Raw genomic sequence first — 144,179 nt, forward strand, 5'->3', positions numbered from 1 at the left:
GTGGCTTGTGGTTGACCAGTACTTTACATGTTACTTCTCACATCTGTGGCGGGAGGGCAGTGTCTTCTGACTCAGCCTGCCACTTCCCAGAATTCTCCTCTCTGCTTATCCCGCCTAAACTATACTTCCTGCCCAGCTACTGGCCAATCAGCATTTTATTTATCAATCAATCAGAGCAACACATTCACAGCATATAGAAAGACATCCCCAGCAAAGGCAGGCTGAGTAGAATATCCAGCAGGGCAGGCCCGGAGAATGTCCTCATTCTCAGGTACCTCCAGCACAGATTCCATTGGCAACACCTCAGCCTTTTCATATGCCCTCTCTGGCAGGAGGACACGAGGCAGATGATGAGTAGCTTCATGTGAGGATCCTGAGTAAGGGGATGGGGTCCCATGCCTGCTTTCTAGGACTGACACCTCTTTTCTGTCTCAGGCTCTCAATCTCTGCCGTGGTGATGTCCTATCTGCAGAATCCTCAGCCCATGACGCCCCTGTGGTGATGTCTACTAGAAGGCTTGGATCCTGGACTCCTGTCCACCTTCTCTCTGGCCTAGCCTTTGACTGCCTCCAACCTGCCCTTGGCTGCTGTCTGTAAACTCACCTGAGTGTTGTCTCTGGTCTCCCAGCTGAACAGAGGGCCTTTCTTTGGGGTCCTGCTTCTGTTTTGACAAAGTGGTAAACCCACAGACTTCCCTTTTATCTCCTTCCCCTGGCCACTGTTATGAGAAACACTGTTCATGTTTCTAAGTATTCGCTTGTTTTCTTGTTGAAACCAGTTGATAAAAAATTTTCCACTCTGGATGGCATGTATCACTTCTCTTTTGTTCATGGGGTGCTCTGCCCAGTGAAGACCGGCCTGTGTGCCCCTCCCATCTTGAGCTTTTTTTAACGAGTTAATGTTCATATTTCACAAGGCTCATGTCTTAGGTTAGGCATCAGTTATGTGAGACAGTTATTTCCATACTTGGATGACTGTTGTCCCAGCCAACCTAACTAATCTGGGTTTTGGTTTTCTTTTTTGTTTGTTTGTTTGATTATTTATTAACCTACTTGTTTATTTTGAGGTGGTGGGTATGAAATTCAGGGCTTTATACATTTTACACAGACATAATACTGTAGAGCTATATTTCTAGGTTTTATTTACTTGTGTATTCCTATAAAGCTCTAGCAGGCCTGGTAATCAATCATATATCCTAGGATGGCAATATTGGTGCTCCAGCCTTCAGCACGCTGAGATTACACCTATACACCCACACACCAAACTCTGGCCCTGGGTTTTCTTAGAACAACAGATTAGTGAATAGACTGGTTGGGGTTGGGAAGGGTATGGACGATTCAGGGTTCTTCCTTCCCTACAAGGCCCTTTCAGCTCATAAGAGGATCAGCTTCTGTCCAGACCCGGCTACGTGCCTCATCTCTGGCAGTTTGTTAAAGTCCCAGTCCCCACAAGGCAAACCAGAACTGTTTTCTACTCCAGCTTCCAGCCAAGCTAGGCCCTTACAGGACCCAGCCCTAAAGAGAGTATGATATCCTAGAATCCCATCTACGCTTTCCACTCCTTAGGAAACACTGCTGTCTACTGGAAAAGTTGAATCCTTTGCTCACACTCATTATCAAAGCCTTACAGCTAAAGTCTTCAGCCAAAAGAGCCCTGAGTGGAATGGGGGTGGGATTCAGACCCAGTCCTTCCTCAGTACATAACTCCACAGCCTCTGTTTGTAGATGGCCGAGGCCCTGCCCCCTTCCGCGCTGATTGGTTGGCTCGGGTTCTGGGGGCGGAGCGTTCGCTGGTACTTAGCTAGGCTAGGGAAGCCAGCGGAAGTGGCTGCAGGAACTATGGGAATACTAAGGCTGGCCTCTGGTGTCTGTGCTGGTGGCGGGAGTGCTGGGTGGCTCTGGATGGGCTCCTGCACCCTCGGTTCGCCTGTCCGGCCTGTTTCCTTTCTCTTTTGGTTGTTATTGGCCACACCTGGCGCTTGGGCCGCAGGCTACAAGGTGAGCTGGGGCCTGAGGGCGGAAATGTACTTGGGCTAGAGTTGAAGCAGAGGCGTGGGTGGCACTGATCTATAGGTGACTGCTGCTGATCTGATGGTGTGGTCTTAGTGCATGCATTGGGTCTCTGGAAAGGTCTGGCGTGCGTCTGAGAACAGGGCTGCATGTGATTGTATCCACTTCTTGTGACTCCAGCTGGGCATGCTTGGACTTTGCATGCACTTAAATGTGATTAATGGGGCGACAGATGAGCAGTCACTTGAGACAGGGCTCTAAGCTTTGCACAGGTTGTGCTTGCTATGGTTCCACTTGCATGGACTCGCTTTTTGGTGACAGTACATTCCCCAAAGCCCGCTTGGGGCAGCTCTAATGGGAAGCCTGCCTTGCAAACCCTACTATATCACCTGGAAGCACTTCGCCTCTTCCCTTTCTAGAGTTATGTGAGTGGGGCCGCTTATCCCCAGCTTCATCTCCCTTCAGGTTGCCTGGAGTCCCAGTTTGGCCTCTCAGCTTCCTGGCTCCGGGTTCAACTCACCTCTCTACACCATGCCTCGGTGTGGTGTCCCAGTCTGTCAACTAGAGCTAATATTGCCCCACATCTCAAGCTGGTTGCCTGATGTCTGGAATGCTTAGCTCACCTCAGCTACTACTAAAGTTGTTACTTTATGAAATCTGCTCTATGGGGTTTGTGCAAAGTGGGAATTGTGTCTATGAGCACAATACTCTGTGTGTCCTACCTGAGGCAGCCTGGGACAGATTATGCTCTTTGACATCTCTGTCACTCCAGACTCAAGACCTGTGCTTTTACCACCTCCCTGCCTGCTTTGTAATGGTGGCCGTCAAGACTACTGTCTTGAACATGCTAGGCAAAGATTCTACCTTAGAGCCCCCAACCTGCTGGCTTCTCACCTCTCGGTTACTGACAGGGAATGTGTATGTTCTGGGGTCTCTGTGCAGACATGTCCCACAGTGAAGCCAGGCATGCTCAACGTGCACCTGTTGCCTCATACACATGATGATGTAGGCTGGCTGAAGACAGTGGACCAGTACTATTATGGCAGTGAGTAGAGAGTCGGGGGCCCCTTCTCAGTTTTTCAGGGACCTGGACATTGGGGTGAGAACAGTGAGTCATCTGGACTCTTGTATCAAGGTATGTCTCCTAGTGGTCCCTCACTGCCTAACCTTCATGTCCTCAGTCCTAAATGATATTCAGCATGCGTCTGTTCAGAACATCCTAGACTCGGTAATCCCCTCTCTACTGGAGGATCCCACCCGACGCTTCATCTACGTGGAGATGGCTTTCTTTTCCCGTTGGTGGAAGCAGCAGACAAATGCAACACAAGATATCGTACGGAAATTGGTGCGCCAGGGTGAGCATACCCCAAGAAGTGAAAGGAGGAAACTCAGTCCAGCTTGATCTCTGAGATTATTTATTTATTTACTACTATTATTTATTGGGACAGTGTCTTATTACATAGCCCTTCCTGGCCTGGAACTTGATGTGTACATCAGGCTGACTTGAACTTGTAGAAATTCTCTGGCTTTCCTAATGCTGGAATGAAAGGCCTGGGCAACCAAGCATCTCTGGGATTTTTATCATATCATAGTGTGTTCACACTGTACCTATAGTTCTACCTGCTTAGAATCTCTCTTCATGTGGAGACCTGTGTCTCACAAGGCCCCATCTACAGTGGCTTCCCAGGAAGCCAGTCATGCAGATCTAAGCAGACTGGCTTGGAGACTCCCCTCCTCTCCAGCTTCAGTAACAGTGTGGTCTGTTTTCCTAGACTTGCCCATGATGGCCCTGTTCCTAACAGATACCCTTCCCCCCTTGCATTCCTTGCACAGGGCGTCTGGAGTTTGTCAATGGTGGCTGGGTGATGAATGATGAGGGAGCCACCCACTATGGTGCTATTGTGGACCAGATGACACTTGGGCTACGCTTCCTGCAAGACACGTTTGGTAGCAATGGCCGTCCACGTGTAGCCTGGCATATTGACCCTTTCGGCCACTCTCGAGAACAGGCCTCTCTGTTTGCCCAGGTGCCAGCCACCCTATTTTCTTTTGGATCTGCCCCTTAGCTTAACTTCAACTGTTCATTTAGCTGCTCAAACCCTGCCCTTCTCTAGCAATTTCGGGGACTAGACCCCACCTGGCTTGCTGAGACCCCACCTCTTGGGTGAATTTGACTCCTGTGAGTTGAGTGGTCTGTGTCCTTTGCTTCTCTCCAGCTGGTTTGGTCCCTTCCCTTGAGCCTGCTAGGGTTGAGGCTACCACTGAACAGTGGCCAGTGTCGCTACCCTGCTTTAAAACCAGCTTCATGTCTGTGTTGACCTATTCTCACCTCAGACTGCAGAATGGAAAAGCATCCTTTTTGCTTTGACATAACCAGGGAGGTGGTTTAAAGCTGCATCTTCTTTGCTGACCCTTCTCAAGCTTAGAAGAACACATCCAGGCTTTGTGGGACCCATGCCTGTAATGTCAGCACTTGGGGGGGCTGGTGCAGGAGGACTGTGAGCTTGAGGTCAGCATGGCCTCAGATGGAGACCCTGTCATGCCATGTATTTATATAGGAGTGTTTTGCCTGCATGCATGTCTGTGCACCATGTGTGTGCAGTGCCTACAGAGGAGGGTTGTAGGGTTGTAGGATCTCCTGGAACTGGAGTAATGGATGGTTGTGAGCCACCATATACATGCTGTGGTATTGAACCCTGGTCTTCTGGAGGAGCAGATAGGGCTTTAACCACTGAGCCATCTTTCCAGCCCCGGCAAAACCTCGTTTTAGTTGAGTACTTCCTCTGTGCTCTTTCCCAACTGGGCAAGAAGGACCTGCACTCGCTCACTCCATCCCTTCTTCTGCACTCCAGATGGGCTTTGATGGCTTCCTCCTTGGGCGCATTGACTATCAAGATAAATTTTTTCGGAAGAAGGAACTGAAGATGGAGGAGGTGTGGAGGGCCAGTGCCAGCTTGAAGCCCCCAATTGCTGACCTCTTTACTGGTGAGGATGTGGGAGGGTAGGGGAGTCACACAAGACCTCAAGCTGGAAGGGTCCAGGTGTGATTTTGTGATAAGCTGTGATTACCCTAGAATTTTTATTGATTTTTGAGCTGGGCTCTGTGTGTTCTTTTGTACTAGCCCTTTCTAATTCAGAACTCTATTCTGGGTAGGACATGGCAGGCTCTGACCCCAGGGCAGGTCTGGTGCTGAGTCCAATTTGGTTTACAGGTGTGCTCCCCAATAATTACGACCCTCCGAAGAACCTGTGCTGGGATGTGCTATGTGCAGACAATCCCATAATGGAGGATCCTGAAAGTCCTGAGTACAATGCAGATACTTTGGTCAGTTACTTCCTGCAGCTGGCCTCTTTACAGGTAACGCAGATATCTAGACCATGGGCCATAGCATGCAGGCACAGGCACCTAACCTTTCCCAAAGCCCAAGGGAATGCCTTCAAGGGATTTCCCTTTGGGATTTATTCTTCCTTAGACGGATACACAAGGAGCTGGAGAGATAGCTCTGCACTTAAGAGCACTTGCTGCTCAATTATGAGGACCAGAGTTCAGATCCCAGCACCCACATTATAAGCTAATCATCCTGACTGCAAATTCCTGTATGGGAGTTATTTGGAGCCCTAGCTCCAAGGGGTGTAGATACAGAAGACTCACTGGGGCTTCTGAATTTCACCCTAGCAAAGAAAATGCAAGTTCCAGGTTCAGGGAGAGACTCTGCCTCAAAGGAGTAGGTGGAGAATGGTAGGGGGACATCTGACACTCTCTTCTGATTTGTGCAGGTGTGTGGAGGCAAATGCATCCCTCACAAACATGTGTAAACACACACACACACACACACACACACACACACACACACACACACACACACACACACACACCTTATTTAAAAAAGAAAACCAGATGTGGGCCAGCTGTGGTGGTGCACACCTTAATCCCAGTACTGGGGGTAGACAGAGGCAGTCAGATCTCTGTGAGCTCAAAGCCAGCTTTGGAGACCCTGTCTCCAAACAAAACAAGTAAATGAACCGAAGAAGTGGAGCAGTTGAGACGGCTCAGTGGATAAAGGTGCTTGCTGCCAAGCTTGACACCCTGAGTTCATTTCCAGAACCCACTTGGTGGAATAAGATTAGAAATATATGTATAGCATTTTCTAATAATATCAATCTCAATATATATCATTTGTATACAATATATAAAAATCCAATCCAATGTAAAGTATTTAAAACTAGTAATTTTCTTTTAAAAGTAGATTCAACAATCTATCTTTTTATCTATATCGTATCTATGTCTTCTCTTTATTTTTCTGAGTAGATTCAATAATCTACCCTCTATTCTATCATTTCTATGTATCTTTTTTTTTTAACAAGGATCTTAAATCTACTCTCCTTTGCTTAACCCTTTTCCTAACCCTTAACAACAGCTTGTAACCAACCCTCCTAAACAATGAAAATTATCCCAGACCCAAAAACCATTAAAAGACCAAAACACCACCCACCCCACACGACCTCTTTGGGAATGTGGGCGTTGTATTCTTAAAATTGCTTCTTGCTGGATATGGGCGAAAGAATCTTTATTCTGAAAAGAAAATTTTGGGGTTAATTGTCAAATTCTATGAAAGGTAGCTATATCCTTTGTTGTCCAGTTTGAGCATAGTGCCAAAGTTCAGAGTTTATCTTAAGTCCTTATTCAAGTAGTCTTTGAAAGTAGATCATCTCAGCTAGCCCTCTCAAAATTGCTCTGAGCACTTTGTAGTCCAAAGCTGAGCTGTAGATGATGTTTTCAGCTTATTATTACTATTATTATTATTATTATTATTATTGTCCATGTGGAATTATTGTTGTTGTGGGGCCCCATCTTCTTCCTGGAGACTTCAGTTGATGTTAGGCCTGGCTGTGATTTTCTGCAGAAAACTGATAAGAGACTCGAACACAAAGACATGTATAGGCAGCTAGTTGAAGCCTTTTTTCTAGAATTAGTTAGTACTCTATATGACCATTAATATCTTAACAAAGTTTAAAATGTATATATATATATACATATTAATCTTGTAAATTTTGATATAAAATTCATACTTTAAGAAAAGTTTAGAGAATCAGAATAGAATCAAAGAATTGAGATTAGTTGTAATAGAATAGTCCCTTAATTAAATTGGTTTTTCTCCTGTCCCATATCAGAAGATGGCTCTTTCTTCTGGCATGATACAGGGAGTTTGCATTTTCCTTTTAACAACATGCTTGAGTTTAAAGAAGGAGAGAGCCGTTCTTCAACTCCGAAGCTAACTTTAAATTTTAATTGAATTGGGACTACAAGAAGACCAATAGTGAAATGTCTTTAGAGAAGAGCAGAAACAAACATTTAGGAAGACTTATGAAATTTTGTAGTTGATATACCAATAGGCCATTTTACTCTTTTTCTTGGGACAATTTTTCTAGATGATTTGTCCTTTTTCTTCAGATGTCTCATTTGTCCAGTGTTCTTCAGATTCCTTAGCCTTCATTCTCCTAAAAGACAAAAACAAAAACCTTTCCCCAAGCCTAATTTTGGGGAGGTTCACTTTTGGCAAGTATATCTGATTAAATGAAAAGGCATGTGTTAGTAGTATAAGTTAGTTTAAATTGGATAGTCATGCTGGTTGATGAACTATCACCTCTTCTAAGCTATCACAGCTTATCTTCTCCTGTAGAAACAAAAGCAAAACCTCGTCCTCAACGTAACACACATTCTGGTTTCCATTCTGAGGTCAGGGCATCCTTAAAGTATATAGGCTGATTTAATTCTGTAGTTTTTTCTGTTATCCAATGTCTCTCTGCAGCTGTTGTTCCTTTCTCATTGGCATAGAGAAAATTCAAAGTTAATAGAGCATTATGCAGTCTATTTCTGGGGGATTTTGTTACCTCTTTCTGTTTATTTAGCATATCCTTTAGAGTTCTGTTTGAACTTTCTATAACTGCTTGACCTGTAGGATTATGTGGTATACCTGTAATATGCTTTATATTGTAATAAAAAAAAACACTGTTTCATTTTAACAGAAACATAGGCTGGAGCATTGTCAGTTTTAATTTGTGCAGGTATACCCATGATGGCCATAACTTCTCGCAAACGAGTGATTACAGAATCAGCTTTTTCAGAACTCAAAGCAGTTGCCCATTGAAATCCTGAATAAGTATCTATGGTATGGTGTACATATTTTATTTTTCCAAATTCTGCAAAGTGAAACACATCCGTCTGCCAGATTTCATTCCTTTGAGTACCCTTTGGGTTACATCCTGTCTGATTGTAAAAGGAATAAGTAGGACATTTCCTTACAATTTCCTTGGCTTGTTGCCAGGTTATGGAAAAATCCTTTTTTAAACCTTTACTATTGACATGATGGTTTTCTGTGAAATTCTGAGGCCTCTATCACATTTCCTATCAATAATTTATCAATCTCATCATTACCTTGTGCTAGAGCACCTAGCAGACCGGTATTGGATCAGATGTGAGTTATATATAAAGGATGACTCCTTTTCCTGATTGTAACTTGTAACTCAGTAAATAGTGAAGTTAATTCTGACTCATCAGGGATAAATTCTGCAGTCTCAATATGTAATACCACACTTTCAGCATACTGAGAGTCAGTAACTATATTGAGAAGTTCTGAAAAATCCATTAATACCAACAGAATAGCAAGCAATTCTGATTTTGAACTGAATTATAAGGACTTTGAACCACTTTACTTAAATTTTCTGATTTGTAACCTGCCTTTCCTTGTTTGTTGGCATCTGTATAAAATGTATGAACTCCAGATATGGGTTTTTCCCGTACAATTCAAGGCAAAATCCAATCAGCTTCCTGTATAAGATCAATTCTATCACTTTTGGGATATTTGCTGTTAATTTCTCCCCAAAAAATTACTGCAAGCTCTTTGCCAAGGTTCACTTTCTGTCCATAATTTTTCAGTGTCCTCCTTAGTTAAAGGTATGACAATTTCTGCTGGGTCTATTCTGCTAATTGACGAGGTCTCAATTTTCCTTTGAAAATCAAATCTGAGATTTTTTTCCACATAAGTTTTTAATTTTTTATTCAATTTATTTGGTAAAAATATCCATTCCAATATAACATCTTCCCTTTGCATTAATATTCCTGTTGGAGAAAGCCTAAAAGGTAAAATAACTAAAATGCAATCCAGCTTTGGATCAATATGATCCACGTGTCCTTCATGTACTTTCTTTTCTACCAAGGCCAATTCTTTATCAGCTTCAGGTGATAATTCTCTTGGACTATTTAAGTCCTTCTCACCTTCTAATGTTTTGAACAAATTATTCAGTTCATCATTTTTTACCCCAACAATAGTTCGTAGATGAGAAATATCTCCAAATAATCTTTGAAAGTCATTAAGAGTCTGTAGTCGATCTCTCCTATTTTGCACCTTTTGGGGTCTAAATTTTTGTAGACCTATTTTATATCCTAAATAATTAATAGAATCTCCTCTTTGTATCTTTTCAGGAGCAATTTGTAATCCCCAGCAAGGCAAAATTTTCTTTACTTCTTCAAACATTCTTTCTAAAGTATCTGCATTTGAGTTCGCTAGTAAAATATCATCCATATAATGATAAATTATAGATTTAGGAAACTTTTTATGTATCACTAACAATGGCTGTTGTACAAAATATTGGCACAGGGTTGGGATATTCAACATTCCCTGTGGGAGGACCCTTGATATTAACCTGTTGAGAATTATTGTAAGTAGGCACCGTGAAGGCATATCATTCTCTGTCTTTTTCTTGTAAGGGTATTGAAAAGAAACAGTCTTTTAAATCAATAACTATGAGAGGCCATCCTTTTGGTAACAGAGTAGGCAAAGGAATTCCAGGTTGTAGAGAGTCCATTGGCTGAATTACTTTGTTAATTGCTCTAAGATCTGTTACCATTCTCCATTTACTAGATTTCTTTTTAATAACAAATACAGGAGAATTCCAAGGGCTGGTTGATTCTTCAATATGCTGAGCATTTAACTGTTCTTCTACTTACCCTTCTAAAGCCTGGAGTTTCCCTGTTGTTAAAGGCCATTGATGAACCCATACAGGCTTGTCTGTTAACCTTTTTAAAGATAGAGCTGTTGGTGTTTTTGGAAGATTATCAGTTGTTGTGCACTGTTCTTGTACAATCTGGATGGCAGGTGACCACTCATTAGAATAATACCTTCTAATATTTCTCTCAGTAACATGTGCTAGTTTATGATTTGTTTCTGAGGTTGGAGGGATGTTAATCTGAGTATTCCATTGTTGCAACAGGTCTCAACTCCACAGGTTCATAGCTATGTTAGCCACATATGGTTTTAATTTTCCTCTCTGTCCTTCTGGACCTATACATTCAAGCCATCTTGCATTCTGTTTCACTTGATATAATGTTCCAATTCCTAACAGTTGAATGTTTACCTCCTGAAGAGGCCAAGTTGGATGCCAAAATTCTGGTGCAATTATAGTCATGTCAGCACCTGTGTCTACCAGACCAGACAGCAAAACACCATTTATTCTTATTGTTAACTTTGGTCTTTGTTCATTTATAGAAGTTTGCCAAAATTTTTTCTTTATGTTTTCTCCTGAATTTTCTGTTCTCTCTGTCTCAGCTGTTTCATCACCCCGAGCAGCCTGGTTTATTGAAATAGGCGTTTGGTTATTTACTTGCTCTGAGTAGGGGTTTCCTCTATGACTGCAGGAAAGGTCTGAACTGGATTTGCTGTGGGGGCCTGCCTGAGGCCCCTCTGGGTGTTTCCTGAAGACAGAGGCAAAGTATTACCTTGCCTGTCCCTTGTTGTTCTACATTGGTTGGTCCAGTGTTTTCCTTTACTATACCTTCTGCCTAATCTGGAAGGAAGGGGCATTCTGTTGCCATTGTTCCTTGAAGAAACATTGTTTCTAGGAATGCCCTGTTACAGTCCCTTTACTAATGTCCTTGCTTTTCACATCCAAAACATCTGATATTCCTCAAACCTCTTGAAATTGCTTTTCCTATCCACATATCATGATGCTCATGAGCCTCAACACTAACCGTGTCTCTAATCCAATCTTCCAAGGGTACAGATCTTGCCTTTAATGACCTGATTATTCTCTTGCATGCTACATTCATGTTCTCAAAAGCCAAAGATTCGATTATTATCTGGCTAGCTTCTGAATTCAGGACCATTCTATTTACTGCTGAAGTCAGTCTTTGTAAGAAATCTGTGAAGGATTCTTTTGGGCTCTGTATAACCTTTGTAAATGACTCAGTTTTCTTTCCTGGTTCCTCAACTCTGTCCCATGTATTCAAGGCTGCCATTCGACATAGAATTAGGGCTTGGATATCATATAAACATTGTGTTTGTATTGCAGCATATTGGCCTTCTCCAACAAGCTGATCCTGGGAGGTGTGTATACCTTTAGCCCTCCATTCATTTTCTATGTTTTTAGCTTCCTCTCTCCCCCACCCCCTGAGCTTAGGACCAAACCCATGGCCTTGAGTGCTCTACTACTGAGCTAAATCCCCAACCCTTAGTTTCCTCTTTGTACCACATTTGCCATTGCAGCTGTGCCCTGGGTTCCAGAACAACATTTACCAGCTCTTGCCAGTCCTGTGGTATGATCTTATTATAAGTTGACCAGGAGTTTAACATTTGCTTTGCAAATGGGGAATGCATGCCATAAGATACTATTGCCTCCTTAAACCTTCATAAATCTAACATTTCAATGGGAGTCCAAATATTTTGTGCATTCACTTGACCAGGTAGCTGCTGTATGGTTACCAGATAAATTAAGGGTGATTGTGTGAAAACAGGCTTTCTTTCTCTAACCTTATAATCCAATCGTGAAACAATTTCACCATTAGTTTTTTTTGTCTGAATCTGAATTTCTCTATAATTCATTTTAACAGGTTTAACAGGTTTTTCTAAAGCTTTTATTCTGGCATTCAAATTGACTATCTTTTTAAAAAGTAAAATAAGGATAAGGAAAGTAATAATGTGCATAATCCCATCAACATTAAACTTCTCATATAGTTGTTCCATTTTCAGACTGCCTAAAATTTTATCAAACAAAGACCAACTTTGTTCCAATATACACATTATACCCATTTTTTAATATGGAAATTTTTTTTCTTTTAAATAGGTTTTTCCTTTAAAATATCTGATATCTTAATTGACTTACCAAGTCTGCGTAGAACAGTAGAAATCTGAGGGAATTTCAAAACAGCTACATAGTGTCCAAGGTGGGAATCCAAAGAGAGAGAGAGAGAGAGAGAGAGAGAGAGAGAGAGAGAGAGAGAGAGAGAAGAAAGAAAGAAAGAAAGAAAGAAAGAAAGAAAGAAAGAAAGAAAGAAAGAAAGAAAGTATAGCCACAAGTTCTGGCTAAAAGCTTAAATCCAGCCACGTGTTCCCACTTGAGCCAAGTCGAGCCTGGGCTCTGGCTTCCTTAAGTTCCGACCACATGCGTTGGCATTTCAGCTGAAAGCAGCTCTATCTGCAGCTGTGTGTAGCTATTGCAATTATAGTCAAGTGCACCTGACCAGTAGCTCCAGCAGGCCTGAGTTGTTTGTAGCACCAGCTGCGGGTCACCACTTGTAGCTACTGTTGGTCGGGCCTTGGGCCTAAGCTGAGCCTGTCCCAGGCAAGGAACTGGGCCTGCCGAGGTGGGGAGCTGGGCAGGGGTGCTTAGCCAAGCCCAGCCAAATGGATTAATGATTTCTTGCCATGTTGGGTGTCAAATGTAGATGTAACAGTCTTATTAAATAAGAAACACAGAGCCAAATGCAGAGTTAAAAGCCCAAGAAGTCAGAGCAGTAGCTAAGAGCTGATACTAAAAACCCTTTCTTACCCTTCACTACTACTGCTGTGCTTCCCCTCAGAAAGAGGCCTACTTCCTGTGTGTCTGTCTTTTTATTGACTTTCTGTTCTGGCTTCTTATTGGTTGTAAACCCAACCACATGACCTCCTTGTCACTACCTATCTATACAGACCCCAAGTTCTCTGTGGTTGGTATTGAGATTAAAGGCATGTGTCTTTATGCTGGCTGTATCCTTGAATACACAGAGATCTGCCTGTCATGTGATCGGGATTAAAGGTGTGTGCCACCACCGCCCAGCTTCTGCTATGGCTTGCTATTAGCTCTGATCACCAGGCAACTTTATTTATTAACATACAAATAAAATGATATTTCAGTACAAATGAAATATCACCATAATTTGTTAGTAAAAACTACAATGCAAACTCTCAGGGACAAGGATTCTGTAAGAGTCACACTTGGCAAAGACTTGGTCAGCTTAATCGGTGACTGACAACAGCTGTAGGTTGTAAAAAGTTCTGGCTATCTCTTAAAGGGATAGCTACAAGGGTTACAAGGGAAGAAATTAAACCAACAAGAGATTTAAGGAAAAGGCAAAGAATATGTGTACTATTTTATGTGATTAATAATATCTGGACATGATTCGTCAGTTAACAGCCTTTTTCTGTTAATAACCTGAATTTCAGGACCTATACGTAATTAGTCTACTGAACCCAAAATCTTGCATTAAAAACTGGTGTAGAAATAAATACAAAGTGTTAATTGCTTTTTGAATCAGAGTGGGGAGGTGCCGGTGGAGGAAGCTTAGGACAACATCGGTGCTATTGATCTCTTGAAGGACTAAGGTATACCAAGGCCAGACACCTGCACTATCACTTCTGGTTCACTACAATTCTTCTGAAGGGTTTTGATCTAACAAGGCCAGGAACTTGTATTTCCACTCTGTGAAAGTTCTACAAGGACACTTTGGCTGCCCAACTTTGCCTTGTCAATGGCTAAGGATGGAGAACAAGACCTTTAAGTGTCTACAGTCCACATGGAACAATAGACCTAGTAATGAAGCATATTTTAGTATGTTCCTAATCTTAAAAATTGTACAGTTAAATAAGAAACCATCTTCTAGACTATCCACAGTTATGTGTGCTCATAAGATTGAGATGCAGTCATGAGATTACATGTGCACATTACATGGAGATGCATGGTAAATGGGGAGAATCATAGCTGTTATTGCACAAGAAGTTTACAACAAGAAACAGCCAGTTCATTCAAAAGGCAGTGATTCCATAACGCCTGTGTGATGTTTTCTTCCAACAGAACTCTTGGTTGTGATAGGTTGACCTTCTGAACACTAGTTGTCATCTGCTGTATACTCCCATGGTCTTTTGCTACCAGCAGCTCCCAATATATGAAGAAGAAGGAGAAGGAGGAGGGTGCATGAGAGAGTATGGCTCAGTGCCCTGTAGCCTCATCTGAGTAGTGGACCCTAGAGTCCCTCACAACTACTGGCTGTTTTTGTTGTTATTTTCAGATACGGTCTCCTGTAGCCCAAGCTGGCCTTGAACTTGCTATGTAGGTGAGGCTGGCTTTGAGCTTCTGATCCTCCTGCCACCATTTCCTGGGTGCTGAGAACATAGATGTGCACCACCATGTCTGGTTTCTGCAGTGCTGGAACAGACTGAGCCACATCCCCAGCCCCTCACTGGTTATTTTTGTGTTTCCCTCTGCTTCTACATGCCATAGTCCCCATGTATTCTTGAGTGTGGGTTTTGTTTTGTTTTGGTACTGGGGATCCAACCTGGGGTCTTGAGCATGCTAGGCTAGTACTTTCACACTCAACTACACCCCTAGGCCCCCAGGTGTTCTTTTGCACACTTAGGTATAGGGACAGTCCAGGACACCCTGGCCTGAGGATTGCTTTCTCACCTATAGCAACAGTATTACCGAACCAACCACACTGTGATGACCATGGGTTCAGACTTCCATTATGAGGATGCCAACATGTGGTTCAAGAACATGGACAAGCTTATCCGCCTGGTCAACAAGCAGGTGAGTGTGCCTCTGTGTGTGTGTGTGTGTGTGTGTGTGTGTGTGTGTGTGTGTGTGTGTGTGTGTTGTCCAGCTCTTTCACTGCAATCAAATGCCCAAGATAGTTAGGTGATAAAGGAAAAAGAGCCAGGCATAGTGGTACACCCCAGTACTAGGGCCACTGAGGATTGCTTAGAGTTGGAGGCCAGCTTGGGACACACACACACACACACACACACACACACACACACACACACACACACAAAGACCCTGTTTCAAAAACAAAATCATACACAAAACTAAAATAGAGAAAGTCACTTTAGCTTTAGTTTTCCTTTTCCTTTGAGACAAGTTTCCCTGTGTAGCCCAGGCTGTCCTGGAACTCACTCTGTAGACCAAGCTGTCCTGGAACTCACTCTGTAGACCAGGCTGTCCTGGAACTCACTCTGTAGACCAGGCTGGCCTGGAACTCACTCTGCAGCCCTGGCTGTCCTGGAACTCACTCTGTAGACCAGGCTGTCCTGGAACTCACTCTGTAGACCAGGCTGTCCTGGAACTCACTCTGTAGACCAGGCTGTCCTGGAACTCACTCTGTAGACCAGGCTGTCCTGGAACTCACTCTGTAGACCAGGCTGGCCTGGAACTCACTCTGTAGACCAGGCTGTCCTGGAACTCACTCTGTAGACCAGGCTGTCCTGGAACTCACTCTGTAGACCAGGCTGTCCTGGAACTCACTCTGTAGACCAGGCTGTCCTGGAACTCACTCTGTAGACCAGGCTGGCCTGGAACTCACTCTGTAGCCCAGGCTGTCCTGGAACTCACTCTGTAGACCAGGCTGGCCTCGAACTCACATTTATATGCCTGCCTCTGGCTCTTGAGTGCTGGGACTAAAGGCGTGCACTACTACGCCCAACATAGTTTTAGTTTTCTTTTTTTTTTTTTTTTTTTAAATTTTTAAAAAATTTGTACATGCATTGATTTTTGACCTGCATGTCTTTGTGAGGGAGTCTGATCCACTGGAACTTGAGTTACAGATAGTTGTGAGCTGCCATGTGAGTGCTGGGAATTGAACCCAGGTCCTCTGGAAGAGCAGTCAGTGCTCTTAACCACTGGGCTATCTCTCCAGCCCCCTAGTTTTAGTTTTGTAAAATTGTGTGTGTGCAGGTGCACATGACCATGTTTATTCTTGGAATCCAGAGGAAGATGTTTAGTGTCCTGCTTTATTGGTGTCTGTCTCATCCCCTGGGAATTGAACCTGGAGCTAGGCTGGCAGTCAGCCAACCTGTACTGTACTGGTATCTGGGCCCCCTCTAGTGCTGGAGTACAGGCTCATAGGTGGCTGTTCCTAGTTTTGTCTGTGAGTTCTGCAGATTGAACTCAGGCCATCACATTTATATGCAGGCATTCTTACCTGCTGAGTCATTTCCTAGCCACTTGAGGTTTTTTGAGACAAACTTTCCTGTAGATTTGGTTGGGCCTCAAACTCATTATATAGCTGAGGATAACCTTGAACTCCTGATCTTCCTGCCTCTACCTGCCAAGGACTGGGATTAAAGGTTCATGCCACCATGATCAGCCTTGTTTTTTCTGCTTCTCTGCTCCTACTTTTTCCTTTCTCCTCTTCCTGTCCACTCTTCTACATTTTCTTCTTCCTGTCCACCCCCACCCACTTCTCTTCTACATGGTCCTTTTCCCGTTCCTCTTGTTTCTTCTTTAAAAAAAAGTTTAGTTATTTTATGTGTATGGTATTTTGTGTGCATATGTATCTGTGTACCTTGTACATGTCTGGTACAGAGGCCAGAAGAGGTCATTGGATTCCCTGAACTGGAGTTCCAGATAATTGTAAGCTGCCGTGTGCTGTTGGGAATTGAATTTGGGTTCTCTGGAACAGCAGCTGGTGGCCTTAACCACTGAACCACTTCTTCTTCTCTGTTTGTCAAGAGACAGAAAAAATCTCACTATATATCCCTGGTTGGTCTTGAAGTCAGAGATCCACCTGCCTGTACCCTTGAGTGCTGGAGTTAAAGTCCCACCTCCTCCTTCTTCTCCTCCTCCTCCTTCTCTTCCTTTTCCTGTTGGGATTCATGTATGAGTTAAATATATGCTTGGCAAGGGCTTCAAACTCCAGCTCCCTCTTCCAGTTTTAAAGACCCTTGTGATTATTCTGGGTGTCCCAGGTAATCTCTAGTTTAAGGTCAGCTGACAGATATTCCAATTCCCTTAAAATTAAAAAAATATATCATTTTATAGTCAGGCATGGTGGTGTATGCTTTTCATTTTAGCACTTGGGAGCAGGGACAAATCCATTTGTCTTTTGGTAGTCTGACAGTGCTAAAAAAACCAAAAACATGATTTCTACCTATAATGGCATACTTAATTTTCCCATAATTAATTAGTTAGTTAATTAATTGTTTTTGAGACAGGATCTCCTGCAGCCCAGGCTGGCCTCTGCTTGCTGTGTAGCTAAGAATGACTTTGAACGTTTGCTAGGCCTGTCCCTCTGGAGGGTTAGGGTTACAGGTGTCCTGGGGGTTAAACTCAGCTTTGTAGGAGCTAGGCAAACACCATACCAACTGAGCTACACCGTTTTAAATAATGAAGTTGGAATTATTTAAAAAGTTTTGTAAACCAGGTAGGTGCAGCTGCCCATGCTTGTTGTCCCAGCTACCAGGGAGGCTGAGGCAGGAGGATCACTTGAACTCAAAAATTCTAGGTCAGCCAGGGCAGCTGGATAACATGGGGAGATTGCCTCAAACAAAACAAATGAAAAAGAAAAGAAAAATTGTGTAAAATTATAGGATTATCCCTGAAATTTTTTAAGAGTGACAGACAGGGTTTGGTCTTGGCCAAGACATATGCCCACATTTGACTACTGTTTTGTACTCAGAAAGGGTGTTTAGGGACTGGAGAGATGGCTCAGAGGCTAAGAGCATTGGCTGCCCTTCCAGAGGACCCATATAGTGGCTCACAGCCATCTGCAATTCCAGTTCCAGGGAATTTCAGACTTTCAAGGGCACCAGGCAGGCAGGTGGTGCATGGACACTCATGCAGGCAAAACATTAAATATAAACATTAAATAGAGAAATAAAAAGAACAACAACAAAAAATGTGGAGAACTCAACCTATTGGATGCCTGTAGGCCCTGGGAAGGTACAGATCCTGAGGCTCACACACGCCTTTCCCCAGCAGCAGGCAGAGGGGAGCAAGGTCCATGTTCTCTACTCCACCCCTACGTGTTACCTCTGGGAGCTGAACAAGGCCAATCTAACCTGGCATTTGGGGCAGGGGACTGGGGAGCTTGGGGCGGGGTTGGCGTGCTCCGTGGGCTGTGATTGCTCTCAATGCCCTTGTGCAGGTCTGTGAAGGAAGATGACTTCTTTCCTTATGCTGATGGCCCCCACATGTTCTGGACGGGCTATTTTTCTAGCAGACCGGCCCTCAAACGCTATGAGCGCCTCAGCTACAACTTCCTGCAGGTGAGTGAGCATGTGGGGATCCAGGAGGCCCAGAGAAGCTGCTGCCTAATATAGCCCTTTCTCCTCAGGTGTGCAACCAGCTGGAGGCACTGGCCGGTCCCGCAGCCAACGTGGGACCCTATGGCACAGGAGACAGTGCACCCCTTAGTGAGTGTCATCTGTGGACCGTGGAATTGAATGGGGTGACAGAGAAGGGTTGAAGCTAGAAACCAAAACCATCCCTAGGGTACTTTACTTTTGGTGGTGCTGGGGATCGAACCCTGGACCTCTTGAATGCCAGACAGCACTGTTTCACCGAGCGCTGAGCTACATCCCTAGACTTTGAGATTCTTTTAAATTTATTTATTTTTATGTGTTTTTCCTGCATGTGTATTAGTGTACCACATGCATATCTGGTAACTTTGTAGGCCGAAAGGAGTGTCACATTCCCTAGAGCTGAAGTTATAGACGTATAGACACATATGATATTGGGAGTCAAACCCCGGTCTTTTGAAAGGTCAGCCAGTGCTCTTAGCCAGTGGGCCATTGATGGCTCCAGCCTTCCATTCTTAAATCTCCTAAGAACCCTGTTAACCTGCACCCGAGCTTTTGTGTGTGTGTACTTGGTGGTGGGGCTCAGAGTTCTTTGGGAGATGGCATCCGACTGATGTTCTGTTGGCAGAGGAGGCAATGGCTGTGCTCCAGCACCACGATGCGATCACTGGTACTGCATGGCAGAATGTTGTAAATGACTATGCAAGGCAGCTGGCAGCAGGCTGGAGACCCTGTGAGGTGTGAGGGGCAGGACCTTGAAGGAACTAAGAAGGGCATGATCCTGGGTGATAGGCGGGCCCCAGAGTACTCTTAGGGGTGGGGTTTTGGGAGGAAGAGGAGGGGGCCGTGCTTGGGAGAGAAGGGGTGGAGCTTACAGGAAAAGGGGCTGGATCTAGGTAGGAGAGACTGGGTCTTGGTAAGGGCAGGACCAGGCTTCCTGGGGTGCAGACCTTGGGTGCAGGTCTTTTGGTGATCCTCACCAGGTTTTGGTGAGCAACGCTCTGGCGCAGCTCAGCTTCTACAAACAGAACTTCTCATTCTGCCGCGAGCTCAACATCAGCATTTGCCCAGTCAGCCAGAACTCAGAGCAAGTGAGTAGGGCTGGGAGGCAGGTGGGACAGTGAGGGCTCCAGAAGGTGAAGCCTGCAGTGAAGGGGATGGAGCAGTTACATAAGTTATGTTTGGAGGGCCATTTTGGGTACAGGGAAACTGGGACAGGATAGTTCATCACCAGGGGCATGGCTTGTCCTGGAAGGCCAGGACTGTGTGGGAAGATGCTCCGATAGATGGGTTTGGAGGCCTGTTGTGACTCTGCCCTTCCTGCCATAGTTCCAGGTAACTGTTTACAATCCCCTGGGCCGGAAGGTACATGAGATGGTCCGACTGCCAGTCAGTGAAGGCATCTTCATTGTGGAAGACACTAATGGAAAGACTGTGCCCAATAATGTGAGCCTGCACAATGAGAGGCCCCCCTTCCCAATGCATTTCCCCCAATCTTGTAATATCTCTGTGAGTTTCTTCCTTTTCTGTGTGTCTCTCACCTCTGTCTTAATATATGAGGAACATTTCCCTCCCACAAGTGACAGTCCTTCTAAATGTCCCCCTTGGAATTTGCCCTCCCTTTCTGACCCCCTCCTCTTTTTTCCTTCCAACAGGCTTTTACTGTGTAGCCCAGGCTAGCCTCCAACTTGTGATCTTCCTGCCTTAACCTCACTGTTTCCCCAGCAGATTTTCTGTTTATGGACAGCCTCTTCCCTCCAGGAGGTCTCCTTTCCTGAACCTCTCAGCCCCCTCCTGTCTCTCTCTGCTTCCTATCTCCTCCCAGACTCCTAGTCTCTCTTTGTATATACCTCCCCCCTCCTCCGCTTCTCTTCCCTCCCTCCTCTTCTCCCTTTCCTTCCTATTTCTTCTGCAGTGAACTAGGTATAGAATGTGCTAGGCAAATGCTCTTCTTCCTCTCCCAGTCACACCTAGGTTTCTTCTTCTGTCTATTCCTTGCCCTCTGAGGTTGATGCTTGCACCCATGACTGGCTTTAGAAGTGTCTTCTTGACTCTTGACTAGCGTCCTCTCCCTCTCAAGGTGGTGATACTTCCCAGCTCCTACAGTAAGAAGTACCTGTGGGAGCTGGTGTTCTCAGCCTCAGTGCCTGCCCTGGGCTTCAGCATCTACTCTGTGGTCAAGGTGACTGTCCATAACTCCCAGGCCCAGAGCCTTCAGGCCAGCCCCAGGAGACCCAGGTCCTATGTCTTGGCCATTGAAAATGAGGTGAGACTCTATTTGAATCTCCTTCCTTGCCTCTGTGACAAATTTAAAGAGTTATAAAAACTGCTTGGATTCTGGGTCCTTGGGTTCTGGGTCAGTCTTTGGTTTACACTCATCTCTCCTGATTGTGTGTTCTTTAGTGAGGAAAGTGCCCTTTGAGTCTCACTCTCCTTTCTGGAGCAGTTGTGTAAACCTAGTGTAACCATGAGATTGCTGTAGCTGTGTCAGGGCCCATGGCAGGTAGGTGTTCAGGGGACATGGAAGGTGATGTGTGAGATTTTGTTTGTGTTCTGACAAATAAAGCTTGCCTGGAGATCAGAGGGTGGAGCTAGCCACTAGTTAACCATAGAGACCAGGTAGTGTTGGCACACACCTTTAATCCCAGCACTTGGGAGGAGGAAGCAGGAAGATCAGGAGTTCAAGGCCACCCTGGGCTTCATGAGGTTGAACCAGTCTAAAGAGAAACAGAGCCAGGCAGCAGTGGTGCAAGTTTTTAATCCCAGCACTAGAGGGGTGGAGACAGGAATATAAGGTGGGTGGAGACAGCATCTTGCCCCCATTCAGTCTGAGGATTTGCAGAGGTAAGAAGTTTGTGGTGGCTGGCTGCTCTGCTTCTCTGATATTTTAGCTTTCACCCTCAATATCTGACTCCAGGTTTTTATTATAATTAGGATCATGCTTCAGGAAGGCTTCTTTGATAAGGAGACAGCTGAAGGCTCAGACTGTACCTCAGTGACAGACACTTGCCTAGCATCTGTGAAGCCCTGGGCTCCATCCCCAGCACCTCAGAAATAGTTATAAATGAAGAGCTAGTATCTTAGAGTTTTTACTGCTGTGATGAAATACCATGACCAAATCCAGTTGGGAGGAAAGGGTTTATTTTGCTTACACTTCCAGGTAACAGTCCATCACTGAAGGAAGTCAGGACAGGAACTCAAGCAGGGCAGGAACCTGGAGGCAGGAGCTGATGCAGAGGCCATGGAGGGTGCTGCTTACTGGCTTGCTCTTCATGGCTTGCTCAGCCTGCTTTATTATAGCATCCAGGACCGCAAGTCCAGAAGTTTCTCCACCTACCACGGGCTGGGCCTTGTCCCATCATTCACTAATTTAGAAAATGTTCTACAGGCTTGCTGTTATATCTTATAGAGGTATTTTCTCAATTGAGGTTCCCTCTTCTCAGATGACCCAAGCTTTGTGTCAGGTTGACATAAAAGTACCCAGCACAGCTGGAGAAATGGCTCAGCAGGTTAAGAGCATGCACTCTTCTTGCAGAGAATCCAAGTTTGGTTCCCAGTACCCAAGTCTAGCAGCTCATAACCAACTGCCTGTAAGTCCAGGTCTAGGGGGACACAATGCCTCTGGCCTTGTAGGCACCTGCAATAATGTCCACACACCCACCTATCCACATAATTGAAAATAATAATAATTAGTCTTAAAAAAAATGTCCTGGCCAGGTATAGTGGTTAATGCCTTTAATCTTAGCACTTGAGAGGCAGAGGCAGGTGGATCTCTGTGAGTTCAAGGTCAATCTGGTCTACAGAGTGAGTTCCAGGACAGCCAGAGCCACATTGTGCGACCCTGTCTCAAAACCAAAACCAAAACCAACTAACCAATCAAACAAACAAACAAAAAAAACCCCCAACCCAACCACCCCAAAAACCCAAAAACCTAAAACACAGGTTAGTGGAATAAAGAAAAGCAGATTGTCCCCAGACCTGGCATATTTGCTTCTTGGGCTCCGTCTTTCATAAAACATACTAAAAGTTGTATCAGGATGGTGTGGACCTTGGTGTGGTGCAGTGTGTCTGTAGTCCTGACACTTTGTGGGCACAGTTAGGATTGGTGGGGCTTGCTGGCCAGCCAGTGTTGTTGAGCTGGAGAACTCCAGGTTTAGTGAGAAACTCTGTCTCAAAAAACAAGGTGAACAGCCTAGTCTACATAGTGAGTTGAGGCTAGCCAGAGGCACATAGTGAAAACCTCGTTCAAACAATAAAAATAAAAGGGGCTGGAGAGATGGCTCAGTGGTCGAGAGCACCAGCTGCTCTTCCAGAGGACCTGGGTTCAGTTCTAAGCACCCACCTGGCAGCTCACAACTGTCTGTAATTCCAGTTCTAGGGGATCTGACACCCTCACACCAGTGTGTATAAAATAAAAATAAATACATCATTGAAAAAGATTAAAAAAATAAAAATTATGGTAGAGAACCATTGGCACCCAGCCAACTTCAGCCCCTTGCCTTCATATGCATCACATGAATGTACACACACAAACATGTACACAGGCAGACATACCACACAAAAAGTTATAGGATGAGACTTCTGTGAAGATAAGTAATGTCCATGCAAGTCTCATTATGACATGTTCATTGTTACTATTCAACATTTCTTTAGATTTTAAAGGAAATGGAAACATTCTTCAATTTTGGGGGACAGGGTTTCATAGAGCCCAGACTGACCCGGAACTTGATACATAGCTCAAAATGACATTGAACTCCTAATCTTCCGCCTCCACCGCCTGAGACCTGGATTATAGGCATGTACCACATGTCATATTTATATGGTGCCGAGGGCTGCCAACTGAGCTATGATCACTATTACAACATAAAAATATTTCTGTGAGTCACTGAACGCCTTATGGGTTCTGGCATTCGGCTCATGGGTCAGATGATACACTGGTCAAGCTCTTGAGCAGGTGAGGACTGGGGTCACTTTAGGCTACCATAGTTGGCTCTGCTGCTGTGGGGTGTACAGACTGGATCAGTATAGAATTGAGGGTCTCTGCAAAGGGCTGAGTTAGTCCTAGAGGACCATGGTGTGTAGAGAAGTGGCCAGAGGTTAAAGTTGACAGGCGCAGTGGTTACAATAGTGTTTGCTTATTGGATCAGGCACAACAGTGGGCGAGATGAAGGAAGTGATTCCAGGGAGGGCTGGAGCTTTCGCTGCCGAGGAGAACCTTGTTCACATGTGTGCTCCATTTCCCCACCCAGTACATCCGGGCTACATTTGACTCTGAAACGGGGTTATTGATGAAGATTGAAAACATGGAACAGAACCTCTCACTCCCTGTGAGCCAAGGCTTCTTTTGGTGAGGAAGGGCTGCTCTGTCAGGGCTGGTTGATGCACAGAGCCGGGGCGGGTGAGAGCTGAGGCCTCTCCCTGATGCTCGTTTACTCTGGTCCCAGGTACAAAGCCAGCACTGGTGATGAGGAGAGCACTCAGGCCTCTGGTGCCTACATCTTCAGACCCAGCCATCTTGAACCACTGCCTGTAAGCCGCTGGGCTCGGATCCATCAGGTGAAGGTCTGTAGCCAGAAATTATGAGTGGGTTTGAGGGGTAGGGGTGGGAATGTGGAATCTGGGAACAGGATGTGCCATATGTAGGGTGTTGGTGGGAACTATTTCATCTTCTTTATTTTATTATTATTTTAAATATTATTATTATTTGTGTGTGTGTGTGTGTGTGTGTGTGTGTGTGTGTGTGTGTGTGTGTGTTTCTGTGTGCACGTGTGTTAGAGGACAATTTGTGGGAGTCTACCACATAGGTCCCTAGGATAGAATGTGGTTCATCGGCTTGGCAGCAAGCATCTGTACCTGCTGAACCATCTCTCTGCTCCCCAAGAAAGGTTTTCCTGTGTAGCCCAGCCTGGCCTCAAAGCTCTTGATCTTGTCTCAGCCTCTGGCGTGCTAGGATTGCAGAAGTGAGTCACGATGCCTGGCTTTACTTCTCCTTTACATATAGAGTAAAGACCCAGGCTTCACTGCTGATGGAGAAAGCCTGCTTCTATAAAGATCTCTGTCAACATGTTCATGTCCATTCCTCGCTTTGGAAATTGGAGGTGAAGGGGGTGGCAGCATATAATTGCTTAGAGTTCACCAAGGTCTATAAAGTGAGTTTATGTCTTGGAATGTAGTTTAGATCACTTGCATATGAGTAAAGGACTGAGTTCTAGCTCCATACCACCATGAGAGGGAGAGGCTGTGATAAGAGCACAGGGGTGGCTGAGGCAGGAGGATCTCAGGTTCAAGGCCAGCCTAGGCTGTGTAATTGTACTCCCTCTCCCTCTCTCTCTCCATACATACAGACACACACACACACACACACACACACACACACACACACACACACACACCCCAAAAACATTTATATCTGGGTATATGTTTGATAATTCACTCTTAATTTTTCTTGAGAGTCTCAAGTGGCCCCTAATGATTTTCTGATGTTTCCTTCTGGGGTGGGAAAGGAGTAGATGCAGGCTTCTGAGGCTCATATTTGATGTGATTCCCCTTTTAGCAAATGTATACATAACTATATTAAAATATGGTTCAAAGGCCAGGTGGTGGTGGTGCATACCTTTAATCCCAGCACTTGGGAGGCAGAGGCAGGCAGGTCTCCAAATTCGTGGACAGCCTGGTCTCTAGAGTGAGCCCAAGGATAGCAAGGGATACACAGGGAAACCCTGTCTCAAAAAACAAACAAACAAAAAAGATTCTTTCCTTCTGGGCCATGCATGGTGGTGCATGCCTTTGATCCCAGCACTGAGAGACAGAGGTAGTGGATCTCTGTGAGTTTGAGGTCAGCCTGGTCTGCATAGTGAGGCCCTATCTCAAAACAACAACAACAATAGAAACATTCTTCTAACAGAATGTCTGGCTGGACATCCAGGGAGGTGGAGGTCTCACATTTGCCAACATTTCTTCCGTCTGGTTCTTGTCCCTCAAACTTCTTTAATGTTCAACTTCCCCTCATGGTCCAAACAGACACTCAGACTCCAGCTACCACGTCTGTATTTGAGCCAGAGAGAGATAAAGGGTCATTCACTGTTCGTACTACCTTGATCATTTTCCGTGGGGCAGATTGTGGCCACAGAGGTCCTGATAGCACAAAATGACTAGACATGCAAAGCTGGAATCCTGTTCTTTTTTTTTTTGGTTTTTCGAGACAGGGTTTCTCTGTGTAGCTTTGTGCCTTTCCTGGAACTCACTTGGTAGTCCAGGCTGGCCTCGAACTCACAGAGATTCGCCTGGCTCTGCCTCCCAAGTGCTGGGATTAAAGGCGTGCGCCACCACCGCCCGGCTTTGGAATCCTGTTCTAAGGAGGGATATGGGGCAATAGTGGATAGCAGGTATATGTGGATTCTGTCAAGGGCTGTGTGGCCTGTTGGGCGTGGTAACACACACCTGTAATCCCAGCACTGGGGAGACAGAGGCAGCAGGATCGGGAGTTCAGGGCCAGTTTTCAGTTTTGACTCCTGCAGAGTTTGAGGTTATCCTGAAGTACTTGAGACTCTGTGTCAGAGTAAAAAAAAAGAGGTGAGCTGGCCATGGCCAGTCTCTGGATTCCATCAGCAAGGGGTAGAGGTGGGGAGTGGGGGTGGGAGGGTGGAGCCGGTGAGAAGGTTCCGAGGGTACAGGTGCTTTCCACCAAGCCTACCTGTGTTCAGTCCCTGAAACCCACATGGTGGAAAGGGAGAACCAGTTCCTGCAAGTTATGCTTTGATCTCCACATGTATCTTCCATACAATGAAACCAAAGAAGCAGTGAGAACATCATACTGAGTTAGTCTGTGAGGTGGATGTTAGTGGGATATCCCTTTTGGGGATTCTTAGCGATTTGAACGTGGCTCACACCAGCCCTCCAAATGTGCTTGTAGACAGCCTTGGTGCAGGAGGTACACCAGAATTTTTCAGCCTGGTGTTCTCAAGTGGTTCGCCTGTACCCAGGACAGCGTCACTTGGAGCTGGAGTGGACGGTGGGACCAATCCCAGTGAGGTAAGTGGCATATTTTCTGGAGTGGGGAGCAGACATAGTGGTGTGTAGAAGACTCACAAGGGTCCTTTTCCATTGAGCACAGAGATAACTTGGGGAAGGAGGTCATCAGCCGCTTTAACACCCCAATGAAAACGAATGGACAGTTCTACACGGACAGCAACGGCAGGGAAATCCTGAAGAGGAGGTGGGGAAGGGTATCATGGGAGAGTCTGTGGTGTGCTGGATTTCAGGGCCATGGGGATTTGGTGATGATATGAGTGTGGGACGATGAAGAGGAAGCAGGACTCCAAATCTGATCATATCACACCTCTTCCCAGACGTGATCATCGACCCACTTGGAGATTAAATCAGACTGAACCGGTGGCTGGAAATTACTATCCTGTCAACACTTGAATCTACATCTCGGTACCTGTCCTGCCACTGCCTCAGACATGGAAGCACCTCCCAGATACCTGGGGCAGGGTGGGCTCCCACCAGGGACCCACATGCTCAGTCACCCTTACACCTAGGATGGGCACATGCAGCTGACCGTGGTGACCGACTGCTCCCAGGGGGGCAGCAGTCTGAAGGATGGCTCACTGGAGCTCATGGTGAGAGGGGAGCCCCATCCAATCTGGGTCTCTCCCATGAGGCCCACCCAGACCCAGCCAAGCTTGGAGGCTGTTTTTGGTACCCATGTCCTGCCTGTGGCCTTGGTTCCATCCTCTCCCCTCTCCTCCCTTTCTTGTGCTTGGATTACAGGCCTGCATCACTGTGCCTGGCTTTGGAATTGTATTTCTAAGTTCCACTTTCCCTCCTCTTATCCAGTCCCTGCTCAGGCCTTGACTTGTCCTGTGATGATCCTCTTGTTAAGCACTTACTTTCTTTGTCCTGGACTCTTGTTAGTTGGGCCTCACTTCTGCTGGGGTCCCCTACCAGCAGACTCCCATCTTGGTCTTTAGTTTCTGTTGGAATTCCTGCAAGGCTCTACCCAGTTTCTGAACTGGGATCACTTGCTATTTCCTCACTCTTTCCTGGCCACTCCTCACAGGTGCACAGAAGACTGTTGGTAGATGATGAGCGCGGACTTGCGGAACCCCTCATGGACTCAGGGACCGGGAAAATTGTGAGAGGGCGCCACCTTGTGCTTTTGAGTTCTGTTAGTGATGCAGCCCAGAGGCACCGCCTGCTGGTGGAGAAGGAGGTCCTGGCCCCTCAGGTGGTGCTGGCTCAGGGTGATGGCAGTCCCTATTCCTCCAGGGCAGCACCAAGGATGCAGGTGAGGGACAGCGAGAAGAGCAGAAAGGCAGATCACGAATGATGCCTTCGAAGCCCCTCTTTTCAGGACTGAGTTCACCCTCAGTTTAAGTCTGACCCCTTAGGAGTGAGCTCCCCCGTGTTGTAAGCAATATGCTTCAGTGTTGAGTTCGGCCTCATCAGTGCCCCTTCCCATTCAGCTTCGTTTCCTGCAAGTCAGTGCTGATTGCCAGCCAGGCTCCGACCAATCCCCTTAGACTTAACCCTTCTTTCTGCAGTTCTCGGGACTTCGCCAGGACCTACCTCCCCAGGTACATCTGCTTACACTAGCCCTCTGGGGACCAAAGATGGTGCTGTTACGCTTGGAGCACCAGTTCTCTGTGAAAGAAGATTCACGCGGCAACCTGAGCTCCCCTGTAACCTTGAACTTGCGGGTGAGGAGGGTTGAGCTGAGAAAGAGACAGGATGAGAGAGAGACAGGCAAAAACTGGGCTTTGGGGCTTACCTGGACCCATCTATTCCCTGCAGAACCTGTTCCAGTCCTTCACTATCACCCACCTGATGGAGACCACATTGGCAGCCAACCAGCCCCTGTCCAGGGCTTCCAGGCTGAAGTGGATAACAAATACTGGTAAAAATCTGGCAGGATTCCTGCCTGGGGCTGGCAGCTGAGGGTGGAGTGTGAGGGTTGTTGGCTAGGAGCCAATGTAGAGCTTGAGGACAGGGCCTTAAGAGTGAGCAGTTCAGCAAACCAGCAATGTGCCTGGAGTTTGAAGCATGGAATTTTAACCCAAGGATGTGCTGATCTCCATCAGTGTCTAATTCTAGGATGGTGTCACCTTTGGGATATGAACACTATGGAGTTGGAGGATTTAGGGAATCTTGAGGTGGTGTTCAGGTATAGAGACGTGGTTTAAAGGTCTGGATGTGAGGCCCTGGGGCAGAGTTGAGAGGTGGGTGTGTATGACTGTGTCTAGGCCTGAGTTCTCTTCTGCTGATCACCAGGTCCCATTTCCTACCCTGCTCCCTCCAAGTTGGATCCTACCTCAGTCACACTGCAGCCTATGGAAATACGTACCTTCGTGGCCAGGGTTCAATGGCAAGAACTCAGGCCTGCCAGGAGGAGGGGCTGATCTCTCCCCTTTTCTTGCTATAACCACTCACAAACATCATTAAAAGGTTTCTACTAAGACTCAGGTCACCCAGTGACTGTGCATTATTTTTGAGGAGGGTCTTAGAGTGTCAGATCTAGGGAGATCAGCCGACCCTCGCTCAGCACTGACCCCAGACCCTGTCTGGAGGTTCCCTCCCCACTGGAATCGCCACACCAGCATGTTCTCTCCCCATCTCACTCATCATTTTTTCCCTCTCCTCCCACTTCGATCCTTTGTCCACACAGGCCCCCACACAGCTGTCTCAACAAGCACTGAGGATAGGCCTGTGCAGGACACAGCATCAGAAAACCAGCTCTACCCTGGGTCTTTCTAATCTGGCCTTTGGGTCAGATCTAGGCAAGGAATCTGGGAGGTTCTGGAGGAGGAGGTGGGACAGAAGCAGGTCCCAGTCTTAGGCTCCTCACTGGTAAGGGGAGCCATCATTCCTCCCCCGTGACATTCTTCCTCTTCTCAACTTGTGGAGCCCCTAGCTAATCCTTCTGAGGCAGAGCCTAGTGCTCTCCGGGATTTTAGTGTGTTCTGCTGTCTGTTAAGTAGATGCTGGGGCTGGAGAAATGGCCCTGATTAAAAGCACAGACTGTTCTTCCAGAGGATTCGAGGTCAGCTTCCAGCACCCACATCAGGTGGCTCACCAGCTGTAACACCAGCCGTAGAGGGATCCAATGCCACTGGCCTTTGCTGTCCATGCTCATCTCCACTCCTACACATGTACACACACCCACACATGAAATGGGAAAAAGTTTTTAAAGACATTTTCTTTTTAATTAAAATTTTTCCATATATCCCAACCACAGTTTCCCCTCCTTCTACTCCTGCTATTAATGCCATCCCCATCCCTTCTCCTGTAGATCCATTCCTCCATTTTCCTTCAGAAAAGAGCAGACCTCCCAGGCATATCCATATGGCATAACAAGGTACAAGAAGACTAGTCACAAACCTTCATATCAAGGCTGGGTCAGGCAGCCCAGTAGGAAGAAAAGGGTCCCAAGTGCAGGTGAAAGAGTGAGAGACACCCCCACTCCCACTGTTAGGGGGGTCCCACAAAACACCAAGCTAACACCGTAACATATATGCAGAGGACTGGCACAGAGATGTTGTAGCTGGTGCGTAATCCGTACCTAGGAGACTGAAGCAGGAGGTTCTAGTTCTAGGTCACGGTTAGTGAGAGCCTCTGTCTCTCAAACAAACAAACAAATATATAAATAAAAATAAAGCGTTGGTGTTGTGGCTCAAGCCTGTAATTCCAGCATGAGGGAGGTTGAGTAGGATCAGTGTATTAGGATTCTCTGGAGGAACAGAACTTATAGAACTTATAGAATGAATGAATATGAATATATATGTATATATAGATAGAGCGCATGCAAGTTCCAGGTCAGCCAGGGCTGCACAGAAAAACCTTGTCTTGAAAAACAAAATCAGTGGAAAAAAGCAGTGGTTCTCAACTTTTTTAATGTTGCAACCCTTTAATGCAGTTCCTTATGTTGTGATCCCAACTATAAAATTATTTTAATTGCTATTTCATAACTGTAATTTTGCTACTGTTATGAATCATTGTGGGGTCTCCATTTTTCTCATGGTCCATTGGCCACCAGTCTTCGAGGACAGAGGGAGCAGAAGTGTCATGCAGGGCTTTGTGTGGCCCGTGAGTATGATGGAATCAGCTTCTGGGACTCAGCTTCAGCTCAACTTTATTTCAGGGTGAGGGGAATATGTAGGATGGGGACAGCAGCTGGGGCATCACCTAATTTGTGTTTGGCAGCAGGGTCCTATCATACAGCTGGAGCACAACACCTAGTTATCATATGGGGAGCAGGGGGAGAGCATTTGCAGGGAACTCTGTCAAAGGTCACACTTAAGTCATGCATCCAAGCTCAGGGACAGCTTCCGAATAAGTCAGGCACCCATGCCTAGAGACACTATCCAAATGATGTAGAGAGGGAGTCCTGCTGCAAAGGGAGTCCTCCATATTGCACCGAGCTCAGAGAGCTATCCGGACACGGTAAACTGCAACCTTAAATGCAGGGTTCTCCAACAAATTGTAATATAATTATCTGATATGCAGGATATCTTATGTGACCCCTGTGAAAAGGTTGTTCAATCCCCCAAAGGGATCATGACCCACAGGTTGACAACCACTGCCTCAAAGGCTTGTGGAGGGTGGAACATCCAAGCCCCTCTGTAGCCTGGCAATTTGCAGTCACCCACCAAAAGTGGGCTTGACAGGGATCTAATGGGTTAGGGAGGAGGAGCTTGTGGGGTGCTGTTTCTGGGTGTGCTTTTTGGGCAGAATTCCAAAATCTAGGAAGGCCACCAGGACACAGGCCTACACAGGGGCTGTTCCTTATCTTTCTGATGACAAGGACTGGACCTGAGTGGCCAGGAAGGCCAGGGGTTGGTAAATCCATGTTGGCCTTGTAATGTTTCCAACACTGAAATGGGCAGTTTAATACTAGAGTTAGGTAGAAGGAAACACCGTGGATTCTGCTGTGGACCATGACACAAAACATGCCTCCATTTTTCTAAGTCTCTCTCTTAAAGGAATAGGCCGGATCTGCTAGGAGGCCCAAGTAGGGCTTCCTGTACTTAACCATCAGATCAGGCCTGACATCCCTAGGGGAGACATGGGATAAACAATGTCCACTCCTCCTTCATAGGGTTTCTATGACAAACCAAAGTTCCATCCCACCAAAGTTCATCCTGAGGAATTGTAACAGGCTCTGAGACCTCAGCACACCTGACTCTGTGATGGAAGTACCATTCAGGCCGTAAAACTCAGAATGTAGCCAGCACCATCTAATCCATCACAGTCCATAGTTCTGGGAAAGTTCTAAATGGACTAACCTTGCTTTTTGGCTCCTGTACTTCTGTTTCTGGCTAATTGTTCTTGCTAGCTGAAGTGTGTCCACCCAGGATGTGGTTTTAAAAGGTCACCCGAAAAAGGCTCGGAGCTATAAAGGGATCCTAAACACTCAGTGTAGTCATGGACTGGCTGACAATATAGATTATCCATTGGCTTATACCCATGTCCAAGCAGTCTTCTCTGCTGGATACCCCACAACACTATATCTTAGAGAAGCATTAATTTAGACTTGTTTGTGCATTAGTCTATTTCCTCCTTCATTTCTGTGTGTTGCACAGGTATGGGAAGTTTCTGGGAACTTAAGCCAGGGAAGCTTAGATCTTCACAGAATCACTGTACTCCTGGTCCTCAGAGCTGCTTCCAAACAACACATATTTAAACATGCATTTGGATAAAACATGGAAACAATATGTTTTGGCAGACCCAAACAGTGCAACCTGCATCCAGCTATCCTTTAAGTAGGTAAAAAGTACTATTTTGTGTATTACTTCATTGATGGCCACAGTAGTTTGATGGTGAATGTATCCATCAATATAAAATATAACGTTTAGCAATGCTTTCCTCCAAAAGAACAAAGGATTCCCTTCTTATGGTTGCAGAAGGAAGCGATTCCCAATCAGCTAAGGGCTGTTTTCCCAGAGCCTTTCATCTCCCTTTCCTTTCTGTGATGGTGGGAAAAATTATCAAATAAAAGACAAGCAGATCACACTTCATACTGGTTAGCAGGACAGAAGTTAGACAACTGCAGTGTTGATGACTACAGTGAATACAAATGTCCACACTGGGGTAGGGTGGGTTGGTTTCACCAGTCCCCCTAGCTGAGCTTCATACAGGTATTCCTCTAGAAAGAGACAAAGAAAACAAAATATTCCAATAGGCTTGGGGGAAAGGGAAGTTAGAACAAACCTACTCCAACAGATTCACGAAACACAGCAAGGGAACAGAAAGAATATGACACAAGCATCACCCATAACCAGCTGCCATAAAAGAGAATCTAAAACTACAGAGTTAGCTGAATGTCTGAGGAAGAACTCAGAGTTTTGCTTTTGAAAAGAACCAATGATTATCTAGAAAAGGCAAACAAATGTAAGAATTAAGGAAAGTACCCAGGATCTTGAGAAGACAGTCTCCAAAGTGAATTCATATTACTGTAAATTGAGGGTGAAAGTGTAAACTACAGAGGCAAAGCTTAGCAAGGAAATAAAACATTGAAAAACAATTGTGTCTATTGAGAGCTGCTGGTAGCAAAAGACCATGGGAGTGTAGAGCAGGTGACAACTAGTGTTCAGAAGGTCAACCCATCACAACCAAGGGTTCTGTTGGAGGAAACCATCACGCAAGGTGTTATGGAATTACTGCCTTTTGAATGAATTGGCTCTTTCTTGTTGCAAACTTCTTGTGCAATAACAGCTATGATTCTCCCCATTTACCGTGCATCTCCATGTAATGTGCACATGTAATCTCAAGATTGCATCTCAATCTTATTGGCACACATAATTGTAGATAGTCTAGAAGATGGTTTCTTATTTAACTGTATAATTTTTATGATTAGAAACATACTAAAATATGCTTCATAACTAGGTCTATTGTTCCATGTGGACTGTAGACATCTAGAGGTCTTGTTCTCCATCCTTAGCCATTGACAAGGCAAAGTTGGCCAAAGTGTCTTTGTAGAACTTTCATAGAGTGGAATTGCAAGTTCCTGGCCTTGTTAGATCAAAACCTTTCAGAAGAATTATAGCGAACTAGAAAGAATAGTGCAGATGTCAAGCCTTGGTATATCTTAGTCCTTCAACAGATCAATAGCACCGATGTTGCCCTAAGCTTCCTCCACCAGCACCTCCCCACTCTGATTCAAAAAGCAATTAACACTTTGTATTTATTTCTACACCAGTTTTTAATGCAACATTCAGTAAGCTAATTATGTATAGGTCCTGAGATTCAGGTGACTAACAGAAAAAAAAGCTGTTAACTGACTAATCATGTCCAGATATTACCAATCACATAAAATAGTACACATTCTTTATCTTTTCCTTAAATCTCTTGTTGGTTTAATTTCTTTCCTTGTAACCCTTGTAGCTATCCCTTTAAGAGATAGCCAGAACTTTTTACAACCTACAGCTGTTGTCAGTCACCAATTAAGCTGACAAGTCTTTGCCAAGTGTGACTCTTATCAGAATCCTTGTCCCTGAGAGTTTGCATTGTAGTTTGTACAAACAAGTAGTTAATATATTCAATTCATATATATATATATATACATACATATATATATGTATATATATATATATATAAATGAATTCTTGGGGAGAACAAAGGAAAAAGAATCAAGATAAAACAATGAGAGAACAGCAGAAGAAGGGACAGAGAGGAGCTAAGTATGAGAACTGCAAAGAGGCTGTGTAGAGAGAACTGATTTAGAAGAATATAGTGAATGGACTAAAGAGCTCCATGTGCTTAGATTCATTTGAGATCCCTCAGATTAGTATTCTAGCTGCTTGTAACATCTGTTATGGACCCTGGTAGAAATCTCCTCTGAACAGACACCTGTAGAGAATTTGTTGTGTGTACACTAATTTCAGGTCCACTTGATACAAGCTATAGTCACCTGAGAGAAGGGAACCTCTAATGAGAAAATGCCTCCATAGGATCAGGCTGTGGGTATTTTCTTAATTAGTGATTGATGTGGGAAGGCTCAGCCCATTGTGGTGGGTCACCCCTGGGCTGGTGGTCCTGGGGTCTATAAAAAGTAGGTTGAAGCTGGATATGGTGACATACACCTTTAATCCCAGCTCTTAGGAAGCACAGGCAGGCAGACTTGTGAGTTTGAGGCCATCCTGGTCTATAGAGCGAGTTCTGGAACAGCCAGAACTACACCAAGAAATCCTGTCTCAGAAAAAAGAAGAAGCAGGCTGAGCAAGCCAGTAAGCAGCACTCCTCCATGTCCTCTGCATCAGCTTCAGCCTGCAGATTCCTGCCCTGTTTGAGTTCCTGCTGTGACTGCCTTTAATGTTGAACAGTGATGTGAAAGTGTAAGCCAAATAAGCTTTACATCCCAATTGCTTTTGGTCATGGTGTTTATTATAGCAATAGAAACCCCAACTAAGACAGCAATCAAACAGAAACACCTGAAATGAAGGAAACTGTCAACTAAATAAAATCTACAACAGACATCATCATTAACGGACAAGACCATGCAAAAGAAAGAATTTCAGGAATGGAGGACAAAGTTGAGATAATACCAAGGGACATTATATAATAGGGGGAAAAAACCCTAAGGCACCTAAATGATATTTTCAAATGATCTGGGACATTCAAGAGGATAAAGTTGAAAGTAATGGTGTAGAAGAGGGAACAGACATAAAATTGAATGGCATAGAAAACTAATGAGGGTGGGAAGAAAGCCACTCCCACCCTCAAGCAGTTCTGCTCAAATGGGGGCTATCCAGCCAGGATCCTCAAGGCCCCAGTTGGTGGGAAGAGAGCCATGGGCATGTGGCCCTTACTATGATAAGGAAATATGTGGTAGAGAATGGGAGAGAGAGAAGCAGAACGGATCACGAGCTATGGAAAGATGCAGTAAGAAAGAAATGAAGATGTGAGGAACGGGCAGATGTTGGAGGCCTGCTTGCCCCTCCCACCCTTGGGGGCCATGGTAAAGGCAGTGAGGAGTAGACTGAGGGTCCATGTTGATGTCCCGGCTGGATGGCTGCCAAGGCCTATGTCTGACCCCTGGTCCTACAGTAGCTAGGGACTGTGTTGATGTCCACCGTTCCTGTTGCCAATGAGTACCATGCTGATTCCAGTGGGTTGGGCCGCCTCCTGGGGCCATTTTTGGCTCCATGAATCACACTGCCACTGGGGCCGTACCTATCTGGGCAGGCTTTGTCACCAACTGGAGCCATGGAGACAACCAGGCCTAGGCTGCTGCCAAAGACCATGTCTGGGTCCATGAACCTACTGTGGCTGCCGATGTCTATGTTGATGCCCATGTCCCAGGGTTCCACCAAAGGCCACATGACGCCTGGGGTCTGAATTGAAACCTGTGGCCTTATTGGTGTCCAGGGGCTATGCTGCTGCCAGAGCCATCTGATCTGAGTGGCTGGGGCTACCACTTGGAGCTTGGATGTCGACCAGGCCAAGCTGCTGCCTGGGGCCCAGCAGCAGCTGGGGTCTGTTTTGAAGTCTGTGGCCCAGGTTGCCACTAGGGCCCATACAGAGTCCCAAGATCTGGGCCTGAGGCTGTGGCTTGGTTGGAGTCTGGGGGCCACGCCACAGCTTGGGTCACACAGGTCAGGGTGGCCTGTGCTGCCATCCAGGGCCATGGTGTTATCTGGGTCCAGGCTGCTGCTGAGGACCATGTCTGGGTCGGTGGCCCTATAGTGACCAGGGTTTGGGTTGATGTATGTGGCTCCTGTTGCCACCGAGTGCCATGAGGAAGCCCAGAATCAGATTAACCACCTGAGTCCAGGTTGGTGTCCAAAGGCCAGGATGCATCCAGATCTGAGTGGCCTGAGCGGCTATTCAACATCATGGTGACACCCAGGTCAGAGCTGCAGCCGAGGGCCATGTCAGGGTCTGTGGCTCTACTGCAGCCAGGCTCTGTGCTGATGTCCGATGCTCCTCTTACCATCGAAGGCCATGCAAACACTTGAGATCGTGGGCCATGTTGGTGTCTCAGAGCCATACTGCCACTGGGGCAGTGGTGACATCCAGACTCAGCTGTTGTTGAGAACCATGTTGGGTCCATGGTCCTACCTTGCCTGGGGTCTGTGCTGAAGTCTGGGCCATGTTTTGCCACCAAAGGTCACATAGAGGCTCAGGGCTGAGGCTGCAACTGAGGCCTTGGTGGTGTCCGATGGCCTTATGTCTGCTAGAACCATTCCCACCTGAGTGGCCATTCCTTCTACCCATAGCCAGGATGTCATCAGGGCTGAAGCTGCTGCCAATGGCCATGTCTGAGTCCGTGGTCCAGCTGCAGCTGGGGTCTGTGTTGATGTCTGTGGCCTGTGTCACCTCAGGAGGCCTTAGGAACCATGGGAGATGAAATCAGAGTGACATGCTGAACTGGCCCCATCCTTCACTGCTCTGGGAATGCTGACCTTGCTTCTCACTGGACACTACAAGCAAGAGAGCTGGCCCCCTCCCCTCACCACAGGGAGGGTGAACTGACCCTGAGGGCAGGCACGTAGGGGAGCTGCCTCCACCACCTCATCTGAAAAGAATGGCCCCAGTGGCCCCGAATGACCAGCTTGGCTACCACCCAGGCCCATAGCTGGGCTTTGGGTTGACCCACCCTAGCATCTACCCCATCTAGGACCTGCTGGAGCTTGTGAAGGGACTGGTTCTATAGAACAATACTGGCAAGATCTCCAAGCCTCAGGAGGCCACAGGATACCCCAGAGGAGTTCAGGTGAGGATCCAGTGAGGATGGTGAACCAGAAACCAGAGGCCTTGAACCAGACCAGTGACTCACTGCAATGAACATTTGCCAGTCAAGCTGATGGGACAAAGTGGCATACGCTATGGCACACCGAGGCCTCCAATGCCACTGGGATGAGGGAAGAGTGATGGAGAGGGAGGAAAGAAGGAGAAGCAAAGGGAATTTTATGTTTTGTTTTTTAATGTTCTTGATTACTGTGTTTTGTTTTCTTTTGTGGTAGGATTGTGGCAGGGATGAGGAGAGGATATGGGGGGACCGGGAGGTGAGCAGAATTGGGGTGCATGATGTGAAACTCCCAAAGAGTCAACAAAAAAGTTAAATAAAAAAGATTTGTTCCAAAAAAAGAAAAACTAATGAAATTATAGAAAAAAAGAGAGAGAGAGAGGCCTCAGATTAGAGAAAGAAATTGGTGTATAGAACTCCATATAGACAAACAGAGAAGAAACACTCCACGACATACAGCAGTCAGGATGTCAAAAATATAAGTTAAAAAATAATTGTAAAAGCAGCTTGAAAAAGATGACAACTCACAGGCAAAGACAGAAAGATCAGAATCGCCCCAGACTTTTCATCTGCCTTCACAAAGGCCAGAAGTACATAAAATGAGTTACTTCAAGCTCTGAAAGCAAACTGTGACCCAAGAATTCTGTATTCTGCAAAGCTGTCTTTCAACATTGATGGAGAAATAAAGGTATTTCAAGACAAACACAAATTAAGGCCATTCACAACAACCAAGCCAGACACTGAAGAAGGTTTATATTGGAATACCTCACAGGAAGAATGGAGGACAGCTGTCTTCGTGTGAATCATGAGCATACACTTTATGAAAACAATAGATAAGCTAGACTTGAGAAAGAAATACCCCCCTTCAACACAGCAACTCAGCAAACCCTCAAAACCAATATAGGAGAAGAAAAAGAAATACCAATAATCCAGCAAAACAGAAGAACATCACCTCACAAATTTAGAGGAAATAGCAAGCCCCTTCCTATAATAATCTTAAATGTAAATTGTACGTGGTCATTTCTTTCCTGCCTGTCAGCTTCTAAATAACAGACTTAGAGAGTGGATATGAATTATAAATGCTCAGTTGACACCTCAGGCTTGTTACTAGCTAACTCTTACACTTAAATTAACCCATCTTTCTTAATTATGCTTTGCCACATGGCCTGGTACCTTTTCTCAGTTCAGCATGTCTGTCTTGCTTCTGTGTGTCTGCCTATGACTTCCTGACTTTGCCCTTCTTCCCACTCCCACCCCAGCATTCTCCCTGTCTCAGGCTGTTTCACCCAATCTCTTTCTGCCTAGCTATAAGCCAATGAGCTTTTCATTAACAATGAGAGCAACACACTTTCACAGTGTAGAGGATTATTCCACAGCAGTAAATGGCCCCAGTTTACCACTAAAAAGATATAGACTGATGGACTGGATTAAAAAGCAAGAACCAACTATACATTCTCTCCAAGAAACACACTTACTCAGCAAGGAAACCAAATCCACAATGTCAAAGGATGGAAAACAAACTACCAAGTGTGATGGCTAATCTTGGTTGTCAACTTAACTACATCTGGAATCAACTAAAACCCAAGAATCTGGGCACACACGCAAGGCGTTTCTCTGAATAGATCATTTGAGGTGGGAACACCTGCCCTAAATCTGGATCTTTTGAGGTCAGAAGAACTACCCTAAATCTGGGCCATATCTTCTGGTGGCAGCCCATAGAATAGGAAATGGAAGTTGGAAGCTTTTGCTTTTTGCCTACTTGCCCTCATTCTTGCTGGTAAGCTCATCTATCCTGTTGTTGAGGCTTTCCTTTGCTGGTATTACTTCTTCAGAATTCTAACATAGACTGAAGACTAGCAGCTCTCTAGGACTTCCTGGGGATTCCATCCGCAACTAGGATTGATTAGATGTCCAGTCTGTGGATTGATTGTTTTGGAACTACTTGAACCACAGCATGGAAGCCACTCTAATAATTTACACACACACACACACACACACACACACACACACACACACACACACACACACGTTCTATCAGTCTGTTCCTTTAGAGAACCCTGACTAATATACCAAGCAAATTAAAAATATAAACAAGCAGATGTTGTTATCTTTCTAGAGGGAAAAGTAAACTTCGTAGCAAAATTAATGAGCTGAACTTAGGAGATATATAGAATATTCTCCCAACAGATAAGAAACACACATTTTTCTCAGCAGCGCTCATAACCTTCTCCCAAAGTAATCAAGCCTCAACAAAACATAGAACAAACAACAAAACTAAGATAATTCCTTACATCTTATCAGACCACAATGAAATAAAACTAGAAATCAACAATGAGAGAAATGACCCAAACCACAAAAATACTTGGAGGCTGAAGGATGCGTTGTTAAATGAACAGTTGGAGATCATTCAAGAAATCAGACAGGACATTTTAAGATTCCCAGAAACAAATAATGATAAAAACAGAACCTCTCAGATCTCTGAGACACAGCCGAGACAGCCCTAAAAGGAAAGTTTACAGTAAATGATGACATTGCACCCAAGGTGACTTTTCTACTGGGATTCTCATCTGCTGTGTCCTTTTCCTCCACATGGGGGCAGTGGTGGGGCTCAGCAGCCAGTGGGAAAGATGGGAAGTGGGAGGAGCTGCTGTAGGCTCCAGCCTAGGGTCTGGATCTCTCTCCAGTGTCTTTCCCTGAAAAATTTCTTGCTGGCAAACTTTCAGAATAAAGGAGGTGACATCAGCGATGCCTAGGTGCATAGAGCTGAGGGAGTCTGTAAGAAAAAAATCAAGAAATCAGCAAAGAGGAGTAAAGGAAGAATTAACACAGTTGCACTTTTTTTCAACAAAGCACATGATTTTAATTACTATGAAAAAGCTCCACTCTGGGCCCCAGTGGTGGTGCATGCCTTTAATCCCAGTACTCCGGAGGCAGAAGCAGGTGAATCTCTGAGTTCAAGGCCAATCTGGTCTAGAGAAGGAGATCCAGGACAGCCAGGACTGTACAGAGAAACCCTCTCTCAAAGAAACAAAAAACAAACAAAACAAAACATGAAAAACTGAAAAAAAAAAAAAGCCCCACTCTGTAGTTCCTTGTGAAGTCCTGACACACCCAGATGATTTGTGCTCATATTTCACACAGAACACACACAAAGTAGTCTAGAAGAGAGACATGTCTAAGATTTATGGTGGTCCAGGGCAATTAGGGCTGTTTAGGATTAGCATAATAGATGCAGGTCAACAGTAGGGACTCAGATTACAAATCTGAGGTGCTTCCTGTACCCAGACATCCCTGGGAGCAGTAGGGTGGGAAGTGCCTGTTTAACTGTGTCAAGTAGGGCACCTGGGAGGTGGGAGGGAACCTAGGAGACTTTTGGGATGGCTCTGTGTGAGGAGGGGACTCAGGCAGGGGTCCCCAGAAGTGACCTCACTTCCTTAACAATGACCCAACAATGCAGAACCCTGCAACCAGGCAGCTAGCTGCTTAGAGACAGCCTCGCAGGCTCCTTTGTCCTGATACTCTAGTCAGAGCAGGATGTTTTCTTGTTGTCTTGGGATTACTCGAGGCTCAGACCGTAAGAAAGAAAAAAGAAGAAGCCATGGTGGAGGCCATGGTGGTACCCAGAGATCCCGGATTCACTCCTGGCTCCAACGCCTCTGGCCATTTGGCCGGAGAGAAACAAACTCGACCCAGGACAGTCAGGGCCAGGATCACACACACCAGGTAATCACTCTGAAATCTCAGAGTTTTCCCAAATTTCACTTTGGGAGTTTGGCAGTGTAAAGATTCAGGAAAACTTGGAATGATAATAGCCAATCAGAACGTTGTAGTCCTGTGCCTGTTGGAACCATCCACCTTGATCTCTCCTCAGGTTGAGAAGGAGTCTGCCCCAAAGGACCTGAAGGAGTCCTATAGAAAGTCCCGCTTCAGTACTTTGGAAGAGGTGGTGATTCACCTGGTGATTTCCCTGCAGATTGGGGATCCCTCCGTTGTTCTCACGTTCATTTGCATATATCAAAGGTTTGTCACCATGCAGCAGGTGCCGGACCTGCTGTTCAAGCAGTGAGTGCCCACCTCCAAGCTCAGAGGCCTCAGATCCTCTCCTGGTTATGGGAAGCTCTCTGCCTTCCTTTGAGCCTCCTTACTTTCTAGAGTGTTGTTGAGTATTCACCCAACAGCATGAAGTCAGAAAGTGCTTCCTCCAGGCTCGGCCTTAGGGACTGGTGTGTCCAGAGCTGAGACTCTAATGAGTGTGGATGTTCTCTGCACCTTCATAAAGCTCTCTATCCTTGGCCCAGTTTTTCTGAGCCTTGATCAAAGCACTTCTCCTATTGTAAAGGAGGTTCTAGAATTCCTATTGGAGTACCGAATAGAGATGTGTCCAGAGTGGAGACGCATGGAGGGTAATCCAAGGGACCTGGTGTGCACTGGGATGTCTGGATAGAGATGTTTGTGATCACCCACTGCACAAACATATTTGAAGCACCTACTGTATCAGGGTGAATTTATAATTCTGAGAGCAGACAGGACTTCTAGGTGCTGGACTTAGATTCCTCTCCAGGTATCAGTGTCCCCCTAGAGGTCTTTTGGATGGGGACCTGAGACTCTACAGATGACATCCTTCCTGGTCTCCTCTAGGTATGCATACTTCTACCCTGATTGTGAAGAGGATGAAGAAGTTATGGAGTAAGTGGGCTTTGCAACAAGAGAAAGGCCTTGGCTCTCCAGAGTCGGGTCATTTGGGTTCTAAGGGTCAGGGATGACTGATGCTTGGGTCTCACACTCCTGCTTTCTATACTGATGTCAGAGTATTTCCTGGAGGGTGAGAAGAATTGCCTGTGTTGGGTCCTTGCTAGTGGGAATATGGAGGAAGCCTGTGGCCTCCGGTGCCCCAGTGAGACTCTACCCTGATCTCAGCCCATGTCATCCAGGCCTGGTCAGCTGTGCTCCATTACAGCCTGAGAAAGGGATGTGCGAAGCTCCCTGCTCACATGGACCTCACAGCCCTGCTCACTGTGCTCATTTGCATAAGGGCTGGAGATCTTCTTGCTTGCAGTCTCACATGCACGGGAGCCTGGAGAGGGGCAGCAAAGGAGAATCCAGGCCACTGACTGTGCTGTCTGTCTCCTAACCCAGAGCCATCTCCACCCTCCTGGATATAAGGATTGAGAAGTTCCCTGAGGATTTTTGCCAGGCATCAGACCTGTCCATTCTGAAACAAGTGAAGAACTACTTGATTGTCAACATTCCCCATTCAGGTGTTCTTATCCGTGTCAATGAACTCCTGACCCAGCTGCAGGCAGAAGTGGCCAGTAACTCAGAGGCCAGCACTGAGGAAGCCTCAGGTAGGTGCTTGACACCCTGTCAGGAGGATTCAGTACCTGGAGTGCTGGGGGGATCCTTGAGAGGCTCCTCTTCAGGAGCTGTTACTGGACTCTAGCCTGGACACATGTCCTTTTGTAGAATACGGTCTGGAATTCCAGGCCGACATGATCTCCTCTGTGTTTGGAAAGGCTGAGAAGGAGGTCTCGTCCTGGGCATGTTGTCTGTTCCTGCACTCCACTGCCTCTTCCCCTTCTAGAGATGCCTGCAGCAGCAGCACATCCTTAGATCTGGGGAGCTGCACATGCACAGATCTGGAGCTTGAAGTCTGTTAACCAACAACGAAGACAGCTACATGGGAGCTGGAGACCACAACAAGCAACAGAAGTTTCTGTGACACCCGTGAGATGTGGCAGCAGCGGTGGGTCACCACACGGGTTAGCAGCTGTGGATACTGAGTGTCCTCATGTGAGCAGATATTGCAGCTTTTGCACATCTGACTTTGCTGCAGTGGGTCTCCCTCCCCAGGGAATGGCCCTGCCACCTGTTTCCCTTCTGCTGAACCATCAGTATCTGCTCTGCAGACAGCACCAGTTCTCTTGTTCCCCACAGAATCCCTCCCGGATTTGAACCCCCAGCATCTCAGCCCCACAGCCAGCCTCCCCATCCCCTGAGGAACTGTTTTTATTATTCTGGTTATTTTCGATATTGTGTTAGTTTAAGTATTGGTTTTAATAAATTGTTCCTTTGGTTTTCATTGTCTAAGTTGTGGTTTGATGTCCCCTCAGCATGCTTGTACAGGGCCTAGCAGTTTCCCTAAGCAGACCACACTGGTTCCATGAGAGGCTACATAGAGACAGACCATCCTGGAGAAAGGGAGGCAAAAGCCACTGCCTTGACAGAGACCAGGTGAATGCCTGAGAGAGGTGCTAGAAATACAGATAGTTGTGGCTGGCTGCTGTTTGCTGGGGTCCTAAGAGCTAGGTCATGTGCTTAGAGGTCTGGCTGACCAGGTGTCCTTCAAAGGGTTTCTGCTTTAGTTTCAGGCTCCTGTAGCTGGGTAGCAGTACTATTTCAGGGTCTGATGAGGACAAATTGCAATGTCACCAGGTCCCTGCTTCCCATGTGCACAAGGCTAGGCACACACTCACCATTTCCCATATTAAAGACACAATGTGAAGAGAGGAGTGGCCATAGATTTCAGGGGTGTTGGATGCTATGGACAATGTTTAAACCATGCTGATTTTCTTGAAGTAATCCTTAGCTTTTCTTCAATGTTGGGACAGTCTATGAGTAACAATGTCAAGGTTTTATTTACATTTCCTCCTGTGTTCATGGAATGGCCTGGAATCAACCCAAGTGCCACTCACCATGCTTCTGTAGCTCTCCTCATGACAATTCCATTGATGACTCCCACCAACTCTTGTCCCGCATATGTGACCTGGGTCAGCTTAGGTGCCCTAGAAAGAGCTTTATTAGAGACCAAGCTCTCTAATTTGGGGTTGTTTTCAACACCCTCAGAGAACTGCAGGGCACCAGTGTCCCTGAGGAGAGCTGAGGCACAGGCCACACATGCTTAGCTCTTCAGATATGCAAATCCTGTCAGAGACATGCCCAGCCCAGAGCCATGCTGCCTAATGACCACTCCTACTGGGCTGGTCCCTGAGCTGAAAAGACCAGCAGCCCTCCCCTTTCCCCTCTCCTGGAGTTGGCTGCACTCTCCAGTGCAGGGGTTGGGGCATCAAGGCTTTGCCTTCTCTCCCTCAGGGAAAGGGATCCAGTCCCAGTGGCTCATGCATAAGCTCCTGTATGATGTCACTCGCATGTGCGCAACATGGCCACTCCTGCTTCCCTGCCAGACACCTTGGAAGATTTGCCTTTCTTGATTGACTGGGAGGCAGAGAGGATATGTGGAGACTTCTGCTATTAAGGTGACCTGGTGATGCTCTGCTTGGTGTCTTCCCACAGCAGCATCTAACTAAGGGAAAGCAAATATGCCCACCTTCTAGATGGTGAAACATCTAGTGTCATCCAGAACAGTTCATAGTGTTTTCAAGTGGACCTCAGGTCCTCCAGGGATGGAGGCTTGGTTTAATGCTAGGAGGTTATTCCTAATCTTCATTGTTTGTGGACACCTTTAAAAGTAACCCTGAAGCTGGGCACAGTGGTGGACTCTTCTCATCCTAGAACTTGGGAGACTGAAGTAGGAGGATCAAGATTTCAAGCCCTTGTAATTAGCTCAAGGCCAGCCTGGACTGCATGAGACCCTACACAAATAAAGTGCCCGTGAGGGTGTAGTTCAGTGCTTACCCACTGTGAAGCTATATCATCCTTACAAACAAACCAAAAAATGTCCCTGTTATATATGATGAGGGTTTGCCTCATAGTTCCCCTATCCTCACAGATCCAAGTTTGGAAAAGGTATCCTCTAGTGTGGCCTGATACTTGAAATGGAGAACCCCACACTGGGTAGAGGTTTTGAAAGGACCAAGCAGATGCCATAAAGGCTGCTCAGTCTTCTCTCAGAGATCAGGCCTCAATTTCAGGTTGCTGAAACTGAGCAACTAATTTCTCAGAGGGCCATGAACAGAAGACAATTAATCACTGATGCCCCTGCCTGCAGGGACAGGGAGATGGGACACACCAAGCTTGGGCTTCTGAGCCTGCCCCCACAGTCAGTATGTGCAGGCCAGCCAGCCTCCATAGCAGCTCAAGGACAAAGCTTGGGACTTGTCCAAGTCTCTCCCAAAATGGATAACTGCAACCTCCAACTAACCCTAGCCAATTAAGAGTTACTAGGAAAGGCGCAAAGCTACACAGAGAAACCCTGTCTCAAAAAACCAAAAAAAAAAAAAAAAAAAAAAAAAAAAAGAGTTACTAGCATGATGAAACCAATCCTGAGTCTGTTCCTATGTAGTCTGTAGACCCCAAGCCCGCCCCCCTTGCTTTACTCCCTATCAATACCTTGCCCATTTGCGACCTGTGGTCTCGCCTTCTGAGTCAGATGGATGGAGAGACCTGGATTAACTCACAACAGTAAAAAGACTCTTTGCTTTTTCATCAGATTTGGTCTCTTGATGGTCTTTGGTGGACTCAGTACAACTGTTTTTTTTTTCTCTATTTGAGACAACAGAGAATGTTTTGACACTACAAGTGAATGCACTTGACCTTCAAAAACTGAGAGAGCCCACTTTTAATATGAGCTGCTTGAATTATGCCAAGACTCTATGCCTCCAAGGGTTAAGGTTTTATTTTCTCTCAATTTTTCAGACAGAATCTCACACTGTAGCTCAGGTTGGCTTGGCTTGGAACTCCTATATAGATCTGGCTGGCATTGACCTTATATTAATTGTCCTACAGCAGCCTCCTGATTTCTGGGATTATAGGCATGGGCAATGTGATTGTTATTCTTGGTTATCAACTTGAGTACACCTGGAATTAACTAAAACCAAAATGGCTTGGTACACCTGTGAGGGATTTTTTTTTCTTAATAATAATCTTTTGAAGTAGGCAAACCTACTTCTAAGCCAGATCTTTGAGGTGGGAAGAAAAACCTCTGATCTAGACTACACCTTCTACTGGCATCTCAGAGAAGAACATGGAAGGACACTTGCTCTCTCTGCCTTCTTCTTTTGGCAAATACTGAAGACCAGCTGAGACATCTACCCTCATGGATGAACAACACTGGGTTCTTGGACCTTCCACACATAGGCAGCCACTATTGGATAAGCTGGACCACAGTTTGTAAGTTATTCTAATAAAACCCCTTTCTCTCTCTATATATGGAGAGATTCATTCTATAAGTCCTGGCTCTATATATATATATATGGAGAGATTCATTCTATAAGTCCTGTTACTCTAGAGAACCCTGACTAATACAGGCAAACTGGTTTGACTTCAAATTTACTTTCAAGATATGAAGAATGATTAAGATGGGGGTATTTAAATGTACTGCTAATTATTAGGAAATCTCATCACCTCTATAGCAATATGCAGGTGTAGGTTATTGAAATATTAAGGAAAAATTAAAATTTACTTGCTATTTACTAAGTATATCAAATGGAAAGGGAAAGTGACTGGTATCATGGACATAAGGGACTTTGTGGATCATTAAAATAAAAATAGAAAACTCTGGGTGAGAATAAGGATAGTGGTACTTACTAGATATGTTGACACTGCTGGGATCCACATAGAACACACACACGCACACACACACACACACACACACACACACGCGCGTGCGCACACACACACACACACACACACACACACAGAGAGAGAGAGAGAGAGAGAGAGAGAGAGAGAGAGAGAGAGAGAGAGAGAGAGAGAGAGAGAGCCCAAAAGTTTTTCTATCACCTTTATTGGGAAGTAGAGTTGTGTGGGTGAGGAGTGCACAGGCTCAAATATGAGGTTGGGTTCTAACAAGCCAGCATAGAGAAGCTGTGCCCTGGATGGGGGAGTATTAGAAAAGTGAGGTGGCTAATAAGGTCCTTGAGTGCGTGTGTGTAGTGAGGACTGTGAAGCAAGATTTAGTCTCTTAGGACAAGCAGTACCACCACAGCTAGGGTCCGGAGGCAGGATGGTCAGTCTCTGATGACCGTGTCTAGCTGTTTGGAGAAATATACAATGGGGTACTGCCCCATGCTTTTGCAAAAAAGCTTGTAGTTGGTTTCATGTAGATAGTGACAGAAGGGCTTGTGTTCATCTGGAAATGCAGGTGTAGAGGACAGAGGGAGGAAAGGAGGGAGGGAATAAAAGAGAGAGGACTTAAGTAGCTATCAATTGCAGAGAGCTTTTTGGTTAGGTGTGGGATTTGTGCCCACTCCCCCTTCTCTGTGCTGGGATTTTGTCTGGTTTGAAACTGTACATGTCTTGTGCATGCTGTCATGGTATCTGTCAGTTCATATTTGCATATTTGCCCTGTGGTGTCTGGAAGATTCTGTTTCCTTGGTCATCCATTACTTCAGGTCTTACAACTTTCTCACTCCTCTTCCACATAGAACCTGAGCCTTGCAGTGAGGGCTTTGATAAAGACGTCCTATTTAGGGCTGAGTGCTCCAAGTTGCTCACTCTCTGCATGTGGTCCATTTGTGGGTGTCTGTGTTAATTACCATCTACTGCAAGAAGAAACTTCTCTGCTAAGTATTGAGTAATGTACTGATGAGCCAAGTTCAGCAGCTAAATAATGAACAAGTAAATTAAATAAAAAGGGACATATTAACTCTCATTTTCATAGAAAGCATTTTAATAATTGGAGGTGATTACTAATGTTCTAACTTTGTGTGACCAATAGATCTGTCACACTTTCATAACTATTATTACTGTAAATGATGTATGTGTGGGTATTCATGTCATGGTCTGTGTGGAGGTTGAAGGTAACTCTGTGGAACTGATTTTTTCTTTTACCTTTATTTGGGTTCTGGTGATTGAATTCAAGTTGTCAGGCTTGCATCCTCGGACAGAAAACACCTTTACTAGCTGAGCCATTTTGCCAGCACAATGTGTTATTACACTTTGACCTACTTCGTCCCCCCCCCCCCCCCCCCCCCCCCCCCCGCCCCACTGCCCTTCACCTGTTCCCTCTGGTTCATTCTTGCTGGGTCCTTCCTCCTGGTGATGTCCCACTTCTAGCTTTCATGTTGCAGCTATCCCAGACTCCAAATTAAACTTTTATAAGTGCCATAAATATCAGAACAATCCATGTTGCAATGGACTGTAACAACCGTATTCAGAACACTTGGCATGTTCTCATTGCTCAAGGCAGAAAAAATTGAAAACACAATTCACACCTCATGTATGCAAATTCTTTCATTCTTTTGAGTATTAATGGACATATTATTATTTTCAACACAGACTGGTGTCATTAGTTAGATTTTTCTATTGCTGTGAGGAAACACCAGGGCCACAAAGCAAGTTGGAAAGGAAAGGGTTTATTCAGCCTACACTTCCACATTGCAGTTCATCAGTGAAGGAAGTTGGGACAGAAACTCAAACAGGGCAGGATCTTGGAGGCAGGAGCTGATGCAGGCCATGGATGGGAGCTTTTTACTGGATGGCAGCTTTTTACTGGATGGCTTACCCTATCTTGCTCAGACTGTTTTCTTATATAACCCAGGACCACCAGCCCAGGGATGGAACCACCTACCATGTGCTGGGTCCTCCCCCATTGATCACTAATTGAGATAATGCCTTAACACTAGATCTCATTGAGGCATTTCCTCAACTGAGGCTCCTTTCTCTCTTATGACTCTAGCTTGTGTCCACTTGACACCAAGCCAACCAGAACACTGTTGAAGTTACTTATCTGCCCAAATGCAAAGTGGAATGATGTCTTAATCTACCTTCTTTGGAGTTAAAAGTAAACTCTGACCCTGGTAGACCAGAGAAACAATAAGTGACCAATATTCACTTGTTACATAAGGGTTAAGTTTTTCAACCTGTGACCAGAGAGATTCATTTTAAGATCCCTGATCTTTGATCTCATGACTCTCTAAAGCCCAAACCTGGCATTCATATACCTGCATGTATTCACACGTATTAGAGATAGTAACAATTAATGGCCCTCTCCCTTCCAGGAAAATATTATCAATTTTCAGAAACTGGATTTGTGAGCTCTGACTTACAGTTCAGGGATGCAGAAAACAAATATGACAAAACCTATCATCCTTTCACGTGTCTTTCAATCTCTAAGCCCCCCAGTCCCTGTCCCTATGTAATTGCATATGGAGTGGAGTTGTGCCTACTCAATTCCATGGCACATAGCCTTTCTTACAATGGTCCACTGGCTATCTTGTGCCATTCATTAGTCCTTGCTGACTCTCTGGGACACTGGAAGTCAGATTTGTCTTGTTTCACTTGCTGGTACCTTGTGTCTTTTGGGCTCAGAGCCCTTTGCCCCCATCCCTATGCCACAGCATATGGAGACAGCCTGTGCCCTCTCAATTCCATGGCTCATATCCTTGTGACATAGGTCCATTGGCTATCTTGTGCTGTTTTCCTTGGCCCTCGCTGACCCTCTGGGACCCCATGGGTCAGTCTGCTGGGCCTTATACTTCATTGTGAAAAAATGTGCCTATGGCTCCCTGCCCCCACCACTGCCACTGACCAATGACTTGGGTTGGTTCCTCTGCTGCTGCTCCTACCATGCTGCAGACTGGGAGGTCCCTCTCTCCTACCTGGCTGCACTGCTACTTCTCTGTCTTTCTTTCACATAGTTTATTTCCTTGAATGGAAATGTATGATTGATATGGCCATCTATATTTCTTTCTGACTGACTTTTAAATGCTTCAAATTATCTGTTTTTTATTCGCTTTATTAGGGGAAAAAACCCACATCAACATGTGGTCAGGTGCCATATTTGATAGGGGTGACCTTGTGATCAGGTGGTGCCATCTTAAATAAGGGCAATCATGTGATCAAGCCACCATCTTAAATAAGAGCAACCACTTGGTCTAGCCGCCATTTTAGCTAAGGTTAAAGCAGGCAAGTCATATTACCTCACTGCCATCTTTATTAAGGGCAGCATGGGCAAGGCACCTGGTGCTCAGGCAGTCTGTATGGAGGGAGGTTAGGGAATCACCTCCCACCACACTTTGCTTCATCATTGTTTTACAGGCCAAGTAAAAGTCCTCTGGCCTTGGCCTGGTGTTCTACAGCTACCTCTCTCTGGCTTCGTGGGGCAGAGGTCCAGTCACAGACTACCATTTGTTCCTCAGCAGGAGCTCAGATGTATCCGATCCCCTTTGGGGCATCAGTGGAACCACATGCAGGCGGTATCATTATATTAAAATTTTAAACTTCAGATTTTAACATTAATATAATCTGATATGCTTTGGGTGACAAGTTCAGGAGTTTAAAATTTTCTTGGCTACTAGTTACCTGCTTTTCCATGATTTGGATTTCAGTATTGATAGATAATACTAATTTATTTAAAACTTTTGTTTTTTCCTTATTTGTCTATTCTAAGGTTGGTATTTTTTTCTCTCTCTCTCCTGGTCCTGGGACCCCTGCTCTTCCCAATTACTAAGCCATGGGCCAAAAGGCTCCAAATGAATTCACACACTTTAACTCTTGTTTCTATCCATATTTCAGCAGGCTGGCAGAAACATTGGAGCAGCAGTTGTGGACCACAACCTGCAGCTCTTTCCCTGCATGGATGCCAGCAGAGATTCTTGTCTATGTGATGTGGACCAGTCCAGCCAAACATAATTGTTCCCTGTTTCTACAGCCTGGTCAGATAACCACATGCTTCTGACAAATGCCCCATTTCCCAGTCTTTGACTCGCTTTTCAGCCTTTTTTCGGGGCCCTGAAACAATGCCCCAATGCCGACTAGAAGCAGTTCAAACGAGAATACATTATCCCATGTTCCTTGTCCAGAATAGGCTGAAATGCCAGGTCAAAAGGAAACCCCCTGGCATAGAGGACTGATTGACTATCTAATACCCATTGATGTTTGTTAATTAAAATGGTTCTGCAATAAGATAAGACACTTGACCTTCTTTATGCAGAACTAGGGAGGTATTGTATAACCTTAAGAAATTATTATTTCTATAAAAATCAATTAGGATGGAGCTTCTGGTCCACCAAGAGGGTCCTTTTCCTCTTCTCAGAAGGTCCTTTTCTCAGAGTTGGGCTGCACCCTGACTCACAAGCCCCTTTACTCCTGTTCTCATTCGGCCTTGGTATCTTTCCCCTGTCACTCTTCTTTACCTTCTCAGGAGACAGCTTAAGAAATAATTATTTCTATATAAATTATTCAGGATTATAATCTAGCTGTACTCCAAGATCAGAACTACAGTTACAGGGTCTTAAAAATGGTAATAGAGGGCCGGGTGGTGGTGGCACACGCCTTTAATCCCAGCACTCGGGAGGTGGAGGCAGGCGGATCTCTGTGAGTTCAAGGCCAGCCTCGACTACAGAGGGAGTTCCAGGAAAGGCACAAAGCTACACAGAGAAACCCTGTCTCGAAACTCCCCCTGCCCAAAAAGGTAATGACTCAGATATCACTGTCAACAGCTTAAAGGATGTCTCTCTTTACTCAAGGTCTATTCAGGCTTAAGAATGTGAACCTCCATGTCCTTGCTAACATCATTAAGCTGTAACTAACTGGGAAACCTGTACGTTCAGTTTAAGTCATATATATGCTCTCAAAGTTATAAATACATCTAACAGATTTTGTTCCCACAGTCCTCAAACACCTGTAGAGATCTGAGAATATGGCATTTAATATAAAAGTCTTTTTATGATAAAGAGACATGTCAGCTCCTGGCAGCATCCTATATCTTCTCCAATAAGATAGATGGCCACGAAAGAACTTCCACCTGGAAGCTTATGGAAAGGCTGGCCATGAAGCAAAATGCTGAGATCCTGTCCAGACTGTGAATAAGTGGAATACTGGAGGACCGATTGCCCCATACTGCAAAGTCAAGGTGGGTCAGTCTCCTCAATTCTCTACTCCATTGAAAAAATACTACCAGATCTTCTGGATCTATCAGCTAAAAAAGCTTTGGGGCTTTTGCCCTCCCAATGACCTTGGAGAGATTTGGGATTGCTGCCTAGGTAGCTGGAAAGCTTTCTCACTTCTTCTTAAACTTATCCATTTCAGATCAGATCTGACGGTGTTTGATGATTAGGGTATCAGTTTAACAGCCCCAATCCCAAGATTTTATATATATATATATATATATATATATACTCTCCAATTACAGATATATATGCCTCATTCACAGACTTCATGGTACAGGATAGACCCATTTCAGATATAACTCCAGAGGTTCAAAGTTTTAATACTGATAAATGCAGCTTTGATAAACAGATAGAACATTGACTACAAAGAGTTCTTAAGAGTCCTTAAATGGATTTTAACCTCTTTACCATCATGTAAATCCATTCCAGCTGTCTTACAGATAACTACAGGCTCCTGGGAAAAGTTTTGATACTGCATCAAGAAATCTGGTCTGATGAAACTAACAATCTCCAGACCCCAGCTATTTTCTGAGCATATTTTGCAGATTTGTTGTTCCCGTCTGACCTTCAGAGAAACAGCAGATGACATGGCTTCTATACTCCTGATTTGGCATGCCATTTTCCACCAAGCTCCTGGAACACCACTGATGCAACCTGCCTCCTCAGTTCCCTCAAGGAATGTTCTTGATTTCTTCCACCATGCATGACTCCCAGTTCCCCCTTCCCACTTCACCCTTGTCAGCTTGAAGAAGCATCGAGAATATGGCACCCTTGTTCTCCCACTTGCTCCCATAAATCACCTCTTATAATAATCAAAATGGAGGAATTTTAATATTCTAATTTGGCCCTTGAAATCCCACTCCTTGGTGCTGCCCTGTGTCCTGACATAAAAGCCTCATTCTAAGGAAATCTCTTTCCCTTCCCCTCTCTTTCTCTTCTGCTCTTCCTCCCATGAGGTGTGCACCTACAACTTCTCTCCCTTTCTGTCTTTCTCTTTTCTATCTTTCTCTTCATCTCTCTATTATAATATACTCTTAACCTGAATGCAGCCTCTGGGTTGTAAATTACTGGCCACCACTATGCCCACATGGCCTGATTCGCCACAGCCCACCTCTACATCTGCCCAGCATGTTTCTCTGCACCATGCGTGGGATACCCTTGGGGTACCCCCACCTACACAATAATTCATAAAACAAGGGGCTATAGAGATGGCTCAGTGGTTAGAAGAATTGCCTGCTCTTCTAGATGACTTGGATATAATTCTCAGCACCTGCATGGCAACTCACAATTGTCTGTAACTCCAGTCCCAGGGAATGCTACTTCCTCTTATTGTGGGTCTGACTCAAGTTTTGATTGTAGAAAATTAGAGGCTTTTTATTACAAAAGACTGACCAGGACAGAACCAGAGCAAGTTCTCTAGGTAAAACCCTGTCTATTATTAGTCCAAGGATTTTAAAGGCAAAACCTACAAAGCTGTAATTTTGGGGACCCAAATTAACTCTTTCAGTCTGGGTGTGGGCAAGGATTGATTTTGTTTTTTATTTTATTTTTAAAAAGTTTTAATTTATTCTTCTCTCATACATTATATCTCCACAGCAGTTTTTTCTCCCTTCTCTCCTCCCAGTCCCTCTCACTTCCCCTCCTGACAAGATCCACGCCTCCTTTGTTTCCCTTCAGAATGGGGAAGACATCCCAGGTATATCAACCAAACATGGCACATCAAGTTACAATAAGACTAAGCACATCTCCTCATGTTAGGACTGGACAGGGTAACCCAGTGGCAGGAAAAGAGTCCCAAAAGCAGGCAAAGGAGTCAGAGACAAAGGCTGGGTTTTGTAACAGACATTCACAGCACCTGCCTCAGCCCTCCAAGCAAGCAAGCGTTTCATACAAAAGTGGAAATTAGCAGTTAGACTATTTAATCTTGTGAACTGAACCTTGTAAGAATAGCTGAGGCAATGAAATATTTTCCAACAATCAGAAGTTTTTAAGAATAGCCCAACTATACCAGGAAGTTGTCCATCTTGGGCAACCTGACAGGGTACATTCAATGTAGAAGCAACTTCCTCATGGCTATAGAAGCTAAAAGCAATTTTGTTTTTAGAAGTCTAGCACAGTAAATTACCCTCTACACATAACGTTCATCATCACACTTTGCTTGCCCTTGTAGGGACCCAGGCAGGCACATAGTGCACAGATGTACATGCACACAAAAAATTCATACTCATAAAAAAATAAAAATAAAAAAAGAAATTGAAGGACAAAGAAAAAAGCTAGAAGTGCCTGGCATGGTGGTGCACACCTTTATTCCCAGCCCTGTGAAAAGGCAGGCTGATCTCTGTGCTTTTGAGGACAGCCTGGTTCACAGAGTGAATTTCAGGAGCTGTATAGGGAGAACATATCTCAAACAAAATGAAACAAGCAAAGAAACAAATAAATATGCTAGAAGAGCAAACATGTAACTTTATTTTTGTGTTTGGAGCTGTGGTTTCCAGGAAGGCCGAGGAGAGAATTAGAACAACACTGTGTCCTCAAGCTTCAACCTCTGAACTACTGGTTAAAGGTATGCCCCAACCTCACCCCTGCTGGGTGTGTGTGGCCTGGGGATGACACCCAAGCCCTCTTACATGTTAGGTCAGTCTCTGTGAACTGAGGAAATCCCTAGGCTCTATCACAACTCTCAATTCTTAAATACACACCATGACTTCAAATATAAAATAAGCATCCAGTGATGTTTTATGAGAAACAATTATTTTGACTCATGGGCATTGTTCAGGACATACCCAAGCTCCAGAATTTTAACTCATTTGCAAATAATTTGAACGTAAGTTTTGAAACTGTAGCCTCCCATAAGTATATTGTATTATTCTTATAGGTTTAGATCTGATTTTTTACTCAAAGTCTTAATAGTTTTAAAATAGGAAATCATGGTAAAGCAATCTGTCAAACAGCAATAGTTTAAAAAGTTTAAATTTTTGTTTAAAGGGACAAAACTAAGAATTGAGAATTTTTTTCTTTAAAGAACTTCTTTTTTCATAATGCAAGAAGGAAGTAAAAACAAAATTATAAATCATGCAAAGGACCCATTCCTGGATGCCAGGGCAAAGGGCAGGCCACATGTGCAGATTGTAAACAATGCCAAAAGCATCCTGGGAGAAAGGACAAAAGCGAGATTTCTCTGAGCTGTCAGTATGTATAGACAAACACTGTTACTGGCTGAGAGTATTGCCCAGGAAGCCATGGGAAGTTGTTTATGTTCTTTCAGACAGGCTCCTCAGCAGGTCGAGGTGATCACATAAATGTCTGATCTCTTTGTAGTTTTTTCACCTTAGTATTTGGCCATTGCAAATGACTTGTGCCCTATTGGTACAAGGAGACAGCACAGGACAGACAGGGCTTCAGAAGGCAATGAAATGATGTAATGGAGCTCTGCCTTCCACCTTTGGCTCCCTTGATCCGAGTCTTCTGACTCCATTGATGATTCAGAAGATGAAAAGTTCTCTGCTAACCATTCATTCCTCTGCATCCCTACAGTTGGTGCTTCTGCACTACCACTGGGCCCACTTACTTTAGACCCAAACATGTTTGTCTCAAAGTTTCTTTCAAAGCTCCACTACTCTGGCTGACTGTCTCACCCTGTGACAGGAAGTGAGAGGGACAAAGTGACAGGCAAACATAAAAACTGCTAATGAGAAGAGCTCATACATTAAAACACGGCTACTGTGTTAGTAGAATTACAAACAAAAATGAAAGAACTCAAGCAAAACGTGAGCTGCCACTAATTAATTATTTACTGCTAACATCCTATGGACTTGGACTGTTTATTAAACTGATTTGGGGAGAATAGAGGTTATACACTGTGGTAGCTATTGGCTCCCATGAGCTCACAGGGAGTGGCACTATTAGGAGGTTTAGTTTTGTTGGAATTCATATGACATTGTTGGTGGAAGTGTGTCACTGTGTGGGTGGGCTTTGAGGTCTCATATATGCTCAAGCCACATCCAGTGTCTCAGTTCACTTCCTGTCACCTACCAATCAAGATGTAGGACTCTCAGCTCCAGCACCACGTCTGCCTGCTCACTGTCATGTCCCCCTATGATGACGATGGACTAAACCTCTGAAACTGCAAGGCACCCCATTAAATGTTTTCCTTTATAAGAGTTATCATGGTCGTGTCTCTTCACAGCAGTAGAAACCCTAACTAAGACATATGCCCACACATCTCTATCAGTGGATGTGATCAGTAGGAGATCACACCATCTCCAGACTCTGGACAGATTCTGATGCATTTCAGGTTCAGGTTAAGCAGCTCATCTTTACATGCTGTTTAGGACTTTTTCCTGGGAGGACTCAAAACAAACATCCATTCATGCTAGGCAGGGCATCAACAATGGACTAAAGTCCAACTTGATGAACAAATGAGATTACTAGGATTACTTAAAGATGCCTGAGTAATGAGAGACTTACATGAGCATGGACAACTCAAAGGCAGATGTGCCACTGGCAAGCCCATACCAGCATGGGGAAAACCTCACAAAAGCTACAGCCCCAGATTTCTCTGAGTAACCTGCAGCCAGTTCATCAGATCAGTGTCTTCCAGACATCTCAATTACTCAGCCTCTTCTCCTTAGTGTTTGATACTGCCTATATCACCTCAGAGAGAAAGGGACCTGGTAAATCTTGTAAGTTTCAGGGACTTTCTGACACTTGTGAGTTTACTTCCTGAGTACTAATGAGCCTCCCTCCAGGATGGAAATGTTTCAGTTCAGAGGATATTGATATGAAATACTCCAACCTTCCTACAGCTCTTACATTCTTTCAAGCCACCTCTTCCAGGACATTCCCTGAGGTTTAGATGGATGACATAGATGTCTGATTATTTTCCTCCATCTGTGATTGAGCATTGGATCAGAATGTCACAATAGTCACTTAGTCTCAGGAGTTCAGGTGGTTATGAGGCTTTGTGGTACACCACTGTAAAGAGGAAGTTTCCTCCCATGGCGGATTGTAGTTGACAGAAGCAGTGACCTATGGGCATAAACACAAATATGCAGGAGACAGTTTGATAAGGTCACATCCACTCAACAAAACAATAGCAGTTGTTTGCCCACTGAGGCCTGGGACTCCTCACCCACAGGCTTTCCCCTGGCTTACAGCAGCAGACACAAATTCCTTCCTGTGAAATAGGCCTAAAATCCATTCAGAAAGTTGTTGGTTGTAGTCACAGTGTCATGCAGCCATGGCACTAGCAGGCATCTTGCCTGGCACATAGCCAAGCAGCCAGTATGGAGTCTCTGGGCACTATCCAGCCTCATCACAGTTTTACTTCTTTGTGTCCTGCAAGCAAAGCATGTGTCATCTTCAGCAATTGGGTTTTACCATCTAGTTGTGGTGTAGACATCACAGCAGTGACAACAGTCTTTTTTGTTTGAGGGCCTCTGTGACCTCCATGACCATAGCTCAGGTACTGCACATTTATCCAGCATGTTAACTCTTAAAAGGTGTGCCTTTTAATTTGAATGCCTTAATTTTTATGTTAGTTGTACTTCTGGGTCCTTTTAAATATTTGTTAAGAATTTCAATGGTGAGCACTATATAAAGAAATCTTTTAACAGTGTAGACTGGATCCCTGAAGACTTACCATCATCCATTCCAAACAAATGCATTTGATCTCAGGCAATCAAGGGGATACTATAAAAGTCTTGCACAGTCAACAGTAATCAAAAGACCTCATCGATTTCATCAGTTGTTCCATCAGAAGAGCTATGATGGATATAGCAGCATGGACGCCAGCAACTGCTTCATTTACCTCATTAAGTCAGTATGATTCCCCAGGCACTATTTGGCTGTACAGGTTGTTGAAGGACTTCAAGCTAGGAGAATAATCTATACATTTTCTAAGTACTTGATGGTTTCTGTAAGTTCATCACAGCCCCGAAGCAGTCTGCACAGTCGGTACCCCACCCTACCAGGAGTAGATAAATTTCCAGGTCCCTGTTTCCTCAAGCATCCATGACTCCTTTCACACTTTTTACCCTCAGGGAAAACAGTGCTATGCATGGTGTGTCCTAGGAACATAGCCACCCTCAGAATGTTCTCTTGCCACACAGCTGAATACCTTAATTTCCATACCACATGACAATCCCATCTGAAAGCAAACATTCAATTTACACAAACTGACATATTCTCTCACAAATTTCTCATGCATGAAATGCTGGATGGTTTACTCACAGTGTTCACATATTAACTAATGGCTTACAGGCTTGTGCCACATGTCTACAATCTTAGCATTCAGCAATATGGAGGGGTGTAGCCTACATACAATAGACTTTCCAACACTAACCTGCTGTTGAACTCTCTTCCTATATAACACTGTTCAGCTCCCCTTGAGGCAATGCCTCTGCCTGTCAAAGGAATGCTGTGGGCAAGGTGTTTCCTCCCCTCCTTAGCAATGCAGTACTCACTGCTTTTGAGGGCAATATGCAAACAGCCTCCATTTGGTCATGAGACCTTCTGGCTCCTGAGCATATCTGGTAATAGTGATGAGAAATACTGTGTATATGTTCATCATTGTTTACCTGTCCCTGTTTTGACTCTGAGATATCCAGAATAAAAACATCACAAATGCCAGTTAAGGCACTCTTGAGCAACATAACCTTGAAGCCCCTTAGTTCAGGTGAATCTCAAATACAACAGTTGTCTGGCACTGGTCACTGATGGATATTAATATGTGGTGCTTGAAACAGAGCTATATCTGAAGCATATGCAATCTATTGAGGAACACCAGAGAGGTGTGAGGTTTTTTAATTTTACAAGGAGCCTACTCCAGTAGGGAGTACTCATGTGTCAAACCCAAAACAAAAGAGGAGAGCTTATGCACTTATTGCACAAGATGATAAAAGCATCAGGTATTAACGTGTTACAGAAATGATATGCCTCTGTAGTGAGGAGGAACCACTTTACATTAGAGATTAATTAAGGAAAAGCTCTTTAATAGCGTTTGTCTGGCTGGGCTAATGCCCAAGAAGAGTTGGACATGAACAAAAGAATTTCCTAGCATACATACACTTTAGGATTATGTCTTCTACAAGCACTGTCATCCTTAAATCTGTTTTGGTTCCTGGTCCTAGATCATACTTCAATCTATACAGAGACAGGAGACTTCAAGTCTGGCCACCTAGGCAGACAGGAGATGTACACAGCATGGATCTTATATATTGTCAGAATTGTTTTAAGCATACCAGTGTTGTTCTTCAAAAATTTTTTTCTTTTTTTGGAATAGTTGTTACCAAGGGTCATCTTGTTTACCTGGAAGAATTATGGTGTTCTGATAAGAGGACAGGAGACTTAATGACCGTTGTGACCCCATTTTGCCCCCAGTGCTGCTCTTTAGATGTATGTCTTTGGGAATGGTCATCAGGGTCTAACGGCTGTCAACTTTGCTACATAGACATTCACGTCCTAGCATCCTAAATTTTCCTTACTCCTAACAGATCTAGTTAGCACACTAATCTTTGGTGTATTGGGGGAGGGCAGTTTTCCCTTAGCTAAATTCTGCTTGTATGACTTATTGTCTCCTAAGCATATCTGTTAGTATGCTCTTTCTACCATCAGTTTAGTTACTTTGAGTTTCTTTCTTTCTTTCTTTCTTTCTTTCTTCTTTCTTTCTTTCTTTCTTTCTTTCTTTCTTTCTTTCTTTCTTTCTTTCTTTCTTTCTTTCCTTTCTTCCTTCCTTCCTTCCTTCCTTCCTTCCTTCCTTCCTTCTCTTTCTTTCTTTCTTTCTTTCTTTCTTTCTTTCTTTCTTTCTTTCTTTCTTTCTTTCTGGTGTTTCAAGACTGGGTTTCTCTCTGTGTAGCCCTATCTATCCTAGAACTCACTCTGTAAACCAGGCCGGCCTTGAAGAACTCAGAACTCAGAGATTCACCTGCATCTGCCTCCTGAGTGTCCAGAAAGCATTAGGAAAGGTATTTGTGCTGTTTTGAACAGGCTCATTGGCAGGGAGAAGTGAGCCATTAAATGTCTGGTCTCCTTGTAATCTTTGGACCACAGTATTCAGCCATTGCAAATGACTCTTGTATAAGGAAACACCACAAGACAGCTAACCCTTTCAGATAGGAAGAGAGAAGATGTAAATGACCCCTGCCCTAAGCTCTTGGCCCTTCCTCCTTTCCAGTCTTCTGACTCTTTTGATGATTCGAAGATGAAAAGTTCTCTGCTGGCTGCTCCCCTGCATTCCTAAGTTCCTGCATTAGCCCAGGGATTTGTACAGCTTAAGAGTAAAAGGGTTTTGGAGGCACATCTAACCTCATTTCCTGTAGCCTTGGTGATTTCTAACACTTTAGACCAAGAGTTGAAAATTTTCATCAGGAAGAATACATGTAGAATATGAGCCTATTCCCTACAAGACACTTAGGGATTTTAAACAAGCCATCTTGTCTTACAGACTTATGTATCCATGTATGATGGGATTGTTGAGAGGGATAGCTGAAACAGAGGAACTGATCCCCAGGACTGTGGCAAGCTGGCCAGGTGCAGCAGTTTGATTGAAATTAGCCCCATAATCTCATAGGGAGTGGCACTATTAGGAGGTGTGGCTTTGTTGGAGTGGGTATGGCCTTTTTGGAGGGAGTGTGTCACTGTGGGGATGGGCTTTGAGGTTTCTTATGCTCAGGATACCACCTAGTGTCTCAGTCTACTTTCTGTTGCCTTCTGATGGGGATGTAGCTAGCACCATGTCTGTCTGCAAGCTGCATGTTCCACGCCATGATGATAATGGGCTGAACCTCTAAATTGTAAGCCTCTACCTCAATTAAATGTTTTCCTTTATAAGAGTTGCCATAATTATAGTATCTCCTCACAGCAATAGAAACCCTAACTAAGACACCAGGACTTGTGTTGAACCTGCTGAATCCCTTCATGTCAGGACTTGGTGGCATGAAGAGACTGTGTCTCCATCTGGCCTCAGAGAGATGTTAATGGAAATGCTGTCCTTTGACAACACTAGCGGAGAATGTCAATGGGCTCTACACTCAGTTCAAACAGCAAAAGGCACCTGGGAAGATAACATGGAGCCTGCAGTGACTCTGGGTCTCTAAGCTGCTTCCACTAATTGGGAGGATATTTGTGTTTTGGGGACTCCTTGCATTATGCCTGTGGTCTGCCTTTGTGCTGCAGGATATTTGTACACTGTGGGAAGACATGCCATGTCATTGTGATTGGCTTAATAAAAAAGCTGAACAGCCAATAGCTAGGCAGGAGAGGTTAGGCGGTACTTCCAGGCAGAGAGAGAAACTGAGGGGGTGAATCTGGGCATGTGGTTTTCACCAGTGAGACATGGAGGGAGTAGAACATGAGGAATGGAGGAGAGGTAAAGAGCCACATGGCAAAAAGTAGATCAATAGAAAGAGGTTAATTTAGGTTAAAAGAGCTAGTTCTGAACAAGCCTAAGCTAAGGCCATTCATAATTAATAATAAGTCTCCATGTCATTTTTGGGGGGGCTGGTGGTCCAAAGAAAGTCAATGAGAAAGCTTGCCGCACTCTGTTTCTGCCCTACCAAGCCTGGATACATTTGCTCTTGTTCCTTCTTTCATTTATAAAGACACAGATGGTACTACTTCCTACGTTCTCTAGCTGTCTGTATTCAATATGAAAAATTACTGTCAGCTGAACTTAGTAGCATCAGCCATGTGGTCCTCTTTTAGAGTCATGGAGGACATATGTTATTGGTAAGATAAAGGTATCGTGGGATCCTCCTTGGTAGTTAAAGAAAGCTGCTTTAAGAAAAACAAGGCGAGGCTGAGGCCAGGCATGTGGCAGAGGAGTCCATGCAAGAAGGTCTGGAGAGGTCATTGAGTGAAGCTGTGAAAGTGAAGCCTGGAATGTATGGGAGACCCAAAGATGTTGTGCCAAAGCCATGGATACCTGCCAAGGAGAGCTGCATACAGGGAGTGGAACCAACCCAAGAGAGAGAAGTATCCTGCAGTTAACAAAGCTGGAAGGATGGAGTTGTCTAACCCCTTTGCCATCAGTTACAGTATTTGGAGTTTTCCCTGCTGGGTTTTGGTCCTGCTTTTCTCCCTTTTGGAATGGTAATGTGTATTCTGTGCCATTTTATGTTGGAAGTATGATTTGCTTTGTGATTTTATAGGGGATTAGTAAAGAGATTGCCTGGAGTCTCAGAAGAGACTTTGGTGGCTGAAAGACCATGGGGATTTTTGAAGTTGGACTAAACGCATCTTGCATTATGACATCCACATGCCTATAGGGGCTGGGGAGTGGAATGTGGTGGTTTGAATCAGAATGGTCCCCATGGGCTCATATATTTGAATACTTGAAAAGTTGGTGGAACTGTTTGGGAAGGAGTATGAGGTGTAGCCTTGCTTGAGGAGATGTGTCACTGGCAACTGGTTTTGTAATTTCAAAAGCCCACAGCATTCTCAGTTATCTCTTTGTCTTGTGGTTGTCTCAAGATGAGCTCTAAGCTACTGTGCCAGCACCATGTCTGCCTGGCTGCTGCCATGTTCCCTGCCATGATGGTCATGAACTCACCCTGTGGAACTGTAAGCCCCAATTAACTACTTCTTCTATAAGTCTCTTTATAGTAATAGAAAGGCAATCAAGTCAATATTCCTTCAATAAAAGAGGAGATAGAGAAGGCCATTGGAACTTCACCTGAGTGTCCAGTCACTCTTCCCAGCTACTCACATGCAATTAGGCTCTAATTCATGTGGCCTCAAGATATTCTAGAGAAACTAGGGGATACAGGGTTTTTACCTAAGAACGGGAAGGGGTGTGTGTGTTATAAACAGGCTGCTATATGTACTGGGTAAAGTCTCCCCCACCCAAAAAGATAGTGCTTAACACCTCCTTATTGTTTTACAACAAATGTTTCACAACAAATGGTAGATTTGTTAATGTTCTTATTGCTGTTATGTCTCATGATATGATATTTACTTTTTTTTGGGAGGGGGTTTGAAGACAAGGTTTCTCTGTGTCATAGCTGTGGTTGTCCTGGAACTCACTCTGTAGATCAGACCAAGTGCTGGCCTTGAACTCACAGAGATCTACCTGCCTCTGCCTCCCAAGTGCTGGATTAAAGGTATGCAACAACCACATGGATACGTTATTTTTAATAAAGAGAAATTTGTATATAAAGGTCAAGATGGCTAGATATAATTACAGACGTTTAGCTCTCTGAGTATTCCCTTACTTTTTTTTTTTTTTTTTTACAAAAATGTTACCCCACTGAAGGTCATCATTATCTCTTAAGCTCTTGCTGAAATGTAAGCATTCTCCCCTCTCAGGATCTGTAAGACCCTGAGAAGGAGAGGAGGTTAAAAAGCTGTAAGATTCCAAGCAGAGAAAGTTTGTTTAAAACCTCAACAAAAATGTTATTTAGCAAAATAAACAAAAATAAATAATAAATTTGTATATATATGTGTATATATATATGTGTGTGTATATACATATATATATGACTCATTCTCTCATACCTATATAGCTGGCCTCAAACTCACAGAGATCCATCTGCCTCTGACTCCCAAGTGCTAGGATTACAGGTGTGTGCCACCACACCTAGCTATTTTTTTTTTGAGACAAGCTCTCCCTATTCTGTCACTTTGACTATCTTGCCACTCATGTTGTAGACCAGGCTGACCTCAAACTCACAGAGATCCACCTGCCTCTGCCTCCCAAATGCTGGGAGTAAAGGCAAGTGCCACCTCACTGGCTTGAGGTAAGTTTTTGGTAAAAAGGACTTTCAAAAAGAGCATTTGGGATAGAGATGGATTTGGTATGATAAAACAATTTTGTCCTAAAAAAAGAAATCTAACAGAGGAAAACAAAACCCAAGAAGCTTAAAGCCAAGCAGCAGGACTGTGTAAGTTCCCAAAAGTTACAGCAGATGGATCTCACGGATGATATATATTTGAGGATTAAGACCTGTAGTTTCCTAATGTTATGATGATCTAGCCACAGTAACAAAAACCGATTTTAAAATGTATGTCAAATCAAGCTAATCACTATATCTTTGCTAACTTTGTTAAGCTTTACCCATATAAAAAAAAGTCATCACAAAAGTTACGGTAAAGATTAGTTGCACACCTTTTTATTATTATAAATGTCTCCTCATGAAAAGCAATCTTGCAGTTCTCTCTTGTAAGTATATGCTTTGTGATAAAATAAGCTACCTAATATAAAACATTGATTAAATTAACTTAGATCTTGTAAAAAAAATACACTATAGAAAGATTAAGAGAGGTTGTTCCCAGTTACTACGAATTGTATTTATGGTTTAATGTTTATTTGGTACTAAAAGAGCTTCAACTCAAAAATGATAATTTGTTGTGGACTATTCATTTACACCATGTGAAGATATGTCCTTGTGACTGTGTTTAATAAAAACTAAATGGCCAATAGCTAGGCAGGATTTTCAAGGGAAAAAGGGGGAGTTGCCAGTGAAGGAAGCATGACATGTAGGAGATGATGTAACAAGCCATGAGCTACATGGCAGCATGTAAATTAATAGAAATTGGTCAATTTAAGTTACAAGAGCCAGTTAGAAACAAGACTAAGCTATTGGCCAAGTTTTCATAATTAATAGTAAGTCTCCAAGTTATTATTGGGGAACTGACCGTCTGATGAAAAAGTTCGACTACAATAATTTTTAAGGCTCAACATCTTAACAAGGATAAACTACCTTAATTTATAAAATCCTAGTCTTACAAGAGTTACTAATTCATTGTAAAACAAAGATAATTAAAATATAAAAGTTAATGATTATTTCATAAATCATCAAATGTCTTTAGGGGCCCAGAATTGTTTATAGTTGTGTTAAATACAAATGTAATTCAATTACAGAGACAATATTGGAGGGAGAGAACAATTTCTATCTCCCTCTATATAGTCTCTTGTATATGTTTTCACAGTTATGCTTAAAGTAAACTATTGCCCTTTTTAAATCCACTGTGTGGATAGTTCCCAAAGTCTTTCACATTTTGCCCCTTGAGGGAGAGAGCTTCTACCTACTTCACTGATGGGTACCAGTCACAGAAGGGCAGCCAGGGCTGGACCATCCATAGAGATTTCACAAATGCCTTTTTGTCAACACAACAAAATGAGCTGTATGCTCTACAGATATTTCTAAAGTATGATTCACCCCACTTAATCCTGTGACTGATTCTTAATATTTTACAGTTTCATTACCACTTTTAGAAATGGCTATTATTAGGCAAAGTGAAAACAGCCCTAACTCTTTGATATTTTTTCTGGCTCAACATTTGTCATATCTATCTTATATACAGGGAATTATACTTGTGCAAAACTTAAGGAGAGCAATCTGAATACTTTTTATGCTAATGTGACTTTAAAAGTAGACATACTTGGACCCACTTACTCCCAATCAACAACATTTTTGGGTTAAACTGGCTATAGATACCATGAACAAAACCTCCTTTTGTGTTCAGGAGGGAAAATCTGTTCATCATCTACTTTAAAACACCTGGTTGGATTGTCAGCAAACTATGATGACTATGTTAATGTCACCAGGTAAATGACAGCTGAACCAATAATAGAGACAGATGGTTGACAACTCCCTTGTACAGTGCAAACATGAGTGACAGCTAACATCATGAGGAACATGTTTTCAGTGTGACAGCTCTTTCATTTCCAGGCATATATGACAATGTCACTACACAGGGTGATTTAGTTATGATATTTAACCCAGCCTCACCCATTTGGTTTTTGATGGGGGGGTCCTCATTGCTTATGTACTGTATGTACTAACTATGTACCCCTAACTATACTGTAGAAAGAAATATATTTTTACTGTCAGATAAAGCTTTGCCTTCTGGATGGGCCTGTTTATTTAATCAACCAGACTTTCAGGCACTGTTCGCCAGTCTTGGGATATTGTTCTACAAGCAGGATTCCTGCACTCTTGCCATTTCTAGATAACATACCCAGAACTGCTGGAAGTTTGTGATCGATGTGCCATAACAAACTGCAATAACTAAGGATGAGGCAAACCGCAGGCAGAGCCTCTGTTCTGCTTCCAGCACCGGGACTGACAGTGCCTTCAGCGTGACATCTCCCAACTAGTTTGTATCTTCAGCAAAACTGCCAGTGCCATGGCTACTGTCTTTGGAGAATTAAATGCAAAAATGAAGGAACTTTGAGCAACTGTTTTACCAAACCTGAGCTGCCATTAAGTATTTACTGCTAAAAGACACAGTCTCCTGGTATGTGTTCTTTAATATTACAGGTGATTCTCACTTGGTCCCTCAACAGTTGGATCAACTTTTGAGAGATCAATAAAATAATGACCTTCTCTTGGTGGAGCTGGCCTCAGGGAGCTTGAGCAGCTATTATAGCTTTGGTTTAATCTAACCTGTGTTTTCAATGCTTCATGAACTGCACGTATTATCTCACTCATCAATATAAACTTTTTATTGCTCTTAATGAGTTCACAGGAAAAGGGTGACATGTAGACTGAATATAATAAGACTTCCCTGCTTTTTGCTCCCCTGGGAGGAAGGGGTCTGCCTGCCTTAGGCAAGATTCCCTCACCCCCATTAGCAATGCAGCTTAGAGCATTCAAGGGCATTAAGCAAACAGCCCTCATTTGGCCAAGAGATCTGAGCACATCTGGTGACAGTGATGAGAAATACTATCTGTGTTTTTCATTGCTTCTCTGTCCCTGCTTTGAACTCTGAGCTATCTAGAATAAAAGCATCACAGAATGTCAGCAAAGGGACTCTTGAGCAGCTTAGCTTTGAGTTCCCTGGTTCTGTTTAATCTTGAATTGCATGGGCACCGGGCACTGGCAGGTCTCAACAGAGGAGGAACACGAATATTAGAATAGCTTCAACTACAATATAAATACCAAAACAGTGGGGCTTTAGATAGATACCTTCATTAAAAATAACCACTAGGAATTTTTTTTCTGGGACAGGGTTTCTCTATATATCCCTGCGTGTCCTGGTACTCATTTGTAGACCAGGCTGGCCTGGAACTCAGCAATTCACCTGTTTCTGCCTCCTGGGTGCTGGAATTAAAGGCATGCATCACCACCACTGGTGGAATTATTTTTTGGGTTGGGGGCTGAAATTGCCCAATGACACATTCTAAATTTGGTGCAATTTCTTGCATGGCTGCTTATATCTACAAATAATTGAATACCATGCATAAATGTTCAATGAAAACAAAAAAATGTCATGTAGGAAACTTAAAAAATTTATGTAGTGTGTGTGTTTGCCAGTATATGTTATATGCATGCCCATACTATGATGTACATGTGGAGAAATAGTTCTGTCCTTATACCACATGGGCCCTGAGGATTGAACTCAGGTGGTCTGCCTTGGTAACAAATGCCTTAACCCCATTGGGCATCACTGGCCTAGAGACAAGCAACACAAACTTTGTAAGTAAACTTTAACTGAGTACATGCCCAGCTACATAAATGCTATCATTTTCTTTATTTTTCATTTTGATTTATGTAGTGTGTGCACAGATGTGAGAGCATGCATGTATGCATGTATAGATTAAAATGCAGCTTTTGTGATTTGCTTATCTTCTGTCACACGGGTCCAAGGAATTAACTTATGTGGTCAATCTTCACAGCAAGCACCTTACCTGATGAGTTAACTCAATGGCCCTGATTCTTTAAGTGATTTGATGTTTGCCATTATATAAGTATGGCTAAATGCCTATTCTAAAATCTTTATATTTATAGAATAACAAATATGAATCCTGATACATTCATGTACATATGAAGCATATTTTTCTATATCATAAACTTGCACTCTATCACTTTTGTTGTTTTGTGCTGACAGACAAGTAACAGATTAGACACATTTGTTAGAACCCAGACCAGACACTGTATAGGTCATTCCCATTTGCAGCTGTATTTTTCTCCATCCTCATAACTGATTCTGCATACAGGACCAAGGCTATGGTTTCCAAGCTGTTGGAAACTATCAGTGATACAACCAGTATGCTGCATAAACATTAACTAAAAGGGCCTCTCACCTTACCCAAGTTCTAAATTCACACATCCATTTTCTGGAATGCAAGACCCCTACCACCACCACCTGAGAATCAGAGGCTCCTCATCAACCACTTAGCATGGAATTCTGAGTCACAGTCCTCTGCTCTGATGCTCAGACTAGCTTTAGAGCCCTACACTGTATCGAACTTGTGCACCAGCCCCCAAACAGGGTAAGATAAGAAGCAAGTAACCCTGTATGAACTGGGTAAATTATCTGTTGTGCATTTACTCTCACATCTGTATATACTCTGTGTATAATCTCATAGTTTGAGATCTCAATTCTTCTTCTGGGTGTTTTCTGGTTTTTACTCAGTGAATCCCCCATCTGTATGAGTTTTTAATAACTGTGACAATGTTTTATGTTAGAAAACCTTCTCACAGTCATTAAATTCATAGGGTTACTAGCCTCTTTGTATATCTTGAAGTCAACTGAGGCTTCACTAATTATACAAACTTTCTTACAGCCCTTAAATTCATATGACATTTCATATGTATGAGTTGCTTATGCAGAAAGAAGCTACTTGGGTAGAAATCCTTCCTATATTTGTACAGTCCTGGTATGTTGCACTAGTATGTGGTCCCTAGAGTTAAGACCTGACTTGTGGAAGAACATTTTCAAACATTCTTGATGTCCATCAGTCTCACCAGCATATTCTCTAATTTCAAGTGAAGACTAGCAGTATATAGCAGGTTTCATGCATTATCCAGAGTTTTCCATATGAGTCACTCATATAGAGAGAGGACAGAGAGAGAGAAAACAAATGTCCCATACATTCTTTATGTTCCCAGAGTTTACCTATCTGAGTTTGGTGAGGTGCACAGGGGGCTGATTTAAACTACAAACTTTCCCTATGATACTTATACTCTTAGGGTTTCTCACTTGAATGAAATCTGATTTTGAGAGAGAAGTGACTTCCATGGAGAAGCTTTTCTGCATTGTTTACATTAATAAGAATCCTCACCTGTATGAGTTGCCTGATGTCGACTGAGTTTTGACTTGCTGTAGAAGGCTTTCCAGCACTCTTTACATTCATAAGCCTTCTCACCTGTGTGAATTCGCTGATGCAAAGTGAGGTTTGACTTGTTGTAGAAAGCATTCTTGCACACTTTACATTCATAGGGCTTCTCACCGGTATGAATTCTCTGGTGTGCAGTAAGGTTTGATTTCTGCCAAAAAGCTTTCTTGCATTCGCCACATTCATAGGGCTTCTCACCCGAATGGGTTCTCTGATGTCGAGTGAGGTGGGACTTGTAGAAGAAGGCTTTCCTGCACTCTTTACATCCAAAAGGCTTCACTCCTGTGTGAGTTCTCTGATGTAAAGTTAGAAGCCACTTACAGCAGAAGGCTTTCTTACATTCTTCACATTCATAGGGTTTCTCTGGTGTTGGATGAGATAGCACTTGTGGTAGAAGGCTTTTGGGCATTCTTCACATCCATAGGGCTTCTCTCCCGTGTGAATTTTCTGATGTCGAAAGAGGTGTGACTTGTGGTAGAAACCCTTCCTGCATTCTTTGCACTCATAGGTCTTCTCTTTAGTTTGAGTTCTCTGCTGTTCTGTGAGCACTGACTTCTCATGGGAAACTTCACAACAGTGCCTACATTCACAGTGTTTCCCACGTGTGTGGCTCTTCTTGTGCTGTGGCCTGTGGCAGTGTGTTTTGACACATGAATCTGTTTTTTCCCCTTGCTGGATTTTCCGTTGAACCTTTAGTTGTGCCTTAAGAAAGAATAATTTTTTTTATTCATTGTACACATTGTCCTAACATGGCTTCCTAGTGTTTTGTGATGTGTGATTTTTTTTCACATGAAAGCTCATGAACAGTATAGTTACAGATTTTTTCATCTGTGTACTTTTATTTGCTGACTTTTCATCTGATGCGTTTCATCCTAAATGAACTGTGTCTTGAGCAATAAGTGCTATTTAACAAAGGATTTGAAATGTTCCCTGAGATAACTAGAGGTCTCTTGAATATGACATTCCTTTATTGAATATTACCTTTGTACAGAAAGATATTCCTAGTGGAATATTTTGAATACAGCAGGATTCTCTTTTACTCTTGTTATAGAGACTAAGATATATAGAATATGGGAGGAGTTTCCCAGTTACATCATCAGGTTCTTCTCCAGCCTGAATGGTATAGGGCTCAGCATAGAGAAGTAGTGCATTCTGACCTGAGAGAAATTAAAAGGAAACCTCCCAAACAGTTCCACTCTTCTTGTTCGGATGAAAAGTTGTCTGAGTCCACATTAAAAATTGTACTTACTTCAGCCATCTTTTTATTTGGTATATCGCTGCTGGTGGTCTTCACTTCACACCACTGTCTCTCTTCATTTTCTTGGATGGTCTCAACCGGGACACATACTTTTTGAACATCTAAAATAATATGAAAAATATCATCCATGAATAACCATATTGTTTATTAATTTAAACATATAGTGCCTTAGTTTCCTCATGTAAATTTTATGGCAACATTGGCTAGGACAATTTATTCTTTCATTTGTTTTGAGACAGGGTCTTTCTGTGTAGCCCTGGCTGTCCTGGAACTCCTGGAGCTTACAGAGATCTGACTTCCTCTGTCTTTCAAGTGCTGGGCTTAAAGGTGTGCACCACCACCACCTGGCTGACAATTTATTCTTAAATGAATTATATAACTGGCTGGGGGATGGCTCAGTGGCTTAATCAAATGCTGGTCATGTATGCATGAGAACTGGAGTTCAGATTCCATTATCCAGGTGGGCTAGATTAAATGTTGGTAATTCTAGGCTCAGAAAGCAGAAACAGAAGAACCCTAGAGGGAGCTGGCAAGAGACTTTAATGGATAAATTGGAAGAGCAATTAAGGATATTCTGGGTATCAAACTCAGGCCTCCACAGTGAGACTTGTCGAACCCTACATACCTCCAGTGCCTCGAGTATTTTCCTCAGTGCTTCTGCACTTTCTGTTCCTATACCTGTTCATGTGAAAAAGAAAAATGAACAGCAACCCTCTGCATAGGAACTGTCAGTGTCCATGGCCTCCCTAATGTGTGATGATTCATTTTTAGGTTCCTAGAGTATGAGATATCTGCTTTTAGAATTCAAGAGATGTGGTTATATGCAACCAATTTCTTCTCCAAGGCCATTCTGCAATTATAGAGAAAAACACGCTGCTTGATTCAGTGGTCAGAACCACTGTTATCACCTGTACTGAGAAATGCTAGTCTCTGCAAATTTTAGGTCTATCTATAGTTGTAACTTTGGTTCTCCTACCCTCAAAAGGAGAGCTCACCAATGAAGCTAGCCTTTCCGGGTTTTCTTTTTTGATTTTGTTGTTGTTATTGTTGTTGTTCAATCTTTATTTTTAGTTTCCCTCTCTTTGTCTGTCTCTCTCTATCTCTGTTTCTGTCTCTGTCTCTCTCTCTGTGTCTGTGTGTGTGTGTGTGTGTGTGTGTGTGTGTGTGTGTGTGTGTGTGTGTGTGTGCTCACGTGGAGGAGTCAAAAGAGGTCAGAAGACATCTGACCCTAAACGTGGAATTACAGGTGGTTATGAGCCACCTGATGTGGGTGCTGGGAATTGAATTCAGGCTCCCTAGAAGAGAATTACATGCTCTGAACCACCAGCCATTTCTGCATCCCGTTTTCCCTGTCCTGCCACCTGTTTTTATGGTCCCTCATGCTCCTCCTTTCCTGTGAATACATCTCGTCTCCTTTACTCTAACTCTAATCATTGACATCAGAGCATGGCTAATCTGATTTTTCATCTTATTCTTAAGCCTCTGTTCCTCTCTTTCCTCATTTTCTTATAACTGTGATCAAATTTTTTTTAACCCACGATTTCCAAATAGTACCACAAGTCTCATCACAATCACTATCAAGTGTTTATAACTTACTTTTAGTTTTTTAAATCACTTTATCTTAGGAGAGTGTGGGCACATGCATGCCATAGTGTGGGAGCCCACAAAGGTTTCCCAGTGAGATCTGAGCTTGCTTTACCCAGAAGGGTTGCATTAGGGGATGGCTAGACCATGTGCATGGTCACCAGGTATCTGGAATGGTCTGCACTTGGCTGTGCTGGGGGGAGGTCTTTTGCTCCACCCCTTGGCATTCTTTTAAAAAGCCCTTTAGTAGAGACAGAAGGGGCTGATGGGTTCAGACCCAGGCCCTCATGAAGATATCCTGTGTTTTCTGTCTGTCTCTCTATATATACTTCTATCTACAAATTCCACATTTCTCCCTGCTCAAGAGTACCTTGGGGGAATAAGAGGGAGCTGGTTTCCCTCATCATAGCACATGGGTGGGGGCCAGAGGACAATTGTGGTAATCAGTTCTTTCCTTCCACCTTATGGATCCTATGGATCAAATTCAAGTCATTGGGCTTCTTGAAGAGAAGCTGAATCATTTTGGCAGCTCATTTTTAATTTATATCCACTTATATATCAGATATTAAATTTGGAAAATAATAATAAATATACTCAATACACCTGAGCCTAGGAATTTTCTGATTTGTGTCTTAATTCCAATCATGATCATTACCAGGACTTTAATTTATAACCACCTATGTATGATTTGAAAACGGTCACTTCAAAGTTCAATTAAAATAAATGAATGAACACTTAGTAAGCTCACTTGGTGCCTTCTAAAATTGAAACCAAGTATTTGTGGAGGCCCAAATTACTAAGGGTCAGAGAATGTGAGCTTGCTTTACCCAGCAGGGCTGCATTAAGAGATGATTTGCCTACAAGCATGTTTAACAGGTGTTTGGAAGAGTCTACACTTGGCTGTATGGTGTGCTTTGATCTTGCAAGGGGGAGGTCTTTTGCTGCTCCCCCTGGCATGTTATAAACAGCCTTATGAATAAACCTTTGAGGCTATTGGGTATTGATCCAGGCCCTCCCAAAGCTATTCTGTGTTCTTGTTTTTCTTCTCGTTGGCTAGGTCTCTCTTTTTATCCTTTCCTCCTCTTCCTAAGAACCCTAGAATAGGTAGGAAAAGTGGGAGCTGAACTCCCAAGGACCCCACAGGTGGTGGCTCAACAGGGACTTAGGTACAAAGGATAAGAGAGAAGAAGGAACTGCGAGGGGGGAGCATGCCTGGTAATGAATTAATGAATTAATTTGAGTCAGTGGCATTCTATTCTACAGGAGTAAAATTCTAAATATAAAGCAGAGTAGTTCAAGTTAAGCTGAAGCAAGTAGTTAAAGTTAGGCTGCAATAAGTATCTCTCTCTGTCTCTGTTTCTGTGTCTTTCTCTCTAATAAAGTAAGTTACAAGTTTAGTTTGAGAAATGTAGGCTTAGGTATATTAGGGTAATATAGGCTTTAGGTATAAGGATATTGTGTAGGCTTAGGTATATTGAGGGAGAATATAGGCTTTAGGTCTAGGAATACGGTGAAGGTTTAATATAAAGTAACTTATATTAAGGGGGTAGTTCCCCCTCCCTGAGTACGGACAAGACCTGGGGTGCAGAAAGCAGCATCCAAGAACTAGCAGCCACAGTGAACTTAGCAGTCTGAGTAGCTTCAGAAGCCTCCATTGTAAGCAGCAAGAAGCAGGGGTCTGCACACTTTCCACCGCAAAAGAGCCATGGAGGAGAGTGCCATGAGCCAGCCATGTCTATGACCTGATGTTATGTGCAACCTTGACAAGTCCAGCAGAGACTTGGTGGGAGAGGCCAATGGCAGGCAGTGGCTGTGGCTTGGAGAGTGAAGCAGAGACTTTAGGCCCCAGTGACTAGAGCGAAGCCACATGAGTAGCGAGAGAATGAGAGCACAGGGTGCTGTGGCAGCTGTGTGAGAGACAAAGCCTCCAGAGGAAGATGCAGGGCATGCACCAGGAGGGTCAGGGAGCAGGCACCTTCAAGTTTGAGAGTGTTCCAAGGACAGCAGGGTCCCTGCAGAGGCCAGGCAGCATCCCTAAGGGTATAACTGGCAGAAGCTGGTGCGGGACCCAAGGGAAGATGCTGGCTGACAGAACGCCAGGGTGGAATGAGCCCTGGTGTGGAAAGAGCAGCAGAGGTATTGAAATCCTCCCCACAATAAAATGTACAGGGATTGAGACCCTAGCAGCAGCGTGTAAGCATTGCACAGAGCAAGACCCTTGGCAAGGCAGGTAACACAGCTGGGTGCATTGGCTGTGACTAGTCGTGGCTGGGTTTCCTCCCCAGACCAGGTTGCTGAATGAGAGTGGTAACTCATAGCATCTGAGAAAACCTTACTTAACCTCAGAGGCAAGAGGCAGCTGAGAGCCCTAAGCCCTAAGACCAAAACTGTAAATAAAAAAAAAAAAAGCAGATTGGGACAAAGGCTTTGCTGCTATTTGAGCAAGCAGCCAAAGCTGTGCAGTTCCTGTTTGCTGGCTATAAGAAGGTCTCTTTTGAGAGCACTCTGCACCAGCCAGCTATTGTGGAGCAAACAAGTTTAGCCTTGGATCAAAATTTCCTAAGGGAAGGCTATGGACTGCAAAGTACAGCTGTAGCTAAGAGTGAAAGTTACAGAGATGCTGGTTTGAGCTGAATTGCTGCATTCAGGGGAAGTGCAAAAAATTTTGGTTGTGGGTTTCTTCATATTTGGAACTTTAAGACTGGTATCAGAGAGCTTTCAATGGAACTTTAAGACTGGTACCAGAACTGTCTTTTTGAACTTTTTAGACTTAAGAAATGAGATGGACAGGAGTGATTCAATTGCAATGGGTCAATTTTGACTTTACATATGCATATAGATTCTATCAGCTGTTATGACTTATGAACTGTTTTGTGTATGCATACATACTTTATTAACTGTGGTGATTCACGAACTGAGTTTGTGTAGAAATGGAACTGTTTGTGTAAAAAATGGAACTGGTTTTGTGTAGAAATTGAGAAGTTTGGGTTTTTTTTCTAACCAAGCTCAAGATGCAGTTTAAAAAATTATAGAGAAAATGGGGAGTTAATATTCCTCAGTCTCTTTAATTTTGAAAAAAATGTATTTTCTTGACACTTTAGTAGGTTAATGTTAACTTATGCTAATATACCCTACGTTTTGTATAGTTCTATTAAAAATTGCTTTTGGATGTTTGGTAAAGTTTGTAAAGTGTAAATAGCTCTATTTAGAGTTTGCTTTTGGATGTAAGTTTGTGAGAATTGTAATTATGTATAGGAATTTTTATGCCAGAATTATGTTAAGCTATTGATATTGATGAACAATGGTTTGGTGATGCTAAGGAGTCTTTAGTATTGGTGCAGTTGCATCAGGAGTTTATTGATTTATTTGATGAGGCTGTATACAGAGTTTATTGATTTTAAATAAAGGGCTTGCTGTAGCTAAGAATGCTATAGACATCTTATACCATTTCAAAAAGGCTATTCCATCTTTGCCATCCTCTATTCCTTTACTAGGAGGCATAGTAGCCATAAGGAGCAGGAGTATTGTTACAATTATTCCAGCTATTTGAAAGCTCTTAGTGGAAAACCTGATTCAGAGCTGCGTAGAGTTAAGCTCTGTATTATTAAGAAGGGAGAATTTGTGGAGGCCCAAATTACTCAGGGTCAGAGAATCTGAGCTTGTTTTACCCAGCAGGGCTGCGTAAAAAGATGATTTGGCCACGGGCATGTTTACCAGGTTTTTGGAAGGGTCTACATTTGGTTGTACAGTATGCATTGATTTTGCAAGGGGGAGATCTTTTGCCTCTCCCCTTGGCATGTTATAAAAAGCCTTTGAATAAACCTTTGAGGCTACTGGGTATTGATCCACACCCTCCTGAAGCTATCCTATATTTCTGTCTTTCTTCTTGACAGCTAGGTCTCTCTTTCTAACTAATATTTTTTTTATCTCTCTCACCTCCTCCTAATAATCCTAGAAAGTGGCGGGGAGAGTGGGAGCTGAACTCCCACAGTCCTCCACAAGTATTTTTTAATCTCTTCCTGGTAAACATCCTTGAAAGCACTTGCTTCATCATTGATCTGAGCTCATTAATATGGTAAACCATGACAGACTCTGTCTTCACTCTTCTCTTCTGAGTCAGAGCTCTGTAAAGATGTACTGGTGCCATTACCCTTGGTGTTACCATGATTACATTGACAGCTGCTAACAGGTGTGTGAAAACCAAGCATCTAATGAATATGTAAACAAACACATAATAAAAATCTACTTTGTTAACAGTAAAAAGAAAACCTATTACAAAAACAATGAGGAAGCACAACTGAGAATTGCTTAAAGTTACAAAATTTGCCTAAGATATAAACAGGGATGGGATTTTTGTCAAAAAATATATGTATATATATTTCACTGAGCAGTGGTGGTGCATGCCTTTAAACCTAGCACTCAGGAGTCAGAGGCAGGCAGATCTCTGGGAGTTCAAGGTCAGCCTGGTCTACAGAGTGAGATCCAGGACAGGTAGGGTTGTTACACAATGAAATACTGTCCTGAAAAACCGACCAACAAACCAAACCATCAAACAAAAATAAAAACAAAAACAGAATCAGCAAAATGGCTTGACAGGGAAACTCTCTAAGGACCACAAATGCTGTGTATCTGGTTCATATTACCAACTGTCTTCAGGACTGGTGAAAACAGCATACTATGACCAACACCCAATGACCTCTCTTCTGGTTCATCTTCTTTGCCCAGTATACATTCACAGACCTGGGAAATTCCAGACTGAGGCTTCTGCTTTACTCCAAGGCCCAAATTCATGCTCCAACTTGAAGATCAACTCAGGTTTGGTTGTGCAGTGCCCTGCAAATGGGGAATCATAGAGAAATGATTAAGTTTCATCATTAAGTGGTGCTAAGTCCACTGAAGAAAGACAATCCCATTGTTGATTTGGCTATGGTGGGTGCATTCAAATTTGTTAGTTTACACTCATGTTCTTCACTCTTTGGAATATTACTCTCAAGTGGCACAATAAATTACACAAAATAATTTTTAAAATTTCAATAAGCAGATGACAAGAAGAGACAAAGAGAAGAAATTGGAAAGACAACGTTGTTGTTGAATATTATTTAACATATGTTATATTCGTTTATGCTGTAGAATATTTGTTTAATGATGCAAAGATGTGTTGCATTTTTTTATGTTGCATTTGTTTAACTCTGTGAAGCTGTTTTACTTTGCTTACCTAAAACACCTGATTGATCTAATAAAGAGCTGAACAGTCAATAGCTAGGCAGTAAAAAGGATAGGCAGGGCTGGCATTCAGGGAGAGTAAATAAGAGGAGAAATTTAGGCTGAGAAGACAGAAGAGAGAAGAATGAGAGCAGGAGAAGAAGAGGAAGATGTCAGGGACCACTACCCATCCACACAACCAGCCAAGGAGTAAGAAGGAAAGAAAAGAATATAGAATAAATAAAGGCAAAAGGTAGACGGGATAATTTAAGTTAAGAAAAGCTAGGTAGAAGTAAGTCAAGCTAAGGCTGGGCATTCATAAGTAAGAATAAGTCTCATGTGATTATTTGGGAGCTGGGTGGCTGGTTAACATAAGAGTAAACACAAACAAAAAAACAAAAACAAACAAACAAAAAACCCAACTAAATGCTACTTAGGACATCCTAGACATGGAAAGTGGCCTTAAAAAGAACCACCCATAAATTTTCCTGGAGTTCTCAACTGTGACCTTGCACATGGCTACTAGAATGACTGTAAAAGTTGACCCAGACAATTATGGTGACATTTTATTTGTACTGAAACATGATTTTATTTGTATGTTAATAAATAAAGTTGCCCAGGGGTCAGAGCTAATAGCAAGCCATCGCAGAAGCTGGGTGGTGGTGGTGCACGTCTTTAATCCCAGCACTTGGTAGGCAGAGCTAGGTAAATCTCTGTGTGTTCAAGGATACATCCAGCATTGGAGACACATGCCTTTAATCTCAATACCAACCATAGAAGACCTGGAGGTCTGAACAAACAGGCAGTGACGAGGTGGTCATGTGGTTGGGTTTACAACCAATGAGAAGGCAGAACAGAAAGTCTTTATGAAGACAGACACACAGGAAGTAGGTCTCTTTCGGAGAGGTATGACCACCACGAGAGGAACGGTAAGGTTCTTAGCTCTTAGCTCTGACCTCTTGGCTTTCTTCTTTGCATTGGTTCTGTGTTTCTTATTGAACAAGATGGTTGCTTCTACAGACAATGGTAATGTTGAGCTGCTGAGTCCCCAGTGAACAAAGGTTCACAAGTTCTTAACAAAACAAAATATCAATTGGAAATTTAGGAAACTGATGGGCATAAATATAAATTAGTATTGATAATAAGAAATGCATGGGAGGCAGAGGCAGGTGGATCTCTGTGAGCTCAAGGCCAGACTGGTCTACAAAGCAAGTTCCAAGACAGCCAGGACTACACAGAAAAAACCTGTCTTGAACACCCCCAATACCTACCCAAAAGAGAAAAAAGAAATGTAGTTTATGTTTCTTTAAAAAATAGATCCAGGGAATAGAGATTTAGCTCATTGGCGGGGCATTGCCTAGTTTTCAAGTAGCCCTGGATTCAATCCCAAGAACCAAATAAGCCAGCAGTGGTCTCACATACTGGGTTCTGAGATCAGAAATTCAAACTCTGCTATATATGAAATCCAAACTCAGTATGGCATACATGAGACCTATCTCAAAGAAACAAAACAAAATATAGAAATACTACAGAGCAATACTCTTCCACTCTTGAGTTTGTGTGTGTATAAGTATATACATTTAGATTACAGAAACATTTTGCAGAGAAATTTGCACTGCCATCATTGCTGTAGGACTGTCCATAAAACCCAGGATGTATAATCAAGTAGGTGATAATCAACAGAAGAAATGGTAAAGAGAATGTGGCATATATACACAACCACATGAACAGTGACATGGATACAGCTGGAGGGATTTTTTAAATGATGGAATAGTTTGAGATGAGCTGCAGCTGTGATGCTGAGCTGTAGGAGGCCTTAGCCAGCAGTCATGGTAATGAGGTAAAGAGAACTAGAGAGCAGATATCTAGGGCTCCCAGGAAGGTAAAGGGGCTGGTAACATTCCCTCACAGGACTCACACAATCACTCAACAGATTCCAATGAGGAAATGTGTCTGCTTATCCTCCTGTGGCATAAAGATGTAAACACTGCCTTAGGTGCAGTTTTCAGTGAGAGTTGCTTGAGATTCATCTTTGCTCTCTATTGCAGGAAACTCATTCATTCATCAGGAGAGACGAAAATGCATGGAACTTTTATTCTGTCTCCCCAGCAATGTCAGAAGACATAAGTAAAATGTGACAGGCACAGGAACAAAACCTGGCATGTTCCCATCATGCTTACAAGCTATAATTTAACTCAAAGCTGTAAAGTACTGGTTGCTAGAGTGTGGAAAAGATACAGGACAAAGACACAGAAAAAAGATATATATAGCCACTGGGGTGCCTTTGGAAGGAATGAAAACCCTGTAATGTTCAGCAGCACAGCAGTGAATTTATAGTTGGTAAATTACCTGAGTATTTCATAATAGCTGTCAGAGAAGTTTTAAATGATCCACATACAAAGAATACCTGAGCTCACAGCCTCACCAACTACCATCAGATAATCATTGCACCTCAGTAAATGTATTGCAAAGACACATTGTCCTACATAAATATGCATGGAAGTTTCTGTCCTAAAGTGTCTATTGAGCTACTACCAACAGTTAGGCATATTCTCTTAGTTCTCAACCAAGCAAAAAGGAGTTGCTACTAGATTTACAGAGGGGTCAGACTCACCCACGAACACCAGGCTGCTGTAGTTCTCCAGCATCACATCCCTGTAGAGGGTCCTCTGAGCAGCATCCAGGTCCTGCCACTCCTGCCAGGTGAAGTCCACCACTACATCCTCAAAGGACACTGATCCCTGTAATGACAGATGTCTCTTCAACCCAAGCACCATGAAGTCTTGGGAACAGAAAGTGACACCTCAGTCTTCACTGTGACGTGCACTTAAACAGCATCTTACAGAAGATGCAGCTCAATTTGTATTCTGGCTTAGTGTAGCTAAATTTTTCCTGCCTGGCCCACAATCAGGACAAAGCTCTCTCACCTGCCAGTCCCACAGCTACTCAGACCCGACCAAGTAAACACAGAGACTTATATTGGTTACAAACTGTATGGCCGTGGCAGGCTTCTTGCTAACTGTTCTTACAGCTTAAATTAATCCATTTCCATTAATCTATACCTTGCCACATGGCTCATGGCTTACCGGCATCTTCACATGCGGCTTGTCATCATGGCGGCTGGCAGTGTCTCTCTGACTCAGCCTTCCACTTCCCAGTTTTTTCTCCTCCTTGTCCCACCTATACTTCCTGCCTGGCCACTGACCAATCAGTGATTTATTTATTGACCAATCAGCAACACATTTGACATACAGACCATCCCACAGCACTTCCCCTTTTCTTTTTTCAAAAAGGAAGGTTTTAACCTTAACAAAGTAAAATTACATATAATTTGGGAATTTGGGTGTAGCTTCTCTTACTACTTCCTGCTGGAGGGGGGCGCTGTATCTTATGGGGACACAAAGAAAATTTTAGGATTATGGAATAGTCCATGAGGCTGTATCGTCTGAGCCAGATGCCTTCAAACCGTTCTGGATGTTGGATCATCTGGGCCATGGTGTCATCAGAGACCTTTTAGGGGGTCTTGGCTGGTCAAACCTGATGTATCTTAATCTGGAACAAATTCATAGCCTTTGGCTTTCTGTGGGAACAAAAGCAGAGTCTCCTTTCCAAAGTAACATATCCTTATATCCAAATTTTGAAGTCAAGGTATCTTTAAAATATGTATTTTGGCATAACTCAACAGTTTTTACAATCAAATGTTTTTCTGTAGTTAAAAGTCTCAAAGACAACATAATGCAGATTTTCTGTGTAATATCCATTTTTACATGGCTTATTTTTTATATTACCTTTATTGTCTCTTTAAAGACTTTATTTTTTAAAACTATGTATTTGTTTTTATAACTCTATATATCATCTTGTTTGTCTCTTTTAAGCCTACGTATCTTTTACACACATTGTAAACTATTACATCTGAATCTGTCTTATTGTGAATTTATCGCTTTAAACTGTAGCAGCTGTAGCTGCTGGCTCCGCCCACCTCAGCTTCCCAACATGGCGTGGTACTTTACCGCCAGCCCTGGGAGCTATCGGGGGTCTATGCTTTTATCCAAGCAGCGTGTAGCCCAGAAACCTCTTTTTTTGTTTTGTACTAGAAAAGGCTAAATCCACCATGTAGCTTAATGTGTCACTTGTAGAGGCCTCATTCCCGCCATACTGTAGGTTGAGCTTGTACGATAGGAACCCGCCAGTAGCTCAAACCGGCAGCTGTCGCTCATTTGAGAGAGACAATTAGGAACTGTTTTTAGCTCCATTTTAGAATCTTTTTTTTTAGTTTTTAGATGGAAACTCTTGCCCCACGTTGGGCGCCAGCTTAGTTAGCTTCTCTATTACTGTAGGAAAATAAAACCAAACAAACTGGCCAAAAACAACCTGGGGAGGAAAGGGTTTGTTTGGCTTAGAGGTGACAGTCCACCATCAAGGGAAGCCAAGGCTGGAACCATGGCTGGAACTGAAGCAGAGAGCTCTGGTTATTGGCCTCTCTATGGTATGTGCAGTTTGCTTCTTTTGTGCAACCCAAGACCACCTGCCCAGGAGTGGCTCCATCCACAATGGGCTGGACCTTCCCACACCAATCATCGGTCAAGAAAAAGGCCCCACAGATTTGTCACAGGACAACCTGATGGAGGCATTTTCCCAATTGAGGTTCCATTTCCCTGATGACTATAGCTTGTGTCAAGTTGCCCACAAAAAAAAAAAAGAAAACACAGTCTGTATTTTTGAGAAAGAAAAAAATCAATACAACTGTATTCTGTATTTATGCAGTGATTCAAGAAACTAGGACTGTAGATCTTTCCATGCAGTTCAAATGGAAACAAAATCCAAGGAATAATATTCATGTATGTAAGGTTTGTGTTATTAAGTTCAAGTGGAAGACATTTATAAGCCCAGCCATATAAAAATAGTATCAAATCTGTGAAAGCATAAACCTTGATGAAAATACAAATACTCAGGCTGGTGGCACAGCATTATAATAGAATCTATGCCCAGAGTTGCACTGCTGTGAGATCTGTTCCTAGCATCTATTGCAGACTAGATAATGCTCTTGAAATATGGATCCTTGGAGCTGAGTACAAGGCTCAGCAGTTAAGGGCACTTCTTTGGCCTTCAGAGGACCCTGGTTTGGTTTCAACAATCACACAGTGGCCCACAACCACCTGTAGCATCTGGTCCAGGTGATCTAACACCCTATTCTGACCTCCCCAGGCACCAGGCATGACATGAATGTGGTGCATGTGTTGTATTTTAAAAAGGCAGGAAGGAGTTACACCATACAACTGGACCCATGTAGGAGGTTTTTTGAGGGGAGGGAGAGAAGGGGCAGAGAAGGGGGCAGATGCCAGTCCTTTGGGATAAGAGTGAAGAAAGAGAAAGAGAGAGAGAGAGCAGGTGTACAGAGCTGGCCTTTTATAAGGAAACATAGGGCATGCGCACAGGGTGTGCTCTTAGTGGCTGCAGCTGAGGATATGTCCTGTTAGGACCCTAAGGGCAGGCCAATAAAGATGCCTAAATACTAACAGTGTGTACATATGATTGACTTGCCTCTGCCTCCCAAGTGCTGGGATTAAAGGCATTAGCCACCACTCCCAGGCTACACCTTGTCCTCTATGAAAACTGATTGTCTGATTAGAACTTTAATTTGGATTGTGGAAAGGTTGGAATGGTGCAGTTCCACAGTCCAATTACAAATCTCCTTGGGTATCATTCCCTCCCCTAATATCCAGTCATTGCCAGTCTCTGTGTGTAGTAGAACATTTTAAGGTGTGTTTTGTCTATATTGCATTTGTTTAACTCTGTGATGTAGCTAGAGTTTTCCTGCCTGGCCCACAGTCAGGACAAATCTAGCTACAAATGGCGTCCAACGTGGTGTCAAGAGTTTCCACCTAAAAACTGAGAAAAAAGATTCTAAAACGGAGCTAAAAACAGTTCCTAATTATCTCTCTCAAATGAGCGGCAGCTGCCGGTTCGAGCTACTTGTGGGTTCCTAGCGTGCGCGCTCGACCTGCAGTATGGCGGGAATGAGGCCTCTGCAAGTGGCACATTAAGCTGCAAGGTGGATTTAGACTTTGCTAGTACAAAACAAGAAAAAGAGGTTTCTGGGCTACACGCTGCTTAGATAAAAGCATAGACCCATGATAGCTCCCAGAGCTGGTGGTAAACGTAGCCATGTTGGGAAGCTGAGGTGGGCGGAGCCAGCAGCCACAGCTGCTGCAGTTTAAAGCAATAGATTCACAATAAGACAGATTCAGATGTAATAGTTTACAATGTGTGTAAAAGATACGTAGCCTTGAAAGAGACAAAAAAGGTGATATATACAGTTATAGAAACAAATACATAGTTTTAAAAAATAAAGTCTTTAAAGAGATAGTAAAATTAATATAAAAAATAAGCCATGTAAAGATGAATATTACACAGAGAATCTGGATTGTGTTGTCTTTGGGATTTTTAACTGCAGAAAAACGTTTGATTGTAAAAGCTGTTGAGTTAAACCAATATATATATTTTAAAGATACCTTGACTTCAAAATTTGGATATAAGGATGTGTTGCTTTGGAAAAGAGTCTCTTTTGTTTCCACAGAAAGCCAGAGGCTATGGATTTGTTCCAGATTAAGATACATCAGGTTTGACCAGCCAAGACCCCCTGAAAGGTCTCCGATGACACCATGGCCCAGATGATCCAACATCCAGAACGGTTTGAAGGTATCTGGCTCAGACGATACAGCCTCATGGACTATTCCATAATCCTAAAATTTTCTTTGTTTCCCCATAAGATACAGTGCCCCCCTCCAGCAGGAAGTAGTAAGAGAAGCTATGCCCAAATTCCCAAATTATATGTAATTTTATTTTGTTAAGGTTAAAACCTTCCTTTTTGAAAAAAAAAAGGGGGGGGGGGAAGTGCTGTGGGATGTTCTGTATGGCAAATGTGTTGCTGATTAGTCAATAAATAAAACACTGATTGGCCATTGGCTAGGCAGGAAGTGTAGGCGGGACAAGGAGGAGAATAAAGCTGGAAAGTGGAAGGCTGAGTCAGAGAGACACTGCCAGCCGCCATGATGAGAAACAGCATGTGAAGGTGCCGGTAAGCCACGAGCCATGTGGCAAGGCATAGATTTATAGAAATGGATTAATTTAAGCTGTAAGAACAGTTAGCAAGAAGCCTGCCACGGCCATACAGCTTTTAACCAATACAAGTCTCTGTGTTTACTTGGTTGGGTCTGAGTGGCTGTGGGACTGGCAGGTGAGAGAGATTTGTCCTGACTGTGGGCCAGGCAGGAAAACTCTACCTACATCTGTGTCTGACTTGATAGCCTTATGACTACCAAATGACACCTTGGTAATATATTCATGTACCAGAGCAAAAGCTTCTAGCAACCAAAGGCTAAGAATTTATCAGATGATGTCTGAGATCCATACTTGAGGTCTTCCCTGCTTGCCTGAAAACTGCCTACCTGATGTTTCCACCAATGTATTTCAAGTGCTTCCACCCATTGGTTTGGTTTTTACTACAAAAGCTTCATGAAATTGTTACCATATTGAAACATGGAATTTGGGGGTAATTAGTAAATCAGTGTTCCAAAATCATGATCACTCATATTTGGTTTCAAAATAAACTCTTGTCCTTGCTGAAGCAACAGCTGTGATTTTGTGTATGTGTTTTAAAGATTTATTTTATTTTTAATATAGTGCACGTGTATGTGCTTGTGTATGTGAGTGCAGTAGCCCATTGTTGCCAGAAGAGCTGTCAGGAGAGAGTTTGAATCTCTTGGGGCTGCAAGGTACAGGCAGTTGTGAGCCTCCCCACATGGATGCCAGGAATGCGGCTCAAACCCTCTGCAAGAGCAGTACATGCTTTCTTTGTTTTATGACCATGTTTCTCTGTGTAGTTTCAGGTTGGCCTGGAACTCACAGAGATCCACCTATCTCTGCCTCCCTAGTGCTAGGATTAAAGGCGTACCCTGCCACCACAGGCTAGCAGTATGTGCTTTTAAGTCCTGGGGTCACCTAGGACCTTAAGAGCTGCATACAAATTAATTCCATTCTGTAGAAAGGCACAAGGTCCTGGTGCTCACATAGCACTAGAGACACCAGGAATGTTGTACAAGCAGGCTTTTCTCTTCAACAGAAGGAATTTACACCGTTTTCCCACTGAGAAGGTTGTGAGTGGATGTTGTTTATAGCCTGGTGATCTTCACTACTGTGTAGAACCAGGTCTCACCCAAACTCCCCAGACTCCTGAGAACTGTTTCTCAATCAATAGAGCCCATTCTCATGAGAGGTCCCATGTACTTTACAAAGGAGTTTGATGTAGTCATGCCTTAAACTTTATTGTGATAAATGTCATGAGGAAACTTTTCTGAAATTGTACTGTGTTTAAATATGTTAAAAATAAACTGCTTTGGGTCAGAAGTTTGAACCAGTCTGGCTACCTAACTAACTCATATGAACCAGATTTTCTTCTTAGCTCTTACAGATAGTTCCTCTACTGGTGTGGCTGAAGCATCTGCAGGAGCCCCCACAACTAGTCTAATGTGAGGGGTTCAACCATTGGAGAAGGTAAGTGTGGTGGTTTGAGTGAGAATGGCCCCCATAGGCCCATAGCTTTGACTACTGGGTCAGCAGGGAGTGGACTACTTGAAAGGGTTGGAAGGTGTGGCCTTGTTGGAGGAAATGTCACTGGGGGTGGGGTTTGAGTTTCAAAAGCCATTCCAAGCCCAGAGTTTCTCTTCCTGATGCCTGTGGATCCAGATGTAGAACTCTTAGCTAATTCTCCAGCACCATGTCTGCCTGTGTGCTGCCATGCTCTCTGCCATAACCGTAATGAACTAAACCTCTGAACTGTAAGAAAGATCCCAATTAAATGCTTTCTTTATAAGAAGTGCCATGGTCACGGCGTCTCTTCACAGCAATAGAACAGTGACTAAGTAAGAAAGTTTTTCTTTAAATAGAAATTAGGGGCAGGAATTTGGTCCTCTTATTCAAGGGTTCACAACAATAAGTGAGAGAGTGGAATTAATGTGGATTCTTCCCAGTTCTCTGAGTTAAAGCATTTTACACAATTATTGAAATATTTGTTAAAATCTTATGGAGCAAAATATTCAGAGCGCTCAAGAACTCTGTAATTTTGTACAAGCAACTGTAAAATTTAATCCTTGGTTCCCTAAACAAAAAACCAGAGATGTTGAAAACTGGAAATGTATAGGAGCCAAGGTAAAGGCAGCTATTTATATATAGATGTGGACTTAGTTTTCCACACATAACAAAACTCCTGAGGCAGGTGTGTTCGCCAGCCCAGGTTGATATAATACATGAGATGAGCCAAAGTTTCCTGTGTCTCAGGCTTTGGAAGGTCCATGCAGCAATCAAGCATCTCCAAAGCTTTGAACCCTGAAAGAGGAACTCCCCATAACCCAATTTCCTCCTGGCCTCACCTCTGGAGGCTCCCATACTTCCCAATAGTGCCCCCTGGGGACTAAGCCAGACTTCTAGGTTCAACATTCTAGGTCCATATGGGCTCAGTGCTGGTGGAAGCCAGAAGAAGGCATCAGATTCCCTGGAGCTGGAGTTTTTATGTGGTTATGAGCCACCCAGAATGAGTGCTGGGAACTGAATTCAGGTTTTCTCCAAAAGCAGCCAGTGCTTTTAAGCACTGAGCCATCTCTCCATCCACCAGGCTTATTCTTTTACAGTCTATACTGGTAAGACCTCACCAGCATCCCATGAGTCCTACCTTAGGTCTTTTCAAGGACAGTGACCCCCAAAGAACCCCAGCTAAGCTCTGCTTTCCCATCACTCCCTACATACTGATCTCAGAGACCAAACTTGGACTCTGCTGTCCAAATCACAGCAGATGGTGTAGGAAGGTCTGAGATCTTCAGTGGGCACACTGCAGATGAAGCCTGTGTGACAGCCTTGAAGTTTCTGTGGGTCTGACGCTATGGAAGCTGTCTTCTCACTTACCCAACACATCCCAACACGTCCCAACACATTCTTCAGAGTCAACAGGGACCTCTCCATGGAACTTATGCATAGAGGCAGTCTGAAGGAGCCCCTGCCATCTGGAGCTTTGCTGCATTTCCTATGCAGTAAAAAGGCTTGCTCCAGTGGGGAGCTTGCTGTCCAAGAGAACGTTCCAAAATAATGCACCTTACCTGTGTAGTCCTATAAGCAGCTACTAGACATGTGGGTGTGTTTTATAAGTTCTTTTTAAGAAATACATAAATGACATTTAATTATATGTGGCAGGGATAGGGGCTGTGTGCACGTGTATGTGTGTGTGTGTGTGTGTGTGTGTGTGTGTGTGTGTGTGTGTGTGTGTGTAGGTCAGAGAACAACTTGAGGCTTGAGTTGGTTCTTTCTTTACATGTGGATACCAGGGATTGAACTCAAGTCATCAGGCCTGACAGAAAACACCTTTATCTGCTGAGTCACCTCTCTGATCTTTAAAAAAATATTTCCTTTTTTTTTTTATTTATTCACATGTGGGTTTTGAGTAGAAATGTGATTTTTAATGATTTATTTTTCTTTTATGTGCATTGGTTTGACCTGCATGTACATCTGTGTGAGCATGTTGAATCCCCTGGAACTGGAGTCACAGCAGTTGTGAGCTGCCATGTGGGTGTTGGGAATCAAACTCAGGTCCTCTAGAAGAGCAGCTAGTGGCACTTAGCCACTGAGCCATCCTTCCAACCCTGAAATGTGACTTTTATGACTGAAAAACACACTAGGACTGGAGAGATGCCCAGTCGTTAGGAGTGCTTCCTGCTCTTGCAGAGGACCTGAGTCCAGTTCCCAATACCCACAGAGGGCTGACCACAGCAGCCTGTGATGCCAGCTCCAGGAGAGCTGATGCCCTCTTTTGGCCTCCACTGGTACTGCACTCATGTGCACATGCTAACTCAGAGACACACCTACATGTAATTTAAAAATAAGTGTCAATCATCCCCAGTTTACTCATGGAGATCTCATCTATTTTCCCCTCCCTGGATGATCCATGCATCTCTCTTTGGGTCTTCCTTGTTAGCTAGCTTCTTTGGAGTTTTGGGTTGATGTCTGGTTATCCTTTGTTTTATATCTAGTATCCACTTATGAGTGGGTACATACCATGTTTGTCCTTCTGAGTCTGGGTTACTTCACTCAGGATGATATTTCCTAGTTCCATCCATTTGCCTGCAAATTTCATGATGTCATTGTTTTTCTCTGCTGAGTAGTACTCCATTGTGTATATGTACCACATTTTCTTTATCCATTCTTCAGGTAAGGGGCATCTAGGTTGTTTCCATGTTCTGGCTATTACAAATAGTGCTGCTATGAACATAGTTGAGCATTTGTCCCTGTGGTATGATTGAGCATTTCTTGGGTATATGCCCAAGAATGGTATAGCTGGGTCTTGAGGAAGATTGATTCCCAATTTTCTGAGAAACCGCCACACTGATTTCCAAAGTGGCTGTACAAGTTTGCACTCCCACCAATAGTGGAGGAGTGTTCCCCTTGCTCCACATCCTCTCCAACATAAGCTGTCTGCAGTGCTTTTGATCTTAGCCATTCTGACAGGTGTAAGATGGTGTCTCAGAGTCATTTTGATTTGCATTTCCCTGATGTCTAAAATGTCTTTCGGCCATTTTAAATTCTTCCTTTGAGAATTCTGTTAAGCTCTATAGCCCATTTTTTAATTGGATTGTTCATTATTTTGATGTCTAGTTTCTTGAGTTCTTTATATATTTTGGAGATTAGTCTTCTGTCAGATGTGGGGTTGGTGAAGATCTTTTCCCTTTTTGTAGACTGGATGGGCAATGAAGGGTAGGAGATAGGGGATGAGAACATAAGGGAATGGGAATTTGAGCTGGAACAGGGATGGAGTGGGAAAACAATGAAAGAGATACTATGATAGAGGGGGACATAATGGGGATAGAGAGAAACCCAGTGCTAGGGAAGTTGCCAGGAATCCCCAAGGATGACCCCAGCTTGGACTACTAGCAATAGTGGAGAGGGTGCCTGAACTGAACTGGCTTACCCCAGTGATCAGATCAGTGAATACCCTAACTGTCATCACAGAGCTTTTCTCCAGTGACTGATGGAAGCAGATGCAGAGATCCACAGCCAAACACCAGGCAGAGCTCCAGGAGTCCAGTCAAAAAGAGAGAAGAGGGATTCTATGAGCAAATGCATCAAGACCATGATGGGGAAACCTACAGAGACAACCAAACCAAACTAGTGGGAACTCATGAAAGTTGGATCAAAAATGGCTGTGGAGTCTGCATGGGACTGGACTAGGCCCTCTGCATGGTGAGACAACTGTCTAGCTTGATTTGCTTGGGGGGGCCCCTGGTGATAGGATCAGAATTCATCCCTGGTACATGAGAGGCTTTTTGGAGCCCACTACCTATGATGGGACACCTCATGCAGCCTTGAGGCAGGGGGAAGGGCTTGGTCTTGCCTCTACTGGATGTGCCTCCCTATGGGAGGCCTTGCCTTCTTGTGGGGGGAGTAGGGGATAGGTTGGGAGGGGGAGGCTGGGGGGCAGGAGGAGGGAAGAGGGGGATCTTTGATTGGTGTGTAAAATGAATGAAAATATTTTCTTAATAAAAAGTAAAAAAATCGATAAAAAATAAATGTCAATCATTTTGCTTTTTCTTTTCTTAAACATTTTTTGAGATTATACTATAATTAAATCATTTCTCCCTTCCCTTTCCTCCATTCAAATTCTCCCGTGTACCCCTCTTTGCTCTCTTTCAAATGGATGGCCTCTTTTTCTTTAATTGTTGTTACATATATGTGTGTATATATAAATATGTGTTCTTAAATATATCTACATATATAAACACAACCTGCTCAGTCTATGCAATATCTCTTTTTTGTATAAGTTTTCAGGGGTGACCACATTTTTGAGAATTTTGCAGTTTATGGAATATTAATCATGTTACTAGAGTCCCTTACAATCTATAGTGGAATGGTACCATCAAATACTTAAATGTCAAATTTTTAAAAGAAAAGGGTATATACACCCACCTAAATCCCCATATACTATGCTACATTTAGCTATGTTAAGTTTAAAATTTTTCACTGTAAAGGATAATGCTTCTTCTGATGCCCTAAAGGAAGCACAGCCTAGAGTATGTGTTAAATGGGGAAATCTAGAGACTAATCAATGAAAAGCAACTGATGTTCTTCTAACATCAGGGAATGGGTATGCTTATGTTTTTCCAGAAAATGAATGAAGTCCCAGATGGTTCATGCTTTGATGAATTCAACCAGGACAGCATTCTGGAGACCCCTGGACAAATGAAGCATCTGAGGATAGATGCTAAACTCATCAAGAGGAGACACTCCAAGCGGATGAGGAAGTTGATAACTTGGGGAGACATCAAGACTCATCAAGCTGAGACTTTAGGGAAGCAGCAGGGATACAATACTACTGACCCAAAAATATTACTGTTATATTTACAGACTGTATTACATGCTAATTCTCAGCATGTCGATGCAGAATCCAAATGTCTTTTTTCAGGGGGGAATAAAATGCATACCTGTAATAGAAGACAGTATGATTGTTTTGCCATGCTAAGGATTATTTTTATTTTTTAGGACCAGTTGTCTGGATAAAAGATGGTATAAAAATATTTAGTACCATGAATGGGGGACATTTTGGTCAGACTAATCTAATGGGATCAGTCCAAATGCAATAATATGGATTTTAGCATAATTAAGTACTCTTAAGAAAGCAGTGATGGTGGAAACTATAGTTGTATGAAGATGAAAAAGGGAATATCTGGTGTATTGCTTACCAAAGTTGGTATTATTATACCTAGAATATTTCTGTCTATTGCCAATGGTTTAGATAATAACCTCTGGCTTCATATGGCACATGGCAGTCAACAGACACAATCCTTTTGTGTCAGAGGAGACCCATCTATTCCTTGGCTCTTAAAAATAAATTTATATGGCATAGGGATCACTCATATGCATTATACACAAATCATGGGGGACAAAATAGAATCCATTCACACCCATATACACAAGGCTTCCTCTGATATTCCTATCTATGGTATTTTTCTATCACATTGTTTATGCTTTAAATGTACTTACATCTCTCTTTATTGCAATTTTACCTCTAATCATACCATACCCTATGGTAAACAACTGCACTTGGGATGGACATTTTTGTATGGGGAAGGTGGGAGACCTGCTCTTACTTTTCCCCCAGGGTACTCTTGAGAAGTGAGAAATATTTAGATAGAAATATAGAGGAGAGACAGATAGAAACATAAGATAGCCTTGGGAGGGCCTGGGTGAAAACACACCAGCCCCTTCTGTCTCTGCTAAACGGCTTTTTATAGATATGCCAAGGGGTGAGCAAAAGTCCTCCCCCTTGCACAGCCAAGTGCAGACCCTTCCAAACACCTGGTAACCATGCACGTGGTCAATCCATCCCCTTATGCAGTCCTGCTGTGTAAAGTAAGCTCAGATATCACTAGGAAACCTCTGTGGACCCCAACGGGTGGGGGGGGGCACTGAAAATGCTACTTACACTGCCCTTCCTGAAAGTTATATGTTAGAGACCAACTCCGGACAGCTGTGTCTTGAATTTTGTGTGACCTTCCTTACTTTATCAAACCTTGCAAAAAACAGGTTCCTGGCCTAACCGCGGGCTGTACAACTTCCTGGAGGAGTACGTGCTAATCAGTTAGCTGCAGGGGCCTGGGACCAAAGCGACCTCACCCTTCCTTAGGAATTTTCCATTCTTCTCTCCTTTTGCTTCCCCTGCCCCCCTCCCTGCCTGAAGCCCTGCTTATAAGCCTCAATACCCAGTCAATAAACGAGACCTTGACGCGACTCAGACTGACTCTGTCTTCCCTTATTGCGCCTGGTCTCCTTTCTCTCTCGCCCCCATTGATCTTTCAGGAGGTGCCTCCTCGAGTCTCCCCAATAACCTGGCCCGCGGGACGGGTCAGTTATAAAGGTTTATGTAGGCTAGGCCATGTTATACCCATTTTGCTCAGTAAACCTTTGCAATCAATAGAATTAAGGACAGTTAAGGCTACAGAGAAACCCTGTCTAGAAAAACCAGAGAGAGAGGGAACTCACCATGAGAATTGTGATGATTCTTTGCACGTATTGGATCCTGTTGTAATGGTTGCAGCCTCAATGGCTTTGTTATTGCCTATCCTAGGAATAGTTACTGGAATACAAAGAGAGGTCTCAAAGATGGCATGCGTGATTAGTAAAACTAATAATATCACAGCAAACATTAGCAGAAATTAATCAAGAGATGGTGAATTGAGAACCATAGTTTTACAAAATAGAGCTACTATAGATTAATTGTTGCTCAAGCATAATCTTGTTTGTCAACAATTCCCTGGCATATGTTGCTTTAATGTGTTAGATTTTTCTTATACTACTGATGGTCAAATTAATGATTTGCATAAAGAGATAGACAAAATCTCTTAAGTGACCTTTGAATGGCCATCATGGTTAAGGTGGTTTTCTCTTGGTCTTCTGCTACCTATTCTTATAATTCTCTTATGCTTGCCTATATTAATTAGACTAGCCATAGAGACAATGCTTTCACATGGGCTCTATAACAGCCACTATTTTTTCTTTGAAAACAGAAACAGGGAGATGTAGAAGAGCACAGATAGCACTAGAGGTGCCAGGCCTGTGCTGACAGGGTGGAACTAATCCTGACCCTTACAACACCCCATGAAACATGGATTTGGCTCCATTTTATGGGAGAGGAAAACCAGTTCCAAGGGAATAAACCACTAACCTGGACTGCACAGCTGGGAAGTGTTACACTGGAGTTCAGGTCCAAACAATTGTGTACTTCTTTGGAGATGTGGTCTTACTCTGTAGCTCAGGCTGGCCCTAAATACCCACAATCCTCCTGCCTGCCAAGTGCTGGGATTACAGGGGTACACTGCCATGCTGTCTTAGTCACTGTTCTATTGCTGTGAAGAGACACCATGACTAAGGCAACTTACAAAAGAAGACCTTTGGTTGAGGGCTTACATACAGTTTCAGAGGGTGAGTCCACAGCCATCATGGTGGTAGGCAGGCAGCCATGTCTCTCTGAAGCAGTAGTTGAGAGCTCACATCTGACCCACAGGTGGAGGCAGAGAGATCCAGATGGGGCCTGGTGTGGGCTTTTGAAACCTCAAAGGCCACACAGAATGACATATCTTCTCCAAGGTCACACCTCCTCCAACAAGGCCACACCTACTCATCCTTGCTAAACAGTCCCTCAAGTGGGAACCAAGCATTCAAATATTATGAGACTACGGGAACCACTCTCATTCAGACCACCACACATGCCCACACGTTGATAGTGTCCTTCTTGTACATGATGATCCTGAGGTCCTACAGCACATGATGGGCCGGTCTTCCCTGCACTTCTCACTAGTCTTCATCCCACAACTACTCCCCTCTCGGACCCTTTTGTTCCTCGTCTATCTTCATTGACAGGTCCATCAGAACCATCACGGCCACCTGAAGCTTCCTTGAGCCTACAGCAGAGACACCTTCCCCAGGCCAGTGTGGCAGACAGTGGAGGGGAGACCCACCTCTGGCCCTGTCCCCAGCTTTGGATTTCCATTGTGCAGTGGACAGTTCTTCCAACCCCACACCACCTCCTGCTTCCAGGGCCCATATTAGAGGTCTGGTGAGATGTGATGTACTGTTCACCACTCAGAGGCAGTTTCATTCTTCCCTGGCTGTGGTCCCAGCGCAATGCCAGCCAGGGGTGACAGTGCCCCACTGTCCAGAGAGGAACACTCTGATTCTCCAGAAGGAAACTGGCTTCTCTGAGGTTCTACAGAATCAAGGTCATTGGGAACAGAAGGCGGAGTCCTGCACATGCCAGGCGAGTATTCTACCACTGAACTGTACTCCCACATACTTTTGCTTTTTGACATAATGCCTAAGTAGTCCAGGTTCACCTCCAACTTGAACTGTAGCTCACAATGGTCTGGAACTTCTGCTAGTTCCGCCTGCTTCACCCTCCCAGGTATCAAGAATTGTAACCTGCACAACCACTCCTGACTTGGAAGCAGGTTTGAAACCCCACATATAGGTCCCTCCTTTGTTTAACTTCAAGACTGTACTGAGTGGGGACAGCTAGACAAAGAAGGAGGATCAGGGCTCTGCACAGAGCTCCTGCCATCCTGCATCCACTGTGGGTAACCACTTAGTCCATGTGCAGTCCCTGATGAGGGCTCCTCACTCACTCAGAGATAAGTTACCCAAGGAGACAGACACACACAGAGATGGAGAGACGGAGAGGAACAGGGACCCATGGGCTGCTGGTACATGTGTATGAATCCCTGTGCTTGGAAGATGGAAGAGCATTGCTTCTAGCTTGAGGCCAGCCTGAGCTACATAGAGTTCCAGACCCTGCTTGTCTACAGAGTGAGAACCTGTTTGAAGAATACAGTCAGAAAGGGCAGGGAAAGGGCTGTGGGAACGCATTTGCAGACATACAGGAGACTGAGTCAGAGAAGCCGTGTGTCCCCTGGCTGGGTTTTGAGTGCAGTTCCTTTGTTTTTCTTACCTAGCCTCTTTTATCTCTCCCCTCTGCCTCCTTTGACTGGCACACCAGGACCTCAGCAGTGGCCTTTTTCAGACTGGAGGAATGTGCCTGTTCTAAACTCCACAGCTCCTGTGCTTCTGAGTCATATTCCCCCCGAACAGTGTCTGCTCACTACGGTCATGACCGCCCACGTGTGAGAAGTAGAACTGAAGAATCCCACCCTCACCCCCCAGTGCTTGGCTCTGGGGCTCTAATAGTAGCCAACTGATCTATCAGTGCTCTTTGTATTTTTGGGGGGATTGCCATCTCCGCACTTGTCTACACATATCTTTTGCTACTGCATCTGGGATTCCTTAGGTATCACCTTGTATGCAGAGGGCTCTTGGCAAGGTCTAGGGATCCTGAAGGGCAGATCCATTCATGGCTTTTGTGTATTTCCAACTGGCCTCAGATCTGCCCCTGGACATATGTGCAGGAGGCCCATGTGCAATTGGAGGCTGTGGAGAGAAGGGCAGTTAGTACCTGGAGGCCTGAAAAATGACAGTTCCTGACCTGGGCTCCACTGTTTACCTCCACAAAAAAGGACAGAGTCCTGAGGACTCCAGCCTTTGATCTCAACTCCTCTGAAGAACAATGCAGGGGGTCCAAGTTCAAGGCCACTCTGGGCTCCCTGTAAGGTTCTCTCTCAAAAAATAGACAAACAAAAAAAACCCCAAACAAAACAAACAACAACTAAAACAAACAACACTGGGAAAGTGACTCTTGGCAAAACACTTTCCTAGCAATCCCTTGGTTGAGCCTCAGTAACACACACACACACACACACACACACACACACACACACACACACACACACACACAGTAGCTGATAGAAGGGGTGATCGGCACCAAGCAGTAAGAACATTGTCACCTGGATTTGAACTCTTGTCCTAGTGACACAGTTTTTCAAGAAAACGCATCCTGAAGAAGAGGTGTTGAGAGACCCAGAGAAAGATGGGCCAGACGAACAAGCCAAAGAGGTATGTGACATACAGGACTAGATTCAAAACTGTCAGAGCGGCAATCACAGCAGCTCAGAGATGAGAGATCTCGGAGATTCAGAGGGACAATCAGAGAGACACAAACCCAGGCAGAGGCCGAGCTACAGCTGCGGATGGGACCCGGCGGTAGTGAGAGTCCGGGAAACTACCTGAACACGAGTGGAGTTCTAGGAGGTGGAGAGCCGGGTGAATGTCACTGCTGCAGATGACAACAGTCCCTTAGGTTCAGAGAGCTGCAGGGGAAGGAATCCGCCGCCTGATGCTGCGAAGGTTGAGTAGGGACTAGGGCCTCTGACCTGGGTACCCGGTGCAGACACAGCACGAGAGCGCTCTGAGTCCTCCTGTGGGACACTGGCTCCAGACTCCCCGTGGCGGCTCCACTGGCCCGCCGTCCCACCGCGGTCCTGGCCAGGACAGTGGCGCTTTCCGACCAGTTACAGCTGCCCTCCCCGGCTCAGCCGCCACACACTCCAGGCAGAGCTCGCAGAGAAGGCTGCAGTAGGGATCAAATCCGGGAGCAGGGACCTGATAGGATGCCCGCTGTCCAGCCTCCAGCCCCGACCCCCACAACCGCAGGCGATGGAGTGCACAGCTGCCCTCCCGCTCTGCATGCACCTCACTCACCATCTCCAGCTTCCTGGGCATCACGAGTCCTCACTATGGCTCTCACCGCACCACAGATGAACCAGATCACAGCGGCCAGCACTAAGTGTCCAGGAAAGGCCTCCGGAGAGGGGATAGTACCGGGCGACAGGTCCCAAGATGGCTGGTCTGAGACAATAATGTGCCCAGCAGAAGGTGTCTTTGCTACTGATTGGACAATCCTCACACTATTGCCTCTGATTGGACAGAACCTCATGTCCAGAGCTAGAGTGACAGCGGATGGACCCAACCGGTTATTAAATGAACAACAACAGGTTCACTTGGATTTTTGTGACTGGGATTCTAGCGCAGAATCTAGCCCCACTAAACAGTTACATTTAACTTTGTATACAAGCTTAGATCTATTCGCTTATGATATATATTAGATAAATAGATAGATAGATAGATAGATAGATAGATAGATAGATAGATAGATAGATAGAGATAATCTTACCCAATAATAGTCAGAACAATTTAATAAAATTTCTGTAAAATTGCCAAATTCTACTCTTTTGAGGAGACACCTTGAGCTTTGAAATGAGAAACAGTTTCCTAAAGCACCAAGTTATAATAGTTTTTAAATTAAATTTTAGAGCAGTATACAAAATTATGTGCTTCATATGACACTCCCATGTGCTTGTCCTTCTTCTTTGTCCTCATTCAGTCTCTCTGCTTACTGCCCTCTGCCTGTCCCTTCTACATCTCTCTGGTTGGTTGCATTTCTTCCTTAAGACAAGCCCTTAGCATTCATATTCCAACAAGTGTACATGGGGGCAGGCAAAACGACACAGTGAGAAGGGGTGTTGTGAAGTACCCAGCTGCGAAGACTACTCAGACACTAGTTCAAGCCAGTAGGAAGTCTTTATTGGAGGTTGACTACACTGGGTGTTCGTGACACCAGTGCGGCCTTGAGTCTTTCTCTGGCTAGGCTTTCACACACACACACACACACACACACACACACACACACACACATACACACACAAAATCACACCCTGGGTTGACACATCAGTTAGCAAGAACATTTAGCCAGAAGCAGAACTCCAAAAGCACAAGATTAGTGCATCTAGGGACTTTCCTAGAACTATGGATTTGAAGGATGGGGTCTCTGTTATCATTTTGGCAGGTGTTGCTGCCTATGCTCTGGCTTTCAAGGTCTGAATGGCACTTCCATAAGGGCATCAGCTGAACCAAGGATTGGAGGCCTGTTACAAGGACACTTGACTCCAAGCCTGGTAAGTTTGATTATAATTTTAATTACATGTGGTTTAAAGAACCATAACAACCATACCAAAAAGCAACAAAACTTTTTTTTTTTAAATTTGTCACGGTAAGATAAATTCAAAACATGTATCATGCACCTCACCTTATGAACATTTCTATCCCTTTTAGTAATTTTCAGGCTAATTGTTACTTCCTATTCTAAGATTACTGTGTATAAAACATCTTTCTATGAGAGCAAATGATATTCATACGGATATCTACCTTCACAGTATATTTTTGTCTTTGCAGCAATATAGCCAAACAAGGACACAAGTCCTGAATTTTTTTTCTTTGATTTCAGTTTGTTAGATCTGTTTTTTAACACTGAAACTGAAGCAGGCCCCCAGATCTTAGTACGCCTTAGCATAACTGACTCCATGGTGGAAGTACCACTCAGGCTGTGAAACTCAGCATGTAGACAGCACCACCTGCCAAAGCTAAAAAGCCTAATCCATTGAAGTTCATAGTTCTGGGAAAGTCTCTAAATGTGCTGACATTGCTTTTTGGCTCCTGTAGTTCCACTTCTGGCTAACTGTTTTTGTTAACTGAAGAATGTGAACCCAAAACATGGTTTTTGTACTTAAAAGTTCACCCTGAGAAAGTCTCAGTACTGGTGCTACTCTGGGATCCCGAACACCCAGTGTCGTAGCTGGCCAGCTAATAAAGACTTTCTTTTGGCTTAAAGCCATGTCCAAGCAGTCTTCTATGGTAAATGCCCCACAATATGTCTGGAAGTCCCACAGTGATCCCAGAGACCGGACCTCAAGTGAGACAGGGGTCTCAGAGCCCCTTGGAGCCAGGAAGAGTGAATGGTCAGGGGACTCCTAGGGAGGGCACAACCTGAGATGTTCAGGTCCCTGAGGGTCCCTTTGATCAGTCACTGCCTGATGCTTTCAGAGGGGTCTGACACCTCCACCCCAAAAGGAAACAAATTAGAAAGTCTATTGGTCTGTCACCTCTGGGGGTGGTAGTGGGGTGCAGTTAATCTGGTTAAGGTGCCTTCTGTTTGGACACTTAGGAAAGCTTGGACAACCCTGATGATGCAGTGTCCAGGATCCACGTGAGACGTCACTGGATCCCTCTGTATGTTCCGGTGTGTATGAGCGTGTGATGGCCACCCTTGCTGTTTTTCCTGTGTCACTGTATGTACATGTGTCTTTCTATGTTCCTGTCAGTTCTGTTTCCCTGTATTCACTTTCTGTCTGCATGTAATGGCTTTCTCTGGTGTGAGAATCCCCTGGCTTAAGACCTGTGCCCCTTCTATGGGGACCCAAATCCTTTTGGCTCTGCTAGGTCACCCAGAGAAACAAACAAACAAACAAAACCCCTCTACCTGTCCCACTCTGGGAACAGGAGCATTTGCCTGTTTTGTTGCTTGGCTCTTGCTTGTGGCCAGGGTTGGTCCCTGTATGGTGATAGGGAGGGGTCAAGTCTCTTATCCAGGGCCCCCTACCATCTAAGCAGAAAGTGCACTGGGAGGGGAAATAGTTCCCCCAGGTGAGCATTCCCTCCACTCCTGCCTGTTCTAAGCAGCCTCAGGGAGGGGGGAAAAGTTCTTCTGGGCTGTTTCCAAAAAGAAAAGAGAAAGTTCCACTCCTCTCTCTTTCATTGATTTGTGTCATCCCTTTAACCAAAACTTATCATAAAACTTATCATTCTCTTAAAACAAAACAAAACAAAAACATCCCTGAGCTGGGCACAGGGATCACTGGCAGACAAGGCAGCCTGAGCAAAATGGATTTTCTCTTCTGTCCAACACTGACCAAGTAGACTTTAAACAACCTTTACTAGGTCTCTTTTAAAGAATTAAAGACAGCTACTAAAAAGATTTCCTTTATCACCCAGTTGGCCCCAGATATTAGAACACAGTTATAAAATTTAAAGATATAAGCAGGTCCCAGTTGCTAGAGGTAGCTCAAAGGGTGTTAACAACATAGAACTGAATGGGACGAGAAACTTTTGCATAAACTGAAAGCCACCCTCACCTTCTCTGATGATGAGAACACAGTTAGACCTACAACTAACCAGCAAAATGTTGGTATCTGACCCTCTGTCACAAAACATCTCTTAGCTGAAAGTTCTGCCCTCTGATGAAAAGATAAAGTTGGACAGAAAAGACACAGGATGGCCCATCTGTCTAAAGGCTTGTGGTGGCTATTGCTAGTTTAATGAAAGAAAGCAAAACAAGTTAATTCTGGGCCAAGACCTTATACCCATAGCACCCTACAACACCGTTGAAGCTTTTCTCTGAGGAGCACCAGAATGCTGGCTGGCTGATGACTGAGTGACCCCATACTAGGCCCTACTCCTGGCCTACCCTCAAGCCTGGTTTGAGGAACCCACCACTGTCAATCCTGATACTCTCTTGTCTGATGAAACTAGGTATGTTGGAGCTGGAGTAGTTACTTTAACCAAAACAATTTGGGCCCAAGCCAGGTACCTCAGCCTAGAGAGCAGAACTGATTGATCTGACCCAGCCTCTCATCTGGGGAAAAGGAAATTCCAGCACATGGACCATCAGTCAGTATGCTTTTACTACTGGCCATGTCCATGGTGTGATCTATAGAGAAAGAGGGCTTCTCACTGCTGGGGAGAAAAGGACACTAAAAAATTTTGGCCCTCCTAAAGGCTGTTTGGCTTCCCCTGCAAATTACTGTCCTCCACTGCTGGGCTTCTGACCTGGCTGCTGGACAAACACAAATGGCCCTAAGACTAGTGGGGCCTATTGATATTCTGATGACACAGCTGGGCTGGTGCTGCCTGAGACTCCATGGTAATGAAGAAATGGACAGCTCAAGCCTACAGGTTGATGGAGGACACCAGAGGGAAAGACCATTCTTCCAGAAACAACTGGCAGGCTTGTTAGTAACTAACTTTCACCAGGCTACTTACCTGGGTCCACAAAACTTTCTGAGTTGCTCAGACCAAGGTATGTTATACCCAGACTAAACAGCCTAACATGGGCTGTCTCAGCCAGATGCCAGGTTTGTGCTCAAGTGAATCCAAAACAGAGCTGTTGGGAGAATTCCTGCAGAGATACAGCTGGTTTGATCTGCCTTTTGATTGCTACCTCCTGTCTCTGGTACCTTCTGTTTGAAGTCCTATCTGAAAGTTTCTTAAGGGGTTTAAAGCCTATGCACACTTGGTTTAGGAATAACCCAAAAAACTGTGGTATTCATTTACTGAGAATTTGCATTTGGCTTTGTCCTTTTGGGGGGCTTAGACAAGAAGTTTTTGTATATAGAATTGACTTGCTAAAGGTGCAAATTGTATAACAACAAAAAGGCCCTTCACAAAGCTACAGTGGTTCAATTCAGAGAGACAGACCAGCTGCAGCTGAAAAAGGCTAAAATCATTCTTAGAGTACTCTGTGCCTTCTTTCCATGGACCCATGTGAACCCACACACAATATACAACAGAGAGCCCTTACAGAGGAAGAGGTCCAAATGAGAGACTAACACCCTGGTGAGCTCTGGGAAGACTGACTTCACCGAGATCTGGCCTGTCCGGGGAGGATAAAAAGACTTCTTAGTTTTTTTTGTTGTTTTTTTTTAAACATCAATTTATCTTTATTGCCAAGATTTATAACAAATTATTTAAAAGTAAAGGCCAATTTTTAGTCCCCATTTAGTTACTTCCTCCATTTCACTCTAAGCATACTAAAGTCAAGTATGTGAAAATACCTGTTAATGTTCAGCATTATTTTAATATATTTGATTTACGATGTGAAAATTAAACACTCAGTTGGTACATCAATTGTCAAGCAGCTTATTTTTATAATTCAGAAATAATTTATCAGGACAGTCAAAAGACAAAATTTAAATTCAGGGACAGTCCATGTTTATCACCTAAAAATCTTGATTGACCAAAATTTAAAATCAAACAGCCTTGATTCCATAATACTTACTTCAAAGAAATTTAATGTATGGTTTTTTGAGAAATACTTTCAAAGATACCTACATTCCCGGCATTACCATCTGATACTTTTATACTATCATCTGGCATTACATCTGATGATACTTTGAATCATAATTATGAAGGAAGTCAGGTATCTAAAATTTATATGGTCAAAGTTTAGTTACTACCAGTTCACTTATATAAGCCAAGTATGCTCACCCTTCCCCAGTTTTTGAAACTCTGATGTGTTGATTTTGGTTTATCCTCAGTATAAAATTTCTATGACACTTTTAACATACCACAAAAATTGATGACACTTTCAGGGCAAAGCAGAACTGGACAGTCCTTCAGTGCTGCAACACTGAACTAACTGCTCTGTTATGCTGCCTGGCTGAACACTGACATTCTTTAGTTACAAGTTAAAAATTGATCTGCACAAAAGAAATTTTAAAAAATTATATACAACAAATTGGTTTTTAAAAATACAAAAATAACATCTGTCACTTCTGTCATGCTGACAACCTGACATATATACACATGCGTGAAAAGTTCCAACTCGGTCATCTGAACAGCTATGCTCTAATATGATGAAGAAACTGCCACTACGTTTTCACACTGACAGAAGGTATATTCCAAAATATCTCATATACTAAATTCTGCAATAGTCTCTGCACGTATAAATGCTGGTTATAGTTATATAGTTTTTTGCTTCAATTAAAAGTGTCTTAAGCTAACATTAAGTGCACTAAAATTCACAAACAGTTCAGAAATCTATGACCTTACAATAAAGAAATCCAAAACGTACAACTATAAAAAGCAAGGAACATTTACTGCCATGCAAGACTTTAAACTGAAAACTGCAAGGAAATGCAATTTAAAACAGCAAGCTCAAATATATGTAACACTCAAAAGGGTCAGCAGCGAGTTCTACCAACAATAGACTTAAAAAAGAAAATACATTCTCTTTGCTGGTATAAATCGTATCTTCAAATCTTAGAACAAGCCATCTGTCCTCTAGCTTAAGAGATTAGCTCTTTTTCAGTTGTTTTAATGAAATCTTTCCTCTCAGTTAAATCCTAAGCAGGATAATTTTCATATACCTCTTTGCAAATCTGCTTCATTGTGACTTCCTCCAAGTTAGCATCAGCCAGTAATTTCTTCACTGTTTCCTTTAACTCTTCATCTGTAGGTGGTTTTTTCAATTTTTTAATTAATGGTTCATCATCAGAACCATGTTCAGGTTCAGACTCTTTTTTGGAACTGTTTTGATTCTTCTTGGTGCTGCTGCTATCTGCCTTCTTAACATTAGCACTTTTTACAGACTTTTTACTTCTAGCAGCAGCTGTCTGTTTTGCTTTATCTTTTTTAGACGTCTTTTGTGGTGGTTGCTCCTCTTCACTTTCTTTCTCTTCATCTTCTGAAGACTCTTCCTTATTTTTCTTCTCTTCTTCATCACTACTAGATTCATCTGACAGAATTTCAGGACATTTGGTTTGCTTTGACTTCCTTGTTGTTCCAGAACTGTTCCGTTCCTTTTTACTACCTTTGCTTGAGGATTTTTTGGGTTTTGGCAATGGTTTGCCGGAAGGCTTTGGATGCATTAAGAAATTCAAGATCCTCTTCACTAGTTTGCTGTTCACGCCTGATCTCTCTAAATCAAGAACCTCACAGATGCTCTTTAGCATCGCATTCCTAAACTTTTTCAGCATTTCTTCCTTCTTTTTATACTGGGTACTGCCTTTTTCAAATGGAAAGCCACTGAACTGACCCACGTTCTTCTTTAATGAGGATACCTTGTTCAATTGTAAATGGCTCTCTTTGTAAGGAAGACACTTGCATTGTCAATCTCTCTACTTTCTTCTTTTCTCTCTTGCCTTCCACAATGAAGCTCTTTTCTTTTTCTTCTTCGTCGTCGTCGTCGTCCTCCTCCTCCTCCTCCTCCTCCTCCTCCTCCTCCTCCTCCTCCTCCTCCTCCTCCTCCTCCTCCTCCTCCTCCTCCTCCTCCTCCTCCTCCTCCTCCTCCTCCTCCTCCTCCTCCTCCTCCTCCTCCTCCTCCTCCTCCTCCTCCTCCTCCTCCTCCTCCTCCTCCTCCTCCTCCTCCTCCTCCTCCTCCTCCTCCTCCTCCTCCTCCTCCTCCTCCTCCTCCTCCTCCTCCTCCTCCTCCTCCTCCTCCTCCTCCTCCTCCTCCTCCTCCTCCTCCTCCTCCTCCTCCTCCTCCTCCTCCTCCTCCTCCTCCTCCTCCTCCTCCTCCTCCTCCTCCTCCTCCTCCCTCTCCTCACTCTCGTCCCTGGCGCCCGGCATTTCGGGCTCCTTCTCGGATGCGGGCTGCGCCGGGGCGTCCTCTCCCTCTGCAGCGGGGCCGCCGCCGCACGAGGAGGCCGCGGCTGAGGAGCAGAAGGCGCGCAGGCTGAGGTTCTCGCGCCAAGCGCTCGCTCCGCTCTTCAGAATCAACAACGACTTCTTAGTTTTTTTTTAAGATGCCTTTTCTAGGTGGGTAGAAGCATTCCTCACCCAGACTGAAACTGCCTAAATAGTAGATAAAAAGCTCCTCTAGGAACTGGTCCCCTGATTTAGCCTCCCCCTAGCAAAAGGGTCCGACAATGGCCTGGCTTTCATAGCTAAAACCTCTCAATAGCTAAAGCTTTACACATAGATTAAAATTTTCATTGTGCACAGACAAAACACTAATGTACATAAAATAAAATAAAATAAAAAATAATTATTTTAAAAAACATTGTGTATATAGACCTCAGACTTTTGGCCAGGTTAAAAAAAATAAACAGGACATAAAACAACAACAACTAAAACAAAAAACCTCTAACAAAACTCTCATTAGAGCCCAGTGATGGGTGGATAGGCCTCCTTCCTTTACTTTGCTTGGGCCCGCTGCACCCCTTATAGGTAGGGATTTGCTCCCCTATGAGATTATCCTTGGAAAAACCTCCCCCACTGCTTCCCAGGCTCAGAGACCAGCAGTTAGTGGAACTCTCTAACTATTCCTTTCTCAACTTACTACGGGCACCCCAGTCCTCCATAAAGGCTGTTCACTGGACTGAGAGACCCACCAGGTTCCCCTTGTTCCAGTCCAGTGACACTGTCTGGGTCAGGCAGGTAGCCAAAGGGCCACTAATCACCCTGGAAAGGGCCCTACATGGTGAGTCTCTCCTCTCCTATGGCCGTGAAGGTGACTGGCATTACACTGTGGGTCCAGTTCAAGAAAGTGGAAGCCACTGGTGTGCCAAGCGGGCCGTCTCTGGACTATGGGCCCACTGAAATGAAGGTCTCACTGCGCCCTGGACCCTGGGCCCTTCCACTCCCTGCCCCTCTACTTTCTCCTGAGACTTGTGTTTGGTATGAATATAGGGTTATGGTACAACACCCTCAGAATGGACATGGGAACTGAGGAGGACAGACACAGGGAAGGAATTAGCTAGTGTGACTACAGACCAGCAACCCAAAGTCAGCTTAACCTTTGCTCACTATTGCTCACTTTAAATGTCTGGTTATATTGGAGAAAGGAAAGATGTAGGAGTTTATCTTTTGTGATAGGAATACAGAGTTTACAATTCTATGCATGCCCTAATTGCCAGGAATTGGAGACAAGGCAATTGATCTCAGTGTCCTCTGGAACTTAAGAGAGCAGGGCCTTGTTTGTGTGTCACCTTGTGTGAGGAGGAATTCCCCTGGGCTGGGGTTGGGGTAAAAGGCTAGGAGGAAGAGGAGAAGACCTGCTGGCAAGTCTAGGGTCAGGAGAAAGGGAGGAGCAAATGGAAGCTCCTACCTTGGCTAAAAAAATCTCTTCCAGTTAGGGACAGAGGGCAAGTTGGCATGATCAAAAATGTGTGGGTAAGAGGGATATCCCTGAAAATACAATTAAGAGGTGGGGTCTGGTGAGATAGGTAAGGCTGTCCTCCTACCCCAACAATAGGGAGACAGGAAGTAGAGGTGGGTCCCCAAACTCCCTCAGGACCAAGTAAGTGGCCCCGGTGTCCATGAGGAAGGAAATGGATTGCCCCGATACTGTAATGGCTACCCAAGGCTCCCTGTGGGAGATGACAGCTGTTAGGGCCGGAGCCTGGGCACCTTCAGTCATCCATTGCTAAGCCTAGAAGGTCGGCTGGAGGGTGGTCTGCATTTGATGTCCCCATCACGAGGTGCACGGGGGCAGTCAGCTGACCAATGTCCCTCTTGGTGGCACTTTGGACATGGCCCTGGTGGCACATATGGGACAGGGCAAGTACAAGCCCAATGGTCTTGGCCACCATTTGGTGTTCCTGTTTATGGGCTTTCTTGTCTCTCCCATGGCACACCTTATAAGCCAGCACTTAGACTTCTGCCTGTGGGGTCAGGGGCCCTCTCTCCAGATGCTTAAGTTTGACCCTAATGTCGGGGAAGCGCTGCAAAAAGAAATGGATCATAAGGAGCTGTCTGCCCTCTGGGCTTTTAGGATCTAGATTAGTATACTGTAAGAGGGCCTTTATAAGTCGTTCTAGAATTTGAGACATATTCTCTTGTTTGTTCTGAACTATGTCTTGAAGCTTTTCATAGTTTACTGGTTTGAGGGCAGCCTTACGCTGTCCTGCTAGGAGGCAGGTCATAAACTGATCCCTAGGTAGAGAGCCACCTGGGGCGTTATAATCCCAACATGGGTCCAGACCGGGGACCTCTGCAGCTCCAGGAGGATGTGCTGTGTTAGTCTGGTGGACCTCATCTGCATGTATCCTAGCTTGTTCCCAGACTCATTTGTGCTCCTCAGGAAGTTAGTTGTTAGTTAGGATCATGTATATATTATGAAAGGTGAGACTATAGGATTGGGTGATATATTGGAATTGCTTAATAAAAGAGGTAGAGTTGGACACATAAAAATCCAGTTTCTTTTCTGTCTGAGAGAGTTCTGTCAGTAAGAAAGGGACATGTAGCTTAACCAGTCCATCCACCCTGGCTACCTCTCACAAAGGGAGGATGGCTGTTGGGTTGGTTTGACTGGGGTGGGGTTCCTTAGCAGCTCGAGAACACGTGACAGGAGGAGTAAGGTGGGAGCCAGAGTCAGGTGGTTGGAGCGGCCTGGTAGCAGAGAGGAGTGTGAGACCAAAATGAGCCATCTTAGAAATAAGACCAAAATGCTTTCACCCTAAAATTAAGGCCTAAGATTTCTCCTTTTAGGAATAGGCCATTAGTTACTGAAAACAGTCAGTTCAGATTCCAGAAACCAGGAAGTGTAAAAGTCACAAGGTAGTCATGAGGTAATAACTGCCGGACTATGGAATGTCCTCTCCCTGGTTTCCAGGGTAACTGACCACAGAAATGTCCCCACCTGAGGGCAGCCAATGAGAAATGGTGGTGGGCAACCACCCCCTTAGAAGTAAGATTAAGCCATGATTTCTAGAAAGCCCCTAGAAGTGAGCCAATCAGAATTGTACCCATACTAGCACCCCTAAACGATGTAACCTTGTGATTTTTTTCCTTTAAAAACTGAGCTTGCAGACAGGCGGGCACTTCCTCCAGCCTCCACTGCGTTGGATGTATTGGACGAAGTCCCTGCCTAGGCTTGTATTGGATATCCAGAATTTAACCTTGCTTTTGAGTTCCGGCATGCTTGTCTTTGGTAGTCTCTCTGGGGGTCGCTGTCTGGGCACAACAAGGAGGAAGGGGCTGGAGGAGCCAAGGAACAGTCACTGAAGGAGAAGAAGCAGGAGGTCGGAAAGATGGGGGTTCATTAGCAGGGTCTAAAGTAGTAGCGAGAGGTTCTTCTGGTTCAGGTTGCATAGCCAGGAGCATGTGGGCAGGTGAGTAGGAATCAAGGAGAGAGGGATTGGAGCTGAGATAGAAAAACACTTGGATATAAGGTAACTCTTTCCATTTGCCCATTCACTGAGGAAGTTAGATAATGCCCATAAAATATTGGGGTCCAACAAGCCATTAGGTGGCCATTTTTTATGAACCAATGTTGTAGAAACAGCCTGGGATGGATTCATACCATAGTACAGGGCCCATGTAGGAGATTTATTGAGGGGAAGGGAGAGAAGGGGCAGAGAAGGGGGAAGACATCAGTCCCTAGGGATGAGAGCAAAGGAAGAGAGAGAGAGAGAGAGAGAGAGAGAGAGAGAGAGAGAGAGAGAGAGAGAGAGAAGAAGAAGAAGAAGAAGGAGGAGGAGGAGGAGGAGGAGGAGGAGGAGGAGGAGGAGGAGAGAAGGAGGAGGAGGAGGAGGGGGTGGCCTAGACCCACCTTTTATAAGGAAACATGGTAAATATGCACAGGGGGCATTCTTAGTGGCTTTAGCTGAGGATATATCCTGTCAGGACCCTAAGGGCAGGCCAGTACAGATGCCTAAATACTAACAGTCATGGCAGGGAGCATGGCAGCACACAGGCAGACATGGTGCTGGAGAATTAGCTAAGAGTTCTACATCTGGATCCACAGGCAGCAGGAAGAGAAACTCTGGGCTTGGAATGGGCTTTTGAAACTCAAAGCCCACCCCCAGTGACACTTCCTCTAACAAGGCCACACCTTCCAACCCTTTCAAGTAGTCCACTCCCTGCTGACCAAGTAGTCAAAGCTATGGGCCTATGGGGGCCATTCTCACTCAAACCACCACATTTACCTTCTCCAAGGGTTGAACCCCTCACATTGAACTAGTTGTGGGGGCTCCTGCAGATGCTTCAGCCACACCAGTAGAGGAACTATCTGTAAGAGCTAAGAAGAAAATCTGGTTCATATGAGTTAGTTAGGTAGCCAGACTGGTTCAAACTTCTGACCCAAAGCAGTTTATTTTTAACATATTTAAACACAGTACAATTTTTCCTCACGACATTTATCACAACAAAGCTTAAGACATGACTACATCCAAACTCCTTAGCAAAGTACATGGGACCTCTTTCATGAGAGTGGGTTCTTTTTTTTTTTTTTTTTTTTTTTTTCTGGTGTTTTAAGAGAGGGTTTCTCTGTGTAGCTTTGGAGTCTGTCCTGGAACTCACTCAGTAGCCCGGGCTGGCCTCAAACTCATAGAGATCCATCTGCCTCTGCCTCCTGAGAGCTGGGATTAAAGGCATGTACCACCACTGCCCAGCTTGAGAATGGGTTCTTTTGCCTAAGAAACAATGCTTAGGAGTCTAGGGAATTTGAGTGAAACCTGGCTCTACAAAATAGCAAAGATCACCAAGTTATAAACAAAATCCACTCCCAACATTCTGGGGGGGGAAAGGGTGTAAATTCCTCCTGTTGAAGAGAGAAGCCTTTGTGTACAACATTCCTGGTTTCTCTAGTGCTATCTGAGAGTGTAAGGACCTCATGCCCTTCTACAGAATGGAATTAATTTGTATGCAGCTCTCAAGGCTGGAAGATGACTCCAGAGTTTAAAAGCACATACTGCTAGCCTGTGATGGCAGGGCACATCTTTAATTCCAGCACTCCAGAGGCAGAGGCAGGTGGATCTCTATGAGTTCAGTCCAGCCTTATCTACAGAGCAAGTTCTGGGACAGCCAGGGATACACAGAGAAACCCTGTCTCAAACAAACAAACAAACAAACAAACAAACAAAACATGAAGTGCTATTGCAGAGTATGGGGCCCCAGGACAGCTGCCATGACAGGCTTAATAAAAACCAGCAAAAAAATAAGCCTGGATTTACAGCACCCAGATCCAGGAAAAGCCATAAGCTGACCCCACCCAGGTATGGATAGCATCTAAGGGGAAAACCTGACATTCCAAACATTCCAACCATTAGATAAGATCTGCCAGATGCCTGAACCCAGCACACACCTATTCCCCTTGTGCCAAGGCACCCCTAGACAAGTGTCAGCCAATCAGGGTCCTGAACCTCAGAAATCCCCTCACTCCAGCCTCCGCTATGATAAAACCGTTAGTTATTTGGCAGCGCTCTTACCCTGCGATGAAATGTCACGAAACAAGACAGAATCCACTAACAAGAGTTTTATTAAGATAAGAGAGAGAGAGACAGATGTGCTCAGGCCTGTTGGAAAGACACGTGCATAAGGAGGGAAGCTGGGAATATGGCACCGGCTTATAGAGGCTGGGTGGCGCATGCGTACACAGGTTCATGTGGCTACTCCACGCATGCGCGTAGATCACATGGTTGCGCTGCGCGCTTTACACAACCATGCAAAGCCACGGGGTCCTGGTCATGCGAGACATTTTGACCCGGAAATGGCTATTTTGACCCGGAACTGGCTAGGCGGAAGTGTCTAGGTCCGCCGGGCACGCCCAACCGTGGGGACATGTGAATCTATCATCCCTGACTCTTGTTTTTCTAAAAAAGAAAAAATGGCGGTTGAGTGGGTATGGGGCATGGTTTCTCTCAAAGACTGCTTCCGGCTGAATAGTGGGCATCTGTTGGCTCTTGGGAGAAATGGGGAGGGTAGCTTGTGAAGTCCTGGGATGATGGTGGGGGTCCTGGAATGAAGTTCTGCCGTCCCCTTGTTCTGCCGCTGTCCATCCTTTGTGGTGTGGCTGGGAACCTTTTGTCTGACAAGATACTGGTGACACAGAAAAAGCTTAGAGAAAAAAGAATCATCATTATTTTATTTCTGGAGTTGACATTTATCTGAGGTAGATCTGGCCTTAGTACTCTGCTTAATTTTTACCTGAGACAGGCCTTATTAGAGGTAGTTTATTTAAGGTACCTGTTTCCTTCATTAGTTTAGCATTTAGGAAACGCAGGTGATCAGCTGCTGAGTATTGAACAGTGATAGACTGTTGTCTTACATTTTCCCTTACCTCCTGGATATTTTTGATGGTCCCTTTTGCCTCCGGCTCTGTGTGGCCCTGGTTGGGAAATGAAGGGGTGATACCTTATTCTTCTGGAATTGGTGACAAGGCAGTGGATCCTGATATCCTCTGGAGCTTGAGAGTGAGAGGACCTGTTTGTTTCACTGTATATGAAGAGAGATTTTTCTGGGATGGAGGTGAGATAAAAGGTTTTAGATGAGACAGGTGGACCCAGTGAGGAAAGCCCTCAAGTTTAGCAGCTGTAGGAGTTACAAGAATTACCTTGAAGGGTCCCTGCCACTTAGGAGAAAGGGGTGAAGGGTGCTGGCCTGGAGGAAAGAGAAGAGCCTGATCCCCAATGTGTATTGGAGGTGGACAATTATTGTCACAAGGTTGAGGTAATGAACAGCCTGCGTAGCTCCATAGGATAGACCTTAGGTGACATAAAAAGGGAGTTAACAGGCTATCTGGAACAGTTGGAGGGTTGGATAAAAGACCTGGTGTTAGAACTGGCTTTCCATACATTAGTTCAAACGAAGAGATTGAAAGAGGCTTTTTAGGAAGAGCCCTGAGCCTGAAAAGAGCTAGAGGCAATAATCTTACCCAGTCAAGGTGAAGTTCCTGTGACATCTTAGTAAGAATAGTTTTTAAAGACCGGTTGGTACGCTCCACCTTTCCTGAGGATTGAGGACGGTATGGGATATAAAAATGCCAAGGAATATTAAGAGTCTTAGCTAGTGTCTGAGAAATCTGAGAGGTGAACTCTGGGCCATTGTCAGACTGAAGAGAAGCAGGAACCCCAAACCGAGGAATAATTTCTCAGAGAAGGAGGTCTGCAACTGTCTGAGCCCGCTTATTAGAAAATGGATATGCCTCCACCCAATTTGAAAATGAGTCCACCATCACGAGGAGATATTTAACTTTCCTGACAGTGGGCATATGGGTAAAATTGAGCTGCCAGTCAGTCCCTGGAAGGGAACCTCTAGCCTGGTGTGTGGCAAAAGGCTGACTCCTGTACTTGGTATTGGGATCTGTTTTTTGGCAGATCTCACAAGAGGCAGTAATAGTTCTTAAGAACTGTAAGTCCTCAGAGGTGGGCTGTAGATGAGCTTTTATGAATTGAGACAGAGCAAGATTATTAGGATGAAAGAGCTGGTGTAGATAGGAAAGAATTTGTCTAGTGTCTGGAGTTCCCTGTGAGGGTGTAGGCTGTACTGTATGGATTCCCTGTGGTGGGTGAGGTGAGACTTGGCCCTGGAGGGCCGCTGTTCAGGCTGCCTGGTCAGCCCGGTTGTTTCCCCTAGAGATGATGGAGCTATCAGTCTGATGAGACCAGCAGTGGACAATTCCTATAGCCCTGGGGAGGTGGGAAGCCTCCAGCATGGCCATTATGTGGCCTGAGTTAGATATGGATCCCCCTTTTGCTGTGAGAAGGCCACGCTCCCTCCAAATAGCAGCGTGGGACAGGAGAATGTGAAAAGCATATTTGGAGTCTGTGTAAAGATTTAGAGATTGTCCCTGTGCCAATTGGAAGGCACGGGTGAGAGCCATCAGCTCAGCCTGTTGGTTAGTGGTGTGTGTGGGTAATGCCTGTGCCTCTATTATCTGGTAGGGTTTTGTAGCTGGATAGTAATAGGCTGATGGTGTCTAGTGATAGAAGGGTTTTGGGTATCTCAGACTTTTGGGTATACCTGAGAGGCTGGCAAGGGAAAAGGATTGTTAGAGTCAGTAGAGTGAGTGGCTAGGAGAAGAAGAAGAGGAGCTGCTGTTGCATCTGGGATGGAGCGAATGTGTGGAGCGAAAGAAATGGACACTCCTACCTTAGCTAGAAGATCCCTCCCCATTAAAGATACAGGGCAGCTTGGCACCACTAAGAATGTGTGTGTGAGAGGGATGCCTCTGAAAATGCGATTAAGTGGTGGTGTCTGATGAGGTAGGTAAGGCTGTCCCCCAACCCCAACAATAGGGAGATGAGCAGGAGTGGTGGGCCCCCAAAACTCTCTCAGGACAGAGTAGGTAGCTCTGGTGTCTAAGAGGAATGAGATGGGGTGCCCATTTACTTTTATCACTACCCTAGGTTCCCTGTGTGAGATGGGAGTGGCCGTGGCAGAAACTGGGCAGCGTCAGTTGTCGCTGTAGGCCAAGCCTAGAAAGTCAGCCAGAGGGTGGTCTTCATCTGGCGTTCCTATGTCACTTGGGACATTAGGACAGTCAGCTGACCAGTGACCCTTTTGGCAACATTTTGGACAAGGCCCTATCGGTGCCCTTCGTGGGGCGGTGGTGCAAGCCCGGGCCCAATGGCCTTCTTTCCTGCACTTGAAGCAGGGATCAAATGGCTTTCGGGGAGCCGGTCGGACAGTGCTTGCCAGCATCTGGCAGTTCCTTTTCTGGGCCTTCTCATCTCTCCCATGGTACACCTTAAATGCTATCGCCAGCACATATACCTGTGGGGTCAGAGGGCCGTTCTCTAAATGTTTAAGTTTATCCCTAATGTCGGGGAAGCTTTGTGAGACAAAGTGGGTCATTAGGAGCTGCCTGCCCTCAGGGCTCTCTGGGTCTAAGCTAGTGAACTGAAGTAGAGCCTTGGTGAGCCGCTCTAAGAAGTGAGACAGATTTTCGTCCTTATCTTGAATTATCATTTTTAGTTTTTCATAGTTTACTGGTTTTAGGGCAGCCTTACAGAGGCCTGTCAGGAGACAGGTAATAAACCTATCTCTGGCTAGACAGCCACCCTGGGTGTTATAGTCCCAGTGTGGTTCTTGGTCAGGAACTGCCTTGGCTCCTGGAGGATGTGAGGGGTTAGTCTGGTGAATTTCATCTGCATGGGTCCTAGCCTGTTCCCATACTCACCTGAGCTCCTCAGGAAGTAAATTATTAGGAAGTATCATGTATATATCATGAAAGGTGAGACTATAAGTTTGAGTTATATATTGAAACTGTTTAATAAAGGAAGCAGAATTACAAGTATAAGAACCCAGCTTAGTTTCTATCTGAGAGAGTTCTACAAGAGAGAATGAAACATGAACTTTAATCAGTCCATCCACATCAGCCACCTCTTGCAAAGGAAGAATAGTGAACGGGTTTGGATGGCTGGAATCAGGCACTTTAGCAGTTTGGGAATGGATAGTAGGAGGAGTGAAGGTTGGAGCCAGGGCAGGGCCTTTGGAAACGGCTGCTGCCGAGGGAGAAATAGCTGTCGCCAAGGAAGAATCAGCTTTAGAGGAAGAAGAATCCGGAAGGGGAGCTGAAGGAACAGTTGCCCTAGGAGTAGGAGTAGGAGCTGGAGGTATGATAGGTGGAGGTTTGTTAGCAGGATCTAGAGTCAGAGATTCTGGATTCAGAGTATCCTCTGGTTTAGGCATAGCTAGGAGCATATGAGCAGGAGAGAAGGAATCCAAAAGAGATGATTTAGCACTGAGAAAGAAGAAAGCTATGATATAGGGTAACTGTTTCCATTTGCCTGTTTGCTGGCAGAAATTAGATAACTCCCGAGTAATGGCAGCAGATGTTAGTTATTTGGTGGTGCTCTTACCCTGCGAGGAAATGTCATGAAACATGACAGAATCCACTAACAAGAGTTTTATTAAGATAAGAGAGAGAGACAGACATGACAGGCCTGTGAGAAAGACACGTGAATAAGGAGGGAAGCCGGGAATATGGTGCCAGCTTATAAAGGCTGGGTTGCACATGCGTACACAGGTTCATGTGGCTACTCCACGCATGTGCATAGATCACTGGTTGCGCTGCGTGCTTTACACAACCATGCACAGCCATGGGGTCCTGGTCACATGAGACATTTTGACCCAGAACTGGCTATTTTGACCCGGAACTGGCTAGGCAGAAGTGTCTAGGTCCTTCAGGCATGCCCAACCATGGGGGCATGTTGTGAATCTATCAAAAACCCCTGCTGTGCTGATGCTCGGTGCTCTCAGCTCTCACTGCTGCATCTGAGAGATGGAGAGTCCAAGCTCAAGCTTGAAATAAAGACTCTTTACTTTTACATATGGGATTCGGTCTCCCTAGTGGTCTTTTAGGTGTCCCCATGATCTGGGCATAACACAGAGTACTTGCGCTCTATTCCCAGCATCCAGGAGGCTCACAACTGCCTGTACCTTGCAGCTCCAAGATATTCAAGCCCTCTCCTGACAGCTCTTCTGGCAGCAATGGGCTACTGCACTCACATACACAAGCACATACACGTGCACTAAATTAAAAATAAAATAAATCTTTAAAGCACATGCACAAAATCACAGCTGTTACCTGTCGGAACCAGCTGATGAGTTGATTATGGTAGATGAGTAGGGAATGAGGCTGAGGAACAACACAGAGACAAAAGATTAGATGGAGAAAGAAAATCAGTTCTGAGAGGACTTCTGGTCAACACCAAGCAAGCCCTGAGTTTACTTCTCAGCCACCTCATGTACAAACTGAAAGGCTAAAGTAGAATAAAGCACAGCACAGGTGGTCTAGCCTGCCCTTGAAAGAGGCAGTTTCGGGATCTCAAACATAGCCCACCCCTTAACATCAGCAGCCTGCCTAGAATTGAGCATTTGCTAAATAATCAGTTCTCCCACAAGCTAATCAGGACTTTCTCACAGCCCCTGTACTTTTACCAGGAGCCCTATTAGACCTTTTTCACAGATTCTGAAGAGAATAGAACAAGCAAGCTTTGAACTCTTTTGGGTCAGAATGAATTTCAGCTTCAAGCTGAGTCATTGTGGGAAACTGAGTCACTGTGGACCCCCACAGTTACCTCAGCAAGAACAAGAGTTTATTTGGAAGACAAATATGAGTGATCATGATTTTGGAACACTGACTTACTAATTACTCCCAATTCCATGTTTCAATATGGTAACAATTTTATGAAACTTTTGTAGTAAAAATCAAAGCAGTGGTATTGGTGAAATTATTAAGGCCACTCCACGTAGTTAAAAGGAGATTTATTTAATGGCGTAACTTACAAATTAAGGGATAGGTAGGTCACGGGGTCTGGGGAAGGTGTATCGCAGTCCCGTGGTGTTCTCTGGAGCTCTGCTTGGTCCACCTCTCCAGTCCAGGGTCCCGGAACCGAGCGCGAGCCCCCCGATCCAGCTCTCCAGTCTCCAGGCGCCTCCCTTGGCTCAGCCTTGTAGGCGTGACAGTTGCTGAAGTCTCAATGGGGGTTGGAACTTCCAGATCAAAGCTGGAATGGCTACCCACTACATCTCCCCCTTTTTGTCTAAATAAGAAAGTTCTAACCTAATACAAGACTATATACAAAGGAATGGTTATCAAATATTGTCCAGGAATAATGAGGGATAATGACCTAGATAAGATGGAACTACAACCAATGGAAACAATATCAAGCAAGAAACACATACTAAAATTCAGAGAACTATAGAGTATAGGTAAATGGCATGTTACAAAGATCATTCAGATGTAATAGTTTACAATATGTGTAAAAGATACGTAGGCTTGAAAGAGACAAAAGTGATATATAGAGTTATAGAAACAAATACATAGTTTTAAAAAATAAAGTCTTTAAAGAGACAGTAAAGGTAGTATAAAAAATAAGCCACGTAAAAATGGATATTACACAGAGAATCTGGATTGTGTTGTCTTTGGGATTTTTAACTGCAGAAAAACATTTGATCATAAAAGATGTTAAGTTAAACCAATATGTATATTTTAAAGATACCATGACTTCAAAATTTGGATATAAGGATATGTTGCTTTGGAAAGGAGACTCTGCTTTTGTTCCCACAGAAAGCCAGAGGCTATGGATTTGTTCCAGATTAAGATACATCAGGTTTGACCAGCCAAGACCCCCTGAAAGGTCTCTGATGACACCATGGCCCAGATGATCCAACATCCAGAATGGTTTGAAGGCAACTGGCTCAGATGATACAGCCTCATGGACTATTCCATAATCCTAAAATTTTCTTTGTGTCCCCATAAGATACAGCGCCCCCCTCCAGCAGGAAGTAGTAAGAGAAGCTACACCCAAATTCCCAAATTATATGTAATTTTACTTTGTTAAGGTTAAAACCTTCCTTTTTGAAAAAAAGAAAGGGGGAAGTGCTGTGGGATGTTCTGTATGGCAATGTGTTGCTCTGATTGGTTGGTAAATAAAACACTGATTGGCCATTGGCTAGGCAGGAAGTATAGGCGGGACAAGGAGGAGAATAAAGCTGGGAAGTGAAAGGCTGAGTCAGAGAGACACTGCCAGCCGCCATGATGAGAAACAGCATGTGAAGATGCTGGTAAGCCACGAGTCACGTGGCAAGGTATAGATTAATGGAGATGGATTAATTTAAGCTGTAAGAACAGTTAGCAAGGAGCCTGCCACGGCCATACAGTTTGTAACCAATATAAGTCTCTGTGTTTACTTGGTCGGGTCTGAGGGGCTGTGGGACTGGCGGGTGAGAGAGTTTGTCCTGACTGTGGGCCAGACAGGAAAACTTTAACAACACAGTGGGTGGAAGCACTTGAAATACATTGGTGGAAACATCAGGTAGGCAGTCCTCAAGCAAGGGGGAAAGACCTCAAGTATGGATCTCAGACATCATCTGATAAATTCTTAGCCTTCGGTTGCTAGAAGCTCATGCTGTGGTATATGAATATATTACCAAAGCGTCATTTGGTAGTCATAAGCTATCAGGTCAAACACAGAGACTGGCAATGACTGGATATTAGGGGAGGGAATGATACCCAAGGAGATTTGTAATTGGACTGTGGAACTGCACCATTCCAACCTTTCCACAATCCAAATTAAAGTTCTAATCAGACAATCAGTTTTCATAGAGGGCAAGGTGTAGCCTGGGAGTGGTGGCTAATGCCTTTAATCCCAGCACTTGGGAGGCAGAGGCAAGTCAATCATATGTACACACTGTTAGTATTTAGGCATCTTTATTGGCCTGCCCTTAGGGTCCTAACAGGACATATCCTTAGCTGCAGCCACTAAGAGCACACCCTGTGCGCATGCCCTATGTTTCCTTATAAAAGGCCAGCTCTGTACACCTGCTCTCTCTCTCTTTCTCTTCCTTCACTCTTATCCCAAAGGACTGGCATCTGCCCCCTTCTCTGCCCCTTCTCTCCCTCCCCTCAAAAAACCTCCTACATGGGTCCAGTTGTATGGTGTAACTCCTTCCTGCCTTTTTAAAATACAACACATGCACCACATTCATGTCATGCCTGGTGCCTGGGGAGGTCAGAATAGGGTGTTAGATCACCTGGACCAGATGCTACAGGTGGTTGTGGGCCACTGTGTGATTGTTGAAACCAAACCAGGGTCCTCTGAAGGCCAAAGAAGTGCCCTTAACTGCTGAGCCTTGTACTCAGCTCCAAGGATCCATATTTCAAGAGCATTATCTAGTCTGCAATAGATGCTAGGAACAGATCTCACAGCAGTGCAACTCTGGGCATAGATTCTATTATAATGCTGTGCCACCAGCCTGAGTATTTGTATTTTCATCAAGGTTTATGCTTTCACAGATTTGATACTATTTTTATATGGCTGGGCTTATAAATGTCTTCCACTTGAACTTAATAACACAAACCTTACATACATGAATATTATTCCTTGGATTTTGTTTCCATTTGAACTGCATGGAAAGATCTACAGTCCTAGTTTCTTGAATCACTGCATAAATACAGAATACAGTTGTATTGATTTTTTTCTTTCTCAAAAATACAGACTGTGTTTTCTTTTTTTTCTTTTGTTTTTGTGGGCAACTTGACACAAGCTATAGTCATCAGGGAAAGGGAACCTCAATTGGGAAAATGCCTCCATCAGGTTGTCCTGTGACAAATCTGTGGGGCCTTTTCTTGACCGATGATTGGTGTGGGAAGGTCCAGCCCATTGTGGATGGAGCCACTCCTGGGCAGGTGGTCTTGGGTTGCACAAAAGAAGCCAACTGCACATACCATAGAGAGGCCAATAACCAGAGTTCTCTGCTTCAGTTCCGGCCATAGTTCCAGCCTTGGCTTCCCTTGATGGTGGACTGTCACCTCTAAGCCAAACAAACCCTTTCCTCCCCAGGTTGCTTTTCGCCAGTTTATTTGGTTTTATTTTCCTACAGTAATAGAGAAGCTAACTAAGCCAGAATACAAATTGAGCTGCACCTTCTGTAAGATGCTGTTTAAGTGCACGTCACAGTGAAGACTGAGGTGTCACTTTCTGTTCCCGAGACTTCATGGTGCTTGGGTTGAAGAGACATCTGTCATTACAGGGATCAGTGTCCTTTGAGGATGTAGTGGTGGACTTCACCTGGCAGGAGTGGCAGGACCTGGATGCTGCTCAGAGGACCCTCTACAGGGATGTGATGCTGGAGAACTACAGCAGCCTGGTGTTCGTGGGTGAGTCTGACCCCTCTGTAAATCTAGTAGCAACTCCTTTCTGCTTGGTTGAGAACTAAGAGAATATGCCTAACTGTTGGTAGTAGCTCAATAGACACTTTAGGACAGAAACTTCCATGCATATTTATGTAGGACAGTGTGTCTTTGCAATACATTTACTGAGGTGCAATGATTATCTGATGGTAGTTGGTGAGGCTGTGAGCTCAGGTATTCTTTGTATGTGGATCATTTAAAACTTCTCTGACAGCTATTATGAAATACTCAGGTAATTTACCAACTATAAATTCACTGCTGTGCTGCTGAACATTACAGGGTTTTCATTCCTTCCAAAGGCACCCCAGTGGCTATATATATCTTTTTTCTGTGTCTTTGTCCTGTATCTTTTCCACACTCTAGCAACCAGTACTTTACAGCTTTGAGTTAAATTATAGCTTGTAAGCATGATGGGAACATGCCAGGTTTTGTTCCTGTGCCTGTCACATTTTACTTATGTCTTCTGACATTGCTGGGGAGACAGAATAAAAGTTCCATGCATTTTCGTCTCTCCTGATGAATGAATGAGTTTCCTGCAATAGAGAGCAAAGATGAATCTCAAGCAACTCTCACTGAAAACTGCACCTAAGGCAGTGTTTACATCTTTATGCCACAGGAGGATAAGCAGACACATTTCCTCATTGGAATCTGTTGAGTGATTGTGTGAGTCCTGTGAGGGAATGTTACCAGCCCCTTTACCTTCCTGGGAGCCCTAGATATCTGCTCTCTAGTTCTCTTTACCTCATTACCATGACTGCTGGCTAAGGCCTCCTACAGCTCAGCATCACAGCTGCAGCTCATCTCAAACTATTCCATCATTTAAAAAATCCCTCCAGCTGTATCCATGTCACTGTTCATGTGGTTGTGTATATATGCCACATTCTCTTTACCATTTCTTCTGTTGATTATCACCTACTTGATTATACATCCTGGGTTTTATGGACAGTCCTACAGCAATGATGGCAGTGCAAATTTCTCTGCAAAATGTTTCTGTAATCTAAATGTATATACTTATACACACACAAACTCAAGAGTGGAAGAGTATTGCTCTGTAGTATTTCTATATTTTGTTTTGTTTCTTTGAGATAGGTCTCGTGTATGCCATACTGAGTTTGGATTTCATATATAGCAGAGTTTGAATTTCTGATCTCAGAACCCAGTATGTGAGACCACTGCTGGCTTATTTGGTTCTTGGGATTGAAACCAGGGCTACTTGAAAACTAGGCAATGCCCCACCAATGAGCTAAATCTCTATTCCCTGGATCTATTTTTTAAAGAAACATAAACTACATTTCTTTTTTCTCTTTTGGGTAGGTATTGGGGGTGTTCAAGACAGGTTTTTTCTGTGTAGTCCTGGCTGTCTTGGAACTTGCTTTGTAGACCAGTCTGGCCTTGAGCTCACAGAGATCCACCTGCCTCTGCCTCCCATGGATTTCTTATTATCAATACTAATTTATATTTCTGCCATCAGTTTCATAAACTTCCAATTGATTTGTGTTTTGTTGGGAACTTGTGAACATTTGTTCACCGGGGACTCTGCAGCTCTGCATTATCATTGTCCAGGTCAACATTTTCAGTCATTCTAGTAACATGTGCAAGGTCACATTTAAGAACCTCAGGAAAATTTATGGCTGGTTTTTTAAGGCCACTTTCCATGTCTAGGATGTCCGAAGTAGCATTCAAGTTGTATAGTTGGTTGTTTTTTGTTTTGGTTTTGGCTTTTTACTGTTTTGTTAACCACCTACCCAGCTCCCAAATAATCACACAAGACTTATTCTTACTTATGAATGCCCAGCCTTAACTTCACTTATTTCTAGCAGATTTTCTTAACTTAAATTTTCCTATCTACCTTTTGCCTACCTTTCTCTATTCTATGTTTCTTTCTTTCCCTCTTACTCCTTGGCTGGTTGTGTGTCTGGGCAGTGGTCCCTGGCTTCCTCCTCTTCTCCTGTTCTCGCTCTTCTCTCAGCCTAAATTTCTCCTCCTATTTATTCTCCCTGCATGCCAGCCCTGCCTATCCTTTCTACTGCCTAGCTATTGGCTCTTCAGCTCTTTATTAGATCAATCAAGTGTTTTACACAGTCACAGTAATACAGCTTTACAGAGTTAAACAAATGCAACATAAAATAATGCAACACATCTTTGCATCATTAAACAAATATTCTACAGCATAGATGAATATAACATATCTTAAATAATATTGAACAACAAAGTTGTCTTTCCAAACAAGAAATTTCTTCTCTTTGTTTCTTCTTGTCATCTGCTTATTGAAATTTTAAAAATTATTTTGTGTAATTTATTGTGCCACTTGAGAGTAATATTCCAAAGAGTGAAGAACATGAATGTAAACTAACAAATTTGAATGCACCCACCATAGCCAAATCAACAATGGGATTGTCTTTCTTCAGTGGACTTGACAGCACTTTGCCATTATTTCTCTATGATTCCCCATTTCCAGGGCACTGCACAACCAAACCTGAGTTGATCTTCGAGTTGGAGCATGGATTTGGGCCTTGGAGTAAAGCAGAAGCCTCAGTCTGGAATTTTCCAGGTCTGTGAATGTATACTGGGCAAAGAAGACGAACCAGAAGAGAGGTCACTGGGTGTTGGTCATAGTGTGCTGTTTTCACGAGTGCTGAAGACAGTTGGTAATATGAACCAGATACACAGCATTTGTGGTCCTTGGAGAGTCTCCCTGTCAAGCCACTTTGCTGATTCTGTTTTTGTTTTTATTTTTGTTTGATGGTTTGGTTTGTTGGTTGGTTTTTCAGGACAGGATTTCATTGTGTAACAACCTTACCTGTCTTAGATCTCACTCTGTAGACCAGGGTGACCTTGAACTCCCAGAGATCTGCCTGCCCCTGCCTCCTGAGTGCTGAGGTTAAAGCCGTGCACCACCACTACCCAATGAAATATATAAACATATTTTTTAAACAATTTTTTACATTTTTATTTTGTGTGCACTGGTGTTTTACCTGTATGCATGTCTGTATGCACATGTACGATCCCTTGGAACTGCAATTACAGACAGTTATCAGCTGTCATGAGGGTGAGGGTGCTGAGAATTGAACCCAGGTCCTCTGGAAGAGCAACCAATGCTCTTAACTGCTGAGCCATCTCTCCAGCCCCTAACCACATTTTTTACTTGACAAAAATCCCATCCCTGTGTATATCTTAGGCAAATTTTGTTACTTTAAGCAATTCTCAGTTGTGCTTCCTCATTGTTTTTGTAATAGGTTTTCTTTTTACTGTTAACAAAGTAGATTTTTATTATGTGTTTGTTTACATATTCATTAGATACTTGGTTTTCACACACCTGTTAGCAGCTGTCAATGTAATCATGGTAACACCAAGGGTAATGGCACCAGTGCATCTTTATAGAGCTCTGACTCAGAAGAGTGAAGACAGTTAGAGTCTGTCATGATTTACCATATTAATGAGCTCAGATCAATGATGAAGTAAGTGCTTTCAAGGATGTTTACCAGGAAGAGATTAAAAAATACTTGTGGAGGACTGTAGGAGTTCAGCTTCCACTTTTCCCACCTATTTTAATGTTCTTAGGAGGAGGAGAAAGGGATACGAATTATTTGGTAGAAAGAGACCTAGCTGTCAAGAAGGAAGACAAAAACATAGGATAGCTTTGGGAGGGCATGGATCTATACCCAGTAGCCTCAAAGGTGTATTCAAAACACCATTTATAACATGCCAAGGGGAGAGGCAAAAGATCTCCCCCCTTGCAAAATCAAAGCACACTGTACAGCCAAATGTAGATCCTTCCAAAAACCTGATAAACATGCCCATGGCAAGTCATCTCCTTATGCAGCCCTGCTGGGTAAAACAAGCTTAGATTCTCTGACCCTGAGTAATTTGGGCCTCCACAAATTCTCCCTTCTTAATAATATAAATCTCAAATGAGGGTACAGAGCTTAACACTATGTAGCTCTGAATCTAAGCCACTCAGAGCTTGCAAATAGCTGAAATAATTAAAACAATACTCCTGCTCCTTATGGCTGCTAGGCCTCCTAGTAAAGGAATAGAGGATGATAAAGATGGAATGGCCTTTTTGAAATGGTAAAAGATGTCCATAGCAGTCTTAGCTATATCAAACCCTTTTTTAAATTAATAAACTCTTGATGTAACTGCATCAAATAAATCAATAAACTCCTGATGTAACTGCACCAAACCTAAAGATTCCTTAGCATCACCATACCATGTTTTTTAATATCAACAGGTTAACATAATTCTAGCATAAAGATTCCTATATATAATTACAATTCTCAGAAACTTATGTTCAAATCAAACTCTCAATAGGACTATTTACACTTTACAAAATTTAGCAAACTTCCAAAAGCAATTTCTTAATAGAACTATACAAAACATAGGGTACATTAGCACAAGTTAACATTAATCTACTCAAGTGTCAAGAAAATACATTTTTTTTTCAAACTTAAAGAAACTAAGGAATATTAACTCCCCATTTTCTCTATAATTTTTTAAATTACATCTTGAGCCTGGTTAGAAAAACCCAAACTTCTCCATTTCTGCACAAAACCAGTTCCATTTTTTACACAAACAGTTCCATTTCTACACAAAGTCAGTTCATGAATCATCATAGTTAATAAAACATGTATGAATACACAAAAAAGTTCATAAGTCATTACTGTTGATAGAATCTATATGCAGATGTAAAGTCAAAATTGTCCCATTGCCTTTGAATCACTCCTGTCCATCCTATTTCTTAAGTCTAAAAATTTTGAAAAGACAGTTCTGGTACCAGTCTTAAAGTTCCAAATATGAAGAAACTCACAACCAAAATGTTTTGCAGTTCCCCTGAATGCAGCAATTCTGTAGCTTTCAGCATCTCTGTAACTTTCACCCTCAGCTACAGCTGCACTTTGCAGTCCATAGCCTTGCCTTAAGCAATTCTTTTCTAAAGCTAAAGCTGCTAGCTCCACAATAGCTGGCTGGTGCAGAGTGCTCTTAAAAGAGACCTTCTTATAGTCAGCAAACAAACTGCACAGCTTTGGCTGCTGGCTGAAATAACAGCAAAGACTTTGTCCCAGTCTGCATATTTTTTTATTTAAAGTCCCAGTCCTGGGGCCAAGGACTCTCAACACCTCTCGCCCCAGGGCCTCAAGGTTTCCCCTGCTGCTATGAGCTACCACTCTCATTCAGCAACCTGGTCTGGGGAGGAAACCCAGCCATGTCTACTCACAGCTGGTGTACTTGGCTGTGTTATCTGCCCTGTGGGGGTCTTGCTCTGTGTGCTGCTTGCTTGCTGCTGCTAGGGACTCAGTCTCTGTTCATTTCATTGCAGGGAGGATTTCAGTACCTCCACTGCTCTCTTCATGCCAGGGCTCATCGTACTCCAGCATTTTGTCATAAATAAATACCATTTATTTAGCTGGGCATGTACTCAGTTAACGTTTACTCACCAAGTTTGTGTTGCATGTCTCTTTATTAATTTATTAAATTATTAAATCTATTTAATTAATTTTTGATCAAATTATTAAAATAATTAGTTAAATTAAAAGTAAAAATATTAAAATTTCCAGGCCATTGATGCCCAATAAGGTTAAGGCATTTGCTACCAAGGCTGACCACCAGAGTTCAATCCTCAGGTCCCCTGTGGTATAAGGAGAAAACTACTCCTTCACATGTATATCATAGTATAGGCATGCATACAACACACATTGGCAAACATACACACTACATACATTTTTTTATATTTTTTAAGTTTCCTACATGACATTTTTTGTTTTCGTTGAACATTTATGCATGGTATTCAATTATTTGTAGATATAAGCAGCCATGCAAGAAATTGCACTAAATTTAGAATGTGTCATTGGGCAATTTCAGCCTCCCCATCCCAAAAATAATTCCACCAGTGGTGGTGGTGCATGCCTTTAACCCCAGCACTCAAGAGGCAGAAGCAGGTGGATCTCTGAGTTCCAGGCCAGCCTGGTCTACAAATGAGTGCCAGGACACCCAGGGCTATACAGGGAAACCCTGTCTCAGAAAAACAAAATTCCTAGTGGTTTATTTTTAATTAAAGTATCTATCTAAAACACCACTGTTTTAGTATTTATATTGTAGTTGAAGATACTCTAATATTCATGTTCCTCCTCTGTTGAGACCTGCCAGTGCCTGATGTCCATGCAACTGAAGATTAAAAAGAATCAGGGTGATAAGTTTTTGCATCCCAATAAGCCTCTCTGCCAGTGCAGCAATCCAAATCAGACCAAATCTGACCAAATTAGAAAAAGCCCTGGTTTAATGGGTAAAGCATTCCCGGATGATGCTCTGGCCCCAGAGAGCGGAGACATGGATGAGAGACTGGAAAACCACGATCCATGTTTCCTGGGATGCAGCTTATATACCCTATGGGAGTAGTCTTGAGCCTCTCTGGGGGAAGAGCTGTATTTGGCAGGTTTTGAAGGGGTGGGTTTGGGAAAAGAGATAGGTGAGGGGAGTTGAGGCAGATCTTCAATCAGAACATTCCAGACTCTTTGAGTATATGGATGCCAGGGTGCCAGGGGTTGAGGTGGAGCTCCCACCCAAACACAGGGAACTCAAAGCAAAGCTCCTCAAGATTCCTTTTGCTGAAATTCTGTGATGCTTTTATTCTAGATAGCTCAGAGTTCAAAGCAGGGACAGAGAAGCAATGAAAAACACAGATAGTATTTCTCATCACTGTCACCAGATGTGCTCAGATCTCTTGGCCAAATGAGGGCTGTTTGCTTAATGCCCTTGAATGCTCTAAGCTGCATTGCTAATGGGGGTGAGGGAATCTTGCCTAAGGCAGGCAGACCCCTTCATCCCAGGGGAGCAAACAAGCAGGAAAGTCTTATTATATTCAGTCTGCATGTTACCCTTTCCCTGTGAACTCATTAAGAACAATATAAAGTTTATATTGATGAGTGAGATAATATGTGGAGTTCATGAAGCATTGAAAACACAGGTTAATTGAACCAAAGCTATAATAGCTGCTCGAGCTCCCTGAGGCCAGCTCCACCAAGAGAAGGTCATTATTTTATTGATCTCTCAAAAGTTGATCCAACTGTTGAGGGACCAAGTGAGAATCACCTGCAATATTGAAGAACAAATACCAGGAGACTGTGTCTTTTAGCAGTAAATACTTAATGGCAGCTCAGGTTTTGTAAAAGCTGTTCAAAGTTCCTTCATTTTTGCACTTAATTCTCCAAAGACAGTAGCCATGGCACTGGCAGTTTTGCTGAAGATACAAACTAGTTGGGAGATGTCACACTGAAGGCACTGTCAGTCCCGGTGCTGGAAGCAGAACAGAGGCTCTGCCTGCAGTTTGCCTCATCCTTAGTTACTGCAGTTTGTTATGGCATATTGATCACAAACTTCCAGCAGCTCTGGGTGTGTTATCTAGAAATGGCAAGAGTGCAGGAATCCTGCTTGTAGAACAATATCCCAAGACTGGCGAACAGTGCCTGAAAGTCTGGTCGATTAAATAAACAGGCCCATCCAGAAGGCAAAGCTTTATCTGACAGTAAATATATATTTCTTTCTACAGTATAGTTAGGGGTACATAGTTAGTACATACAGTACATAAGCAATGAGGACCCCCCATCAAAAACCAAATGGGTGAGGCTGGGTTAAATATCATAACTAAATCACCCTGTGTAGTGACATTGTCATATATGCCTGGAAATGAAAGAGCTGTCACACTGAAAACATGTTCCTCATGATGTTAGCTGTCACTCATGTTTGCACTGTACAAGGGAGTTGTCAACCATCTGTCTCTATTATTGGTTCAGCTGTCATTTACCTGGTGACATTAACATAGTCATCATAGTTTGCTGACAATCCAACCAGGTGTTTTAAAGTAGATGATGAACAGATTTTCCCTCCTGAACACAAAAGGAGGTTTTGTTCATGGTATCTATAGCCAGTTTAACCTAAAAATATTGTTGATTGGGAGTAAGTAGGTCCAAGTATGTCTACTTTTAAAGTCACATTAACATAAAAAGTATTCAGATTGCTCTCCTTAAGTTTTGCACAAGTATAATTCCCTGTATATAGGATAGATATGACAAATGTTGAGCCAGAAAAAATATCAAAGAGTTAGGGCTGTTTTCACTTTGCCTAATAGTAGCCACTTCTAAAAGTGGTAATGAAACTGTAAAATATTAAGAATCAATCACAGGATTAAGTGGAGTCAATCATACTTTAGAAATATCTGTAGAGCATACAGCTCATTTTGTTGTGTTGATTAAAAGGCAGATTGTAAAATCTCCATGGATGGTCCAGCCCTGGCTGCCCTTCTGTGACTGGTACCCATCAGTGAAGTAGGTAGAAGCTCTCTTCCTCAAGTGGCAAAATGTGAAAGACTTTGGGAACTATCCACACAGTGGATTCAAAAAGGGAAATAGTTTACTTTAAGCTTAACTATGAAAAAATATACAGGAGACTATATTGAGGGAGATAGAAATTGGTCTCTCCCTCCAATATTGTGTCTGTAATTGAATTACATTTGTATTTAACATAACTATAAACAATTCTGGGCCCATTAAAGACATTTGATGATTTATGAAATAATCATTAACTTTTATATTTTAATTACCTTTGTTTTACAATGAATTAGTAACTCTTGTAAGACTAGGATTTTATAAATTAAGGTAGATTATCCTTGTTAAGATGTTGAGACTTAAAAAGTATTGTACTTGAACTTTTTCATCGGATGGTCGGTTCCCCAATAATAACTTGGAGACTTACTATTAATTATGAAAACTTGGCCAATAGCTTAGTCTTGTTTCTAACTGGCTCTTGTAACTTAAATTAACCAATTTCTATTAATTTACATGCTGCCATGTAGCTCGTGGCTTGTTACTTCATCTCCTACATGTCATGCTTTCTTCAACACCTCGCTGGAGACCCCACCTTCTTCTTCTCCTGAAAATCCTGCCTAGCTATTGGCCATTTAGTTTTTATTAAACACAGTCACAAGGACATGTCTTCACATGGTGTAAATGAATAGTCCACAACAAATTACCATTTTTGAGTTGAAGCTCTTTTAGCACCAAATAAGCATTAAACCATAAATATAGTTCATAGTAACTGAAAACAACCTCTTGTAATCTTTCTATAGTGTACTTTTACAAGATCTAAGTTAATTTAATCCATGTTTTATATTAGGTAGCTTATTTTATCACAAAGCATATGCTTACAGGAGAGACCTGCAAGATTGCTTTTCATGAGGAGACATTTATAATAACAAAAAAGTGTGCAACTGGTCTTTACCATAACTTTTGTTATGACTTTTTTTTAAAATATTGGTAAAGCTTAACAAAGTTAGCAAAGGCATAGTGATTAACTTGATTTGACATACATTTTAAAATCAGTTTTTGTTACTGTGACTGGATTATCATAACATTAGGAAACTACAGGTCTAATCCTCAAATGTATATCATCCTTGAGACCCATCTGCTGTAACCTTTGTGAACTTACTCAGACTTGCTACATGGATTTAAGCTTCTTTGATGTTTTTTTTCCTCTGTTAGTGTTCTTTTTAGGACAAAATTGTTTTATCATACAAAATCCATCTCTATCCCAAATGCTCTTTTTCAAAGTCCTTTTTACCAAAAACTTATCTCAAGCCAGTTGAGGTGGCACATGCCTTTACTCCTAGCATTTCGGAGGCAGAGGCAGGTGGATCTTTGTGAGTTTGAGGTCAGCCTGTTCTACAACATGAGTTGCAAGATAGTCACAATGACAGAATAGAGAGACCTTGTCTCAAAAAAAAGCTAGGTATGGTGGCACACACCTTTAATCCTAGCACTTGGGAGTCAGAGGCAGATGGATCTCTGTGAGTTCGAGGCCAGCCATATAGGTATGAGAGAATTATACACACACACACACACACACACACACACACACACACATGCACACACACACACACACACTCACACACACACACACCCCCATATAATATATATATATATATAATTTATATTATATATATATATATTCCCACCCCTACTTTTTGAGATTGTGTCTTCCTATGTATTGCAGGCTGACAGTTTGTAGTTTGGGCTAGCTTCAAAGTCATGATCCTCCTGCCTCAGCTTCCTGAGTTCTGAGACAGAAGTGTTATGTCTGATAGTTCCCAGCTGTTCTTGCCCTCTCTTCTTTGCCCAAAATTAAAATTAAAACAATATATACAATTTATCTTTGTTTATTTTGCTAAATAACATTTTTTGTTGAAGTTTTAAACAAACTTTCTCTGCTTGGAATCTTACAGCTTTTTCACCTCCTTTCCTTCTCAGGGTGTTACAGATCCTGAGAGGGAGAATGCTCACATTTCAGCCAGAGTTTAAGAGATAATGATGACTTCCAATGGGGTAACATTTTTGTAAACAAAAACCAAAAGTAAGGGAATACTCAGAGAGCTAAACGTCTGTAATTATATCTAGCCATCTTGACCTTTATATACAAATTTCTCTTTATTAAAAATAATGCATCCATGTGGTTGTTGCATACCTTTAATCCAGCACTTGGTAGGCAGAGGCAGGTAGATCTCTGTGAGTTCAAGGCCAGCACTTGGTCTGATCTACAGAGTGAGTTCCAGGACAATCAGAGCTATGACACAGGGAAACCCTGTCTTCAAAAACCAGAAAAAAAAGTAAATATCATATCATGAGACATAATAGCAATAAGAACATTAACAAATCTACTATTTGTTGTGAAACATTTGTTGTAAAACAATAAGGAGGTGTTAAGCACTATCTTTTTGGGTGGGGGAGGCTTTACCCAGTATATATAGCAGCCTGTTTATAACACACACACCCCTTCCCGTTCTTAGGTAAAAACCCTGTATCCCCTAGTTTCTCTAGAATATCTTGAGGCCACATGAATTAGAGCCTAATTGCATGTGAGTAGCTGGGAAGAGTGACTGGACACTCAGGTGAAGTTCCAATGGCCTTCTCTATCTCCTCTTTTATTGAAGGAATATTGACTTGATTGCCTTTCTATTACTATAAAGAGACTTATAGAAGAAGTAGTTAATTGGGGCTTATAGTTCCACAGGGTGAGTTCATGACCATCATGGCAGGGAACATGGCAGCAGCCAGGCAGACATGGTGCTGGCACAGTATCTTAGAGCTCATCTTGAGACAACCACAAGACAAAGAGATAACTGAGAATGCTGTGGGCTTTTGAAATTACAAAACCAGTTGCCAGTGACACATCTCCTCAAGCAAGGCTACACCTCATACTCCTTCCCAAACAGTTCCACCAACTTTTCAAGTATTCAAATATATGAGCCCATGGGGACCATTCTGATTCAAACCACCACATTCCACTCCCCAGCCCCTATAGGCATGTGGATGTCATAATGCAAGATGCGTTTAGTCCAACTTCAAAAATCCCCATGGTCTTTCAGCCACCAAAGTCTCTTCTGAGACTCCAGGCAATCTCTTTACTAATCCCCTATAAAATCACAAAGCAAATCATACTTCCAACATAAAATGGCACAGAATACACATTCCCATTCCAAAAGGGAGAAAAGCAGGACCAAAACCCAGCAGGGAACACTCCAAATACTGTAACTGATGGCAAAGGGGTCAGACAACTCCATCCTTCCAGCTTTGTTAACTGCAGGATACTTCTCTCTCCTGGGTTGGTTCCACTCCCTGTATGCAGCTCTCCTTGGCAGGTATCCATGGCTTTGGCACAACATCTTTGGGTCTCCCACACATTCCAGGCTTCACTTTCACAGCTTTATTCAGTGTCCTCTCCGGACCTTCTTGCAGGAACTCCCCTGCCACATGCCTGGCCTCAGCCTCACCTTGTTTTTCTTAAAGCAGCTTTCTTTAACTGCCAAGGAAGATCCCATGATACCTTTATCTTACTTTAGACAAATTCTAAACAGTCTTATTAAATAAGAAACACAGAGCCAAATACAGGGGTGCAAGCCATAGAGATCTGATCAATAGCCGTCAACTAAGCTTAGCTCACCACATCACTGTAGCTTCCCAGGAGAGCTTCTTCCTGTCTAAACTGCACCCTTATTGCCTTCCTGTGTTGCCTTCTCATTGGCTATAAGCCCAGTCACATCACTTCCTGGTCATTGCCTGTCTATACAGACCTCCAGGTCTCTATGGTTGGTACTGAGATTAAAGGCATGTGTCACCATGTTTGGCTGTGTCCTTAAACACAGAGACTCTACCAGCCATGCGATAGGATTAAGGGCATGTGTTACTACCACCTGACATGTTTATGGCTGACTATGATCTCTGATCTCCAGGCAAACTTTACTTATTAACATACAAATAAAATATCACATTTTAGCACAAATAAAATATCACCACATTTCCTCTTTTTTCTAATAAAAATAAAAAAGAATAAAAAAGTTATACTTAATATAAGAAAAACTATATACAATAAGTACAGTAACTATGTATAATATATACAAGCAATAAATATCTCAACAATGTCTAGTCCATTTGAATTTGACAAACTCAGAGAAAATATTCCGTTTTCTATCCTATTTTGGTAAGTCCAAAATGTACCTGATTCACTTTCTATCCTAACTTGTATTACCAACAGAAAACTATTTTATAATGCCTTTCAAATTTATACACTTTACACCTCTTTAGTGAGTTTCTTTTCTGAAATTCTTAACAAGGAAAACTATAACTATCTAATCTTCAGCTAACTATAACTATCTAATCTTCAACTAACTATAACTATCTAATCTTCAGCTTGATCAGAGACCCAAGAAGGAAATAATATTACCTAGTAAAACAGGAAGTGCAAACAAGTGACTTCCAAAAAATATGAGTTGAAAGAAACAGCCAGCTTCCTGGACAGTCACCCGAGATTTCTCCACAACGTTGGAGCATCATCTTCAGCCTATAGGATTAGTGTATCTGACAGACTAATTAGTGAAGTAGGATATACACAAGGTCTACAGTTTGACCTCACATGTTTCAGGATTTTAAATTCTGGAAATTGTTGATGTTTTTGGAATTCAGCTGTCCATTCTTCTCTGCTTATGGGTGGCTTCATCTCTGCATTCCATTCCTCTCTGCATCCCATTCTTCTCAGCTTGTGGGTGGCTTCATCTGTTTTATTAAATGCCAGTCTACCATTGAGAGGTTAGACTCCATCAACCTAGTTACTCCTGTAAGAATAACTGTTTCAGCTACTGTTCCCCTGCACACCAGAAGCCACCCGTCTACTGCCTGTTCAGCTGCCTTTGAAGAAAGGGGCACTGTACCTTCTCCAGATTGCAAAGCCACTTTAGTGATGGTGCCATATTGCCCTAGTCTCAGAGGATGCCTGTTGCTAAAGCCACAACCACACTTGTCTTGGCAAGGATTGGTAGTCCTTTGTTTTGTGTCCTGTCTGTCCATTTTGTCCTGTTTGTCAGCAGTCGATGTAAGGGCATTTTGTTGCCCAGTGGCTAACTTTTGCCACAATGAAAGTTAATTCCATATGCAGTTTCTTCAATGCCCATATCTTCTCTGAAATAGGTTGGTGATGCCAGCACCTGACATGTCTCATAGTCATAAAAAATTCTAAGTTATTAAAACATTTTAAATGCCATATTCTGTAGATCTCTGAAGGGTTTGAAGATGACCTGTCTATCTAATATATCTCTGCTCAACCTTGAAAACACACCTAATATGACTACAAGTTTGATTATAATGTCTACTAACTTTCATTTCTTTATATCCTAATAGTTGGTAATAATAACTTTCCAGGATTAACAAATTGCATTACATTGTTAAATGAACTGTATAACTACAATATCCTGAACAAGATTAGAAAAAATACATATAGCATTTTCTAACAATACTAATCTCAATATACATAATTTATATACAATATATAAAAATCCAATCCAATGTAAAGTATTTAAAACTAGTAATTATCTTTTAAAAGTAGATTCAATAATCTATCTTTTTAACTATATTGTGTCTATATCCTCTCTTTTCTTTTTCTTTTCAGAGAGGATTCAATAATCTACCTTCTATTCTATAATTTCTATATATCTTTTTTCCCAAACAAGACACTTAAATTTAATCTCCTTTGTTTAGCCCATTTCCTAACCATTAACAATAACAACTTGCAACCATCCTAAACAATAAAAATTATCCCAGACCCAAAACCCATTGAAAGATCAAAAACTACCCAACTCACACCACCTCTTTACGAATGTGGCGTTGTGTTCTTAAAATTGCTTCCTGCTGGTTGTGGGCAAAGGAATCTTTAGAGGATTCTGAAAAGAAAATTTTGGGGTTAATTGTCAAGTTCTGGGAAAGGTAGCTTTATCATTTGCTGTCCAATATCTACATAATGTCAAAGTTCAGGGCTTATCTCAAGTCCTTATTCAAGTAGTCTTTTAAACTGGATCATCTCAGCTAGCCATCTCGAAATTGTTCTGAGCAGTCTGTAGTCCAAAGCTGATCTGTGGGTGATGTTTGTCAGCTTAGTGGTATTATTATTGTCCATGTGGAATCATTGTTGTTGGGCCCCATCATCATTCTACTCTGAGAAAAAAGATAAAGAAATAATAGGATAAATGGGTAGATATTGAATCTACACTAAAAAGAAAAACGGGAAGATATAAAAATGACAAAAGGTAGAATATTGAAACTTTTATGAAAAGGAAAAAGAGAGAATATGGATATGATAAGATAAAAAGTTCAATTTTTGAATCTACTTTTAAAAAGGAACTACTTGTTTTAAATATGATAAGTAATGAAAATTTTTTGTCTGAGTTTATCAAAACTCAGATATATAATCGAGTTTTTTGTCTGAATCTGTCAAATGTTAATGGACTAGACATTGTTAGTGTAATTCTTGACTGTATATATTGGATATACTTATTTGATAGTTTTTCTTGTATTAGTTATAATCTTTTTTTAATTTCAGATAAAATAAGGGGAAATGTGGTGGTATTGTGTTCCCCAAAATATTGTGCACCCTAATAAACTTATCTAGGGTCAGAGACAGAACAGCCACTAGATACAAAGGCTAGAAAATGGTGGCACTCACATCTTTAATCCTAGCATTCCAGAGGGATTTCTCCCTCTGGATCTCTGTGAGTTCAAGGCCACATTGGAAACAGCCAGGCATGGTGACACATGCCTTTAATCCCAAGAATTGAGCCTTTAATCCCAGGGAGTGATGGCAGAAAACAGAAAGATATATAAGGAGTGGAGACCAGAAACTAGAAGCATTTGGTTGGTTAAGCATTTGGCTGGTTAAGCTTTTAGGCTTTGAGCAGAACAGTTCAGCTGACATTCATTTGGATAAGGACTCAGAGGCTTCCAGTCTGAGGAAACAGGATCAGCTGAGGAACTGGCAAGGTAGGTAGCTATGGCTCGTTCTGCTTCTCTGATCTTCCAGCATTCACCCCAATACCTGGCTTCAGTTTGATTTTATTAATAAGAACTTTTAAGATTCCTGCTACAGGAGACTTCAAATTTGTTATTAGGCCTGGTCATGATTCCTTGCAGAAAACTGATAGAGACTCAAACACAAAAACATGTATAGGCAGCTAATTGAGGCCTTTTTTCTACAATTAATTATTACTCTCTATGACCATTAATATCATACCAAAAGTTTAATATATATAATAAGCTTATAAATTTTGATATAAAATTAATACCTTAAGAAAAGTTTAAAGAATCAAAATAGAACCAAAGAATTGAGATTAGTAGCAGTAGAACAGTCCCTTAATTTTTTCATTTTCTTCCCTGCCATATCAGAAGATGGCTTTTTCTTCTGGCATGATACAGAGATTTTGCATTTTCCTTTTAACAACATGCTTGGGTTTAAAGAATGAGAGAGCCATTGTCCAACTTCAAAGCCAGCTTTCGTTTTTAATTGAACTGGGACTACAAAAAGATCATCTGTGTTAAGTGTCTGTAGAGAATAGCAGAAACAAACATTTAGGAAGACCCATGAAATTTTATAAGTGATATACCGATAGGCCAATGTACTCTTTTTCTTGGGACATTTTTTTCTAGATGATTTGTCCTTTTCTTCAGATGTCTCATTTGTCCAGGGTTCATCAGATTCCTTAGCTTTCATTCTCCTGAAAGACAAAAACAAAACTCTTTCCCCAAGACTAACTCTGGAAGGTTTCCTTTTGGCAAGTTATAACTGACTAAATGAAAAGGCATGTGTTACTGGTATAAATTAGTTAAATTGGATGTTCATGCTGGTTGATGAACTATCACCTCTTTTAATTAAGAGGTCTCTCTTGTTCAGATTGAACCTTTATCAATTTTGATGGTATCCACAGCTTATCTTCTCCTGTAGAAACAAAAGCAAAACCTCATCCTCAACGTAACACATATCCTGGTTTCCATTCTGAGGTCAACACATCCTTAAAGTATATAGGTTGATTTAATTTTGTAGTTTTTTCTATTATCCAACGTCTCTCTGAAGCTGTTGTTCCTTTCTCATTAGAACTGAGAAAATTCAAAGTTAATAGAGCATTATGCAGTCTATTTCTGGGTTTTTTGGTTACCCCTTTCTGTTTATTTAGCATATCCTTTAGAGTTCTGTTTGATCTTTCTATAACTGCTTGGCCTATAGGATTATGTGGTATACCTGTAATATGCTTTATATTGTAATAAGCAAAAAATTCTTTCATTTTAACAGAGACATATGCTAGAGCATTGTCAGCTTTAATTTGTGCAGGTATACCCATGATGGCCATAACTTCTAGCAAATGAGCAATGACAGAATCAGCTTTTTCAGAACTCAAAGCAGTTGCCCATTGAAATCCTGAATAAGTATCGATGGTATGGTGTACATATTTCAATTTTCCAAATTCTGCAAAGTGAAACACATCCATCTGCCAGATTTCATTCCTCTGAGTACTCTTTGGGTTACATTCTGCTGGTAATGGCGTCTGATTGTAAAAGGAACAAGTAGGATATTTCCTTACAATTTCCTTGGCTTGTTGCCAGGTTATGGAAAAATCCGTTTTTAAACCTTTACTATACATGATGTTTTTATGAAATTCTGAGGCCTCCAGTACATTTCCTATCAATAATTTAGCAATCTCATCATTACCTTGTGCTAGAGGGCCTGGCAGACCAGTATGGGATCTGATGTGAGTTATATATATGGGATGCTTCCTATTCCTAATTATATCTTGTAACTGAATAAATAGTGAAGCTAATGCTGACTCATCAGGGATAAATTCTGCAGTCTCAATATGTAATACCACTCTTTCAGCATACTGAGAGTCAGTAACTATGTTGAGAAGTTCTGAAAAATCCATTAATACCAACAGAATAGCATACAATTCTGATTTTTGAACTGAATTATACGGACTTTGAACCACTTTACTTAAATATTCTGATTTGTAACCTGCCTTTCCTTGTTTGTTTGCATCTGTATAAAATGTATGAGCTCCAGATATGGGTTTTTCCCGTACAATTTAAGGCAAAATTCAATCATCTCTCTTTATATGTTCAATTCTATCACTTTGGGGATATTTGAAGTTAATTTCTCCCAAAAAATTACTGCAAGCTCTTTGCCAAGGTTCACTTTCTGCCTATAATTTTTCAATGTTCTCCTTAGTTAAAGGTATGACAATTTCTGCTGGGTCTATTCCTATTAACTGATGAAGTCTCAATTTTCCTTTCAAAATCAAGTCAGAGATTTTTTTCCACATAAGTTTTTAGTTTTTTATTTGGTTTATTTGGTCAAAATATCCATTCTAATATAATGTCTTTCCCCTGCCTTAAAATTCCTCTGGGAGAATGCCTAGAGGGTAAAATAACCAAAATGCAATCAAGCTTTGGATCCACACAGTCCACATGTCCTTCCTGTACTTTCTTTTCTACCAAGGCCAATTCTTTCCCAGATTCAGGTGATAATTCTCTTGGATTCTTTAAGTCCATGTTACCTTCTAAGGTTTTCAACAAATTACTCACTTCATCATTTTTTTACCCCAACAATAGTTCATAGATGAGAAATCTCCAAATAATCTTTGAAAGTCATTAAGAGTCCATAATTGATCTCTCCTAATTCCTCCTTTTGGGGTCTGATTTTTTTTGTAGACCTATTTTATATCCTAAATAATTAATAGAGTCTCCTCTTTGTATCTTTTCAGGAGCAATTTGTAATCCCCAACAAGGCAAAATTTTCTTTACTTCTTCAAACATTCTAATGTATCTGCATTGAGTCATTTAGTAAAATATCATCCAAGTAATGATAAATTATAGATTTAGGAAATTTTTTAGGTATCACTTCCAATGGCTGTTGTACAAAATATTGGCACAGGGTTTGGCTATTCAACATTCCCTATGGGAGGACCCTCCATTAATATCTCTTAACTCGTTGAGAATTATTATATGTAGGCACAGACAAATCAAATCTTTCTCTGTCTTTTTCTTGTAAGGGTATTGAAAAGAAACAGTCTTTTAAATCAATAACTATAAGAGGCCATCCTTTAGGTAACAGAGTAGGCAAAGGAATTCCAAATTGTAGAGAGCCCATTGGCTGAATTACTTTGTTAATTGCTCTAAGATCTGTTACCATTCTCCATTTACCAGATTTCTTTTTAATAACAAATACAGGAGAATTCCAAGGGCTGGTTGATTCTTCAATATGCTGAGCATTTAACTGTTCTTCCACCAGCTCTTCTAAAGCCTGGAGTTTCTCTGTTGTTAAAGGCCATTGATGAACCCATACAGGCTTGTCTGTTAACCATTTTAAAGATAGAGCTGTTGGCGTCTTTGGAAGATCATCATTTGTTGTGCCCTGTTCATGTACAATCTGGATGGCTGGTGACCACTCATTAGAATAATACCTTCTAATATTTCTCTCAGAAACATGTGCTAGTTTATGATTTGTTTCTGAGGTTGGAAGGATGATAATCTGAGTATTCCATTGTTGTAATAGATTACAATCCCTAAGTTCATAGCTATATTAGCCACATATGGCTTCAATTTTCCTCTCTGTCCTTCTGGACATATACATTTGAGCCATCTTGCACTCTGTTTCACTTGAGATAATGTTACAATCCCTTAGAGCTGAACATTTACCTCCTGAAGAGACCAATTTGAATGGCAATATTCTGGTGCAATTATTGTCACATCTGCACCTATGTCTACTAAACCGTCCAAGAAAATGTCATTTATTCATACTTTTAATTTTGGTCTTTGTTCATTTACAGAAGTTTGCCAAAAAAATTCACTTTATGGTTTCTCCTGAATTTTCTGTTCTCTGTACCTCAGCTGTTTCTATCATCATGAACATCCTGGTTTATTCCAATAGGCATTTGGTTATGTAATTGCTCTGAGTATGGTTTATTCTATGATGGCATGAAAGGTCTGAACTAAATTTGTTGTAGTGGCCTGCATGAGGCCCCTCTGGAAGTTTCCTGAAAACAGAGGCAAAGGATTTCCTTGTCTGTCCCTTGTTGATCTACATTCATTGGTCCAATGTTTACCCTTACCACACCTTCTGCATGCTCCAGAAGGGAGGGGCATTCTGTTGCCATTGTTCCTTGAATAAACATTCTTTCTAGGACACCCTCTTTACACTCCTTTTTCAAATGACCTTGTTTTCCACACTCAAAACATCTGACATTCCTCAAACCTTTTGAAATTGCTTCTCCTATCCACCTATCATCATCATCATGAGACTCAACATTAATTGTGTCCCTGATCCAGTCCTCCAAGGGTGCAGATCTTGCCTTTATTGTCCTGATTATTCTTTTACATGCTGCATTTGCATTCTCAAAAGCTAAAGATTCAATTATTATCTGCCTACCTTCTGAATCTGGCATCATTCTATTTACTGCTGAAGGCATCCTTTGTAAGAAATCCATGAAGGATTCTTTTGGGCCCTATATAACTTTTGTGAATGATTCTATTATCTTTCCTGCTTCCTCAATTCTGTCCCATGCATTCATGTCTGCCATGCAGCATAGAATTAAGGTTTGATTATCATATAAACATTGTCTTTGTATTTCAGCATATTGGCCTTCTCCAAGAAGCTGATCCTGAGAAATTTCCACACCTCTAGCGCTACATTGATTTTCTATTGTCTTAGCCTCATCTCTAAACCAAGTGCATCATTGCAATTGTGCTCCAGGTTCCAGGACAGCTGTTACTAATTCTTTCCAGTCCTGAGGCATAATCCTATTACAAGATGCCCAGGAGTTTAACATTTGCTTTACAAATGGAGAATGCTTCCTTAAATCTCCTCAAATCTAACATTTCAACTGGAGTCCTATTAGCTTATACATCCCCTTGAGCAGGTAGTTCCTGTATGGCTACAGGATAAATTAAGTTTGATTGTTTGAAAACAGGCTGTCTCTCTGTAACCTTATAATTTAATCCTGAAATATTTTCACCTTTAAATTCTTCTGTCTGGGTCTCAAAGTAGCTATAATTCATTTTAGCAGGTTTTTTCTAAAACTTTTATCTTAGCACTTAAATTAATAAACTTTTTAATAGTAAAATAAGGATAATTAAACAAATATGTATAATTGATGTTACATACATCCCATCAACATTAATTATCCTTTCATGTAATTGTTCCATTTCAGACTGCCTAATTGTGTTATCAAACAAAGACCAATTTATTCCATTGTAAAGATATTTTTTAATGTGGGAAACATTTTCTCTTTTAAGTAGTTTCTCCCTTTAAGGTATCTGATATCTTAATTGACTTTCCAAGTCTGCATAGAACAGTACAAGTCTGAGGGAATTTCAAAGCAGCTACCTAGTGTGGTTGTAATCCAAGGCGAGGGGGGGAGAGAGAGAGAGAGAGAGAGAGAGAGAGAGAGAGAGAGAGAGCACCTACTACCTAACAGGAGAAGAAAAAAAAGCTAAAAGCTAAAGTCCCAGCCAAGTGCTCCAGCCTGAGCCATTTTGGACCTGAGCCAGGGGTCTGTAAATCCACAAACCAGTCTAGCTGCTTGTAGCTCTGTCTCCTTTAAGCTGGGCCCCTTTAAACTCTGGCCATGTGAGTTGGAGGTATGGCCGAAAGTAGCTCCAGTTGCATGTCGCCGGACTACTTGTAGCTACAGTCAAGTGCAGCTCTGGCTGCATGTCGCCTGGACCACTTGTAGCTCCATCTGGGCCTGGGGGCCTGTAAGCTCTAGCCTGTAAGGCCACCAATGGTTTTTTAAAGAATTCTTGCCACATGGGCACCAATTGTAGATAAATTTCTTAACAGTCTTATTAAATAAGAAACACAGAGTCAAATACAGGGGTCCAAGTCGTAGAGATCAGAGCATCTTACCGTTCCCATGTGTCCTTCATGACTCTAAAGGGAGGCCCACATGGCTGATGCTGCTAAGTTCAGCTGCCCACTGGGGATGAAGCCTAGCCCCCTTTTTGAATTATGTTTTCATGAGCTTTGATTCCTTGTTGCTCTTTAATAACAGATAATTCCTTATGCCTTCTATTTTCCAGAATTTCCTGAGTAGGAGGGTTCACACCCTATGAGCACCACTCCCTGAATTCCATTTCACATCTTAACCTCTCCTTTTCTCTTCCAGCATAAGCCATGACTCCAACCTTAAGTTTCCTGGTGCTCTTTTTCTCCTCAAAGTATATTTTGTATTTCTTTCTTTCTTCCCTGCTTGCTATTTTTCATTATAGATCTCTATAAACCTGATCACTAATAATCAAGTGACACAGTCACTATTAGGCTGTTTTGAAATCTTCTTTGACAATGAAATTAGTCCAAAACTTTTAAATTTGGCCTCAGGCAGATTCTTAGGACAAGGGCAAATAGCAGCCACATTCTTTGTGAAATATCACAAGAACAGACTCCAGACCAGTTGCTAATTGTTTCCCTCTGAAACTTTTTGAACTGGGTCTTTGTAGTCCACAATCCTCTCAGGACTATGTCTTATTAATTACCTCAGGACTAAGCTCCAACTAGGATTGCCAGTTAACCCCCACTTACAGTGTTCAGCCTGTTTCCTAGTCCAAAGTCACAAAGCCTTCCACAAATTCCTCCAAACAACAGCATGATCAGGTCTGTCACAGCAATACCCCACTCCTGGTACCCAACTTCTGTCCTGGTTATTTTTGGCTGAGAAAGGATACCATCACTCAAGCAATTTATATTAAAAAAGAGTTTATTGGAACTTACAGTTCAGAGGGTGAATCCGTGACCATCATGACGGAAATCACGGCAGCAAGCAGGCAGGCATGGTGCTAAAGCCAGTAGCTAAGAGCTCACATTCTTGTCTGCAAAGAAGAGGCAGAGGGAGAGGGAGAGGGAGAGGGAGAGGGAGAGGGAGAGGGAGAGAGAGAGAGAGAGAGAGAGAGAGAGAGAGAGAGAGAGAGAGAGAGAGAACTAACTAACTGGGAATTGTGCAAGCTTTGAAACTTTTAAACCCACCCCCAAGGACACACCTTCTCCAAAAGGCCACACCTCCTAATCCTTCCCAAACAATTCAACTAACTAGAGACCACATATTCAATCATATGAACCTTTGAGGGTCATTCTTATTCAAAATAATACAAATACTGATATTTCCTAATCACAGATATGACTATTTTAAACAAGCATAGCTGGGGTTATTTTTGTTCATTTGTCTTTGTTTTTTGAGACAGCGTTTCCTCTGTGTAGCCCTTGGCTATCCTAGAACTCACTTCTTGGACCAGGCTGGCCTTGAACTCACAGAGATCAACCTGACTCTGCTTTCTAAGTGCAGGAAATAAAGGTGTGCACCACCACTGCTGGGCTACAGCTGGAGTTATTAATGAGAGATTTTGGGGCAGGATTTATTTTTCTTGAGTATGAACATATAAATTAGATGTTTTTAAGCACACAGTGTCTTCCTTGATTTTTTGTTTTGTTTTTCTTTTCCTGTCACAAGTTGAGGGCGGGGAGCCTGACCCAGGACAGAGGCTTGGAAAGAAATGTTGAGATAATTATGCTTGGTTCTTGAGTGACAGTATAGATACCATCTCACTTGTTTCAGTGAGCTAAAAGAGCACATGACAGTAATTTTTATTGAATACAGACAGCTAGAGAACATAGGAAGTAGTACCATCTGTATCTTTATAAATGAAAAAAGGAACAAGAGCAAATGTATCCAGGCTTGGTAGGGCAGAAAGAGTGCGGCAAGCTTTCTCATTGACTTTCTTTGGACCACCAGCCCCCCAAAAATGACACAAAGACTTATTATTAATTATGAATGGCCTTAGCTTAGGCTTGTTCAGAACTAGCTCTTTTAACCTAAATTAACCTCTTTCTATTGATCTACTTTTTGCCATGTGGCTCTTTACATCTCCTCCAATCACATGTTCTACTCCCTCCATGTCTCACTGGTGAAAACCACATGCCGAGATTCACCCCCTCAGTTTCTCTCTCTGCCTGGAAGTACCACCTAACCTCTCCTGCCTAGCTATTGGCTGTTCAGCTTTTTTATTAAGCCAATCACAATGACATGGAATGTCTTCCCACAGTGTACAAATATCCTGCAACACAAGGGCAGACCACAGGCATAATGCAAGGAGTCCCAAAACACAAATATCCTCCCAGTTAGTGGAAGCAGCTTAGAGACCCAGAGTCATTGCAGGCTCCATGTTATCTTCCCAGGTGCCTTTTGCTGTTTGAACTGAGTGTAGAGCCCATTGACATTCTCCGCTAGTGTTATCAAAGGACAGCATTTCCATTAACATCTCTCCGAGGTCAGATGGAGACATAGTCTCTTCATGCCACCAAGTCCTGACATGAAGGGATTCAGCAGTTCAGCACAAGTCCTGGTGTCTTAGGGTTTCTATTGCTGTCAAGAGACATTTTAATTATGGCAACTCTTATAAAGGAAAACATTTAATTGAGGTGGAGACTTACAATTCAGAGGTTCAGCCCATTATCATCATGGCATGGAACATGCAGCTTGCAGACAGACATGGTGCTAGCTACATCCCCATCAGAAGGCAACAGGAAGTGGACTGAGATACTAGGTGGTATCCTGAGAATAAGAAACCTCAAAGCCCATCCCCACAGTGACACACTTCCTCCAAAAAGGCCATACCCACTCCAACAAAGCCACACCTCCTAATAGTGCCACTCTGTATGAGATTATGGGGGCCAATTACATTCAAACTACTACACCTGGCCAGCTTGCCCCAGTCCTGGGGAATCAGTTCCTCTGTTTCAGCTATCCCTCTTAACAATCCCATCATACATGGAGATGTAGGTCTGTAAGATGAGATGGCTTTCTTTAAATCCCTAAGTATATAGTAGGGAATAGGCTCCAATTCTCCATGTATTCCTCCTGATGAAAATTATCAACTCTGGGTCTAAAGGGTTAGAAATCACCAAGGCTATAGGAAATGAGGTTAGGTATACCTCAAAAAGAAATAAAAAGGAAAGAAACTCAAAGTAATTAAACTGATGTTAATAAGAACATACTAACAGATGTGCTTAGGAGACAATAAGTCATACAAGTATAATTTAGCTAAAGAAAAATAGTCCACCTAAAATACACCAAAGATTAGTGTGCTAACTAGACCTGTTAGAAATAAGGGAAATTTAGTTAAGGTAGGATCCTGACAGTGCACACTGCTTGGGGGCTATGATGAACTTACAAAAACCATCAAGTACTTAGGAATTGTATAGATTATTCTCCTAGCTTAAAGTCCTTCAACAACCTGTATAGCTAAATAGTGCCTGGGGAATCATACTGACTTAATGAGGTAAATGAAGCAGTTGCTGGCATCCATGCTGTTAAACCCATTACGGCTCTTCTGATGGAACAATTGATGAAAGCAATGAAGTCTTTTCATTACTGTTGACTGTGTAAGACTTTTATAGTATCCCCTTGATTGCCTGAGATCAAATTCATTTGTTTGGAATGGATGATGGTAAAACCTCAGGGAATGTCCTGGAAGAGGTGGCTTGAAAGAATGTAAGAGCTGTAGGAAGGTTGGAGTATTTCATATCAATATCCTCTGAACTGAAACATTTCCATCCTGGAGGGAGGCTCATTAGTACTCAGGAAGTAAACTCACAAGTGTCAGAAAGTCCCTGAAACTTACAAGATTTACCAGGTCCCTTTCTCTCTGAGGTGATATAGGCAGTATCAAACACTAAGGAGAAGAGGCTGAGTAGTTGAGATGTCTGGAAGACACTGATCTGATGAACAGGCTGCAGGTTACTCAAAGAAATCTGGGACTGTAGCTTTTGTGAGGTTTCCCCCATGCTGGTATGGGCTTGCCAGTGGCACATCTGCCTTTGAGTTGTCCATGCTCATGTAAGTCTCTCATTACTCAGGCATCTTTAAGTAATCCTAGTAATCTCATTTGTTCATCAAGTTGGACTTTAGTCCATTGTTGATGCCCTGCCTAGCATGAATGGATGTTTGTTTTGAGTCCTCCCAGGAAAAAGTCCTAAACAGCATGTAAAGATGAGCTGCTTAACCTGAACCTGAAATGCATCAGAATCTGTCCAGAGTCTAGAGATGGTGTGATCTCCTACTGATCACATCCATTGATAGAGATGTGTGGGCATGAAGGGCCCCAGCATACTTGCTTAGCCTAACGCCATTTTTGAGCAAGGCCTGAAAAGTAACTAAAGGTCAGAAAAACAACTTGTACCCTGGATAAGAGCCAAGTCAGCAGGCGTGTCGAGCTCGGGGAAAAACCACGAGCTGTCCTGAGTTTGAACCTGGCCTCATACGAATCGTCCAATCAGAACCCTGTAAACTATGCTTCCTGCTTCTGTACCCGCCCTTCCGCTGCCCAACCCTATAAAAACCCTCCACTCC

The 144,179-nt window shown here is 43.1% G+C and overlaps 3 protein-coding genes and 1 pseudogene across 3 annotated transcripts; 2 read left to right on the forward strand and 2 right to left on the reverse strand.

The window, feature by feature from the left end:
* The first annotated feature begins 1,036 nt into the window (after positions 1-1,036).
* Positions 1,037-28,734, forward strand: LOC128104433 (lysosomal alpha-mannosidase-like; annotated as a pseudogene).
* Positions 28,735-33,934: 5,200 nt separating this feature from the next.
* Positions 33,935-96,295, reverse strand: LOC128104432 (zinc finger protein 809-like). The gene is given in 7 exon segments (XM_052729337.1): positions 33,935-39,852; positions 68,877-69,296; positions 69,299-69,632; positions 70,180-70,289; positions 76,513-76,605; positions 79,589-79,715; positions 96,157-96,295. Coding segments are annotated over 7 exon segments (1,365 nt in total). The 5' UTR covers positions 96,178-96,295; the 3' UTR covers positions 33,935-39,592.
* Positions 96,296-101,123: 4,828 nt separating this feature from the next.
* On the reverse strand, positions 101,124-103,233 carry LOC128104349 (protein DEK-like). The gene has a single exon (XM_052729220.1). It carries the CDS (start codon positions 103,041-103,043, stop codon positions 102,411-102,413), a length of 633 nt encoding a protein of 210 aa, XP_052585180.1. The 5' UTR covers positions 103,044-103,233; the 3' UTR covers positions 101,124-102,410.
* Positions 103,234-118,218: 14,985 nt separating this feature from the next.
* Positions 118,219-120,998, forward strand: LOC128103919 (zinc finger protein 809-like). Its single transcript, XM_052728606.1, has 2 exons — positions 118,219-118,396; positions 120,888-120,998. The coding sequence occupies exons 1-2, from the start codon at positions 118,234-118,236 to the stop codon at positions 120,986-120,988; spliced, it is 264 nt and encodes an 87-aa protein (XP_052584566.1). The 5' UTR covers positions 118,219-118,233; the 3' UTR covers positions 120,989-120,998.
* Positions 120,999-144,179: the final 23,181 nt, after the last annotated feature.

Source organism: Peromyscus californicus, unplaced genomic scaffold, assembly GCF_007827085.1.
Source record: "Peromyscus californicus insignis strain IS unplaced genomic scaffold, ASM782708v3 Scaffold_8__1_contigs__length_139910024, whole genome shotgun sequence".
Classification (NCBI taxonomy): domain Eukaryota; kingdom Metazoa; phylum Chordata; class Mammalia; order Rodentia; family Cricetidae; genus Peromyscus; species Peromyscus californicus.

Coding starts and splice junctions, on each gene's coding strand:
- LOC128104349 (XM_052729220.1), bottom strand. CDS start 103,043: ATGCTGAAAAAGTTTAGGAATGCGATGCTAAAGAGCATCTGTGAGGTT.
- LOC128103919 (XM_052728606.1), top strand. CDS start 118,234: ATGGTGCTTGGGTTGAAGAGACATCTGTCATTACAGGGATCAGTGTCC. Junction 118,397..120,887: donor CAGCAGCCTGGTGTTCGTGG/GTGAGTCTGACC, acceptor CCCCATTTCCAG/GGCACTGCACAACCAAACCT.